Source organism: Blennius ocellaris, assembly GCF_963422515.1.
Source record: "Blennius ocellaris genome assembly, chromosome: 5".
NCBI lineage: Eukaryota > Metazoa > Chordata > Actinopteri > Blenniiformes > Blenniidae > Blennius > Blennius ocellaris.
The window spans coordinates 22,607,074-22,725,851 of NC_137654.1; the positions used below are offsets into that span (position 1 = coordinate 22,607,074).

At 43.1% G+C, this 118,778-nt stretch overlaps 2 protein-coding genes across 4 annotated transcripts; both read left to right on the plus strand.

Moving 5' to 3' along the window:
• Positions 1–2,358: 2,358 nt before the first annotated feature.
• tmcc1a (transmembrane and coiled-coil domain family 1a) lies at positions 2,359–30,931 on the plus strand (the record flags this gene model as incomplete). 2 transcript variants are annotated; one of them, XM_080495981.1, is made up of 5 exons in its annotated part: positions 2,359–3,036; positions 24,428–24,685; positions 24,859–25,550; positions 26,913–27,048; positions 28,637–30,931. In XM_080495981.1, 5 exons carry the CDS (start codon positions 2,359–2,361, stop codon positions 28,949–28,951), a joined length of 2,079 nt encoding a protein of 692 aa, XP_080352107.1. In that variant the 3' UTR covers positions 28,952–30,931. The 2 variants fall into 2 exon arrangements, with proteins under 2 accessions (XP_080352107.1, XP_080352108.1); XM_080495982.1 differs by lacking the exon at positions 2,359–3,036 and adding an exon at positions 23,330–23,390.
• Positions 30,932–33,333: 2,402 nt separating this feature from the next.
• plxnd1 (plexin D1) lies at positions 33,334–118,130 on the plus strand. Of its 2 annotated transcripts, none has more exons than XM_080497441.1 (36): positions 33,334–34,658; positions 36,476–36,652; positions 42,642–42,773; positions 44,150–44,250; positions 49,101–49,230; positions 54,661–54,838; positions 55,054–55,162; positions 66,017–66,116; positions 68,553–68,651; positions 72,043–72,132; positions 72,399–72,507; positions 73,899–74,056; positions 77,699–77,844; positions 85,586–85,691; positions 87,026–87,165; positions 88,173–88,352; positions 88,875–88,959; positions 89,178–89,447; positions 93,767–93,916; positions 97,622–97,736; positions 98,344–98,451; positions 100,068–100,180; positions 101,213–101,317; positions 102,408–102,538; positions 105,381–105,579; positions 105,686–105,832; positions 106,004–106,160; positions 106,518–106,621; positions 109,575–109,638; positions 110,942–110,976; positions 111,607–111,711; positions 111,820–111,983; positions 112,089–112,236; positions 115,725–115,865; positions 115,963–116,037; positions 117,095–118,130. In XM_080497441.1, exons 1-36 carry the CDS (start codon positions 33,447–33,449, stop codon positions 117,209–117,211), a joined length of 5,700 nt encoding a protein of 1,899 aa, XP_080353567.1. In that variant the 5' UTR covers positions 33,334–33,446; the 3' UTR covers positions 117,212–118,130. The 2 variants fall into 2 exon arrangements, with proteins under 2 accessions (XP_080353567.1, XP_080353568.1); XM_080497442.1 differs by having other exon boundaries at positions 88,884–88,959.
• Positions 118,131–118,778: the final 648 nt, after the last annotated feature.

Below are 118,778 nucleotides of genomic sequence, written 5' to 3' on the forward strand. Positions count from 1 at the left end.
CACACACACACACACACACACACACACACACACGCACACCGTGTATGCATTTGACTTGCATCAATTTCTTGGCACCGCAAAATGACATTGTTTTACTTATGAGGACTTGTTTTTGGTTTGTCCCTACAAGTCTACAAACCCTCATGATCTTACACATTTAAGCCCACAGTCACAAATAGATTACAATAAGAACAAACGCTAAAATCTGTTTCGCGACACTATAAAAAAATATCTTTCATTATGTTCATCATGTTCATGCATCTGGTAAAAAATTGTGGGGGGGGGGAAGGCCCTCTTTACTAAATTCTGAGTCACTGAGATGTTAGATATGAAAAATAACTTCTTTTTTTTATTGTTTGTCTCCCTTCCAACTACCCCCTTCCCCTCTCTCAGGTAATGCAGAGGAGTGTTTCACACTAGGATGACAGCTGGGCTGATGGTAGGTGGGTTTTTCTTATTCTGATGTGAGACATCAACTTTTTTACCCCCCCTTTTCCCTTCTGTCTCTCTATTCTTTGTTCTGTGTGTTCTTCCTTTGCTACTTGTTTCTTTCGAACTCCATTCCTCTCTCAGCTATGTGTAGTCATGGATTCTTTATGTGTTTTCTATTTTCCACTACCATTTAGCTATCACGACTCACAGACAATCTTGAATTTGTTTACGATTTTATGCTTAAGAAGTCATTATAGCCAACGGGTTGTGCACAAATATTTCAGCTGGTATCGTCTTTAGTTTTTTTGAGATATAGAGACTTTAATAAGGCGTCATGATTTGCCCAGAATGATCTAAAACATGTCTGGAATAAACCTCTGCAGGAATGACACCCAGTGGCGGCTCTCTGCTATACAGGCTGGACCTAAGAGAATGAGAGAGAGAAAAAACTAGAATAATGTTCAACAAATATGTGGACATTGAATGACAAGCTTGTCAACATGCTGCAGAGTAGAAAGGAGCAGGAGACACAGATGACTAACTTCCCAGATCCACATTATGTAGATCGTGCAAGAAAGTACAACAAGAGGACGGAAGGCACAGACTATAGGAGGGAAAGTTAGTCACAAGCAGTGATGATGCATGAATGTATGGAGAGTGACAAAAGGTGCTATTTGCATTAGGAATGGTCCCCCAGCACCCCAACTGTATTGTAGCTCAATCATAAAATGATCTAGAGTGACCTGAGCCAGCCCAAACTATAAGCTTTATTAATATAACGATTTTATAGTATAAAGTCTTTTATTCTTACATTTGTTGGGAACAGCTTGTGGCATATTTACAAACTACATATTTACAAATGTAAGTCAACATATAGTCTATTTTTTAGATCTAATCTGAGACTCTGAGTGTATTTAACACTGGTATACAGATTATACCCAAGTGCAATTACTGGATTGGAGTGGTGCAATTGTGGAAGTGTAAACACTGCTGCCTAAGCCCCATTGTGCATCAGACCTCCTCTAAACTGGTCTTGTGCCGTTCAATTAAACATCCATTGAGGTCTGAATGTTTCTACCACACAGACATATGAATGAGTGGATGGGCTTCAGAAAGTCTGTATCCTGGATGCCCATTATAGTCGGTGTGTGCACAGAAATATTTTCTGCTGCTGGTTTAATTTATTTCTAATGTTATAGTGTTATAATGTTAATGTAGTGTTATATTGTCAAAATAGGAGCTCATCACAAGGTGTCATTTAATTCCTCGCTGGTAAAAATACCGACATAATATTTGACTGTGCATTGCATTACCTTTTTGCAGACATTATTATAAACATGTCATTAGAATTTTTTTTTACTTTTGTTTTGTTTGAATTATTTCCATCAGATTTCAACCATGTCTGTAAGAGTGCAGAGAAGAATCTGGATAGAGTTCATGCTATCAAAGATTTTGTTTTAAACTTTGCTCATACGCTGAAAACTGCACCATCGGAGTGAACCTAATGTGTTCTTTAACATGCCGATTTGATACGGATGACCCTCTTCATCTGAGAACGAAACATTGGCTGTTGAAGCTGAATGACTGAAGTTGTTTAAAATGCTCAGTTGATGTGGTAGGCGTTGCCATTTCAGTCTCTCCTAATCTCTGTCCTCTCTTTCTGTCAGAGCAGCATGGCTACTTGTTCCTGAGTCAAAGCTGCATGCTCGCTCTCTGGATCCATCCCTCTGACTGCCCATGAGCTGATCCAACCCTCCATCAGACAGTCCCATCTCCACTGTATCCCATCCCCATCCCTGCTCTCGTCTGCCGCTTACTAGTCCTCTCTTCCTCAGTCCCTGACCTAGTGTGGCCCTCTGCATGCCTGGTAAATAGAGAGTGAAGCGTTAGCAGACTGTTTAATTGGACATTTCTTCCCTGCTATTCATGAAGTGTCAGCTGGACCAAATGCAGCAGGGAGTCGACAGTCAAAGCGAGCCAGAGGGGGTGGGCCCCTGTTCAGATTCTGGAGCTAGAGGAGTGGCAGCGGGGTCACATGGCCCAGGCTTGAAGAGGGCCTCATCCCAGTTAGAGCACCCTTCCTTCAGTAAGATGAGCCAAAACGCTAGGGAGAGCATGGGGCTTCTTGGCCAGGGCCTGAAGCAGCTGTTCCAGCAGCAGCGTAAACGCCTCTCCCTCTCTCGCTCCACCATCACCTCTTCATCTTCCTCCTCATCTTCCTCCGTGCTGTCCGCAAGCGGCGCCTCCCCCTCCGCCCCCGGGGACGCCCCGTCCTGTTGTCCTGACCCTGACCGCCTCTCTGCTCCTGTGGTTCCCTCTGCAGCTGGCCAGGGCTCAGCCGCTGGGGGCACGATGAGGCGTGGGACCAGCCTGCAGAGTCGGCGCATTAAGGGGTCCGGCTCTGTGAGCGGGGACCGAGATCCTCTCCTGAGAGGCAGTCCCCAGGCCCCGCATCGCCGTAACACTCACGACCCACAGCAACACATCAGTCGCCCACGCTCCTCTTCGACCACCGACACCACGCCCAGCAGTCCTGCCCCTGGATGCACCGCTGGCGATGTGGTGCTGTCGTCGGGGTACCAGTCCACCGAGGAGACTGACAGGGTAAGAGACGGCAGCCATTAATCATTCTCGCTGCACACGCTGATTGATTGCGTGTCTTTTCCCCTTTTTGCTGGTGCCGGGGCCTTGCTTGTCAGTGAACTGTCAATCACACACTGAGGTTCTCTTTTCTGCTGACGGTACCGCTCCGGCTGTTTCAGCCGTGAATTCAAAGTGAGCCCTGCTACCTGTTACCACTGTGTTCTGACTTCTCCCGAGTTGTGGTATGTATTCTGACATGGAAATATTTTTGTCATAAATCGCGGTGGCAATATGGAGAGCAATGAAGCCCAGACGTCTCTGGATTTCTCATGGTTGTTAACAGACAGAAAGACTGAATCATTATATGTGTGAGCAACTCATGTTTTAGGACAGAATTGAAATAATGTGATCACATCTTTTGCAAACTCTTTGTTGGTGATTTTACTGTCAGTCTTTTCAGTAGATGGAAATTTGTCAAACGTTTGTACAGTACAGAATACGCAAAAGAACAAAATATGGGAAACGGACTAAATCCCATGTTTATCAGTTGAGTTCAAATAAAAAAACATGTAATACTACTGAGATTTAGGTGGAGAATAAGATGATTTGATTGTGTATAGATATTTTTTTATTTATATATTATAAGATATTTCTAAACGATGTCTTTTTTTTTTTTTTTTTACATTTTCACAGTATACATCTGTTATTCTTGAACGCTTATCTATGCTTTTACCTCTGTCTGCCACCAGAGGTCGCTGTGAGACCAGCAAATCTGGACTGGGCTTGGCTCATTTGGAGGTGGTGATTGTATGCTGACCTCATGGTTGTTGTAGACTTGACTGATCCAAGGAGTGATGAAATAAGCTGTGCCAAGGACCAAGTGTGTCACAGACAGAAGGATGTCTGCCTTTATTACACTGCCCCAGTGGACGTTGATATCTATATTACCAGACAGATATAATCTTCAAGCTGGCTTTAATAAGGCCTTACCTTCATTCCTGGTCTGTAAAATCTAGTGTTTGTCAGTCATGTTTGAATGAACTTACCTGTGATGACAGAACAGGGCTCGCAGCCAGACGTCTGCGGAGATATCGGTGTCGCTTTATAGACAACGATCGACCTCTGAAATCTGCTGATTTTTTTTTAACCTGCTTCTTCTGAAGCCAACATCACAGCAACCTCTCCACACAGCAACCCAGCAATGTCACTAGGGTTACCCCATTGGTCGCTGTGGTTACCGTGACACTTGCCGCACGCTGCCTAGAACTACGCCCTGCTTAGGTTGCCATAGTAACAGCGTGATCGACCTTGGAGGTGGTTGACATCCTGCCGTTTGTGGAGGGCGAGGGTTGAATGACTGTTTGAACCCGTCTACCAGGAGTCATCAATGTTCAGTGATTTATCAGTTTTGGATTTTCTTTCTTTCTTGCTTTCTTTCTTTCTTTCTTTCTGTCTTTCTTTCTTGCTTTCTTGCTTTCTTGCTTTCTTTCTTTCTTTCTTTGTTTCTTTCTTGCTCTCTTGCTTTCTTGCTTTCTTTCTTTCTTTGTTTCTTTCTTTCTCTCTCTCCCTTTTTTTTTTCTTTCTTTCTTTCTTTCTTTCTCCATGTGCACTTCCTTTTCCCTCTCCTGTTCCCCTCCCTGTCCCCCTCCCACGGTCCCCGGAGAGAGTTAATACAGGCTGTCAGCTTGTCCCTCCTCTCGTCCCATCTCCTCCTCCCTCTCGGTCTCTATCACCACCACCTCATTCTTTCCCGACCCTCCGACTCACTGACAGGAAGCGGGAGGCGACCTTGCCCCGTTGTAGATGAGTGAGAGCAAAGCACGGGGCTGTGTGTGAATGTGGAGGGGTGTGTACTTGCGTGAATGTAAGACCTCTTTTTTTCTTATCTCTATTCCAGATTGTGTGTTGACAGCCATGTGGTCTGAACATCTTCCACGAGTGACTGTATCTGCAGAGGCAGAAACAGCTCATGAGATCACTGTGAATATAAGTGGAGGGCAACACAGCTGAGCTGTCTTTATCTCTTCTTACTCTGCCTCCCTCTCTCTCTCTCTCTCTCTCTCTCTCTCTCTCTCTCTCTCTCTCTCTCTCACTTGTGTTTGCATTGTGAACGAAAGCAGTGTGGACTAGAAATGTGTGTGCACATGGGTGTTTGGAGAGGAGGCTAGCATGTGTGTTTTCAGGATGTGTGTGAGGCTGTGTGTACTTTGGATGGATCTCAGCAGAGGGGAGTAGAACAGGGGATCCAGCTGCAGGTCCATCAGTCAGTCAGTAAGGATGGTGCAGCGCTTCAGTCTTCGTAGGCAGTACTCTAAGGTAAGCTTTAAACACACACAACCTGATCTTTGTCTTCCCGTCACACTGCTGCAGATTCATTCATGGCCAACGGCGGAGTCTTTGCTGCCAGGAAAGCCTTTCATTATTGTTTGTAATGGCTGTGCGTTGCTCTTGCATATCTTCTCCCCCTCATCTTTTATCTGGCTTTGTTTCTTTCTGCCTTAAAGGCATTTTGGTGTTGTCCCAGAAAAGAAAAAAAAAAAAGGTCTTTAACAACTACTTTATCATACCATTGAGAAGTCTTCTCAAGTGCAATCGATACTGTAAAAAAAAAATGACCCTGCTGCTTAGTGCAAAACAAACACACCTATCAAAAGTCCTTTGGTTAGAGGATGTATCGTATCTTTCTTGAATTTGTAATCCATAAAAGTTTAATCCATACTGTGACATACAGAGTTGTCTATCTTTGCACTTTATCTTAAATCTTGTTAAAAAGTAACTTCTGCTGCATTTCGCAGTCTATAAGGTCGATTTGAGCCGTCCCAGAGGAATGTAATAATTGACAAACTTGATCTTTGATTATTGCTGCTGCTGACTGCATTTATGAGTTACTTACCACAATATTAAGATGCTGACTAAGTATTGCAACCACCCATGGGTTTAATATATCTTCCTGCTTCTACTCTTAAATGGTGCTGTGATAAAACTCAGCATGAGGTCTATAAGAGCATTTGCTCTGCGGCTCGTGCTGCGCCCAGTGGATTTATTTACAATTAGCTGCTGATTAATTGTTTGACCGACCAAACCCTCCCTGTTTGTTTTCAAGTCCATGTGACTGTGCTGGTGCACGTTTTCAGTGCTTGAAAGCATCAACACGTATAAATATAGTTGCAGAGTGTACAGAACTCGTCTGCACCAGAAGGCCAGTATCCAGTGTGCCTGAAGTCTGATCTTGTCTCCTCACATCTCCGCTCTCAGATTGATTGAGAGACAAAGCAGAAGTATAAACTGAGGAGGATATAAATGACTCTAAGGTGCAAAATGACTATAGTCAGGGTAGACAACTTGTTTTGGAAGGAAGAACTATAGGAGTTTAAAGTTACAAAGAAAAAGCAAGGCTTGAGGCTTCTCCCCGAACCAAATCTCTTGTGTCTGAGAGATTGATAAGAAGTTATTGTATCTGAAGATCACAGCCTCCTCCAGGGCCTCGCCGCAAATGCTCACTCATCTTGTCCCCCGCTAATATATGATACTTGGAATTATTGTATTGATTATGTATTTGACCCATTTTCTTTCCCTTTAACCACATTTCCACATACCAACAGTATATGTGTTCCTGCATCTTGCTTGTTTTTCACTTTATTGTGATTATCGCCTCAGAGATATCCTGTTCTTCAGAATCACCACCAATGAAATGCCTCAGATTGATAGTTTATGATAGGAACAAATAAAAACTGGACACGGTATAGTAATCGGTCATAGTAATTGTATGAATTTGGTATGGAGTATAATTTTGCCTTAGTTTGCCATATAGTTTTAAAGGTTTTCGAAACTCAAGAGTTGTAAAACACACTCAGGCTTGAAAATGTATATGTTTATGTTGTTATAGGAACTTTGAGACTCTGCAGTGTTATTCTCTCTTTTGTATGTGTGTACATGAGTGCATCCATCCATCCATCCATCCATCCATCCACCCACCCATCTGTATTTGTCCACTATATGGCAAGTGGGTGATGAAACGACTCCGTGCATTTTAGTGTTTTATAAATAATTTGGCTGTAGTTTTCTTTTGTGCATGTGAAAAGGGCTTATACAAGATTGTACTTTTTTTAAGGCTTAAATAATTCTTTTATAACTTTTTTTTGTCATTTATTCAATCACTTTGACTCCTACAAATCATCTCCCTTTTTGCTTTTTACACTTTTCAATTCCATGTTCAGATTGCCATATTGGTATTGGATTATTGTGACATTCCAGCGGCTGCCACCAATAAGATTGATTGGAAACTACAGCTTGGATTGTAGCACAATTGGTGTTTTGTGTGTCGACTCCACTGCTGTTGTCCTTTATGTGAGAGGGAGCATCGGTCGGAGGATCTGAACGTCACCTGGTTGCCTGAGGCTTGTCCTGTGCCTGCTAATTTAACATCCTTATAACTGCGTTTTAATGGTCTCCCGTCTCCTCAGGCTGTGCGTTGATGGAAGTGATTGCGGCCTCTGTAAAATCCGTAAACGATTAACAAAAAAAAACACGACTCTGCCATCTCCTCTTCCGTGTAACTCGGACTGCACATGTGCATTTCATAAGAAGCCACTCTTGGCAAACCACCGTCTCAATGGCTTGCATTGCAGTCGCAGACACTGAAACAGACGCGCACAGTCAAACCAGTGTCTGATCAAACAAGTCAGTTTCGATTGACTTTGAGCAGAGTGAGAGCGCCATGGGGCTGATGAAGCATGTGCTCCTCGTCCATACTGGCGGTGATGTCATCCCAGTGTGTTTGCTCGCGACCAGCCCAGAGCAAATTGTTTTTCAGACACCGTTGCGTGCTGCTGTCAATGTATCAGCCTGTTTGTGTTTCACGGTTGCAGACATCGACGATGAGACAGTTTCACACCCGCCTAGCCCAATGGTGAAAGTTGCATGCAGTCAGACTTGGGTTTTTCAGATCTTGTGATTCGTGTGGGCTTTCTGTGGAGAATTCACAAAAATGAAATTTTGCACATTATTTTCATGACTATCTCCTTCCTTGCTTTGGTCCAAAGTGATGGAAGTCCTCAACAAGCTATGAGGCTTTTTTTGATGCTAAAATGTGGATGCATGTGCGGTGACTGCTCCTCAGATGAAACACCAGTATCACTTGTTAATTGATTTAATCAAACAGCCTGTTCTGGTCATTTATCCACTCTTGCAGCTTGTCAGTTGTTTGTGTCTGTATATATTTATTAGATGAATGTCAAATTAGTGTAAGTGTTTAATCACCGTGAGGCTGTCCACTGTGTCGCCACTGTTGAAGAGATAGTGGTGCAAAAAAAAACAAAAAAAAAACCTCTTTGCACTGCTGTCAAAGTCTGAGCTTCTGATATCATATCAGCCAGTGAGTTCTCTGTCAAGTTTGTGCCATACTCCAGTGGGATGGTTTACAACGGAGGGGTCAAAACAGCGATCATCTTGTGAGGATTCGTGCCAGCTTCTGAACGGGGTAGCCAACAAAGCACATAATTAATCCAACAATGAGCATGTCTGTCATGGGCAAAATCATTTCGCTCACCATCTGATGTCTTTAAAGACTTGAAGCTACGATGAATGAAAGATGAGTATCCTCACCAGAGGATTCGCCAGCTCAACAACATGTTGTCACAACAGTGTATTTGCTCTATATTTTCAACTGCTTTTGTAGTTTTAAGATTTTTACACATTTGTGGTTTATTAAAAAGAAGATGCTTACCCTTGTCGCATAAACCTGTAGATCTGCACAGCTGAGTGTTATTTGTGTGTTTTACCTCTTCAACAGTTTCACTATTTCAGGCTCCACGCTCCTCTAACTCCTCACTGTTGGTCTCACTTTACCTTCTTCTCTTACTCTCTCTTCATTGCTCTTTCTCTCATCTGTGTCCAGTGCTCAGACGTAGAGCCAGTTGCCCGTCGCCATGGTAACAGGGTGATGTTCAAAGACGGCCGAAGCGGCTTTACCCGGCTGAATGCTCGCAGGTCCCCCGTCTGATCTCAGAGCCACCTCATCAGTCTGTCTGGTGAAATAGCAACCCCTTCGAAAGGCAGGGAAAAGGTGTCTTTTAGAATTAGACTCTCCTGTAGTTTGACCAATGCAACAACTTTGGGTTCAATTACTGCTTCTTCTGAGCCTTGTGGTTAAGCTTTTGTGCTTTGTCTTTGTTTCGAGAGGCGTGTAGTACTGGCACCATGTCGCTTAAATGTAGGTGATGGAGACATGTTTCCTGTTCTGACACATATTGTAATGAAGTCGTCTGACTGGCTCACAGAGAATGCTAAAAAAAACAGACTGTGAGAAAGCGTTTGTGTTAATAGACCTCTACGGAACTTCTGTCTCCCACTTCAAAGAAAACAAGCAAACAAAAGTAAACAGATTTACTTGTAAATGTTTTATCATTATGTGTAAAAATCCAGAAAGTAGACTTTAATCATATTTTGTGTGTGCGTGTGAGTGCATGTGCGCTTGAACTCGCCACCCAACTGTTTGTTTTCCCTTTGAAGCGTATCCCCAGCCTGTTTAATTAGGCTGTTGAATATTCATGTCATTATACATAAAGGCCAACGCCCTTATCCGTTACCGGCTGCAATTAGCATTCACAACCCGAAACCCACATTCATAGCAGCACCAACAACATTGCAGTTAGTGCTTAAATTTGTGCTTTGAAATTCTTGTGAAATTAGGATGAACAACATGTTGTTACAGTGCATGTGTGTGTGTGTGTTGTTCTTTATTAGCAGGAGAAGCAGATTTATAGAAGTAGATGATGGAGGTAATTTTTCCATCTCAGTCAGTTTGATAGGTTTTCTAATCTCGGTCTGAATGAGGAAGGAGTCTGCAGCGGCTCTCTGCTGGTTTCTCTGCTGCTATTAATAGACAGATGTCTGAAGCCGTGCTGATCAAGTTCACCGTTCAAGGGCGTTTAAAATGTCCTACATGAATATCTACAGGAAAAATCTCATAAGTTTGCGTTTCTTTAGATTTTTATTGTACTCTTTGAGAGGTAAATTGTCTACGTCTTCTCTCAAGCCGATACATAGCTTTTATGTGTTGGTCAAAGGAAAATACCAGCGATGGGATTTTTCAGGAAATAACCTTAGTCATGACAGATTTTCTTTTTCATCCGTGCATGTGGTCATGTGCATATATATATGTCCATGTCAGCAGTGAGTCTCCATGGGTCATCCTTTGTGTATTTATTTTTGGCCTGCAGCTGGTCCTTCCTCTTCTGGTTTGTGGGGTATGTGTGACATTCGTGTGGGTATGCTCGAGCGTCTTTGTTGTTTTCTCAGCCGTTCCAAAAACACAACATACTTGGTCAGTAAGTCACCAAGGACGTCCTTGTCAGCCTTTTAACCTACATATCTGATCCTCAAATATGTGGGGTGTTTTTTTCTAAAAACAATATTTTTTGCCTTTTTTAGACAAAAGTTGAAGTCTCAACAAAAGAGTGTGAATGCTATTAATATTTTAGGTGTATTCTCTGTATATCCTCTTCGGTGTTTCCTGGTTTTTGGCCAACATTTGTCTGTTGCTGTTCCTCAGACCGGTGTCTGGCACAATGATTCTTCAGTGTAAACACTGCTTGCCCTCATAAAGCCAGCTGTCCGGATTAGCTCTGAAAATGACTTCCCCGACTTGGTGTGTTTGGTTTTCCTCTCCTTACTCAGCCCCATCAGTCGATTGTTTCTCAACGGAAATTGCTCTTCTGAGAAACAAAGATTGGAGAGAAAACAAACAGAAGATGCATCCCTGCCACTCCCTGCTCCATCCAATATCATTTGTGTGACTCCGATGAATTATGGATGAGGCTATAGATCGCTGAGCTCAGCTCTGCTCCACTGACCCACTTAGAAACACACGTGCACAGACAATTCAAATCTGATCACAACCTCCAGGGAAATATCATATTTTCTCTCCACTAATAACCAAAAACCATCCCTCCCATTCACATGTATGTCAAGTCTTAGGAATCCCGGGAATGTTTTACTTTTCTCACAGTCCACTTAGGTCCTGTTCCACAAATAGTACCCCCAAAATTAACTCACGAGTATCATTTTGAGTTATTCAATTTATGATGTACTTAATACAATATATCTTAAATCCCACATTTGATAATGTGTTTATTTACACTCTGCAATACACACATCTTCATCCTATTCCTCTGTTTCCCAAGCTCGCCTCCTCATTTTTTCATACTCTTACTGTCTTACTCTGCTTTCTATCTCTCTGACACATCATTCCTCCCTCGCTTTTCACTTTAGCCGGCAAATTGCTTGGATGTCTTGCTGAAAATGCCTCTTCAGATACGATACGTGATGCTCGTATTGGAAGAATGCAATAAAAAATATGAGGGTTTTATTGACAGGAAACCTGTAAGGAAATGAGAGACAAGACAGGGCAGCCAGAGTCAACTGTGCAGCCCTCATCATGGAGCACGTGCTGGCTCCCCCTGGTGGATTAATTGTGTAATTGTCTGGCATAGTCCAGAAGTGCCCATCCAGCTGACTGTCATGTGTTCAGCTTTTTTTAAATTCTTATCTTACAATCTGTATGTTTTATTGGTTAAGTTTCTGTTCACTCCCATAACCTGAGGCTGTCCGCTGTACATGTAAAGGGGCATGCAGTGAGGCAGTTGAGGTTAAGCCTTCATTAACTTTGTTAATTTGCTTGATTTTTCTTTCCCTGTTATGATACGTCTGCTCTCAATAGACTTTGAGTAACTGAGTCATTATGGGTCAAACTAAATCACATTGTCCCTCCATACATAGCTCCGGAAGTTCGCCTCACTTTATGAATTTATGAGTTCTCACCATTTTGTTTGATTGTCCTATATCAGCAATGAAACAGTACTTTGTTAAAATATTTTTAGATAATAGCTCTCTGACACTGATTACAAATGCCCTATTAGCCAAATCTCTCTTCCCGTTATCCGTTTGTCTGTTTCAAAATCTTCCGCTCTCGAGGGTCCAGAGTCGCAAGTTCTGCAAAAGCATCTTAGACTTTACTCAGGATCCCAGACGTCGAGTGGGTCTGTTTTAAAAAAGGGCAGTGAGAGTCCAGACAAAATAATCCTCTGGGGCCAAAAAGCTGGGACTGTTTGTTCTACATTCTTCATCTTCCTGCTTCTGAATAGGCTGGCACTGTGTTTGGGTTTACATGCTGGCCCCTGGTACTCCGAGTATTGTGCAGCATCCAGCCAGACCGGCCCTGCATTTTGGGCCAGTGCCCTTTCCGTTATGTTGCATAACCAGGATGGATTGAGTATAAACAGAAACTGCCCCGACAAAATACCACCACCAGGAGACAAACACTTTGCCCCTCCACGTCCTCACTCTGTTTACCTCCAGCACCGTCAACACATTGTGTTTCTACGCGTACACGCGCTGCTTCGTCTCACACACACCTATGTGTATTTTTAAGGTACGCAGAATAGCTGCAAGTATGAGAATGCATTGTGGACTTTGTGGGAAATAAATGACCTCTAAAATGTTCTCACTGGCATTTTTTTTATTTTTTTTTGCTGAGCTTTCTTATTGCTTATTAGCCAACATTCAGATAGCCATGAATATGTCTTGCTAATATCTATTTTAACTATATGTAGTATGTACCTTTCCATTATTTTTTTCTACATATTCTCAGAATGCACAAGCAATTTTCTGGCAGTTTTATTATACTCTCTGGCAGGATTAAGAATGAGTTCATTATAAGAAATGGTTGTGTTGAAGATATTGGTCGGAAGGTGAGAGAGATGCGGTTGGTCCTGTATGCAGGAGAAATAATGGCCATGTGGGGAGACGGATGCTGAGGACGAAGGTCAGTGAGGAGTTGAGTTGATGCGGTGAGGGACGAGGCAGGTGGTCGGTGTGAGGAAGGAGGACACCGGAGACGGAGGGTATAGGAAGATGTTAAAGGATCACTTTAAAAATAGACAATATGAAGCTTTGATCAAGGTATCTTTTAAAAAAAAAATTTAAACACTGATCGTGACACTCATCATCTGGCAAACGTTTATCCCGACGATATCTTTATCAAGAATTAAATCTGATTGAAACAGTTCACACAAAAAGATTTTGCCAGAATGTGTCTTCTATGCCAGCTTTATGCAGGTTATGGTCACTGAAACTGCGAAATTGGGTATTGTACTCATTTGACCTAAAAAAAAAGCCATCGTAAAAAAGCACGTTGTCAATACAGCTCAGATCCTGGGAAAATTTCTTCATGATTATGTACAAATGCAGTTACCACAGTAAGCAAGAGTAATTCTGAAGGTTTATGTGAACCAATATTTTAATTACAATTTATAAACAATGGCACAGGCATGGTTATCTCTCTGACGCAGGACTGATGCTGTTCACAATTATGTTTCCAAACAAGCCACGGGAAGACGTAGTCATTTGGGTTGTTGTTATTGTCATTTGTTTGTCTTCCTTCCTGAAAATGCCCGTGTTGTAGTTGGCTACTGAGATGTTTCACGCTCTCTGACCTCGCCAGTCATAATAGCCCCTGTGTATAAAGTGCCCAGGGGTTTATGTAACTGCTAATAGGGCCATTGATTATACTGAAACACAGACTTGGGACGGAAGAGACAGCCAGTTTTGGGAAGGGGGCTTCTTTTAATGGAAAAAAAAAAAGAATTGTTTAAAAGGGGGTAGGACCCCCCGAGTCATGGTTGTCTCCTCTTTTAGGCTTGAGTTACCATCAGTCCATGCAGACAAAGCTCTGGCTCTTCTACCTTTACGTAACCTCTCACGCTACGAAAGCATGCTACAGCAGAACTAATCCAAAGTTGATGTCACATGGAGGGGACTGTGGTGTTGGCACGGGAAAGCCATATTTTGTGTGACTGCATAATTTTTAGGGAATCAAAAGAACTATTGAATGATGTCCCAAATCTAAGAAAAAAGCGTAACTCCTTAGTATAATTTATGTGTTGCTCTCTCTCTCTCTTGTTGGATTTTACATGTACTCCATTCTTTCTCCTCTTTCTAACCCCGGTCCACATATATTCAAACCAGCCTCATCTATGTCCCCTCTGAATTCTTGCAAAACTTTCTGGCTGAGTACCATCACTCCGGCTTGAGCTCGGCACTCGGCTCTGTCCTCTGCATGACAATTAGTTTTATGTATTATTAGGTCTCTGTAAACTCACTCAGGAAAGATTCACAAGCTGTCTGCTTTGCCTTTGTGCTTGAGGTCGCCAGGGTCTTCACGATGTACCGTATGTCTCTTCAAGTGGTGTAAGACATTGTTTTAAGACATTGTTTTAAAGTGTTAATAGAGATAACAACAGTAACAAGAGTTTCTTTTACTACGGCAGTTTTCCCCAGTATGAGTGCTGATCAGCTGTCTGCCAACTATGTCATATATCCAGGTATATATCTAGCCTGCTTTGGATTGAACTAATGTATCACCAGTTCAGCATTTCCTGTTCCCCTTAAGACATATGTGAAATGCAATTTGAGTAAGAAAGAAATGTATTGTGGCACATTCATCATACTGGGTCAACGCATTGGATGGGAGGCACATGTTTCTCAAACCAATTAAATGGGAATCCACAGAGGCATCTCAACAGGTTGTTATCGACTTTGCGGGAACAAGTGGAGTTTGTGTTCCCTCAGACACACGCATACAGTTTAATTGTTGTACATGTGTCACATTAACGTAGCACTCTCGCCTCAGAGTCCGGAAACGTGCTTGACGGTTCCTCCAAATTGCCCCGAGGCGTGACGGTGTGGCTGAACGTCTGCCTCGTGTTTGCTCTGGTGTTCTCTGCCTTTGCTGATGGCGTGATCCAGCGCCACCTGAGTGGATGAAGCCAAATAGAAGATAGAGGAATGGACACAACTTCATACAGTTTTTCTGCTCCGAGAAAATGATGTCCGAACTGTAGAGCGACCTCAAAACAGTTTTGAAGCGGTAATAAATGAAAAGAGAGTTATAGCAGGTAACACAGTACAACCCGAGCAAGAGATAACTTTTCAACACAATTAGACAGGAAACAAGATACTGGTCACAATGAAGGAATACAATTTGTTCAAATACAGTTACATTATTTGATTTGCCATTTTGGATCCTGTGAAACTGGTCCCCAGTTGACCTTTCACTCTTGAGTCAACTGGTTTCTATTATCGTTGTGTTGTGAGGTTTCCTCCATGTTTTAACAGCGAGGCTTTCAGTTCAAGCGTGGGATCATTGAGAGGTTTTTCTTTCCTCTCAGGAGGAATCTGGTTGCTGCCTGTAAGATTTAAGTGTCAAACACTGGGGATTCATGCCTCAGTTCTGTCGGAGATAAATTGTTCTTTCAGCATTTGGCTGGTTTATGAGAAGGCTGGATGGTCTAATTTTGTCGTTCAATTATTATGGCTAATTTTGGCTTTAACTTCTGCACAAGACATAGTGGAATTATTATTGAGAACAGCTTCAAATATTTCACAATTTAAGAAAAAAATTGTAAGTTCAAGTCACTATTAAGAAATTAGGTCAGCTTGACCATTTTTCTCCTCTTGTTGGCTTAAGATGGCACATTTTAAAAAGTTTTTATTGCTTCTTTTTTTTCTCTAATTTAATCCTTTTTTTTATTATTCCACTTTATGAATGTTTCCACTGTATCACTCATATACAGACTTGATCCCCTTTCTAATGGTCTGCAAAATGAGTCGTGTCTGTTGATTCATGTTGATCCCAATTCTCACTGCTGCCATAATTTATCTCACTGTTATTCAGTCCAAGCTGCTGGTGGTCTTTATGGATTCGCCTGCATTTTCCTATGTCTTCAGTCACAAGTCTTCTATTTTTGAGCCGTTTTACAACACACTCGACTGTGGAGGACGGAGTGTGGCAGATTTGAGTTTCTTGGTGGTCTGAGGAAGAGAGTAGTCTTCTTTGTTCATACAAACTGTGTTTGACCTTTTCTCTGAGCTCAGTTCTCCTGTGTTTGCCATTTTTCTGAAATTGTTTTTAACCAACTTGCTGGAGAATCACTTGTAGAGGATGGCTAAGGTCAATCACCCGTCAGTTTGTACAAGTGCCCCTGCAAAGATAGCGAGGGGTATAATTTATCACGTAAGTGATATGAACACCTACATTTCATAATTAGAACTTGCACCATTTTATACAATTTCCATTTAGAGAGGTTGTCTTGGTAATATTCCTTTTCATTCTTGTAAACATTTTTAATAAATGAGATGTAAGCCCTTTTTACTATGCAGTGAGTGTGCAGACTTCCTAAACTCTAAAATAGATCGCTCATGTCTTACTTAACATTTGACGAGCATTAATTTCTCTGTGAGTAAGCGGCACCTGAGGCAAGCCACAGCTGTTCTCTCTGTCCCTTAATTTTGAGTAGCTAATGTAGCCCTAATGAGGTACATCTTCCCCTGAGGCCAGCATTCTCATCTTCTGTCCTTTTCACAGTATCTGTAACTTGTCCGGACGTGAATACCGCCAACCCCTCCCTCCCCTCCCTCCCCTCCCAGCCCCCAGGATTCTGTCATTGCAGAGTCACTCTGCCATTTGCAGTATGCCATTAATCCTCGCCGAGAATGTGAAAAGAAGTTGAGTCACCCTGAAAGAGTGAGTATTCCTGGACAGACCGGAGTGGCTGGGATCCATATGACCTCCGGGGATGGGGGGGGTACTTTAGGCTGAAATGACACTGACATTCATGCTGAGCGGAACCTGATCGTCTGGCTGTTCAGTGTTGGATTCCCCTCAATGACTCCAGATCAACAGTTAAGTCAGCTGTAAGAAAAATTGAGCATGATGATTTCACTTCCAGTCAGTGCAGTCCAGATACAGTTGTCTTGATTTCAGAATAAATGAAAGAGTGGCAAAATATAATTACATACTTATTGATTTATTCACATTTAAAGTACCAGATTTTTTTTTTTTTTTTTTTTACCATGAGCACTAACCACAGCCTTTTATAACCTTTTCCTTTGTACCATGGTCAAACCAACACCTCGCACTTCTATCTGAGCAAGTTTAGTTCGTTCTTATGTAAGAAGCCTTTGCCCCCCAATCCCCCCCCCCTCTCTCTCTCTCTCTCTCTCAGGGCCCCCAAACTCCTCCCGTTCTCTCATTAAAGCCTATTCATGGCCTGTTCTCCCTCCTCCCTCCTGTCGGCTTCTGCTCAGAAGTCTTTAGTAGCCTGAGTCCTGCCTCACCCCTCACACCCCCTACCTGCTTTGCTTCTTTCTCGCTAATTGCTTTGGAGCATTTAAAAGTGACGGCTTGGAAGTCCAGAGAGTTTTTATTTTTGTTTAATAATTATGCTCAGCAAACACTACGTGGGAGTGTTTTAAGGTTGATTGAGATTCTAGTTTTAAAGTAGATACTTTGTGATTCAGCCATATAAATGAAAAATATTTTTACTAAGATACTTTTGTCACCAAGCAATGCTGTATATTCATGTGTACGTAACATAGTAACAACATTGGTCATGTGTGTGTGCATGTATGCACACCTTTGAAAAGCAGCTTTGTAATCATCATATGACTGCGTAATCTGTGGTAATCCAGGTCTTTTCTCTTGTTTTTTCTATCTTAAATGAAAACATTTCTTTCATTCACCCGTGTTCTTTAGTTATACAATCTGATTTAAAGTTATGCACTACTTTGAGCACAGGTCAGGTTGTTCAGTGTTTACTGTTTGTCAAAATTGTGTTTCCCCGTCTGCTCGTACACACAGACAGTGGAAAGTAACTCATTGCGGCATGATCAATCGGGAAATCAATTGATCAAGACAATCAAACTGTGTAATAAGGGAGAAGCCTCTTCTTCTTTATTCTTTCTGCCTGAGCTACCCAAAGTTTTGGAGCTGAAATGGCCTAGAAACTCAAGCTCAAGTCCCCCCCCCCCCCCCCCCCTCCCATCATGAAGCCTTCCCACAACCCCGCTCTCCTTTGCTCCCTCTCTCTCTCTCACTCCGTCTCCCTCTCAGTGACAGCTCCTGGTGGGCTCTTTTTTCCCCCTGCCTGCTCCCGTGCTCCCCTCACATCCGTCTTCTGGGTCTGCCTCTCTTTTCTCCCCCGGAGGATTTTATGCCCGATGGACTCTTTGAACACTCAACTTCACAGTCGGCTCTTTCTTCTTTCACTGCTGCCTACATCCAACCTGGCGAGCCTTCATACAGTTTACCATCTCTGCCGGCGTGCCTGCTGAAGCGCAGGCGTGCGTTCCATAGTTGCCCTGACTCTGCAGGGTGTGTGTGTGTGTGTGTGTGTGTGTGTGTGTGTGTGTGTGTGTGTGTGTGTGTGTGTGTGTGTGTGTGTGTGTGTGTGTGTGTGTGTGTGTGTGTGTGTGTGTGTGTGTGTGTGTGTGTGTTTGAGGAAAGGCTCTCTCTTGGATCTGAAGGTGTTAAATTGTTCAATACAGGAGATCTTGAGCCGTGGACTCGAGCTATTCAATCTAATCTCACATAGTCTCTGTTGTCAATTGAAGTCTTTGTCCTGTCGAGTTTAAGTTGAGTGGAATTTGATTGGATGAACTGTCCTGAGTGATGAGAGTTCTACAAGTGCAAGGGTGCACCTCTTCTCACCACCCTCACTCTACTTGTCTCCTGTGAGACACACAAATAGATAAGCAAACTAAATTCCAAGCAGCACACATGCGTCTCTCTTCCATGGAGGTCATCGTCAACCTGGTCACTCCTGACGCCTCTCCAATTCCCACCCCGACCACTGTGAGTGTCTACCTGGATGTTGATTTTGTTTGCGAATGTTTAACTTCTTTATGTTTCTGAAGTTGATTTATTCTTTATTGTTTCTGGGGGGGAAGTAGCCACCACTGCAGTAAATTAAGTTTGTACTGCATGTTCAAATTGATGTCCTGTTTAAAAGGCTGTGTTGAAAGTCAATACCGGAATTTCTGGACTATTGGGTGCACCTGAGTATAAGCAGCACCCACCAAAGTTAAAAAGAAAAAAAGAAATGTTGGAGTTACGTGACGCACCTGAGCGCATCACCCATATATTGGAGGCATGAAGCTCATTAACCCCTAAAAATCCATAAAACTCAGTTGGAATTGTTTAAGCCATAGGGTTCGGCTTATAGTCCAGAAATTACGCAACTTACATTACAAGTGTTGTTGTTCTTTTACATACGAGTAGAAAAGCCTCCTCTCACACCCTCTAACATCCTGGGGGAATGGATTGGCAGGTGTGTGCGTGCACATGCGTGTGATTATGAGTGCAACTTTCTGTTCTAAGATAATTCGTGGGTTGAGTAACGTGCCCCTTGTGCAGCTTCACATGGAGTTATGTAATTCTTCATTGCTGGTGAATGGGGTTCATTGTTGGGACACTGGATCCCCTTAAAAGAAATAAGAAAAACAAACAACAACAAAAACATATTTTCATTTGTGAAAATGTCAGCATTGTGTAATTTAGCATACGGGGACATGATATGAAACCATGAAAAAAAGGATGAGGGCAAACAGGTCTTATGTTAGACATGGCATAAATGTGTCACTTGCAAAATGATGTTAAATGGGCAAATAATCCTAAATAAATAATCGGTTCCACGCTTGGTGTATGGCATTGACGAGCATGCTTGGCTACCAGAGCTTCACAGTGTGCAGCACACACGGATACTTTTTAATACGTTTTTGTGAAACCCCTTGGATGTCTCAGTACTGTCATGCTGTTGCCATGCCGACTCTGTTTGCTTTCTGACTCCCAGATGGTGGGGTTAAAGATCAGATCAGCTAATCACAAGTGTGAAGTTCAGTCACTCAGGAACTCTTGAGTTATCAAGTCAGAGAGATACAGCTGGGGTGTAAATGGATTATTGAATGATTTGAAGATGAACTGTGCAGCTCTCGTCATCCTCCCAAACACCTGAATTGTATATCCAAATGTCCATTCCTCATGGATATTGAACTCTTCAGATAAGATGAACCAGAGCCCAGGAACCCAGCCCTCTACTGCTAAAACTCCCTGATATCTTGTTCTATATCAGTTCAGCACATTTGCAACACCTCAGTAGGTTATAATTGGTGAGGTGTGGAGCAGACCAGCCTTCTCAGAGAGACACCTGAAGTTACAGTATCGGCGCGGTATCGCTATTTCATCTCGGCATGTGAAGCGGCCACTTGACGAGAAACACAAGAGCTGACATCAGATGGAGTTCACAGCCTTCCAGCAGAAATGCTTGGTCCAACCACCAACAAGGTACTGTGAGTCTGCACTCAGGTGTACAAATTGCAGAAACTTGACCTTGACAGCAGAGAACACATACACACACACACACAAAAAAAGAGTAAGACAGCTCAGTGTTGCAGACCGAAGTGTTTATATCCAAAACAATCACGGCACGTTGCAGTGGTATGGATTTTATCTGACATGTTTTATGCTAAATAAGTCCATTATATAAGCATTAAGTGTGACACATAACAAAGGTTTTCTGATCATTTTGCCTGGTTCTCAAACATGTGTGAAATTCATACATCTTTAAACAAGCTACAGTCGGGGTTGGCGGTGGGGTTCAAATTCCACCCGCACTGACCTGGTTACAGTGTAGATAACACGAGTCTGACGAGATCCTACGACTGTGTCTTTTTCTGCGATTTGACCATCAGGGCATCGTCACATTATCTGTGTTCTAAATCAAGGAAGTGACCTCACAGAATCTGGACAGAAATTCAAGGACTTTAAGGAAAAAGAAAGCTAGGCAAGTTTCATAGTAGAGGGAAATGAGAAGTGGTAACATTCAATCCTAAAAAGGAAAAAAAAGATCGGATGACAGCATGAGGGCATTTTTTTTTTTTTTTTTTTTGCTCTGCGACCTACATCGAACAGACAGGAATTTGGGGCATTTCTGGGTCCTCTGTGGTTGAGAGAGATTCAGATGGGCCAGCACAAGATGTTCCTGCTGCATGTATTTAATTATGCGTGATGCATATCTAACAATGTTAGCTCTGTAATGCTCTCTAAATACCTTTTGGTGTGAAATGCATTTTGTAGGTTTGAGTGTTTAGGTTTAGCCGGGCTTTTCCCAGGCCTTTGGCCAATCCAAGGTAAGTCAGAGTTGCCCTGTCATGGCTCTAACCAGCTTTGCGAGGATCAGAAGCTCTTATACAAACCAGCCGGTGGTTCCAAGTCTGAGACATGCAGCAGTGAGTGAAGTTTTTCCCATTAGTGTGGGTGTATGAAAGTAGCTGTAGGGCAGGAGACAGGTCCACACATACCTTTTGTTTTTCTGTCATGCTGATGAGGTCGAATCAAGAGTGGGATCAAGTGACACCCCCAATTACAAACAAACTCACAGTTACCCCCATAAGCTACACAGACTCCAGTAACACAGTTGCCTGTAAGTTTTCTCGCTTCAGTGGCTCAGCACATCATCGTATTTGGCGACGTTAACCCTGGGAAATTAGCCTAATCTTTCAGCTCACAATCTTTAATTACATGCATGATTAGTCACAGACAAACTCAACCATTTGGAGATGACACTGATCGTACAGACGACCGCGGTTTGTCCCGTAACTGCCGCGCTTCATGTGCCTCAAAAAGCTCGGACTGCAGCAGCGCTTTGCTATGAGGGGCAGCATGACGGTATCGTGAGCCTGTAAAAAATAGATCAGAATAAAAAGTGACAGGGTTTCGGAGAATGTATGAGCTGTAAGAGTCACGACAGGTGAATGTGGTTCCTTCGCTTATGTCATTTGAAAAACTCGGCTGACGTGAATACTATCGCTCACCAAGAAGGTGTTCGTTTGATGTCAATGTGTACAGGTTACTAGGCCTTCTTATCTGTTTAAAACCTCTATCTCTGCTACATGCTGGGATAGCCCTGCTCAGCAGAGTTGTCCTTTGCCCTTTTTTATCTTTACTAAGAAGGCATGAATTTGATTATACAGATAATTGAGTGATCTGTGAAATTGGAGAAATTGCAGCATGCCCCTAAAGTTGAAGTGTGGGACATAAGTTTGTACTGACGAAGCTATTGATAGCGTTTTGTTTATATAGCTGCGAACTGACCAGGTGCTGCTCTAAACACCTCTCTGGGCTTGCCACGCTCGCTCAGCAGGCTATTCTGGATGTCTGATTCATTTGCCCGTCAAGAAGCTTTAATAATAATTAGCCTTACTGTAACACAAATGTGCCGAGTACAACCGGGGCATCTCTCGTCAACGTTACTGCACAAGACTCAAAGTGTCAAACCTTTTGACTTCAAGCCAATTTAGCCGAAACGTCAGGATGAATCACGGTTCCTGGCAGTTTTGGAAAGTACCAAGAGGAATGTATTGTGCGTGTGTGGCGTTAAGTGGTGTCTGACTGGTTTTTCTGGGCCTCTATTATTTGTCTGCTGGCTGGCAGGAAGGGCGGACAGGCAGATTGGGATACATTCTCACATTGTGATTCTCAGTCTGCCCTGTGGTCGTTTGGTCAACTTGACTACTGGAATTCACTTAACACATTAACTTTCTGATCCCAAAAAGGTTTTACCTATCTGTGGGGTTACGTACAGTAGCATACATACAACATGATTTGTAAAGTAGAAATAATGTAGGGTTTCGTGTGTTTTTCTTGCTTTTTCAGTTAAATGCTTGCTTGCGTGCTCATTTGTGTTTGATAATTAAATGTTAACATGGGAGTACAAATTAAAAACCAGTCGTAGATTAGCTTTTCAGATCCTTCACTAAACCCATTATACACTGAGGCAGTCGCTATGTTTATCCTCTTGTGTCAATTTATACTGCTTTCATGCTTTTACTCACCTGCTTTCACGTTTGGGAACAAACAATATTGCAGTTTATTTGTCACAATAGCACCATGTGAAACGTGTGAGGTGATGAGGAAGGAGTCTGTTTATGTTGCTAGAAATCTTTCTGGGTAGAATACAAAGTGGAAATATTGCATTGTGGAAAAAAGGAACATTATTTCTTTGATAATGACCTCCAGAATTCTTGAAATCACTTTACTGTCGGTGGGTCTTATGGTTACAATCTCGTAATATCTATAATTAGCTGTCATAGGGTGTTTTGGTTTTTTTTTAAACTGGTTTCATTGAATGAAATCAAAGAGTCTCTGTAAGAGGATCTGTTTATGCTCTGCGGATGATTGACGTGCGCGTGCGTCTGACGGGATGATGTCATCTCACCCGACAGTCCCGGGGACTGAATGGGGGGGGGGGCGGGGCTTCGCGCGCCGGCCAACCTCGCGCTCTCAGGTGCGCTTCAACTTTCACAACAAGCGGAGCGACTCCGAGCGCCGGCGGAGTCTCGCAAGAAACTTTTGGAGCGCAGCAGAACCGAGCTGTTTAAACGCGAGCGGCAGCTTCAGTACAGATGAAAACACGCAGCTCGGCGTCTCTGCGGGGACTAAAATGCACTGGGAACAGTTTCTCCGTTTGACCAATGGAAAGGTGAGCTCCGCTTTTCTGCGCTCAAGTCTGATCGCTTAAGTAGACAAAAAATTAAGTTCGTCTTTTCTGTGCTTAACAGAAGACATAAAAAGTTGTCAGAAGTTTTAGTTTATTCCGGATGTTGTCGCGGTTTGTGGAGATGACTGTAAGCGTTTGTCATCAATTAGTCATCCCGCTCGGATTGCAGGTGAGACTCGTTGCTGCAGTTTTTGTTTGCCTATTATGGTGTGTAAGTAATGATGATCTGACTGGAGAATAACTTTATAGAGTCATTTTCCCTCAACTCTCGCCCTGGATATCCACTTTGTCGTTTCCTTTGGCTTGGATCCTGAACTCTTGCGGTTCAGCTGCTGAGTTTTTACAACATTTGAATCTATCTTTCCTTAAAACATGTCGGTGTGTAGTGAGCTCATACCCTATTTTCTTAGGTGAAATGTATCACATCCTCTGGCTGTGATTGAAGGTCTTCTAGGTTATTCCTTTTTATATGCAGGGAAAATTAGATGGTGTGTCAGATTTTGCAGACTTGATTTGTGACCTATACATTCAGTATCTCATATACAAAGTTGTTATAAACCAAAATCTGATATCCTCTGATTCAAGTTTCTATGCTGTCACTGCTCAAACAACAAAAAGAAGAAAAAAAAGACAGCTCAATCTGATAGTGTTGCCTGACTATGTTTAATCACAGAAAAGAGATCAAATTGATTCATAACTTCAGTTTTACGTGGATGTGGTGACCATCATAAGTTTTTTTTTCCCCCTCGACTTTTCTCTAGAAAAGCTTGAATCTACTTCCTCTTCTGAAAAAGTGACCGCGAGTTGCTTTCTCAAGTGACTTAATTTGCCCCTTTCCAGGCTACGGGATGCAGAAATGCAGAAGCCTCCTTTATTTTGCTTTTTAACATGTCAGCACAATGAGCAAACAATAAGCGGCCCACACTTCCTCTCTTTTTTTCATTTTGCTGTCGCATCCACCATTTCCGTCACGTTACCAACCTTCACCAACGAGACGCTTTTCCCTCTCTTTGTCTCAGATTGACCGCCTGGAGGTGAGCGGGCTCGGTCAGACGCCCCTGGCCGTTTCATGTGGGGCAGACGGCTCATTCCCAGGGGGTGAGGACAGCACGCCAGACCCCCAGCGCACCAAGCAGGCCATCGCCCAGCTGCAACAAAAGATCCTCAAGCTCACGGAACAGATAAAGATTGAACAGACGGCCAGGGATGACAATGTCGCAGAGTACCTCAAGCTGGCCAACAATGCCGACAAACAGCAAAGCACACGCATTAAACAGGTACAGTGTGTTAAACTATTAATAAGCCATGGGCACTTTGGTAAATGTTGGCTTGGCCTTGTTGGTTCCCAGAGGTTTACGGGGTTTACCTAATGAATGCTGTGTATTTATATGACTCGAATAATTGTCTCAAAGTGTTCACAGGTACTAAAACCTTGCTCTGTGAATGGCAGGTTTTTGAGAAAAAGAACCAGAAGTCGGCACAGACCATCCAGCAGTTACAAAGGAAACTGGAGCACTACCATCGGAAGCTTCGGGAGGTGGAACACAACGGCATCCCCCGCCAGCCCAAGGATGTTCTCCGGGACATGCAGCAGGGCCTGAAGGATGTCGGAGCCAAAGTCACAGGCTTCAGTGAAGGCGTGGTCGACAGTGTCAAGGGGGGACTCTCCAGCTTCTCGCAGGCGACCCACTCAGCCGCCGGCGTAGTCGTTTCCAAGCCCCGGGAGATCGCCTCACTCATTCGCAACAAATTCGGCAGCGCCGACAACATCCCCTCCCTAAAAGACTCTCTGGACGACCCGTCGGTGGAAGAAGGCGTGACGGGCGCAGGTGGACGTTCTCTGGCCAGCGCGGGACATCACCTCCAGTCCAGTCCAAAGTATGGGAGCGAGGACGACTGCTCCAGTGCCACGTCGGGTTCAGCGGGGGCCAACAGCACCACCGGGGCCCCAGGGGGTCCGCCCAGTTCTAAAGGCAACACGCTGGAGAGGAGCCAGAGCTCCAGCCTGGACATGCTGCTGCAGGAGATGCAGGAGCTGCGGGACGGCCAGGCGAGGCTCGAGGAGAGCCTGGACAGCGTGAAGACCCACTATCAGAGAGACTACACTGTCGTGATGCAAGCACTGCAGGAAGAACGGTTTAGGTAAATACAAAAAGAAGCGTTCTACGTGTATTGTACATGCTAAAACTGTTTTCAGTAATCACAAGTTGTCTCCTAAAGTCTTAAGTGTGAAGACAGGAAGACATACGCACTCGTATCGCCGCGATATACGTCTTGCATGCAATCGAGCAGCTATTTCAACATACAGAAGATAAAAGCAAAACCTGCAATTCATTTACATCAGTGTGAACATCTTGCATAAACAGCTTCTTTTATTCTCAATCTAAAATCGTCATCTTTTGCACTTGCAGATATTTATTGACAGACTTATTTTTAACCCCCCCCCCAACTGCTTTTTGTTGCTGCTGCATTCAAAACACTGAGCATGTTGTTGTTGCACGGCAGCAGTTGACATTTAAACCGTAGGCTCCAGACACACCTGTACGGTTCGCGGTTGTCCCATTAGTCCAAAGATCACCAACGTTATTTCAGCCCTTTTCCCAGCGCCGCATCCAGACTGAAAACACGGGTGGTTACTCTCAATGTTCAGACAAAAAGGGCATGAAGATTGGGCAGAAATGTAGCGAGTGAACAAGTCAAGTATGAAAAATAAAACATGAGGCTGTTTCTTCCTAAAATGACCATGTACAGAACAGTGTTTGTCCTCAAAGACCAAAATAATACCCGGCGGGCAGGAGGGAGGGGGGGGGGCACTGAAGAGCTGAACCATTCACTCATAATGTAGATGAAAAGTCGCTCAGAATAAGTTTGACTATTTTTATCTGTGAATCGCTGGAATGTTAAATATGTATCCAATTGACAGAATGCGGGTAACAATTTAACAATCTTCTGAGGCAATAATCAATTAAAACTGAAGTTTAAGTCTGAGAGAACAAACTTCTACCTTATTTCTTTATTTCCTGCACTGCCTTAAAAGAACTAAATAATGCTCTGACTACATACCTGCCATTTACAGATAAGTGCTTTATTAATTGATATACTTTTAAAGTTATGATGTGACATTTTATTTTTTTTCTGTTTTGATTTATACCCCCCAAAAAATGTATAAAGGATATTGGAGTCTATTTATATCTTGTTTAGTCCATCCACGTGAATAAGCATGCCAAAAAAAACATCAGTATAGATCCCTCTCCTCCCGCTGGGGACTTGCCATTGGCCGGTCTCACACTGCTGACGCTCTCTGATTGGCCGGTTGCATCAGCTGATGAGTAAAGTTTTCCTAATCTTGTCAGGGGGAGTCATTAGTTCAGTCGGGTGCCATGTGGTCAGATGCCTTCAGGGTCTGTTTTCACTAATTCCTCCCTGTGTTTCTTTGTCTAAGCTAATTATGCCTCAGACTCTGGCGTGTGTTTTCTTGACTTGCTCGTGTGTGTGTGTGTTCAGGTGTGAGCGTCTGGAGGAACAGCTGAACGACCTGACTGAACTGCATCAGAATGAGATCCTCAACCTGAAACAGGAGCTGGCCAGCATGGAGGAGAAGATTGCTTACCAATCCTATGAGCGAGCCAGAGACATCCAGGTTGGTCTGACGGCCCGACGTTCACATGCACGGCAACAAATATAAACAGTAACATCAGAGTCACACTTTATATGGGTACAAATGTGGATTTTGTGACTACACTAAACCAAAATAACAAAACAAACAACCATAAACAAAGAATATGAGTCCTGCAGGATGTCAAGTGTTTCAGTTGCCAACATAACTTTATTGTCCTTTTGCCACTCAATAAATAAAATGACCTCAGTGCTCTTAAATACTTCAGTTTCCTTTGAAGGTCAGTAGTATCTCGACATGGATAGTCTTATTTTGGTCGTCTGTGTTTTGTTTGTTTCCAAATCCTTGTTTTCATAATTGCTTATAGTTTATATTCTCATCAGACAATCACGCCCCACAACCTTTTTTTAATGAAAGTATAAATAAGTAAGTGCTGCCGTAGTCATAGCAGTGTGAGATGACTTCACAGAGTTTCAATCATTTTTATTTGTATATATTGTTTATCATGTCCAGTCTGTTGACATATGTCAATTTTTATGTGATGCTATTCTGTAAGTCCTCCAGCAGCCCCGTGTTCACATCCCATCAGTGCGCTGGCGAGGGCGTCCATGTCTCCTTGTCTTAAGCAGCAGTGAGATAATGCAGTTTAATCAGACTAGACGTCATGTTGTCTGAAGATAAACTAAAAGCCGGAGGTGGCCGCACACACTCTGTTGGAGGTGTTATCTCATCGTGTGTGTGTGTGTGTTGACTGTACACAGGAAGACCCAGTCGGTCCGACAGCTTTTCTTTGTTTCTCAAAAAACATTAGCGTTTCCTTGTGAATGTCTCGCATTACCTCTGTCCTGCTCTCTGTGTGTGTGTAGATGTGCAGCTTCAATTGCCCCTCACTGCTGTTCTTCTCCCTGACAGTAGGGGGTGGTAGAGGTCTATAAAATCCACATCATTGACTCCCTCTGAATGTATACATCTTGGCTTCAAATTTCAGTGTTGAAATGAGATGCTTCTTTTCAAATACCATCAACTTGTTATGAGTACAGCTGCTGTAAACCTTCGAGTCAACTGGGGCTCTTATTTTTTGGGATTTATTGGATTTATTTCACCAGAAGGAGCTTGTCTTCCACCCTTTCACACAAACCATTGCTCAGTGAAGGTGATTATTACGATCTCAATGACTCTGAAATCAGACATTGTGAGACATCAGTAACAATTATTCAGTTGATCAAGCACTGAGAGAGAAACAGTGAGACAGACATTGATTTATCAAACTACCAGCTGTTTTTTGTTTTTTTTTTCTTAATGAAAACTGTAGGGTGACGGCCTCCCAAAAAAAAACAAGCTTCCTATGAACATGGAGCCACACCCACTCATTACAAGAATATATGTTCAATTGTAACACTTTTATGTAAACGTTATTTTGTATGCTTAATTGTGTCTTAGTAGTGCATATTTAAGGAGATTTAACTGATTGTTTTCAATGACAGAGTGATTTAGTTCATTCCAATAAAGATGACAGTACATGGTGTTTTGTGGGTTGAGCGTTGATATGTACATTTCTACATTTGATCGTGATGACATCTCTGACGTGTTTGCCTCTGGGTGGGCTTCGCAGGAGGCGCTGGAGGCATGTCAGACCAGGATTTCGAAGATGGAGCTCCAGCAGCAGCAACAGCAGGTGGTCCAGTTGGAGGGGTTGGAAAATGCCACGGCCCGGACCCTCCTGGGAAAGCTTATCAATGTGCTGCTGGCCCTTATGGCTGTCCTTCTGGTCTTTGTCTCCACCGTGGCCAACTGCGTGGTCCCCCTGATGAAGACGCGCTCCCGCTCGCTCTCCACGCTGCTCCTCATCCTCCTGCTGGCCTTTTTGTGGAGGAACTGGGACGCCCTCTCGGGCTACACGCACCGCGCCCTGCAGCCCCCGGGATGACCAGCTTTGGGGCCAGCACGTGTTTGTTTCGGTGACGCCGGGTGATGATAAGACTGCGGCTGCAGTCATGCAGCAGGTTTGGGGAAAAAAACGCGACGGCCATTCGTGGCGGCCCGTGCGGTCGCACGCTGAGAATTCGGCCAAGTTCGCTCGGACACGGCCCGAAATCCACAGAACGAGGATGAAGCCGGATTAAGTTGAGAACACTCATACAGGGTGAAGGACAAGATTGTTTACATTTTCTTTCTTTTTTTTAATTGGACTCTTGTGTTGCTATCCTTCACAGAATACAGCACTGTACTGTTTTTATCTTTAGACCTTAATCAATGATGTTATTTCTAATAATATTTTATTTTCAATGTTATTTTATTCAGTGAGATGTAGCATCACGCTCCTCGACGTCTACATGAAGGGGAGTTTAGTCGGGAAACTGGACTGGCGCGTCGCCTCGAAAGGCATATGTGTGAATGTGGTTGATTACCTTTAGGAAGAGAGATTTCTCCGAGCTGTGATTGGTAGATTTGAACCATGGCTGAAAACCTTCCTGGGAGTTGTTCCTTTCCTTGCTGTGATGAAATTTGCTCAGACTGAGTATTTTGAAGGACCCGCCGTGACCTTTTGAGTGTCAGGATGAAAAGAGACTGTGCTTCCGTACCATTTAAAAAAAACAAACAAAAAAAACAAACAAAGATCACATGGTTTTAATTGATAAGTGAAAAGAAAGAAATAGTGAAGATGTTGAAAATATGAATTCAAAGGTGAAATCTAGGACGAACTCGCCATAAACACTGACACATGGACACTGAAGGCGTCTGGCTGTTGTCTCTGCCTCCGTCATGTTTGCAGCATGTGCACTGCATGAAACCACATCAGAACCGGTTTGCAATGTCCAAAGCCTGGATAGTTGTCTCCCCCACACCATATTGGATGTGATCGGGTTCGGAGCCAGAGACGACTGGTGCTCATCCGGCTCTATCAGCTGGATCAGGAATGCTGCTGCTTCATATCTACAGTTCAAGTCATCTCCACTGCCATGCCAGTCAAATGCACACTGCCTGTATGGGAAATATACATTTCTAGTATACCAGTGCCCCCCCCCCCATTTTTTTTCTCCCCATAGTCCCTCAGTGCCAAACTTCAGTTACCCCGAGTGGAGAAGACAAGGTGGATGCTCCTCAGCAGGTCTTACACTTTTTAATGAGGTCATGAATGTCTTGCCAGGATGTCAGGAATGTCTTTTTTTTTTCTTTCTTTCTTTTTTGAGTGATGTAAATCTCACCAGAAAAAAAAAAAACACTATTCACAATCTTAACTCCACATCCCCGGTTGTGTGTTTCTGCACTTTCGCTTCACTGAGTACAATTCCTCCATTCAGCATCTGGTCTCTCTTAAAAAAAAAAATCTCTCTCATCTAGTCAAGGACACTGTAAGATGACCCAGCACATTAAATCATCCATGTCATGCTGTGAGAAGCTGATTCCCTAACAGATTGCGCAAAACATTTGAACTATACAGCTGCACTTTAGTACACTGCGAGATGGCTTATGGGTCAGGCTGATTCTTAACAAACCTTTGATGGACACTTCAGCGGTTGTCACTCTTCAGACGGAGACGCTCCGTGGGTGAAGAAGAGCGGACTCAGGTCAAGATGGCTGTCATCGTTGTCAAAAGAAAAAAAAAAAACAACAAAAAAAAAACACCACACACAAAGGAGCTTCATTTCTGGTCAAAATGTGAGTAAACCGCACTCCTTTCAAGTTAAACATGCAATTAAGATGGCGCCATGTAGATTTGTTGACGTGTTGACCTTTCGCCATGGCGGTTACAGCTGACAAGTAGACAGCAAGTCTGTCCTCCGACCTGAGCTTGTCCTCGCAGTAACACTCTTGATGTTGGAGTTGTGTGCTAAACCACACCAGTGCCTTCTGATGTCCTTTTTTTTTTTTTAATGTGTGAAATAAATAAAGTGCATTCCTGACTAACCCCTGAACCACACGTTGTTCTTAAAATGATTTTTCGTCTGTGTGCTGCTGTTGGAAGAACTGGGTCACAAATTTTTCTTTTTAAAACCATTTTTTTTTTTTAATTTGTAGGATGATTGCTTGTCTCAATATGTTTGCAACAGTGAAAAAGATTTAGATTTTTTTTCTTAAGGGTTCTCAGAGTTCTTCCGAAGTGTTATTTCGGTTATGTAATTCAAAGATGGGCAAGCTTGATCATCTATACAATCTAATTTTGATCAACCTACTTGCGCTTGATGTTTTATTATCTTGAAATGAATAGCTATTTTGAGTAATTTAAGTTGATAACCTGATCCAAATGGGATTAAAATCACCGCCACAGTCCAGATACCTGTGGAACCATGTTTTATTACAATGTTAAAATTGGCTCGAGGGGCTGCAGGATGTGACCGCCAGTTGAATGACTGGCTTCAGTAAATAATTTGAATCAATGCGTGTACTGTTTGCATTTCCATGTAAGCGCGTGTACCTCTGCCGGGGAGATCCGTGTTGGTTGTTTCTGCCCATTCCCGTTGTTTGCGCATGAACTGATGCGCGTTCTAAAGGTCGCGCGTCTTCTTCTTGGACCGCTTGTAGGTCCGTTTTAAGACCACTAGATGGCAATCTTCCACCTCGTTGGCTCCTGGTGCCTTGAGAGAGTTCGTGTGCGGCGTGTGTGTGTGTGTGTTTGCATGTGTGAATGGTCCGCTCGTGAAAAGGAGGAGGTGGGGTCCAACCACACCGGGGGTGTCGCTCCTTATCAGGAAGGAAACAGGTTGGGTGGAAAGCCCCCGGACGGCCACAAGTTTGGGTGGGCTACCAGGGATAATATTTTCATTATAAACACAGGAGAGATCAAGTCTTATTTCACTTTATTCCCTTTCACACACGCGGTTCAATTCAGTCGCAAGTCGTGTTTGATGGAGCGGCTCCAAATCGCCGCTGTCACGCCTCACCGGCGACACGTGACCCTGACAGGTCTGACCGGCTTCCCAGAGAGACCTCCTGGATGGATGGATAGATGGATGGAAGGGTGGATGGATGGATAGACCTCCAAGCTACCTGCCGAGGTCGACACTGCTGGTGGCAGAGCTATTGTGCGCGGCGGCGGGTTTTAGGTCATTATGTTGCACTTTATCAGTGCGCTTTCCTCCTTTTCCACACTGGCAGATTTGATGCGCATGGCTGTGCGCCAAGGTAAACACGGGGCGCACTTTATCTGCCCTATACTGAAAGCTGCAAGTGGTGACTGGGGAGGAGAGGCTGAGTTCGTCCCCAGAGGAGTCCACAGTAAATAGGCACAAGCGATTCCACGCGATTTAGCATCAACTTTAATTATTGCATGTATTCAGAGATAACACTTCGCCTGCAAACTGATTTATGCAGTGTCTGACACATCCGTTGTCGTTTCTCTACTAGAAATCATTAACTTCTATTCGGAGATGTGAGCATATGCACACACGCCACCCAGGGACAAAAATGCTCACCATATTCGTGCATTTTTGAGTGGGGTGCGCATGTGTTGCACTTGAATATTTATGAGGGGGAAAGTGTGCAAAATAAAAGCCATGTTGGATGGATGTGGATGTCAAACACCGGAAAGGTGTGCTGATGTGCCCATCTGGTTGCACTTTCACGGTGCTTACCGTGCCGTATGTGCCCAAAACGGAACCCTCCGGATCTGCAGAACTAATCTGAGAGCCGAGGGAATCAGGAGCGCAGGAGGTAGGACTGTGACCCGCCATTAACCCCACGAGGAGCGGAACCGCTCAGTGGGTGGAGACTCATCAAGTGTCTCATCTTAAGAGAAGCTGTGAATGTTCATTAAAACTTAGTGTGGCACAAAGGGTTTACTCCACAGCCTAAATATACACATTTTATCGTTGCTGTGGTTCTACTGATATCAGGAGAGAGAAAAAATTGGAATCTGATTTATAATCAATCAGATTATTGATGGATGGCGCGTTAATGTGATGTGTCATTGGAATACAGTGCCATTTCTCAGGGTTAATGAGTTGACGCCCCCTGCGCCCATTAAGCAACAGATATTACCTACATTGCAATAATGTCTTAATGATTTGCTTATGAATCAACCTAAAACATTTTTTAAAAATAGACACAAAAACAACTTAGATCACTTTTAAGAAACGTAACGTCCAGAAATTACGCACCGACTAATCACATTATTTGTCCCCAACTGGCAATTTGTTTTTCTATTTTTCTTTTTTTTTTTTAATCACAAAAATCTCCCCCTGGTATTGTGGCAGAATGTGCCTCGGGAGAGAAGGCTGCTGAGCTGCACAGTGGGCAGAGAGGGACAGAGGAGGCAGCCTGAAAAGGAAGCACGACTCGCTTATCGCGTCATTCTGGGTTTAGGCGTTGAGCAGGAAACAGCCTTTCCTCTCGGATTGTCGCAGTAGGAACAAACACACAATTTTGTCTTTGCTCAATGCACCCCTCGGCACAGAACACGCGGAAGCCGGCCAGAAGGAAAAATGCCTCCTTCGATAGAGATTGCTGTTCTCCTTCTCGGCGTCCTGGTTTTGGAGACGCGCCGGAGCGCCAGCGCGCTGCACATCCAACAGGCTTTCGCGTCTCCAAACCAGACCAATAACTTTGTGGTGGACCCGGTCTCCAGGAAGGTCTACCTGGCTACCGTTAACTCAGTGTACCAGCTGAACGGGACCCTAACCCTGGAGGTGGAGAAGAGGACCGGGCCGGTGGAGGACAACCTGTTGTGCCACGCGCCACAGCTGCCCCAGGCTCCGTGCGAGCATCCCAAATCCCTCACCGACAACCACAACAAGCTCCTCAAGCTGGACCCGGAGCAAGGGGTCGTGGTGCTCTGTGGATCCGTGTATCAGGGCTTCTGTGAGCTCAGAAAGATGGGAAATATTTCTGAGATAGCGGTGGAGTTTCCACCCCAGGGGGAGAAGACTGTCTTCCCCAGCATGCTCAACATTGCTGCCAATCACCCGAACGCGTCCACAGTGGGGCTCGTCTTCAAGAGTCACGGGGGGAGCACCCGGCTGCTTGTCGGGGCCACGTACACCGGGGCTGGGACCCAGTTTTTCCCCAAGAACCACAGCAAGGAGGACCTGCGTTTCGAAAACACCCCGGAGATCGCCATCCGCTCCCTGAACATTAAGGATTTATCCAGACTTTTCACCTACGACATTAACCCGTCAGAGGATAATGTATTCAAGATCAAACAGGAGGTTAAAACCAAAAACAAACTGAACTTCGTCCATGCCTTCATCCAGAAGACTTATTCCTATATTGCCTTTAACAATGACGCAAAAATGGGCCACAAGGAGAGTCAGCCCAATAGCATCCTGGCCCGGATCTGTCTGGACACCGACAACCCCCGAAAATCCAGCGGGCCGGAGAGCAGGAAGCTCACGGAGTCCTACATCCAGATGCCCCTGCAGTGTGGATTTAACGGGAACATTTACAACCGGCTGCTGTCCGTTTACCCCGCGGAGATCCAGGCACGTGACGGGCGCAGCTCGGAGCCTTACCTGTTCGGTGTGTTTTCCAAAGCGGACCGAAAGTCCGCCCTGTGCGCCTTCAAGTTCGGAGACATCGAGGAGGAGATCCGCCAGGGCCGGAGGAACTGCTCCAACTCCCCCAGCAGCGACGTCCAGGTGCTGGACAGCGTCATCCAGGGCTCCGGCGCAGCCTGCATCCAGAAGGGCAACCTGGTGGTAAGAGCTCACAAACACATTAGGCAACTTTTACTTTGTTTACTTTCATGCAGAAATATGTGTTTGATCAACTCTGAAAAAAAAAAAAAAAAAAACATTATTATGGCTTGCAATAAACAAATATTAATGTGGCGGAATAAATGACAATACTGACAACAAGGAAAACAAGCTCATATTATAATCATCCTCATCAACACATTTTCTGCTTCATGATTTTATTGCTTCATTTATGTTGTGATTTCTTATCTCTGCAATTGTTTGTAAACATTGCTGCATTCAAAATGGATCTCTTCTCCATAAAGCCTGGAGATGATAAAAAAACAAAAAGTGAAGCCTTTCTCCGTGAACCAGAATGAAATTCTTTGCCAAAATAAATCAACCAATAAACATGCCTTTGATTTATGAAACCTCTGGGCCACTACTTTTTGTTCAGGCTGCAATGAGATTAACTCACTCACGCCTGCTCTTTCTCTCTGACGGTTCCCATTTATGCCTGTAAACAGTTATCTTCTTTAGCCCTGAGGCTCATGACTTGGAGAGAGAGAGAGAGGATCTCCCATGTCAGAACTGGAGGTCATGATAGCTGGAAAGACCCTCCAGAGCCACGCTAAGGGTTATGGGAAGAGCGAGGCTCTTCTCACGTCCCAGTCTTATCAAATGTGAAGATGGGAAAGGGTCAACAGTTTGCTATTTCATTTTCCTTCCACACTCCAGACCCAACTTTTCTCCTTAAGTGAAAGACTGCTGCTAACTATAACCGAACCACAAATTTAGCACAATGTTTGTGGATAAATAGTCGCTTTGTTATAAACACATGGTCAGATTGTATCTTAGTTTTTTTAACTGCATGCTTTCCAGTCACATACCAAACTAAATATTTGCCCTTAAGGAAATCTAAGTATTGCACGCTATATTTGCTCCCAGTGTTTTCTCTGGATATGAATGGTGTCAGATAATAAAGGAAAATAAGTCTTGGCACCGTTTCATAGAAACACGGCAGACTTGTGTGTTTTCCATTCAGTGGGTCTGACTGACAGAGTCGAGGTTAACAGAGGTTGTCCTGTGACCATAGTACCATCAGGTCACTGGTGTCCTCCTCGCTGCCTTGGCTCCATTGGCCGCGGCCCCCGGGGGCCACCACTTCTCTCAATACCGCCGAAAATGGCCCAAAGTCCCTCCTGAGAAAGAAAACGGCTCCGATCAAAGTGATATAATGTTGATTTTATTCTCTCTCGCGCTGCGATACAACCCAGTTACCACTCACAGTATAACTTTCTTTCGTTTCACGTTTATGTTGTTGTGGCTGTTGAAATGTGATCTTTTTTGTAGTCGACAGTTTGAAGGCCAGCACTGAGGGAAAGCCAGACACAATTTATGATAAGAGAGATGAGGCCGTGAGCGGAGGGGCCCGTGGGAAACGACTCTACAAATATCCACTGTGCTTAATTCTTCTCTCTCTCCCTCTCTTTTTGACTCCGTGTGCTCTGAAATATTCAGAGAATTCCCAATAGATTCTGGTGCTCAGCCAAGCGTGGCACTAATGTTTTATCATCGCCTACTGAGGATTTGACAAAAGCAAAGTCTTATGAGTGTTGAAGACCCTTGTAAGCCCTTTTCAAGTATTCACTGAGATGTCTAAAAAGTGATTTGGAAGAATGAGCGGCGCCAAAAGTGATAGCTGCTATCGGTGCTTATTTTCCACAAACGCTTTCATCACGCGGTCCGTGCTGGGCTCTCTTCCTCTAATCTATACCGAGCACGTCCACACGAAGGCTGACGGGGCCTGATCTCTTCCTCTTGTTTTGTCTGTGTTCCAGTTGCAGCCCGAGCAGCTGGACTGCGGCGCGGCCCACCTGCAGCACCCTCTGGCTTTGCGGAGGTCCCTGAGGGCAACCCCCCTGTTTGAATACCCAGGCCTCACTTCGGTCTCTGTCGACAACATCCACAACCACTCTGTGGTCTTTCTGGGGACCAGTAATGGACGACTTCGTAAGGTGAGACGCCGGCACGATCTGTGCTTTTACGGAATGAACTAGCACAACCTTGGGCCATAACACAGTTGCAGCACCAAAAAAACAAAAGTTCACCAATGAATGGAGTTAATCATTTTTAATGTGATTGAGCCCCGGAGCCTGGAAAAAAACTATAACAGCAACAGTTATGTCGGGCAGCTCTGATGTGGCTCCCTATAAACTGAACTTAGGTGTGTGAGGAAATGCAAAAAGCTATAACAGAGCAAGCAGGAATGTCTGCTTTCATCTCCGAGGTCCTCTCATTGTCACCACCCTAACCACCCCCCTCTTGCTTCATTCATCCATGACCCATCCTGAACCTTAAGTAGCCCTAATCATGTGCTCTAATGTTCCTCAGACCTGGCTATTGTCTGGGAGATCACCAGAAAGACGTTTAACGAGGGCGGTTGACGACATCTGACTCAGTCCTGCCGCGAGCAGGTCTGCGACCTTAACGTTAAACGTCTGCAGAAGGTCCAGCCTGTGAAAACCTTCCCCGTCTAATTAAAAGCATTCCTTAATTCTCCCTCAGCCACATTCCTAGTCACCCCTGGCTGCGCTCGCCGAGCGGGCCGCTCTGCCTGCGGGAGCAGCAAGCTGCTTCTCAGCTGTCTGTGGAAACAACACGAGCTGACTCTGAAAGCTTTGCCACCTTATTGTTTTGCATCAGCCTGGTGCCTTTATACAACATGAAGCTGTTCGGCTGCAGGGTGTTTCGTCCGGGCGCTGCAGAAAGAGCACCTTGTTTTCCTCTCGCTGGATGAAGGCGCTGCTTCTGCCCCAGCTGAGCGCACTGTAATTGCTTTTTAGATGTTTTATTCGGGATGCGCCACTTTGGTTGGGACGGTGTGTTTGTGTGTGATCTTGTTTCTGTCCGTTGGCTTTATTGCAGGTTTGACTGCGTTTTCAGGTGTTTGACGTTGCCTCTAGGCCAGTGTGAATGGTTTAGTCAATCCATGTGTTTACTCACATGAATACATACCCTGTGATTATGAGCCGTGTGTGCATATGTGTGTGTGTGTGTGTGTGTGTGTGTGTGTGTGTGTGTGTGTGTGTGTGTGTGTGTGTGTGTGTGTGTGTGTGTGTGTGTGTGTGTGTGTGTGTGTGTGTGTGTGTGTGTCCCTGTTATACGCAGACTGTAGATTTTATGTGACCTTGGGCAACAACATACTTGGTGCTTTTTAGTTTTTATGTGGCTCTCATTGTTTGCCTACGTATCTGTGTGTGTGTGTGGCAGTGTCTGCGAGTGTGTGTGCCCTGAGGATAGAGCTGTTGCAGAGGTTAATGGTGCTGTTAGTGTGTGTAATGTGATTCTGACTGTGAGTTTGGCTCCGACTAAACGCAGGGGACCAGTGGTTCAGATTAAGTTAGGCCTCTTTTACTGTCTTTGAGAGTACCCTCAGTGAAGTAATTTGTAATTACATGCATTTTTTAATGAAGTCTCTCCCTCCCCATTACAGCTGACTTCCATTTTCTGCCTCTCGCAGTGTCCGCCTTTATCTCACTCACTCTTGTCCAATTTTACTCCTCCATCACGTCCACTCCTCCACTTCTCAGTTCATCGCTTCACCGTCCCTCTCTCTGGGCTCCTCTTTTCTCTCCACCTCACATACAAAAGGTCCTTTGATTCATTTTGTAAACAAACAGACTTTATCTCTTTGTCCTTCTTGTTCCATCTCTCCTGCCCCGCCTTCATCTTTATTCTATCTGTTTTACACCCAGGTACGCCCAGGTAGACACGCACACGCACACGCACATGGACATGCACACTCGCACACACACACACACACACACACACACACACACACACACACACACACACACACACACACACACACACACACACACACACACACACACACACACACACACACACACACACACACACACACACACACACACACACACACACACAGAGTTAGTGCACAGCAGCTGAGCACTCCTTGGTTGAATAGGATCTTTCATCTGCATAAAGATGGACAGAGAATAGAGTTGGAGCGACCTGCCAGGACAGCAGGTGTTTTGTTGGCCGACCGGGTGGTGCGCAGTGCTTCTGCTCTCCTCACTGCTCCTCCTCACCGCAACGTGTCCAGGTGTGTGGGCTGCTGTTTACTCACTCCCCACTGAGACGCTCTGTGACTGTTTGCTGTCGCCGGGGTGAGGACGAAGCACAGCTGCTTACTGTCTTACTATCACTTAAGACGAAGAAGTGCCTCTGTGTGTGTGTGTGTGTGTGTGTGTGTGTGTGTGTGTGTGTGTGTGTGTGTGTGTGTGTGTGTGTGTGTGTGTGTGTGTGTGTGTGTGTGTGTGTGTGTGTGTGTGTGTGTGTGTGTGTGTGTGCGCGTGTGTGCGTGTGTGTGTGTGCATGCATGTGTGTCTGAGCAGGATAGAAATGTATTAGAAGGCTCACATTAATGCAATTCATTTGATTTTTCATTTTTAGTTGATGACTTGTTTCAGCGTCAGATGAAAGTTTAAGTAATGTTTAGCTATGCCACTAACTCCAGCCGAGTTCAATGTAAGTCTTCGGGAAATCCATGTGAGTCTTTACAATGAGTAGCATGAAAACACAATGAGCGTTGGTGTGTACGTCAACTGGATTACATTCTACCCCGAGGGAGCCCAGTGATCATGGAGACAAAACTTGAGGGTCCTTTACGGGAAATTAATACGATTTGAAACCTCTTTTAGGGTTAGATTAAAGTTGGAATTAATACAACTTTATATGAAGAATTATTGTTTGGAACTTCATGGTTATGGTAATTTCTTTGTGTAAGTTTGCAAGAAATGAATGTGAGTTAATGCATCATTCCCAAAAGTCATCAAAACTGAAAGTGTGTGTGTGTCCAGGAGTGTGGGGGGGTGTTATGACAACGACACGACTATTTGGAAACGGAGTTGATGCTTTTCATTGCAGGTTAAGTCAATGGTTTACTAAGCTTCTGTCTGCTCTGGTTGAACATTAACCAGCACATCTCAGTGGGTGGCGATGTCTTTGTCTATATATATATGTGTGTGTGTGTGTGTGTGTGTGTGTGTGTGTGTGTGTGTGTGTGTGTGTGTGTGTGTGTGTGTGTGTGTGTGTGTGTGTGTGTGTGTGTGTGTGTGTGTGTGTGTGTGTGTGTGTGTGTGTGTGAGAGTGTGTGTGTCTGTGTATATGACAGTGCGTTTGTTTGCTCAGCAGATGGAAGAGTGACACAGCCCGTGCTTGTCACCAGATGCTGGTCAGTTGGCCAGTTCCTCAGGGTGGCAGGATGTTTCTGTTTAATGGGGGAACCCGACAAATCACAGAAATAAGAGCTTTCACTGTCTGTGTGACAGGAAGTCTCACTCAGCACAGTTTGTTTTTTTCTAACACAGTGTGTGTGTGCGTGTGTGTGTGCGTGCGTGCGTGAGAACATGTCACTCGCTTTATTATCTTGAACTGGAGGAAGGCCAAGATGTGGATAAACCACGGCTCACTGGAACACGATTAGGCACTCGGCCTTAAAAAAAAATTGACTTCATAAAATGTGTTTGAGAAGGTGAAAGAGAAGAAGAAAAAAAAATCAAAGATGGAGAAACTCGTACTTGACTAAATCTGGCAGTCATTGTTATTCATGAATTTTAATTACCAATGAGAGTGTTTGGTGCTCCCTTGTGTTTCTCAGTCTGTTTTGGAGAAGCTAAAGTTTCCAGACAAAAGGATACGGCATGTTTGTCTTGCTGATACTGTCACATTGGCCTTTAAATGTGGCGGAGCGAGGAGACAAAGACACATTCACTTCTTGTTTGGAAATTTACTCCAAACACTAAAAAAAAAAGAAAAAAGAAGAGCACAATTCAAATACTGGTGACCTTGCATAGTTACACTGGTGGTTGTGAGTGCAGAGGTACATTTACACATCAAGCAAACCTGGTTGACAGGAAGGCAGATGAAGATGATCATGTAAAATAAAAAAAAATAATATATGTATGTATGTATATATATATATATATATATATATATATATATATATATATATATATATATATATATATATATATATATATATATATATATATATATATACATACACACACACAAACGCTTTGATTTGTAGGGTGATTTGTTCTAAAACACAGAATCTGTTTAAAAATATTTATGAGATGAGGTAAGGTGGAACAAAACAAAATAAAGTGAAACAGATGAAAAGATGACAAAGGATAAAGACATTAATTAGATTGTCATTTAAGTAAAATTCAATAGGAAAAGGAGAGACCTAAAAACATGTCATTTCAGAAAGGGGAAAAAAAATACATGTAAACCACCAACCAACAAAAGAACTCAAAAGAACGCGCATTACTTCACTGAGGATTAACCACAAACAAACCAGATGTGATTTTCAATGCGACACAGCACTGTGCGCACCTATAAAAATAATGTATTTCATGTAAGATCTCTAGTTTCACTGATTAAAGCAGGAGGACAGGGAGCTGGATCGTGTTTTTGCAAACATCTTCCAATCGTTGTGTGAACTGAGACCGAGTCCATGTGAACAATTGATCCTCAACTCTTCTTACTTTACTTGTTTAGTTTTGCTCAGTTTCTAAATGCCAGAGGAATTATGGCTATTTTCTTCAATTACAGAGGCATTTGAAAGCTGAACCAAGATATCGTAATATTGCAGCCTGCAGAACTTCAAACAACAAAGAGTTCATTCATAAGAAGTCGTCTTTGAGTCATTTATTGATTTATGACTCCAGGATATTGGAGGAAAAAGGAACATTCCATAAATTTGTATCTTTGAACTGGTTCTATAATAAAACTGTGTATTTAGTTGGATTTTATGTGATTTCCTTTTGAAAACTAAAGTTAGTTTCTTTTTGATTTTTCTTTTTTTTTCCACTTCCATTGATTGAACTCGCCATGAAACAGTTCGGAGTCTCCTCGGGGAGGCCTGTGATATACAGCACGAGCTGAGCACTTCACAATACCAACTTGAGGACAAGCTTTTTGCACAAACACTGATGTGATTTACATGTCGCCAGGCACACATAACGGCCTGTGTTTTAATTAAATCAGTAAACAATGCCAGCAGACATGCGAGTGGCTGCTAAGGTCATGAATTATAGTAAGTGCTCTATGCTCGGCTTCGATTTGAGTAAACATTTATTTTTCACACCTGATTCACAAACTACACAAATGAGTGCACACGTATGTAACGCACCACGTCCTGGTGCACGAGCAGAGGTGCAATTTGACACACAGTTCTGGTTCTGCTCCGTGTTTTGTTTTTTTTTATGGACCCTCCCACTGAGTAATTAGTGTGGATTTAACCATCACCAGACGGTTTCATCGGCCCCATTTACAATGCAAGCATTTTTTATGTATTTACAGTTCCTGTAATAAATCCACAGCCAGCTAAACTGCTCTCTAACTATATCCTGTAGCATTGAAATGCTCAGTCAATTGAATATTTATACACACACACACCCCATGTTTTCCAGGCATGGTACAACCTGGAAGTATAAAAAGCTTCGAGCTCCCCAAAAAAAACAACTTAATAAACCTAAAATACCATGAGATGATTGGCTCCTGGTTCAGTTTTATATGTCATGTACTCCGTGGGACTGACTGCATTCACTACAGGAACTGCAGACAATAAAACACACCATGCACCCCTACCAACATGCGATGGCGTGTATCCACAGAGCTCCCCCGGTCGCTGTCGATGGCTGTGGCGTCTGAGGAGTGATGTTGTTGAAGCTACAGGTGTGAATTCTTTGTTCGCGGCAGGTTGCTGATGCGGAAAAACAACAAAACAAAAGCTGCTTCTGTTGAGGTGTTGCTGAGAGAGAGATGTGACCCTGAACGCGCTCCGAGCTGCTCAATTAACAGGAAGCCAATGTGCTTACTTTAGGGGACTCTTTCACAACAATGTGAAGGAAACTGCAATCTATTGCCCCCCCCCCCACAAGCATTGACGAGCGATTTCTGCCTTCTCCACAGCTGACACTCCTGGCCAACATGACTGTGGCCAATCAGTGGACTCTGAAGCTGCCTTCCAGTGAGGCCGTCCACCACATCATGACCTTCGACCCCAATGACAGCAACTTCCTATATGTCATGACGTCTCACCATGTAAGAACACGTATGCAGATGTGCTTTCTGTCCGGAGATGTTTGTCGCTTGTCAGCAGTGCCGGCAGTTGAGCAACAGGATCTGATTCTGGGGTAGATTTCAAATGTACATCTTGGTTAGTTATCTGCACACAAAAATACATCACTGGACTTCCTTTTGCAGAGGCAAAGTTTGATAAGCAACAGCCATAAGCGTGAGCCTCGTTTCAGATATTTGCAAGACAAATAGTTGTGGAGCGTCTTGTATTCTGTCATCATTCCTCATGCTTTTCAGCTACAACCAACAAAATTGTACTTAAAGTAAAACAGATTGTTGATTCAGTCCATAGAAAGAAGCCTAATGCTGAGTTTTGCGATACATTTTGTATCATAGTGTGAATAGCTAGCGTTGGCATTTCCCATTCCCTCTCTGGATTCAAACTATTTTTCTTAGCATTTCAACAAATATACTTCTTCTACCTAAACAGCCGCGGGATAGAGTGCTTCCTGCCTCCAGACCTTCATATCAGGCACTGGACATTTTGTACTTGATTAATTTTGTACCTTGAGACCACAGATTAGCAATTTGGATCAATGTGAGGTCACAAGAAATTCTTCCTCTCAACCAGAGGAACACATTGTTACTGAGCATATCTACAACCGGAATTTATTGTATTTTATCGAAAAATACTTATTATACATTTCTACTTTAAAACCAATATGTATACCTGTGTTTTTCATGAAGTAGGCCCAGTAAAACAATAATTTGCTGCCATTTCAACAGATATTTGTTCCAACCAGGGGGTCATAATAAAGCAGACGTTAATGCAAAACCGTGGGTGTAACAGTTAAAGGCTACATGTAAAGGCTTGCTTGATATTACAAGTATACAATGACAAACAAGAAACATTTTATATGATAGTAAAAGAGTAATAAATATAGCATGTTAAAGCTCGGGAAGCTTTCAGTTAATGGCTGACCTGTATCTACTATATCACATTATAACTTTCAGCTCACAGTGCCGCATCAAACCATTTATTATCTGCTTAAAAATGCTTAATCAGGACGAGTTAACATGTTATATGAGTTGATAATGCACGGAAATCGTTTTCTGATTGTCCAATATCAGATAAAAATATCCATCATATTTTTCCAACAGGCCAAGTTCGTTGGCTTTAATGAAACCGATGAATTACTCAAACCTAAATGGTATAATGACATGGATAGAGAGAACAGAGGACTTATCTCCCTAAACTGCATTACTTGATTATTTTTACCATATGAACTGTTCATTGTCCTCTCTGTTAGCAGGCGGCATGCAAATTAATCTCTGTGTTTTTTTCCCTTTTTTTTTTAGCCAGTGTTGAAAATATTGTTTTTTTGTTTGTCTTTGTGCAGATGCTAAGGGTAAATGTGGCAGACTGTGACCAGTGGCAGAGCTGCAGCGACTGTCTGGGAGCAGGTGACGCCCACTGTGGTTGGTGCACTCTGGAGAATCGGTGAGAAAAACATGCACACACTTTCTGCATCTGTTTATCTGGCAGCCCTCCTCATACTTGTTCCCCGACCCATCGCAGCTCTTCTCTTCCTCTTTCACTGTCGCTGAAAACACAATTTCATCAAATTAATACACGCTTTGAAGTCTCACACACACACACATCAGAAAGCATGTGTGTATATTTGTGAATTATCTGCTGTTGATGCTGGAGTCCATCAGCAGCAGTTTGTGTCAGTGAGTGACCTTCTGCGTATTTTGAGGCAATCAAAAAATAAATGACCGGCACAATAAAATGATCCCTGCTTGTCTTTTTTGATACTGCAGATATATGAGTTTGTAAATCCACTGAGGCTTGTTTGCTGGTTTTCATCATCCCCATTCTCAATTTCAAAATGTCGCCCAGCTGAATGAGTCTCGCCACTGGCAGAGTGTGTTTTTTTTTTTGCTGGGGTTGGACGCCTGTTGTTGGATTGAGCAGAATTGATTTGCTTTTCATTAGGCCTCAGAGTCGGGCGTAACATCATTGTTTGGCGAGGGTCCCCTGGTCCTCTGGTAGTTTCAGGAGGGAGCGACAGGCTGGGAGCGCCCAGCGAGGAGTGACTTGGCTGAAGTGAAACTGTGAGCGAGCGAGAGTATACTGTGATTAATGTGGCTCAGTCAGGACCGGCTCTCAGGGAGAATATGTGTGGTGTCGAGCTGTGTTTGTTTGCGGGCTGTTTGTCTGCATGGTTGCGTGTATGCGTCTGTGTGTGTGTGTGTGAGTTGGTTGGTTGCTTGGTGATTAAAGCAGATCAGACGAGCGATAGTGAGGTTTGTGATGAGCAGCGCTGCAGCTCTGGAGGCTCTGGCATTGCCAGGGGCCATTCAGAACTGGAAGAGTGGAACTGATGAGCGTTGTGTGTTTATGTGTATGTGGTCAGACTGTCTCACTGTCATCTCCCTGTCTCCTCTCTTTATTTATCTATCTGTCGTCTCTTTATCCCAGTCCCTTTCTCGCTTCGCTGCATTTTTCTTTTTTACCCTTGTGATTCTCCATCTTCATATTCCCCCCTATTTTTTTTTTCTTTTCTTGCCCTCAAATTTTCCAGTAGCTTTGAGACTTTAGCTCCCTCTCTCATCCTCCCCCATGTCTCCCCCGGTCCTCATCCCCTCCTCCTCCCCCACTGCCCTTGTCCTCCTCTCTATCTCTCTACAAAGGAGCGTTGATTGTGATGATGGTGGTGGGAGGGAGAGTGCACACTGGCTCTTTTGACAAGGAAATGTCAAAGTGTGTGAGCCTGTGTGTAAGAGTCACTGTGAGTGTGTGCCGCCGTCTGACTCTCAGAGGCCAGGGAGCTGATGTCATGTGTGTGTGTATGTGTTTGATGCGCTGTTTGGCCAGTCACGCCAGCCGCTGGACTGGCTCTGTGGCCCTCAGAGCCCAGAGGGACCGGGGAGGTTGATGTGTGTGTGTGTGTGTGTGGGGGGGGGGCACACAACCGTGGGCTGTGGGGAAGGACCACTGGATCTCGCGGTGTGTGAGGCCACCACTGTCTCAGTGGGTGCCAGTTTGATTTCATGCATTTCTCTGACGTCTCTCAGCACGTCTGCATGTAGAGAGCGCTCAGAAACATGTCTGTTCGTTTGTTGGAGGCTGCATTGTTGTTTGGAAGAAAAAAAAAAAAAGGGGGGAGCCAGTTTCCCCGCCAGAGATAAAGCTTTAGTCCTTGATCACTCTTTTCATGCTGGAGCTGGTTTAATCTGCCACATGTCACAAGAAAGCACTTTAATATCTTTATTTGAATCAAATTATGCATCACATGAAGTCTTTGCTGCTCGCAAATTATCATGCTTATCTGCATGTGCTCATCTCACTGTTACTTTGTGTGCGTGTGTGTGGTGTGTGTGTGTGTGTGTGTGTGCGTGCGTGCGTGCGTGCGTGCGTGCGTGCGTGCGTGCGTGCGTGCGTGCGTGCGTGTGTGTGTGTTAGTTGACATGTTCTCCTGCTGTTTAACAGTCTCTCTGGCTTCTCACCTTATCTGACGTACAGACACTCAGGAGGTGATGAGTTTTCTCAGGTCATATTTTAGCTGCAATATGTTCCCTGTGTTTATTTTAAGGAGCTGTTTGAAAAGCTTTTAAACTCAGCAGGCGGCAGGAAGCAGATGCAGAGCGTGTGTGTGTGTGTGTGTGTGTGTGTGTGTGTGTGTGTGTATATATAGATATATAGATATATAGATATATGTCTCTTTCCTATGTTAATTGTTTATTATTAGATATTCCTCACTTTCAGATCAAAAGAATACATTTCTTTTCATTGTTGCACCTCACCACATTTGCATGACACAAATGTATTTTGGTACAAGATTGAAAACTATGGATAGGAGAAACTATCATGAGTGACCTGGAACACCGATGGGCCCCTTGTTTTCATCTCCCACGTTGTTTGCTGATGTTCATCAGAGACTAAATGTCTTTTTCTTTTGAGACGGCAAGATGAAGTTTCCTGGATGCCTGTTTCAGTTTATACCAACTGGCATTTATGAGATATTCGGAGCTTAAAGATCAAATCTGGAGTTTACTGGATAATCTAAATATATTCTTCCAGATGGAAAACAAGGAAGACACTTTTGATCCACGATAACCCAAAGTTGTTTTTTTTTTTTTTTCTTGGGAATAAACTGCCAGTATATCCCACTGCACGTGCACAGCTCTCAGCCTGTTTGGGCTTTATAGTAATGAATTTAAAGACAGGGCTGAAAAACCAAATCATACTTCATTACTTTAAAGTGCTAAACTATAACAATAAACTGTGTTTTCTTGTTTTTAAATTGAGCAGCAATTTGAATCTGGAGAATACATTTTTCTTTACACAACTTGTTCATTTTAGAGATTTTAACATATTTAATTTGCAGTTTTCGTCACTCAAACCTAAATTATTAAATAGCTTGATAATCTAAATCATGCCAGATATGTACAATAATGGGTTACAGTTGATTATGTCAAACTGACACACTCACAGGCTGATAAATAGCAGATAACTAGTCTTTATCATCAGAGGCCGATGGGAACTGTGGCCTTTTTTCTGTAGCAATGATAATAACATATATTTAAGATCATGATTAAGCAGCAGAAACAACAATCAGACAAGTAATAGGTTTTTGTAAAATTAAATATAATGATAGCTATAAGAACAACATGAAAAATGGGAAAAAAGAACACAAACAGTTCAGAACAACATATTAAAACAGAAAATGGATTCAAAGGAGCACAATTTATTAAAATGGTGGCAACACTCGACACTAAGTCAAGCGAATGTCACAAAGTTACTAAATCTGGAGGCTGACCCTGACCTGACCCTGAGAGAAAAAAAATTGTTAACCTTCTGTCTGACTTTTTGGAAAACCCAACAGACTTGGCAGAGGATCTGCGGCTGCGATGAGGCTCTTATGGTTCAATAGCTCTGATCACAGAGCCAAACTCTGGGAGCTTATAAAGGTGCAAAACCAGATCTCTATTAGCTTTGAAAGGAAATGTCCTAACAAAAGCGGTTGTGGTGCCGGCACCTTGAAGCTCGAAGAGATCTCGATTCTCTGAAAATGACTTTGTAAAAACAAGATTACATCAACAACTAAGCAAATGTTTCATTTTTGATGAATTAGCCTGTTTATTTCTAAATCTTCTCAATCTGTGTATTTCTTGCTGAGAGTGTGTGCGTATTTTACGAGTTTGTTTGTGTCTGTGGGTTTGTTTGTTTTTTGTTTTTTTCCATGGCTTGCCGAGCTGCTCAATTCTATTTTTAGCACAGTCGCTGACCTCACGGCCCTCCTGAGTCCCTAAGTGCGTATGGGACCAGGAATCTGGACAATCACTTTCCTCGGACACAAACACTTGCACACATCAGGGATGCGGCCTCACAGACACACTTCTTAAAATAAAATAAAAAAAACTGTGAAAGTGTGAGGGGGAAGTGAGATGTGCCAAACTCATTATGTGGCATGTTAGGACGACGCTAAATGGGGCCTCTTTGGTTTTTCTCCTCACTCTGAGGTCACTTTGTCCTTCCAGTGTGTACTGCAGATGAACTGAGCTCTGTGCCAGCGTTGAAATTCATTAGAGAAGCAAAAGTCAAAATGTGAGGCCACCTTGGTTGTTGAATGCCCTCCTAACGATTCTTCTGTTATAGACGTTTCATTATATTCACAGATTGGCATGCACACACACTGTATGCTTTGTGTGTGTCCCAGCAAATAAATACACACATTCATGTGTGCACTGTTGGGCTATGCAGATTAGAAACTCGGCCTGAACAAGACTAGTAGTTTTATTATTCTGCTATCAGTAACTGGCCCTTGATTTTGGTGCCTGCGGGATGGGTTACCATAGCAATGTGTATGACCTGAAGTCAAGTAGTCTCTTGTGTTGAGCCAAGCAAACTGACAGCCGGGGTCTGAATGTGACATTAGGAGACCAGAGCACCTCATAAATCTGTGGGAAGCCGAACGTGAAACCCAGCGGTGAGAATTCGCCAAGTCCGGGAATGAAATGGAAACACAGAAGTTCGTGCTCTCCCACAAAGGATGAAATGTTCAATTTGAAGCTCCGCGTTCACATGCCGGTGTGGCAGACCGGTGGCCTCCATTACCTGCTGCAGCGGTGACAAGCAATCAGTGTCTCTGAGGTGGTCATAATCTCATATGAGCAAGTCATGTTCTCTGTGCAGGGAAACAGTGAAAATGTGGGAATGCTGATTTGAATTTGGGTAATTCAGTAGAAAATAAAAACCCAAGCAAGAAATGTATTAAATCAAAACATGATATGATGATGTGATGAGATTGGAATGTGACATTAAATCTGTGTTTTTCCGTCCAGATGTACCATCCAGAAGGAGTGCGCTCAGGGGCAGTTGGCACGCTCTTGGATCAGCATGAGCGAAGGCCCCCAGCAGTGTCCGTCCATGACCCTGACACCCCCAGAGATCAGTATCGCTGCAGACATCAAGGTACAACTCACAGCTCTTTGTGTATTACAGCTGCCATCACATCCTTTACATAAGTCAAATAGATGTGATTGTTAATCTTTATAAAGCCGTGGCTGCAATGGGGGCAGTTTATTTAAGGCTGATGTCTCATGACTGCTTTTATAACCTGACACCTCTCACTATTATTGTCGAGCCTATTATTATGGCTCCCTGATAAAGATCACGCCTGTGCTGTTAGCTGCTGCAGCTCTCCGCACCGCTTGTCAGGGTGCAGCGACGACGGGAGCAGACGCAGACCGCGGTTCAAACAAAAAGTGATCTTTATTGAAGGTGCAGTCCAACTGAAACCACAGACCCAAAACTAATCCAAGGGGGATGACGGGGGGTTTTGAGGTGGGGTGAGAAGGAGGGACCAGGAGGGAACGGAAAGATTAAAGGCAGGTACAAACCAGGGTTTCTAGTCAGGTCAGACAACCGGAGTTAAACAGACTGACCAAAATAGACACAAGGACAAATGAAAATGTATTTACATAGATTAAAACCAGACTTGAAAACATGACCTGTAGATTAACACTCTCGACAAGTCTTGAACTGAAAACAGACATGACAAGATAGAAAAAGAAATAATAAACAACATAAAGGTTGCACAGTGAGATTGTCACCGGTTTGAATCTGGGTCAGCCTTTCAGTTTGGAGTCAGCATTGGTTTCGTCCCACTACAAAAACATGCATTTGAGGTTACTTGGTGACTCGAAGTCGCCCGAAGGTCTGAATATGTGTGCGTGTCTATGTTTGTACTGTGATGGACAGGCGACCTGTCCAACATGTTTTCAGCCTTCAACCGACAGCTGGGTCCAGCTCCACAGCCTTGAATTGGACAAAACGGTCTCGTAGATGAATAGCTGGCCTCAGAACAAAAACCAGGAAGGGCTAGAAGACAGGACAATAACATGACAAGACATGAAACACCACAACAAAAAGCACTATGAGGGAATCAAAGAGGAAAACATAAATCTCCAAAGCCACAAAACATGAGAACTGTGACGCAGCTTCAACCTGCAGCCTAACAAGATACATACGTCTCTACTTGTTTAGCTGTCTTTGTTCAGGCTCACTGCTCTAAGAGGAGCTCAGACTAAACAGTGACCCTCAACGCAAAGTCACATGGCTGAGGTCTGTTGTGCTAAACTGTGAAACACACAGCTGCCACGGAAACATTTCGCACCGAAGCATCCAACTACTTTTAACCTTTGATATTTAAGCACTATTGTGTTGAAGGTGCAGCATCGCTCAACACAGTTGTTTCCATGTTTAACCTTCTCACTGTAACTTGGCATGGCTCTGCTATTGTTATTTCAAACTGAATGTCCTGAAGCACAGAATCCCCAAGAACAAAAAAAACATGTAGCTGTCCAGATGGTTACAATCTGGACTGTAAGTTCTTTAATGTAAGAGGAAATGTCTCAGGGCTACAACACACATGAAATCATTTAATTTACTACAATGCTGAAGGTGCTGTACAATCTCTATCTCAATAAAAAAAAAAAAAATTCAACATGCAAACTGAAATAGATTTGTGCATCTATTGTTGCTGGATATTGCTGTAAACAGTTACGATGGAGGAGCTTCTCACACCTGAGACGAAAATTGCGATAAAGTCCTGATAGAGCCAAAACTGCTCCGAACCCCTCTGGAGGGAAAACAATCATATTCATGCGAAGAGAAAAGATGGTGGAACACATTTTTTTTATTTACTGTGTTTGCTTTTTCCTCTAAACAGTTCAGTTCCTTTAATGAACACAGCCCTGCACAACATTTGTAATGTGTTCGTGCAACCAAAACACTCTGAAGCTCAGCTGGAGTGAGGTTTCAGGAAGAGTGACACCATCGGCCCACACCATTACAACACACTTTGGATTCTGCTTCACTGGATCTTGTTCCTCATGAGGCTCCAGCCATTTGCAGAGGCATTGTTGTACGTGGGATCTGATGCAGCTGAATTAAATTGTAAACTTATGCACAACTTATTTTGATGGTGGGTGAGTTTGACAGAGTGTTTTCAAGGCAATAAAAAGTGGTTAAGAGACCGTCTGCCGATGTGTTGACTGCAAAAAAAAAAAGTTTTCAAAAAGGGGACATATTACAGTGCTGTTTGGGGTAACTGTCAGAAAATAAAAGGTCTTAATGTGCAGTGATGTTCTACGTTGAGGCGTGAGAGAGAGAGAGAGAGAGAGAGAGAGAGAGAGAGAGAGAGAGAGAGAGAGAGAGAGAGAAAACGTGGGTCCATATGAAAAGAAAGCAAAGCACTTCGATAAAATCAAAAACAGAAGGCTTGTTATCCACTTCAGTCCAACTTACACTTGATTCCCAGAAATTTTTGTGGCCTTTTCCCACTTGTGGAAAAGAACATGAGACTTTTCAACTAATACGAAAATCATGTTGGAAGATTTACACATGCAGACTGAAGGACGGTGATCTCCAACCTGCTTTAATGTGACGACTTTTAAAAGCGATCTAACTCCTTTAAACTGCATGTCAAGGACACCTCAAGTGTGGATTTTCTGACAGGCATCACATGTCAAAAAAAAAAATCTGTTCTTACTTATATTTTTGAAGGTGTTTTATATTGTAGTATTTCAGAAATTTGCTCTCCAGGGTGCCAGTCTGATAGTTTTAAACAGGTGAGTCACCACTGTTCCTCTTTATAGGTGTACTATCAAAACTATGTTTTAATTTATTCATATGCTCTTTCTGAAATATCTAACAAAAGGAATCAAGGTGGGCCGTATTTGGTGGTGTAGTGGTTCGCACTGTTGCCTCACAACCGTACGGTAATCCCAGTTTTAGTCTGAACTTAGGTTCCTTTCTGTATGGAGTTTCCATGTTCTCCCTGTGCTTGTGTTGGTTTTCTTCAGGTGGTCAGGTTTACTACCACGGTAAACCTTTTTCAAAAACATGGTCCGCATGATGATTGGGTGGAACAAAACCAGGCAATAACAAAAAACAGCATTTAAACTGAAGAACCCAAACGGCATGGCGAGCTGGCCAGTCAAAACAATAAAACAACAAACCATTGTGGGCCAGCGTCACCGTGACCAGTTTATGTAGTGTGCTGAATAACAATTAACTTGTTGAGACTTCTGTTGGTTCACAGTCAAGAAAGTGTATTGGGATGATGAGACATCGATTTATGCATGAAATGCAAATCACTTGCACTTAAAATATCATGATTTGCACAAACGCTGAATTTATTACAGATGTCAGGAAACAAAACTATGTTTTTGGAGCATTCAGTGGTTCTAAATGAAGGCTTTTGTGCAAATTACACTTCACATGCAAAACACTGCATTTGTACCTTCAATAGAATTCTATACTTCACCCCCAAAAAGTAATTTATTACTTTGACTTTTCAAAAGGTTTAAACATATTAGCACTCATAACTAAACTACATTTTGTTTATAATATTACTTCATTGTTACTTCAACATAATGACAGCTTACCTGCTTCGAACCATCATCGCTTTCTGAATTGCAGACCGACTTCACATCAGTTTGTTTTCTTAAATTGAATAGAAGTCTATTTATAGGTTAAAATACATACTTTTTTTGTACGTTGTTGAATCTATGTAACTACTATTCATAGTTGACTGCCCCTCTCTAACCAAGGAAGAAGATTTCCACACTTCAACTTGAGCGCTGGAACAAATTAGCATCTCCGTGACGTGCTACCTGTCATTAGAAGTGACACCTGACCCGACACCCACCGGTCAAATGCCTACGCACTCCTTCCATTAAACAGCAGCCACAGAGTTTGAAGAAGTGACCTACTTTGAGACCAATGTTCCCAACTGTCCACCCGTCACATTCCCTGCCAACACTGGAATTACCGTCATGCCATCCATCTGACTTCGATACTGCTTTGTCCAACTCAGTGCTGCGGCATCCTGAAGTCGATCTCTGCTGACTGTGGATGAAGCAGGATACAAACCGTACAGCTTACATACAATTTAGAGTCACTAATTTACCTTAAATGCATGGTTTTTTTTGTATTGTGGATGAAACCAGATGACACAGAAAACCCGCAGGTCAACTAAACTTTCTATGTCGTCGTAAAATGACATTTTCAAAAACTAAAATACACCATTTTTTGAGAGGACGATCGCTTTTTAAGGCAGACCCATTCAGCAGTCTGTACTAGACTATTATAGCTTTAGAAAAATCAGGAGAAAATGGATTTGAAAAGTGATTGTGACGTTGAAACCTGGGCAAGGGTCAACTGCATGATCAGTTCTGCATCATTAGACATAAAGACATTTATGGCGAGAAGACTCGGAGAGAAAACTCCTCTGAGGCCAAGCTTTTAACCCGGCAGCTTGTAGGGTAAGACCAACCAGCTTCCCTGAACACACCCGACCAGAGGGGCTTATATGGACCCATCATACTCCGATACCACCGCGGCATCGCTTTGAGCGGAGGAGGCAGAAACGGAAAGACAGACAGAAACCCACAAACACATTGAGGAGATTAATGATGCATGAAATCACAAGACCTAGGGTTGTAACACTGATTTTAATCAAGCTTGTCAGAATAATATATTGTGGTTAAAAGAGCACCTGCATCAGACTCGCAGGGCAGGCTGACATGCAAACTGTTGTTTTCGGTAATTTCTTCCAGTCAGTATATCAAGTAACGGGAAGATTGCAATGCGATAATTAGCTCACTGAAATCTGACACTTGGAATAGACACTATTTGACCTTTAATTACAGATCATAATTAGACGAGAGTCAGAGACGACAGGTCCTTAATTGGTTCATTAATTGTGGATATTTGCTTGTCATGAAGGTCACTGTGGTCGGGGCTGCCGCTGCCGCCTGATCTAAACACAGGAAACTCCGCTCAAGTTTGTCTCCCCACAAACAGGAAGCAGCAGTCAGGACGTCAGGACGTCAGGAGCCCCGGCCAGGAAATGATCAATTCCAATGAACAATAGAGCAGATCTGTGAGGCATGTGCAGACATGCCGCTGGCCACTTCATCTTCTACCTGCTGAGCTCGGGAAGATGTCATCTCACTCTTCCTCCCCGCCTAACAATCCTCGCCTCGCTTCCTCATCCTCCCTGATTTTTTTTTTATCACACTGAAATCATTTAGCTGAAATTCAGACATGTCTGTGAGGTGTTATGTTTCTCATTATATGTCTGTCATACTTAATCACAGACCCAGATTTAGACGTGGAGGTAGCACCGCACCATCTGTTTCTTCATTACACATTAGATTCTCCATTTCCAAAACTCCTCAACAATCTAGAAGTCAAGCCTCCACTGTCTGCCCTCCATCACTGGCTAATTGTACAGAAACCGGATTGAAATGCACGTTCACGAGCACGGGGGAATAAAATTTCTGATTCAGTTGCAAGCTGTTGTTCATATTCCAGCATCTGTTTTTATTGCAGGACGTTGGCATCCTGATAAACGGCAGCGTTCCCGACCTGATCGGCTCCAGGGTGGAGTGTGAATATGGCCCGGGTGTCTCCACCGACGCCACAGTGCACCTGGACTACGGCACCGCTCAGATCCAGACCTGCCCCCTGCTCCCTCCAGACAGCTTCCAACCAATCCCCCGCGGCACAGGTGAGACTCCAGACAAGCGCCCATGTGGCTGTTTGCCAACAGGTTCCCACGCAGCCATGGTTATTCAGCTTTTCTCCTATGAGAACAAATGTAATTTCCCTTTTCATCTTTCAAAATGCAGCCGGATGTCTTGCTGTCTAGTTTGTGTTATGACAGCGATACCATCTCCATTGCTTGACACATGCAATGTTGTCTACATTCCTTTGTTCCTCCAGATCATCTGACTGTTTCTGTGGCGATAAAAGTGAATGGCACATCTGTGGTATCAGGCAGCTTCATCATCTACGACTGCGAGAGGACTGGAGTGATACACCCCAAGACGTCGTGAGTCACATTCATTGTCACCACGGTTTATCTCAAATTCTTCATTTATTCAGATTTAATGACTCTTGGCCGACTTACAGCATCGCCACGAATTCCCTCCATCCACAGTCAGGCAATTAGATCCAGAGATGGAAAACTCTTTTACTAAAGCACCGTGCAATCCATCCATCCATCCATCCATCCATCCATCCATCCATCCATCCATCCATCCATCCACCCACAGGGTAAACATGCAAACTCCATATAGAAAACCCATCCAACCCAGATTCGGACTGCATTTTCTAACTGTGAGGCTAAACTCTTATCCGCTACAACACTACATGGTCTCTGTTGTGAAAGGACGTGAAAGGACGGTTTTCAATTAACAGCAACATCTGAAATAACTTTTTTTTTAAAAGATCACCCCTGCGAGTCGCAGACTTTCATTTTTCCGACCCCTTTACCAAAAAGCCCAGTCTGTGGTCTCTTGTCACTTTTCAGAAAGCTCACAGTCATTAGCCGCTCCACCAAAGAGTGAATCCGGCTCTGAAAAATGACATAAAAGCCTTTACATTCTCCAGCGCCGCCCCCCCCAAACTACTCCTCAACATCAATAGAAATTTATAAAGCAATTTTTTTATTCCCGCGGAAAACCAAATTAATCATGTCTTGACCCTTTGGATTGATCTTGTGACTCTGTGTGTGTGTGTGTGTGTGTGTGTGTGTGTGTGCGTGTGTGTGTGTGTGTGTGTGTGTGTGTGTGTGTGTGTGTGTGTGTGTGTGTGTGTGTGTGTGTGTGTGGGGTGGGGGGGCGTGGTAGCCACTGGACTACTGAAGACACATTAACGAGTTACAAACTGTCTCCACACAGCAGAGCTTCAGTAAAATGGGAGTGAAGCGCTGATGTATCAGTAATAATCTAATTATGAGAAATGTACTCGTATATCACTCATGTGAGGCTTCTTGTTTCCTTAATGAGCACTTCAGCTTTAATACTGTAGCTACGATCTGCTATTAATGTCCATGCATGTACTCTGACCCAAGTCAGATGCCAGTTGCAGGATTTCTACCCTGAGTAGTGAAGTATTATTTCTTTATATTTCGTCAGGAAGCAGACCTGGTTACACTGCTCGGTTCTCAATGTCATCACAGATCCTTCAAAGTAAACCTTCCGTAATTACACATAAATAATAATAAACTTGAATTATGCTGTTTCCAAAACATAGTCAAAGTCCTAGTGAGCCTCTTTTCAAATGTCCATTCAGAGCTGAAGGGTGGAAGCGGTGTCTGCCCACTTTGCTCATAACCTCTTCCTCTCATGTTCTCTCGGCTGCTTTCTATTTAGGCCTCAGCGGGTAAATACTGCCGACATGGCCTCTTGGAGGGCCTATTGTGTGTTTGGCTTGCTCAGGGTTTCTCAGTGCAGGATCAAATGTAGGATTAATATGCTGTAAATGCTAAGCCAAAGGAAATTAGACGTGTATGTCTGGCCGATCCTGTCGATGTTTGTTTTTGTGAAGGACTGTGACTTGTATGGCCCGGTCACAAAGAGGGTTTTCACATATCTGGAGGCCATCCAGCTGGCTTCCTTCTGCATGTTGGACCATGTCAGAGGATCCACTTTTATCTGATTGGCAGATCTGCAGCTCAGCGGGCCATCAACGGGTGTCTGTGTGTGTGTGTGTGTCTCTGCGTGTGTGTGTGTGTATGTGTGTGTTTGTGTTTAATTCAAAAGCGCTTGGGTTTGTCCCTTTTGTTCACTTTTTGAAAGCACTTTGGAGGTGTGAAGACAGCAGTTGCAGGTACATGTGTGCAAGACTGCACCCAATATGTGCACGTGGCCTCGGTGCTCGGCGAGGTCCATGAGTGTGAAATTAGACGGCGGTTTGTCGAAGGTGATAATGAGCAAAGTGCCATTCTCACAGGATGAGCAATGTGCTGCAAAGTGTGGAACTGCTATACTCTATCTGATTTTAATCACCGCATGCTGCTATTTTTTTTTTTTTTTTTTTGATATAATCCCTAAAGAGAGTCTTATGAGCCACTTGTTCTCCATGAAACCAAATAGCAGAGCCTCTTTGTTTGGTGCTTTAAGAAAAACCTGTCACTCAGATTTTTCACATGTTATTAGATCCTGATTCCTGAACATCTGTACAAACAGCCAATGTCATAAGAGAAGCTTTGCGAAGGCACTTTACTCCTCATTTATTTGACGGAAAATCTGTCACCACATTTCGCTTCAGTGTACGAGGACAATAAAAGTTAAAAAACTGGCAGTGGTGGAAATTTTCAATCAAGGATGTCGTTAATTACCTTATGCAAAACAAGGTTAGATGATATCATCAATGGGATTCTGGATCTCCTGCCAGAGTGATCAACAATGAGCCAAATTTGGAGCCGCAATTAAATTCATTATCTATTAATCTGCTATTTTTTCCCCCAATGAATAATTAGTTACGGGTGTGGTCAGAGTGGTGACAGTCAGACATCAAAAGATGCCGACTTTACTATCACTTCAGGCAAAGAGAAGCAGCAAATTCTCTGGAATTATTTATCAAACTAGCCACCAGTTCACTTTGTCTTCATTAACTAATTGAATACTTAACTTAAAGGCTTGATAATTTCATGTTTTTATTCCTACTTCCTTCTTCAGCTCATTGATTAATCAACTTAACACTGTGGTTTTCACATTAAGGGCCTCCTATGTGGGCGTTCAGGGAGGCACAACAGCAAGAGACAAAGCACAATATTTTATCCTTCAATTTTGCAGAACAAATGAAAAGAGATAAACAGGCTAGACATATTTTAATAAAACACATCTTTAAAACTGAATGTAGTTTAAGTGTCACTGAGATGAACGATTTAATAAACCATCATTGGGCGAGGCTTCAATCATCCCAAAAGCTTAAAGGATGTAAAACGTACTCCAAGATATTCATAATGGTCCTAAAATAATCAACTAAACATGAGGAAACAACACAATGTCAGGTGAGGCCAGCATGCTAGCACCTAATAATAATAATAATAATTAGATTAGATTAGATTAGAAGCTTTATTGTCATTGTACATAGTACAACGAAATTGCGGTGTAGCTACAAAACACACAGTAGACATACAATAGAACACAGGCAGCCATTCTCAAATTCAGCATTGCATTCATCTCAGCAGACACACCATATATACAGAATAACTTAAACATTCACACACACATCAGCTCTCACACAGACCCGCTCACACACACCCAAGGACATTGGTGCAGTAATGTAAAAAAAAGTTAAAAAGAAACAACCGGTAATAAGTTACATAATAATAATAATAATAATAATAATAATAATAATAATAATAATAATAATAATAATAATAATAATAATAATACTTGTATCCTATATGAGGATTGTGTGTTTCTGGCATCTAGTCTGCTGTTGATCCTATAAGAAGAAGATAAGTTACAGTAGTGAGCAGCAGTTTTGGGAATAATGCTCTAATGGCAAAAATAGCTGCATTACAGAAACACCGTAGTAAGTGATAACACAGTCAATATATGACTGTAATGAGGCTATTGAAACAGTGAAGAACTGTTTCTCTCTCTGTCCTCCTCAACTCTTAACATTAGCAGTAGTCAAAGCTTTTATTTTAATGATTACAAGTACCCTGAACTCCTATTTACTGGTGGAAGTGTTCTTCATTAATCCTGAATTAAGACGTCTGATTGTCTGTATTCACAACACTTGTCATAATTTACCAGCACTTTTTTCTTTCTTTTGCAAATCTTCAGTGTCGTTGCTTCTACTTTTTCTCTTTGTCTCAAGAAGTGCTCACATTCAGATTACAGATCATCATCAACTGAATCACTGATGTGACTTCAGTGAAAGTTGAAGTGGGTGAAACCTTCATTACAGTGAACCACACAGTGCTGACAGCTCAGCTGACGTGTCAGAACAACACTACAACAATGCAGCTCTGTGAAAAACATCATCAACACATCCTAATGGACAGAGACAATTAAAAGTGAAGCAAGAGCTACTTTTCCAGGTAACTAGCAACTATAGTTCTTGGGTCTTAGTGAAGTGAGTCCTCTAATTTCTACACCAATACCTAGTTGCAGTAATCAAGTTCCCTTTGACTTGCGCCACACTGCTGAGCAGTAGGAAACAGTTATTGTTTGACCTATAATAACAAAGTCTGAGAACAGACAGGATGTGAGAGTGACTCACTCAACACACGTACCGGGCCCAACATTACTCAAATCTCACACGTTAAACAGTTAACCATCCGAGTCTATCAGCATTATTAGCTGCACTTTCCTACGCTGTTATTACAAATATTTATAGCACAACATTGCTTAGCTCAGCACACACAATGAATAAAGGGAAACATCCGTCTCCTCAGGCACATCTGCTCAAAGACTTACATCATCTTGAATCAATCACCGCAAAAACACAACCACCCTCGTCGACTGGCCGCAGTGTCTCAGATACATCACTGAACTGCCAGAGCTAAAATCCAGCAACGTGTTTCGAGAAGTTTGTGCATCCCTTTAAATCTCGCAGCAAATACTATGGAGGAAAAGCACCATCATGTGTTTTTGTGTGAAATATCAAATAATTTTATATGGATTACACAGAAGGTGATATCAAGCACCAGTTGGCACGATTTTTTTTTTTTGGGGGGGGGGGGCGATATTAATGTGTGTGTTTGTGTGTGAGTGTGTTTGGATAGTTCTCCCTCGACGCATCTCGAACCGTCACTTGGCAAAGTGTTAATGACAACCAGACGAAAGCATTCCAGTCTCACCACTCAGCCCAGTCGGACAAACACCTAACCTGCCCTCTCACTCCGCTCCTCTCACCCGCTTTGTGTGTCACAGCTATGCTCACACTCCCAAACGCACACACTCCTTCTGCGTTTTATTTGCTTTTTATGTGTCTCGAGTTGTGGCACGTCTCCTTTCTCACTCTCTTCTTTTCCTCTTTCCTCGTCTGTCTCTGTACGTTTGCCCCCCCCCCCCCCCCCCCCCATCCTCTTCTATCTCTCTCCGTGAAACTGATCTTTTCGTCCGTGTGTATTTCTGGTTGACAGAGATGTGATTGAGGATGTGTGTTTAACCGCTGTGTCCACTCAGGGGCCCTGAGAGTGAGAGCCCGGCTGTGTATTTAGTGTCTGTGTGTGTGTGCCTGGTCATTATGACTCGGGGTGGGCAGTTTCACATAGTATTTACTGTCAGTGTTAAGTCAGGCGCAGAGAGGGAGTGTGTACGTGGGTGGTGATGCCGGAGAGGTGTTTTAGTGGAGCAAAAAAGGGGAGTCAGGAAAAACAGTTTAAAAAAAAAAAAAGCTGCAGTTGATAAGAGCCTTAAGGAGTCCGTCTGGTTTTAATCAGATCACACACACGGTTTCAGTTACGTCGCTGCATCTTCTTACACCCACTCCACCCCACACCATCCAGAGACCCCCTCGGAGTGCGGCTATCACTGGAGGCACTATCATTCCTGGTGTGGGACATCTGTCTCTTCCCGGAGGCGACTCAGTGACACACTCCCCTCACACACATACTGTACAGCAGAGGTGTTTCACTCCATCTGGCAGATACACGCACACTTTTTAGTTCTCCATCCACTGCAGGCATGAATACCATTTGTATCCCGGAGCGCTTACCCTGTTTTATCTTAATGACACCTCTGTGAACATTTTCCATCTCGAATATCTACTGCACCATTCGGGACCTGCAGCTGTGGTGATGGCAGGTGAACTCATCCGCCTCCTAATTGGACACCCTGACTCAGATGTTACCGACACTGTCCGATCAGATCCAGAAGCAAAAAAAAAAAGTGCTCATAGTTTGAGGTCAATGCAATTTCAGTCATAAGCATATAGCACCAGTTACAGAATGACCATTTCATAGGACTTTTACAGGGAAAATCCAACAAATCATTCGGTGATAGTGAAGAGGAAAACCTCCCTTACTTGAAACCTCTGCGGACTCAGAGGTGGCAGCTTTTCTGCTGCATCTGTTGGAGGTTAGGGGTTATTAAAAGAGACACTGATAGGATAGAGATAGAGCGCAGTGATGGGGGGCAGGTGGCACAGATCATACATTTCTAGTTCTGTCAGAAATCCTTCAGGAAGGTACAGAGAGACGAGAGCACAGACTACAGACTGAAGGAGAGAGACATGAAATGGCGACTTATGAATGTGTGGAGAAAAGGAAAAAAAAACATGGCATTAAAGGTATTTCAGCGATCGATCACCGATAGCAATGTAATCTAGAAAATGGTTCAGGGTGATGTGAGCCAGCAAAAATGTTAAGGCTTATCTAATATCCATGCTTTTCAATATTAAGTCTCCAGTTCCTAAACTCCACGGTAACAAATAGTTGCACGTTTGCAAAGTTCATGGCCATCTTCGCTCCAAGCAATCCAAACCTACAGCAGGTAAACTAAAAATGGTCCCATGAAAAGATGTAAAGCATCAAGTTTTGTGGAAACGTCTTTTAATTATGTGTTTATCATAATCAAATAGCCACAAGACACGGAGAATGTAGATTTAAAAATGATTGAATCATTGTCTTGTATAAAATACTCAAACTGCATGATATGACTTCTGTGTATCAAGAGGATGAAGTTAAATAGTGTAAAATAATTACTGATGATCAGGAGAATGTGTGGTTATTTTCGGAGATATATATTGAATATATATAAACTATAAGACATATACAGACACTCTTAATGTTTGCAAAAACATTTCTATTTCTGCGTGTCTCAGAGTCACCTCGCCCTTGTTATAATTTATTCTCAGATTTTAGACTTATAGTCACGAGTTTCTATTATGTATGCACACATTTGAATTTTTCATGCAAATTTCCTTAACAAGTTAACAAAGGGTGATTTAAACACTGCTACCTTTGTGTTGGCTCACAATATGCACTATGCTTTACATCCCCTCTTATTCATATGCAGAGTTGCTTCAGTCCATTGTAGTTATATTACGCTGCCAGTTATGGGAAGGACTCTGCAGATTGTATAGAGAGCAGAGATGATGTGATACATTATGTGATGGGTTTAGTGGTTATTACTCATTCTTAAAGGCTGATCTCTGACACCATCCAGCTGCCGGTTGTGAGCACAGCTGCAGCTGCTCCGGCTGGCCATGACGGCTGAGGGTGGATATATGGCTAACGCTCAGAATTGCTGCTGCTGCAGTTCATCCTGTGGCACGGTGGAAAAGTCCAGCTGTTATTATCTGAACCTGTGGCGCTCCTGTGACAGACGTGTTATCGACACACCTCATGAGATCAGGAGTGCAGCGGCTCCCATACAACCGGCAGACAACCAGCACTGCTCGCACACAACCTCTGCGTGTAGTCTGTGTCATACCTATTAAAAACAAACGTGTCACAGCCAGAGCAATAACAACCAAAGCACAGCAACGACTTCAGCCACACACTGACAGATATGTCATCCTGAGGCTGCAGTCCTAATCAGAGCCACAATCTGTCTCAGCAGCGGTTAGTGAGAGAGCTGCAAACCTGCAAACCTGCTCCACCTGCAAATTACAGCCCACATCGTAGTGCCTCTGTGTTTGTGTCCACACAAGTTTGCTGTTGGATTTGCACAGGTTGCTCTGATCAAAAAGTGATTAATCTAATTCAACTGGTGGAGCATGGCGGTGTGGTGTGAGCCTCTCTTTCTTCACAGCAAATATAATCCCTGGTTTGAGAGCAGAGGGGGGCTGTTTGCACATTCTCCATGTGCGTACATGTGTTTTCCCTGGGTCATGTTTAAGGTTCATTATTAATTGTTGAGTTCTGGAGCCTCAAAATGCATGTTCTCCTGGTGACTGTATGGGTTTTCTCGGGACTCTGGCTTCCTTTCACAATTCAAACACAAGGTTACTTGTTGCTCAATTGCCTGTGTGTGTGGAGATGATTGTGTCATTGTGTTAATGTTTTGTACTGGCAACCTGATCTTTGCCTAATTTTAGCTCGTATAATCTCCAGGTTAACTTACATCAAATCTTGAAATGGAAGCTGGATGGATAAAATGTATTGAATTTAAATTCATTATTTTGAAATATAAATAAATATATACATTTTTCAAACTGGTAGTTGCAAGTGGTGGTAGTACTCATGAAAAAAAACTCTCGTACTGCAGTAATCATTCTCTTGGGATCAGGGGAATGTAAACATTGTTTTATCGCTGAAGTCACCCTCAAATTGATTCCCATACAGACCATTCAGTCATTCTTTTGTTAAGAGCAGGCTGCTCTTATTCTCCTCACTTTAATCACCAGGTGGCAAGGCATGGGAACTTCAATTCGAACATTTATTCACCAACAAGGCGACAATACTGTGTTCACACAGCTGCTCTGCTAACTATGCGGTGTGCTCCAATTCAATTCAACTCAATTCTATTCTATTATATTTCTATATTGCCAAATACAACACAGTGGTCTCGAGACACTTCACTTAATAGAGTAGAAAAATCAAACGGAGCCCATATGAGCGAGCATCAGGGAGAGATGGGGGGGAGGGAAGAGAAAAATCCCCCTTTTTAACAGAAAGAAACATCGAACAGAAACATAGTCAGGCCTCTCCTGGTTGTGTTTGGGGAATTTTCAAAGTAAAAGCCAAAGGATAACAGCCAAGGAAACATATTCCCATAACCCAAAGTAACCTTGCTTTCCCCTTTCACTTTAAACAAACAGAAAAAGGCTTCAATGTGCTGTAATTCTGTCATTCTGAGTCTCAAGACTCAAATATCTCATAAAATTGCCCGGTCCTGCCTGTGTTAAGTGTTTATATCTTAACCTCCTGAGTAGAAACAGAAACACAAATTCTCTGACAAATATTTTTAACTCATTTGAATGTCTCCAAAAGGTTATATGGAAACACATTCCTCAGCTCATCAAGAGCCCGCATAAGCCCTTATTATCGTTCGAGTGGCCAATAGAAGAAAACAGCCCAGTGTGCGCGTGATTCTCCAGTGTCTAGTCATCATCTTCAGTGTCACACACCCACTCTCTCACTCACTCCTCGCTGTGCACTCACTGTGCAATATCAGCAGAGTTTTCTTTTCATTCATTTGGCCCTGTAGAAAAAAAGAGAAAAAAAAAAACCCTTGCATGCAGCCGGCGACAGATGGAAGCCAGCGAAACAGCCTCCTGTCCGCCCACAGTTTGCAGGTCAGGCGGCTCAAACTGAAGAGTTGGGGGGTGGGGGGGTAGGGGGGTAGGGAGGGTGGGGGGTTCTAAAGCAGTCACCTATATTTAACTTTACACACCACAGTGGTGCAGGAGCAACCTGAAAAATACACACAGCGCCGGCTTATATCACTATTATCATGAGTATCATAGTGGTGCTATACTTCATCAGGGTCTTTCTGTGTCTCAATGAGCTTCCTATAGGTCCTCGGGCTTTTTTCTGCAATCCAAAGAATGCTTGTTATGTTAATAGGGTTGGTCTAAAGTGCCCATAGTTGTGATTGCACAAGTGGATGGATGGATGGATGGATGGATGGATGGATGGATGGATGGATGGATGGATGGATGGGTGGATCATATCAATATCGCACCATGATAATAACCTGATAATACATTTTGTGATTAATACTGTCATGTGATGGATAGTTGCAAACAATAATGCAGGATAAACTGACTCGTTAATATCAGCTGTAGCAAAACGTGTCGAAACTCTGCATGTGTTGTTTCTTTTTCTCATGAAGTTGCATAAGGCTCCTTTAAAGGCTACTTTATACTTGTGTTATTTAAGGACCAAAGCTATCAGGGCAGCATTGCCTCCTCTAAATGCTTTCTGACTACCCTACCCTGTCTGTGGCTCTCAGCCTTAAGCCTATTTGTGACAAATCTTCAAAACCCGGTCACAAATATATAGTTTCCCCTTTAAGAAAGAAAAAAAAATTTAATCTAATTTTCTAAATCTGGCCACTGCAGTTTTAGAAAACATCTCCCAGGCTGCTTTATAGTCCAGTGGGTATACAACAGGAGGAAGCTATATATGGGCTAAATTCAAAACAGACTACAACTGTTTGCGTTAGTCATAATGAAGAAGCACATCATCTGGCGCTGCAGTATGGCTCATTAATGCCTTTTTGAAGATGCTGGTCAACAGTAAACATGAACAACACAAATAAATAAGATGTGTCAGGCTCTGGAAACACATGCTGTACTTGTTAATAGGATCAATTTTATGTAGGCTTTGTTCTTTTAACGTGGATTTGTGATCCCCTGACCTATTTAAGAATGATTCAACGTATACATGTCTCTTTAATACAAAAACAGCTATCTTCAGTTGTCAAAATAGCCACGAGTCACTCCCACCCAACAGTTCATTAAATGCATCTTTAACCTGTAACTACATATTGGTTCGTCTTGAAACAGTGAGCAGGAATAGTAGGAAGTCAACAAGCTGCTGAACGACTTACTTGCCAAAATTGCTTCACGTAGGCAGCGTAAAACTCTATCTAACAGAGATAGAAATAGGAGAGACAGCATGCGCACACACGCATCGGCAGTTCACAGTCTGAGCGTTTATGGAGAAGTGCTTTGTCTCATCTCAGCAGATTCAGCCCAGTTTGACCTCTCTGCTGTCTGTATTGTAACTGTGAAATGAATGTGTCTGCTCCTCTGACTAATCATTACTTCCTTTTATTAAAGCTAAACTTTGATGCCTGTAATCAGCTCGACCTCACAGTTTATGTTGAATCGGAGTGGGCCGCCGAGTCATCTTTTGAAAAAGAGGCTGTATTTAGTGCACGGGAACAGATCACAGGGAGATGCTGCGCTAGGGGGAGAAAAAACATGCCAGCTCTGGCAACGTTTCTTAACTACCTCCACGTTTGTGTCTTTCCATTCATGTCAGATGTGTGAGCTGCCTGAGCACCAGGTGGAAGTGTTACTGGGATCCGGAGAATCACCTCTGTGTCCCCAGTAAAGATGACTCAAAGCCCAGCCTGCTCGAGGTGAGTAATTCTCCTTTTAATCCATCAACTAAACACTGCCTTCAGGAGCGCAAAGCACTAATATACGTCTAGTTGGAACCTCAGACGTAATCCAGACTCTGCTGTCCACAAAGTGTTGTATAATGATCTGGGTGCCGACGAGTTAGGCAAGAGCAATCATGTGGTAATTCACAGTGAGGTTACGCGTCTCAACTCTAGTGTGTAGCAATGTTTGAGCCAGTTATAAAATCTCGGGAGACTCTGGTTTTATAGACTCATAACAAGATAATGTGCCATTTTAAAACCCCTGTGACCTGCTCTAAAGTTTCTCTTTTTGGCATTTTTGTGTGGCCGGGTGGACTCACAATCACAAATTGAGCCCATGTTTGTGTTATTTCTAAATGTCAGCTCTGCCTGATGGCAGCAATGAGATAAATGTACTGCTACGTTTTCAGCTATGGTTTTGTATATCCCTTCATTATAAGTAGACGACAGTACAAATGGATTATGTAGATGTATGTTTTCCAATCTATACTTTGTGACAGTGGGAAATACCCTAACAAGCAAACATACAAGAAAGTGTGCACTGCTTGGCACAAAGAGCATGAAATGCCAGCAAAAGTGGACGACGCATCCAAAAGTAGTGCAGCCTCACTGAAACCAATTAAATCTCCCCAGATACGAGCATCCTTTGGACATTTCCCTGACATCGTCAAGTCTTAGTCAGCCATTATATTATTTCTGTCGCCTCTGGAGCTTTATGGTGGAGCCAGATCTCATGGTCTGCGTGGCCCAGCAGACGCTGGCCCTCAGGGCAGGAGGCCTGACTCCACTCGCTCACAGCGCTGGTCAGACAGGAGAGACAGAGGATGTGACTCAATCTGTTTATCACGTCCGCACAAGTAAACTTCCTAATAGTTTGATAAGTGATCACGTGAAGCACACTGAGACTTTTCAAAGTGAGAAATCTAGCTACAGTATATAACTTTGGCATGTTTACCAGTTATTCTGAAATTAGTGGCGCAGACAGTTACTGTTGTGTTCAACCGCTGTTTATTTTAAAAGCTCCTCTTTAATTCTTAATCCTGTTAGAGCATGAAAGATTCCCCATTGTAAGTTCGACTAACTCTTTCTCGGGCACTCATTGAAATCCTTGCAAATTGGAAAATTCTACCATTTCTTTTTTTCATTTACTCTATTGGCTTTTTGAAAACAAGAAAAACAATCTTAATTTAAGGTCTCATCTGAATACCATATTTTTATTGGCTCTGTAAAAGTTTACGCACTGGATATATTTAACATACATATTTGGTTTCCTACAATATAGTGTGTTATTTGCAAAAAAAAAAAGTAAATATGAGGGGTTTTTTTGGCTGCATTGCATATTTGAAAATGAACATACTGTAAGTTGCAGTAGTGCAAAATGCTGATCCAAATAGGGAGCAAAACACAAAAGTGTTTTATTGTGAGTGTGAAGCAGGAATGTTTTCTACAATTCCTAAAATTAGCTCAATGTCATGCACTACTTTACTTAGTTCTGAGGTCAGAGGAAGCAAGGCAGAATTTAGTGGATATGGTCACTGGCTGATAAAGGGTTAATATTGGACCGTATCCTGAGACGTTTCCGTTCTTCTGTTGTCTGCATGTTGTCAGATTATCTCCGGTGTTTTGTTGCTGCTTCTTGTCGTTGTCAAGAGTTCATAAATTTGTTTCCTCTTCCAAATGACTGCTGCAGCTTCAGAAGAACTTAATAAATAAACAAGTCATTGAGCTAATGTGTGGCATTATTAGAACTATGGGAAACAATTAAAAGTAAAACAAAAGGTACTATCCCAAATTATTGATTACATTTAATTGCTAGTAAATAGTCAAATAACTTTGATCAAGTACAAGGTGCCAACACAACACTGTTAATAAATAACAATCGACTTGTCATTTTGTAGTGTCTTTGTGTTTGATTGGAACCGTGTTTGGTTTTTATCAGAAGAGCCGCAGAAATAACTGAAGTCAAAAAGATTTCCTAAAACAAATACAATGAATCCTCCTCAGACAGGCTGTCCCGGCTCCCACAATTCAGACAAACAAACATTTGAAAGCACAGGAGGCTTGTGCTTTTCAAGTAGCTTTCTGATTTCCAATTTTTCATGTTCTTTTCAAACATGACAAAAGCTTTTTGAGATGAAGGTTATGAGGACATGATGAGGTGGGTTGTTCCTGTTCTGCTGAGCCCATCATCGCGGTGTCCGGTGGGTCTGTTTTTCCAATCCCTCGCCGTCTCTCTATTTGAAGCTATTGTTGTTTCCCTCAGAGCGAGACATCACCCTCTCATTTCCTCCTCCTCCAGATAAACAGGACAGGTATTTTGGGTTGCGGATGTGTGAGATGGAGCTATTGTTTATACTTTAACTCCTATTTGTCTCTTCCTGCCCCCCAACACCCCGCCCCACCCCACCCCAGAGCTCAGCTTCCTGCCCCAGCCTGGTCGCCGCAGAGGTTTCTCCATCGCCGTCGGGAATGGCCCAAGACTTCACTTTAACCCTGAGCAACATCCAGGAGGTATGGCAGACTGCCTCCAGTCACGGAGCTGGACTTGGACTTTGTCCAAAATGCATGTTGTGAAAATGATTGGAATAAAACAGAAGCATATGGTGTGTTTGCTTCCAGCAGAGTTAAAAACAGATGGATATTTTGTGTGCTGTGATTTGGGTCAATGAGTGAGTAAAACCTGAGCCTGGGCGATCTCCGGGCTGTGAGACAGGGATGGAAATGAGGGATGAGCGAGGGTATCTTTATGCTTATGTTGCTCGCTGCTCAGCTGTCTGGGCCCACCACGTCTCCGGTATCTGACTGTGACGAGCTGAGTTGTGTCTTCGTCAGCACGCCGTACAATGTGCAGTCAGGTGGAGGCGGCGCGGGCGGCCGGGGCTTCATTTCCCTCACATTTTGAATTCGACTCGTCTATTCGCATCAGTGTCTCAAACTCCCATTGTCATTCTTAATCCACTCCGAGAGAGTGCAGCACCGATCCTGCATCCTTGATAAGGACGCAGCCGGGATCTGTTCAAAATTCCTGTGCTGTCGAGTTGCCAGGCGTGGTCAGTCACATGCCTAACCCCTGCCGTCCCCTCAAGCCATCTCCCGGTGTGTTGCTATGGTGACAGACATCGAGTCACATACAACATACATACACACACGCGCACGCACGCACGCACGCACGCACGCACACACACACACACACACACACACACACACACACACACACACACACACACACACACACACACACACACACACACACACACACACACACACACACACACACACACACACAGACAGACAGACAGACAGACAGACAGACAGACAGACAGACAGACAGACAGACAGACAGACAGACAGACAGACAGACAGACAGACAGACAGACAGACAGACAGACAGACAGACACACACACACACACACACTTCCTCAGGGCAGCACATGGTGTGATTGGCCATTCAGTCATACTGCTCTTAATTCTCAAAGTTTACACAAACTGACGCGTATGAATAATGTGTTCATCCTGCCGACGAGTCAGCAGAGCCAGGAAATGTGCTGTCAGTCAATATTGTTCCCATCGTCCGTGTTGCTCACATCCCTTTGGAATTACTGATCACGGCTTGTTCCCACACGTTCAGGAAACAGACTTCCCATTAATATCGCAAACGTCTTTAAAGTAAAAGCAGGTTTTAGGCTGAAATATTACAAATGAGCACACAGTCGGTGTAGTTGTTACAAGGCCTGGGGTCAAATTAAACATTTTAAAACAGATATTTAAAAAAACTGATACGGGCAGACATTTTTCTTTTACTGGACCGAGTGTTTATATGCAGTCATACTATCGATCAGCCAGAATCAAATCTAAACCATTCTCCTGCTGTGATAGACTGTCATGAGTTTGGATTCAACTTAAAGTGAGTTTTTCTTTGAGGGGGGTGGTATTTGCATATCGGCACAAACAGGTATGTGTTATGAGTCAGCTGTGAAATAAATGCTAGGTTATCATTTCAAAACTTTATTGGTTGATGTTTTTAGAGGAAATATTCATTTAAGCCGCGAAAAATAATTCATCCGATGCAAGAGAGGCTGAAAAACAATGATTGGAGAAGCACAACTATTTCCCAGCATACCTTTTTTCCTCAAAAAGGAATGGGTATGATTATTATTTTCTTTTAAATACAGTATTCTTAATAAAAAAAAATAATGTAAGAAGGACGAATCAAAAGTTAAAAGATGTGAAATAGTCTCTGACGTGTAATTGGCGAGTGAAGAATAGAAACTGTCCATCTACAATAAATTTAAAGCATCATTGCTTTTACCTCAGTCACATAATAGTACTCGTAAGTATGTATCTTGATGTGAAACACAAAGTTCAGCATTTAGCATTTAACTGCAGCTCTGTGCGAGATGAGGTAAGAGTCTCACGTTCAGTGCCCTAATCCACAGAGACACACATTGAAAGATGATTTAAGTTGAGAGCTTTAACTACAAAGGATCCGGTGCTATCACAAAAACAAGTGAAGTACAAGAGGAAATACTTTTGCACGTCAAAATGAGTTTTTTTCCTTAGGTTACTGCTTTCTGGCATGTGAATTAAGGGAGACACTGAGCATGTTCACAATGGGTCAGGTGAACTCTGATTGTACTGCAGTGTTATACCTGATCCATGCCGTCTCCACAGAAAGTCCCGTCTCCAATGGTTTGGTCTAAATTACTGACGGATAAACTTGGAATTTTTGCACACAAAAAAAGTCACACCAAGACATTTAGTACGTAAAGAAACTAACTGGCTATTACCTACTATTCGCCATGACATGGCTAAGAACTTAAGTGAACTTATCATTGTGGCACCTGTTAGTTGGTGGGGCAATTCAACTTTTTGTCTGCAAAGTTCACTTGTTGAAAGCGTTAAAAAAAAATAGAGATGTCTGGGAGAATATCTCCAAAACTCTTTGTTTGGAGTGTTTCTGGTGATTAGTATTCAGTATCTAGCAAACGTGATCAAAAGAGGGGAAAATAGCTAACCCCCACCACAGGGTCTGTGGGGAACCGTGGCTCTCACACTAATGGCTCCAGTAGAGTCCGGTGCCAGATACCGCAGCACACATCCAGAGGTCCAGTAGAGTCCATGACTCGGTGGGTCGGGGCTGTTATGGCAGCGAGAGAGTGATCTACACAATATCAGACAGGTGGTCGTAATGTTATGGCTGATCATGTATATTTGTTCAAACTGAACAAAAGTCCAGAGAACATTTCAGAGTACTTCAGTGTTTTGTTTTTTTTCCAGAAACCCCCCCCCCCCAAAAAAAAAAACAAGCCGGCAGTTGCCAAAAAGAAAAAAAGAAAATCAAGCCTCTCTAGTGTCAAAAAGCTCAGAGAAATCGCAGTCCTGGAGAGGCCGATCAAAGAAGACCAATTTAAGCTGGCTGAATTCACAGACAAATGACTTCTTCCACTTTAAGCACTTATTCTTTACTGCTCTTACCTATCTTATCGTCTTTATGGTCTAAACTCTCCCATATCTTGGCTCAGTAAAGCTCAGGGCAGTCGTTTTGTGAAGAATGAATTCATATTCATTATTCTGATTCCCAGATGACTTTCCGAGGTGTGGGAGTCCAGATGTTTATGAATATGAATTTTGAATGGATCACATCTCTTCCTGGCAGGGACAATTATTGTGCTTTTTTTTTTTTTTTTTAAGTTTCCTGGTACTCTTTCAGCAGCATCAATTGTTACCAGACATGTTTGAGAGAGTGCTTCTTTTCAGAAATTTAGCCCATATTTCAATCCTCAAGTCGTAATTATCTCATTTTGGGAACGGCGTAATATCCCAGTTGTGTTGCTGTAGATGTCAGGATGCTTCACATTTCCTTCTTTCTTTCTTTTTTTTTTAAAGTGTTTTTCTGTTACAGATGGAGAAGCTGGAGTGCGACTTTGGGACAGAGCAGCGATATGAAGCGACATGGCTGAACGACTCGACTGTCAAGTGCAGCGGAGTGACAGTAAGTATAGACAATGAGTTACCAGAAATAACAAGTGAATTTGTCAAGTCAGAGTAAAGATCAGTTGAGCTGCAGCAGTTTTGCAGTGCAGTGAGCTCATTATTGTCAAGTCTCAACCTGATTTGTACTTTCTTTTTTTTCTTCTCATGTGATTATTTAAAATCCTTGTTTATAAGCAGACTATAACTGATTATTATCTAAAGCAAAACTAACTGGAGTAGAAATTATACATGATTATATTGTGCACTACCTCTCCGTCCATGTAGCTGTTCACTAATCAGAGGAGTCAGATTTACCATCTCAGCCTGAGGAGGACGGGATTCTTTGGTGGACAGAGTGAGGATATATTTGTTGACAGCCCTCAGCCGATGACAGGTAAGAAATAAACCCCATGATTATGTAGACGGGCTAAAAACAAAACAAAACTGTGCTACAGTTCTACAGCTCTCCTGTATTTGCTTTGTAATTAGCTCACCACCAAAACAAGAAAAGAAAAAAAAAATCTGACACTGTTTCTCCCAGAATGCAGTTCACCTGTGCACAGATGTTTGCCGGCCAGATTGGTGGGTTTGATTAAACCTTTGGAAAAATAAAGACTCACTTACCGGGACAAACAATGTTAGCCCGCCTTTCACTTGTAATAATAGCATTTTTGTGTATTACAACACATAATTTGCCAACAACCGGTAATTTACCGTGATGTTATATTCAGCTAGCGTCTAATTACACATAATGATCAGTGAAACTTGCAGAACTACACTTTTAAGGTGTTAGCAATGCCTCCAAGAAGCGATGTCCATATCTATTGTTGTAAATACAGTTTGAGCTCCATGACAACAGTGAGATGATGAAAAGTGGCGTGCGTTGTTGAACTTGACATGTTGTCGACAGCGCAGCTTCAAGTCCAGCCCTGGCCTATCCCAGATGTGCTGTTCACAGTCCATGTGTATGCCATGTGAACAACAGCCCTGGACAGCTGCCAGGCACAGTTTAAAGGACAAGATGCTTTTTCTCTCTCTCTTCTTTTTTTTTTTTTAAACTCATAACATGCAGAGTCATCAAGTTGCAGAAGTGACAAGCACTTTATCACACACTGGCAGACACGAGCACACATGAGCAGAGACTCGCCCAGATTCACATGCAGTGATGCAAATGGGACTTCTCAACGGAAGGCACATTGGAGGATGAAAATAATCAACTGTTTTCTCTGGCTTTGTTCTCCTTCACTCCTCAAGCTCTTCTTTTTTTTTTTTGCCCTGGTTTATTTTTATAGTCATGAATATAGCATCTTCCAAATGCCTATATATAGATTTACAGTATTCAGTCCACATGGTTCTCATAAGCGATGAAATAAAATACCTTCAGGAGTGTACCTTGGGTCTGCTAGGCATAGCAAACACACTTTAGTAGTGTTTTCTTACTCTACAGCATTTTATTCTCAACCTGTAGCAACGTAGGCAGCGGACCTGACCTTACTGCAGTGTGACACGGAGGAAAGTCAGTTTTTCCACAAAAGTAAATCAATTTGAAATAAAAGAAAAATAGTGCATCTTTCTGGAATTCTGACTAAAAATGTTTTTCCTTATATTTAATAAAAAAAAATCATCATCATATTAGAAATAAGCTGGGTTTTTTGTTGTTTTTTAATAATATGTGTTTAGCCTGGTCACAGTGATCATACTCAACATTATCTCAGATGGCGCACACTGTTAAAACTTTGCACAGCCCATGCCTCACTGTCTCCCGCCTCCCTCGTCTCCCCCTAGTGGAGGTGTACAACTGCGGAGTGGGCAGTTCGGACTGCTCGCAGTGTTGGGGCCGGGAGGACCAGGGACACCTCTGTGGCTGGTGCGAAAACAGCTGCAGGCCCAGAGATGACTGTCAGCCGGGGAAGGATCATTGTCCTGCTCCTGACATCCACAAGGTAAGACTCAACATGCATGACTGTGGACTACAGACCCTCTCATTCATCCTCCAGCGCCCTCCATTCACTCCTTACCGCAGCCCACGGGCGTAGTGTTCCAGTGTGTTCCTCGAATGCCGAATCATGGGGTCACTCACATGGTCTGGTACCACCACGGCCGGTCTGTCCAGTGTCAGTTGCTCGGGGATTGTTTAAATAGAGTCTTATTAATGCACTTCACTCAGCAATAACACCAACACTCACTTAACCACAGCCCTCGGGGGGGGGATACAGCTCAGTTGATCTGCAATCACTCAGGAGGGCATGGGAACACCTTCTGCCCCGTGAAACTGCAGTACGTGTGTAAACTCTGCGGGCTGGGGTATGAAAGCTATACATGGACCCGCCCCTTTTTGTGGAAAAGACCACTAAAAGAAAACAAATAGGAACCATAAGGGTTTGTAGATTTGAGACCACAACAAGAGTGAAGCCACAGTGGTAAAAGGAGTTCCAGAGTGTTTATCTGACAGAGGATCTGGCTGCGGTCACGTCGTGGTGATTACCGGCGAAGCCTCGCTGTAAACGGTTTTTGAGCTCATTTGCATGATCATATTCATTTGTTTGGTCCGACCGTAATGGGAGCACTTTTAGAGTCATCCTCCGAAGCTTTTTTTTTTTTTTTTTTTGTCTTCTCCCCACCGCTACCAACCGTTATATCAGCACAGCCACGGTAGGCGGTCATGGGAAGCATGGCTCACATGAGACTCAGTCGGCCTGAACTTCCTGTAGATAAAACCTGGTCGGCCCAGGAGAATAAGCGAGCAGAACAAAGCAGGCGGACGTGCACACACTCCCTCTCACACACACACACACACACACACACACACACACATAAGCCCGCAATCTGTCACCCAAATAGGCCATATTGAAGCATTCACGATTATCCTTCATTCTTTGGAGCTGTCAGCATACTGTGACTAACAGGATGCTCTGCGAGAGTCTAACTTATGTGGACTTCTTACGTGACTGAAGTTAGCTGGGCTGAGTTGCCGTGTGCGTGGGTACACACCATTGTTGCCACACTCTTTCTCACACTTACACACACACACACACACACACACACACACACACACACACACACACACACACACACACACACACACACACACACACACACTCCTACTCGGCTCCTTGAGAAGAATGTGTTGCCGAGCGGATACTGGGGTTGTGGTTCGGTGGGGTGTGTGATGCAATGCTTTGGCAGCCGTGTTTCCCAGAGAATCCACGGGGGTTAGAGCCCGTGTACTCCAGATTACGGAAGAAAAGATCCACTCTCCCTCAACGTTCACACACATACTCGCACGGCAGCAGCTCTTTTGTTACACGGGCTCAGTAAGATAATGGAACATGCTTTTTCTGTGCCTTGCTTTGTCGCGTGCAATCTCTATTGCAAGGTCCTAGCACCAAAATATCAATAATATGGAGGAGGATTTCATTATTCCCTGAACTTTGTCACTTACCACCTAATTGTGAAAAATGCTCTCTATTCAGTGCATTGACGAAAGACAATAGAGACATTTATTATCTTCACGCTGTTTTTATTCTAATGTTATGTGTGGGCTTGTTTTTTGTTTTTTTTTTGTCTTTGTAAGCATTGATTAGAGGTGCGCTGGCATCCAAAACAGGAACTGCCATACATAGTTTACCCTCAACATGAAAGGCAGGAGAACAGAGAAATGGTTTCCGAGAGAGGATGGAGAACTAGTTGGACAGAGAAAGGGTGGAGAAAGACACTGTATGGTGAGGCGCTTTTTCCTGTTTTTGTTCTCACGTCCTCCCTGATTATTGTGATGCAGGGGAACTGGAGTGAGGGGAGGCAGATGAAAGCTCTGACTTTACAACAATCTTCAGAATAGACAAAAGAAAAGCATATGGATTTTATTGGTTTTGGTAGTTTGTCTGGTGCTGGTTAAGTGTATCTGCACGTAGGCACATTTGGAGTGTTTCTGATTTGAATACAAGAATGTGGAATAATTTAGGCCTGAAATGCGTTTAATGGCTGCGGCGTTCCTGATGGAGGTTTCTGCAGAGACACATTCACACTCTGTGATCTCCCTGGAGGCCTGGCAGAGTTTGTGCTGTAAATCAAGACTCACAGACTTGTAAGAGGTGTAAATGAACAGCCTGCAAGCTGATGTTGATGTCAATACTCAATGGCACCTCAGAGACGCACGGCATGGCATGAGATGCATAGTGATAATAAATGACTGCTTGATGCTGGAATATTTTCTGTGTTTGTGCACGGTTATGTGCTTTTATGTGCCGTTTGTGTATTACATCTGTATGCAAGAATGAGTGAGTGTATTCTTGTTTGAGGCAGTAGAGTTTACAGATGGTACATGTAGTGGACACACTTAACATCTAAAAGCTTCGCATAACCACAAAAACATGTGCATCATTTCCTGTGGCGTCGGTCTCGCAGACATACAGTGAGTAGTTGGTGAGCTTCCTATGGTTTGTTTTCACATGATATTAAAAGAAATACATTCCTTCTTTACTTAACCGCCTCCCCATTTAGCTGGGAAATATAGGGTTTATTTATCTGCGCTGTCACTCTTTTGGGCTTAGCGTTATCTAAATGCACAGCCAAACCTCCTCGTCCTCTCACCTAGACCAAACAGAAGTGCTGTTTTCATTCTTCGGCTGGGTTTCTGATAGAGACGGAGCCGGGCTAATAACACAGAGGGGTCACGGTGACCTCCGCTAAGCCGGGGGGGGGGGGTCATTGGGAAAACGCGTGCATGCAGCCATGCTAGATATGGTACAGTGGCAAGATGATGGCAGATTGCTTCTTCCTGGGCGTCGGAGATGCTATCTATAAAGTTGTATTTTCATGGTGATTGGAGAGGTGACGGTCCTCTCCTTTTCTTTTCGCCGGCTCCTGAATGGAAAGTTACGAGACCAAAGGCGCAGGCTGAAATGATGCGTGAGAGCATGCCTCTGAACAACAGCAGAAATGGGACTAAGGAATTTGACAGAGCAGACACAGGAAAACAGATGAAAGGGAGTAGCACTGTGCATTAATTCCCCTGTTGAGGCTTTGCTCTCTCTCACCACCATCAGCATTCACTTTCCTCTCGACACTCAGTTCCCTAAATTGCCTCCCCACTCATCCACCTTTCTGCGGTGCTCTCCACCTCGCCTCTCCAGCCCTCACTTTCTCACTCTGTCTGTCTCTTGTGGGATGTGAAGGGGGCTCTTAGGCTGCTCTTTATTTGCATGTGCTGTAGAGGATTAGCGGCTGAAGAGTCTCAGACTGGCACAGTTAAGAGTCTGCTTTGTGTGTGTATATACCTAAACCGCGTGTCTATTCAATTAGATCCCAGTCTTTGACAGAAGAACACTCAGACCGGCCCTTATCTCCGTGTGTGCCACACTCGGCGTCACAATCAGGGCCAGCATCTCTGCTCTCTTAAATCTTTGTCATGTTCATTACAACCCGTCATTAGTGGGATGTTTTTAGCGAGGTAATCTTCTTATGAGTTCTAATTTATTGCACATATTACATTATTTTCACAAGCTTTTCTCTCCCCCTCCCCCCCTCTCTCTCTCTCTCTGTCTCTCTCTCTCTCTCGGTTCCTTTCTTCACTCTGTCTTTGTCAGATCTCCCCCCTCAGGGGTCCGGTGGAAGGAGGCACCCTGCTGACTGTACAGGGCAGGAACCTGGGCCCGAGGGCCGATGCTGTGAAAGTCTCCATAGGAGATGTGCCATGCGCTCTTCTTCCTAAGCTCTTCACTGTTTCCACAGAGTAAGTAGTGCGGCACATAACTCAATTATGATCCACAAATTTGCAATGTCTTTCCTTGCTGTTTTCCTCGTGTTTGCTCGAGCAGAACAAAGAATGAGCGACATTTCCCTCTTTTGATTTGCAGCAGCACTTGTATAATTACGTCTTTACTTGGTCTTCATTGTCAAAAATTACAAGATGACAGGAAGAGATCCTGCTTCTATACCTCGTCTGATATGATATTTAAAAACCCGTTAAAATATGCAGTAACGGTGGAGCCGGGACGTGTGAGATGATAGCTGACAATTACCTGTTGTCATAGTAACCTGACATGCTTTCAGGCAGGTGAGTGCTCAGGTGGATGACAGGCAGAAATAGACACACGCACGCACGCACGCACGCACGCACGCACGCACGCACGCACGCACGCACGCACGCACGCACGCACGCACAAACAGAGCAAGTAATAGAAAGATTTCCTGACTTGAGCGTCTCAGACATGAACGCTGTGCGCCCTAAAATGCTCTTAAATCAGACGGTGCACCGAGAGCTGCCTGTTTTTAATGGAAGCTCGCTCTCCCACAGGGAAGACCTTATCAGGTGTGGGGGGGGGAAATCTGGGGTACCTCGGTTTAAAACTACAACATTTCAAACTGTTCTAATGTGGCTTTGATAGTGGAGTTAAAGGGAAAGTCAACTAATTTTACACTTCACGTGCTCACAGGCCTTTGGGGGAACTTGTGGATACGTGATATAAAACATAAAAGCTTTCATGACTCCGAACAGAGTTGAGGTAAACACGATAAACTGATTAAAAAAACATTGAGTTTGAAAATGGGGTAAATCTCAAGACGAGGATTTAGTAACACTGAAAACAGACCTGCAATGACGGTTCCTCAATTCTGATAAAGACAACACGACCAATCTGCAACCGAAATGTCAGGTAATTGAGAGACTTCATGCTTTTAAAATAAAGGGGGAATGCACAAGATGAAGAATACTCTGTGTGGTTCTGCTTCATCGACCGGTTTTACTTGTATTAGAGGCAATTGTGGTTAAGTGGTATTTGTGAAAGATGAGTGAAGAAAATGGGGAAAAAAATCTAATTAGATATTAACCATAAAATACAATTCAAGACCGAAAGTGTGGACTCCCTGCACATCACCAGCTGGTGAACAGGAGTTCACATGATCATCGAGCTTCATCCACACTGACACACCGATAGTCTATAAAGATTTTATTCAAGGTGCTCACTGATGGCAGAGACTCAGACTTTGAGTTTAAAGGACAATCTCTCCAGTATGAACCACAGTCCATTTTCCTCCTGCTTTCAGAACTGGACCTGTTTTTCTTGTGTTGTAGAGCGGAAGTAATAAAAGATCTGCCCTCTTCAGGTCAGGTTTCTGACGGTAAACTCAGGCCTGCTGCAAAGACCCCGAGTTTTGTTTCCAAAGCATCTGCACACTGTGTGACATGTTAACATAAACACTGTGGTTTTATGTTGTCTTTCATTCGTTTCGATGGCTTGTAGCTACAGCTTTCAAGCCTTTTGTTGTTGTCTCAGGGAGACGTTGTGGTCCTTAAACTATGCAGCTGCGCGCAGAAACAAAGACAGAAGAACTTTACTGGCCTTTGCTGTTAGATTCATTCTGAAACAGAAAAATTAAACACATATTTTTCTCTGCGGTAATAACAAAGTGTTTCTGTTAACTGACAAAACTGTACATATGACAATATCCCAGTTCAAAGTACGGCAACACATTGAGATCCCCAAAACATTGTGACATTACCCCTTTTGCTCTGTTCTGACAATAATATCAAAAATGACAGTCATTTTTACAACTCATTTACCTCAACATACATCGAATTAAGCAACATATAACAATCTCTGTGATGTTCTTCAAAATTCCTGCAATTCAACAAAAATACTTCAACTATAAGTTAAACTTGTATCTTCTTCTTTTACAAGTTCAAATGAGCTTTTACCATTGATGCATCTTCAAACCTGACAAAAATCCTCCTCTTGAAGCATTTCCACTCTTAACCAGCAGCACCACTGTATAGCTGCACTTCTCATTTTGTTTTACATAAAACTACACAAATACTAATTTCTGAGCATTACACATTATGAGCACTCTTGTGGCTTTAGCTGAGGTTTACATCAGCAGTTTAAAACATCATCAACTCATCAGTATGCAGAGTCAAAGAGGCTGAAGCTTTATGTGCGTTCAGGATTTAGTCTGCAGGCTTATAGGTTCACACTGGTTTCTGTGCCACAGAATATACAATGAAATCGCAATTTTGATCTGTGACTTTTAAAAAAAAAAGACTTTTTGTGCCTTTGCTGTAAATGCATTGCTGACCCTTTACATTTGCTGCACTGTTGCCTGTAAGTTTTAAGTTATGCTGCTCTCGTTAACAAAACACAGCATCATGTTTAAAATGTATGCATAAACTGACTCTGCACAAGCGCAACGTTCCTTGTTTTTGCGATAAACTAAACACTACAAAAGTGAGGTAGACAAATGAACTATATCACAATTAGTCAGTTGTTTGAATAAAGGAGACAGAATAGCTCATTTTAATTTACATTACATCAATGTTATGATAATATTGGAATTTAAGACGTCTAGTAACACAGATACTGAAAACTCAAACAGTGTGCAGTTGGTAAAGTTCCACTTCCACACTGGGAGTTTTCACTTGGCAATAAGAGAGTTTGACATGCAAAAAATTAATGAGTGAAAAATATAGGTACGCTACTGCATGAAATTATGACAATACGCAATGAAATATATTTTGGGGAATATTCCCGCTACCCAGATACCCAGATCATTACCTGTGAGGAAAGTCCCACTTATGATGGAGGTTTATGATGTAGCCAACAATTTCGCCCTGACATAAACACCATTGTCAATAACCTCATAAGCCACCGCATGTCGGTAATGTCGGCAAGGTTAATATTATTAATTCACGGCATTCTTTTGTTTTTAGAGACATTTTTAAACTTCTGCTTTCTACTAACCCGCCACGTCACCGTTATGCTTCCTTTCCATTTCTGTGTATCTCAAAATTCTGAGGGGGTTGTTGTTGTTTCTTTTTTTCTTTTTTTTTTTTGCTGTGTTGCAAAGAAGAAGTAATAAAAGTTCCCTTTAGGCTGAAATCCCGGAGCAGCCTCAAGGACCCCGACTTCAGTTTTCAATTTCCACGTCACACATTCACAAACACAGTTTTATTGTTGTTTCTGCAGCACGTAGCAGTTTTTGGAGCTTCCCTCGACTACAGTGTTGCCTGGGGTATGGAGTTATGCTATTCTTGCGAATAAGATCAGAATTAATGTTTTCCTTAAATTATACCCTGTGTTTATTTATAAGAGCGAATGCCAGAATAGCCTCACTCATCTGACTTACAATGTTGTAATCAACTGGAATGCTTCAACTGTTTTTCCGAGGAAGTGATATCATTTTGAGAAACTATTTTCCACCTTTAAGCCAGAACTTTCCCACTTTTAACTCACGCACTGATCTTTAAATAGAGTATAAAGTAGTATAGTTTAAAAGTTAGGTTTATTACATCTTTTGATACCAAGACAAAGATAGAAAGAAATCCTATGTGTACGTGGAGCAGCTTCATTTCTCCTAACAGGTTAAGATCTTTGTTTATAATTCATGCTTGCTGTTTTATTGGTTGTCAAATTGACTGTCTTTGTCCCACTCCCCGATGGGCTGTTTGCCTCAAAGTTTCGTCCCTGCTGTTTCAGCCATGTAAATTTGACCTTAAAATATAAATGTGGATCTCATTTCTTCCCGGTTCTTTCATTATTATTGAATATACAATTAATATAGGTTGTGTTGTTTTCAATGTGTGGTATCAAGCAAATATCAAAGTATAGATATTTTTTGACAACCTGAGCAAAGGTGAAGGAAACAGACCATTAGAGGCAGCCCCAGTCGTACTTCTCAGTTTGTAATTGACAAGTTTCTATTGAAAGAAAACCCCAGATGAGCCAATTACTAAACTTCTTCTCACAAATCACCATCACAGATGACTAATAATATCTGCCTCAAACAGGTCCGCCAGTTTTGGAATTGGAATGTCAACCATCCATGTGTGGTTTAGTTTTCATGTATTCATGAAGCTAATTTTCACAAATATTATTATGCAGCACACTTCTCATTTTAAATGGCTCCGCCACCATCCGGCTGTAGCTCAGGGACCATCAAACTGTCACCATGGAGACAGCAGGACCCCGCTTTGACACGGAGCTCAGTGGAAGTCTGGAACTCCACAATTATATCCGAACTTCCATTCAGTATCTGTAATGTTGCTTGAATGGAACTGTTTATCTGGTCTTGCTCCAGTGGAGCCAGTCACTGTATTGGGACCAGTTCTGGGGTAGACCTGAGGGTCCTACCTGTCACTTCTGCTGCTTGACACACTCCCCCCCCCCCCCCCCCCCCCAAAGAACTGTGCATGGTGAAAACAGCGAATCACATTTCACTCCTGGGGTGATCTCATTTCCAGCAGTCTCTCCGCATTGGTTCCCCGGGTTGGATGTTACAACGGCAGAGGACATCCTTACTGCTTGAAGTGGCATTGACAAATCATAACATGTCAGTGTGTTTGGCAGCGTCAGCACATTTGACTTACACATACATACGCCTACATTTTCCCATCTCCATCCCTGTAGAGACCTCTGATGATTGATACAATTCACCCTTAAATCCATCATATTCTGCATCAATGTGTGATGTAGTCCATAAATGTAAAAAACAAAATCTTATAATAACATTTTTCTTTTCTTTTTTTTTTCATTTAAACTGTATCTCACTGAAATGCCAGTCACACGCACTCATACATACATGTATGCATACACACTCCTGCTCATGCGACCTCATTTACCGGGACTGTTGAGACAGGTGTCTGCTCGTGTGCTCAGAGGTGAAAGTTCACATCTGTGTGCCAAAAGGAGAACGTGCAGCAGTGAAGAGCCTGTGTTCCTCACACTCGGTGTCAGCGTGTTAATTAATGGCACAGTCAGTCTCGGCACACCTCATTTACTGGAGTACTTCTCTGGATATTTGGCTCGGATCCTACGTGCTGCCCCCTCTATCATTTTCATGTGAGCCTGAGAGGCCTTCGCCCCCCCCCCCCCCCCCCCCCCCCCCCCCCCCCCCCCCTCCTCCATTCAGGCAGCACACAGACAACACCGACACCCAGACACATACAGACTTGATTGTTGATGGTCCTCATCATCCACTCGAGGGAAATGATCAGAAACTCCTCATTATGGAGCCCAAATATTGGCCCCTGAAACCCATAATATCTCCACAGTGGGGCGGTGCTGGAATGTGGCGCAGGGGTCAATCCCGACTCTGTCTGCTCCTCGGGAGTCTGCCCGTCTTTTGACTGGGATCACGCTGCATAAACATCACACCCGGGATGTTTCGCAAGTCTTGCAAAATCTTGCAAAATCTTGCAAAAGTCTTTTAGTGTGATCTTTTTTTATATTTGACCGTGGGCAGCTCAGAGACGTCACACACCTTCACGATAATGTAGAAGTAGAAATTATTGCAACATGAATTGTGCATGCAGGAGGTTGTGCAAGCCAGTTCTTTTTTGTGTCATTTCAACTATTTTCAATATTGATAACTGTGGTAGCTTTGTCTTATACCTGTGTTGAATGTTTCAGAAAGTTGATAATCCAGTCATATTAGTACCTGAAGCGAAGCCTGTGCACATCCTTTTCTTGTAACTTGCAATATTTAGGTGTGTTTCCCTTTTTAAAGCTGAAAATGTAATCATATCACCTTTTCATTTCACACATATTTTTGCAGATCACACTGTATTTCACAACGATTTCACACTCTTAACCAAAAATGCATTACCTAAAGCACATTTATGATTTATTCAGCTCTGAAGTGGGTAATCCCGCTCTCAATGTGTTAGTTGTTATTAATTTCGTAATACATGAGGCATTGCTATGACTTACTGATATATGCTCTTTATATTTTCATTACTGTTTAGGAAATGTCTGAAGCCAATAATGACATTCATGTATTTTTGTTTTTAAAGTCCTTAGTGTAAATATAATTTTAGGTTGCATAATGGTATAGTGGTTAGGAGTTTCAGTCCTTGGTATAGCTTTCTGTGTAAGATGGATGGATGGATGGATGGATGGATGGATGGATGGATGGATGGATGGACAGACTGAACGTATAAAGATGTCAACTTATAAACCTATAAATGTAATAATACATAAAATTATTTCTTTTTTTTGCCTTTTGTAATTGTCTGTTAATCATTGGCTGGCATATTTAAAATATTTAATGATTCTTGAATAGTCTTGATTTACCCTAAATTAACTTTGGCACAGAGTGTGTGTAAAAGCTGCGTGTCATGTCTCTGATAAGCTTTTGTCTTCAAGAGTTACTGATTTCGCGCTTGTCTTTGTTGTTCACACGATAATCCCTATATTATGGCTCAATAGAGAAGATGAGCTGTTTTGATAACAGCGTGATTCTCAACCTAAAGCGAGCCTCCTGGTCAAAGTTGATTCAGGCTGCAGATTCTCAGATTTCCCTCAGGCTTCAACCTATGAAGACTCGTGTTTCACTTTGTGCTTTTTTTTGTGTGTGTCTCTTCTAAATTAGTGCATGTGAAATGATGCGTTCTCGTCAAACAGGTGCTCGTCTGCCCTCGTGCGACATAACTGTCAGAAGTGTAATGCGAGTGTGACGACATCCTTTTACTGATGCACCTGTAATTAATGAGAAGCAATAAAGATGCAGCCAACAACAGATGGCTTTGAGTATTTTTAACACTCGTTCAAGCATGTAAGCGAAACCAATCTTTTAATTGGGCTCATTAATTGCTGTAGCAGTTCATTCTCAGGTAAAACAGAGTATATTCCAGTTTGGGTAAGATAAAGCCTGAGAGCCCTTTAAAGCCTTTAAAAAAAATAAAAAATAAAAAAATAAGCCGCAGATGTAACTTCCCTCCTGACCTCAACCCTGCAGCTTGACCTCACCCAAGACTCACACTGTCCATCCCCGCTTCAGCTTACCGTTTGTCCTGCCAGGTCCACCTTCATAAAGCTTATGTAAATTCCCCTCGACTCTCCTGTCAATCAACTGATCTCCAGCTGCGTATTTCCAACCACTGTAGCAGCAGGCACCTGACTAAATAAACTGACAGGGTGTCAAGCTGGAAAGGGGATCATGTGTAGCGATGAAGGTTGTGTTCTCCCCTTACTACAGTTATACCAGTGAGGTCCCAGAACAGTAGGGCCCCGTGTCTCGGTGCGCCACCGTGTCATTAATATGAGACGTCCCTGCAGAGCGTGCACTGATGACACAGGGTTTAATCACAGCCAGGAGGCGAGAGGAGCCTCAGCAGGTCCTTAATCTCCTCAGTGGTTAGACACATCTGGTGTGAGGAGCTTTGAACTTTACATCTCCTAATATCTGATAGCTCACGGCTTTATTGGATTCCATATGTTAATGCAATAGGGACTGATGAATTAGTTCATAACCACCATTTTCTAAGATTAATTATGTGTCTTTGTTTAGCTGTCACGGTTGGGATCTGCTTCCTCTTCGTTATATTGGTTTCCCTCATTTGTAATTTGACATGAGCATTTCTTTTTCAAATTATTTTATTATATTAGGATTATGAGATGCATTTTTTGTGTGTGTGTGTTATCTGTATTACATTTTTTTTTTATTAACTGAATGAATCTATTGTTGTGCTTTGTCCCCAGGCTGGTGTGTGTTACTGGGAGGTCCACACATGACAGGACAGATATTGTCCAAGTGGATGTGGATCAGAGTGGGATGGGCATGTCAAAGGAGAGCTTCTCATACTTAGTGAGTATTCCCCTGTTATTTACTCTCCTGCTGATTTCTCGCTCTATCTGTCCCTTCCTCCACATTCCTCTTCCATCCTCTTATTCTTTGTTCCCCACTGGGAACAGCTCCCCAAGTGTGCCAGTTGAGTGTTAACAGATGCGCTTTATGATTGAGAGGAATGCAAGTGTGTGGGAATCTTCAAACGTCCATCTGAGCTGCAGCGAAGCACCATTGTCATCCGGCACTCACTGCCAGCAAAAACAAATATGGCAATTGTTGGAATGTCCCTTTTCTCTCTGAATTCATCATTGGTTGAGGCCAAACTCGCCAGCATTGTGTTAATTGACCTCCACCCACACAGTCTCTCATTGGGATAAGAATATTCATCCAGTGGAAATACCCACGTCAGTCCTTTGTGTGTCTTTGCTGATACACAAAGAGTTTTTCATGATTCAATGCTGGAACTGTCTCGCACTGCCTGTGAGTCAGGCACCGCTGAGAAATCACCCCGACTTCAGCACCTCTCTTGATACTCGGGGATCAAGAAAATCCAGAACAACAAACATTACGCCATGCTGTTGTGGGAACTCCTCTCGGGCTTCCTTATCCATCTCTGAGCTGTTCAGAGTGAGTGACTTTTTTTCTTTTTTTTTTTTACTGCAGAAGATGGGGGAGAAAGGGAAAACTCTTTCGGAGACAGGATGTGTGTGTCTCTACCGCATCTCCTTCCTCCAACCTTTAGACGGAAACATCTGCCTCCTTCCACCCACTCTGACACACAAACACACAATAGGTCTGCTCCATCCGTGTGCACTGAGGAAGTGAATCCTGTCAGTGAGGATAAGAGGTTTCCCCGGAGGCGAGGTTCACGGCAGGGATAGAAAGTTCGGAGAGAGCAGGAATGCTGATGCTGGTAGCTGCAGAGCTGGACAAGGATATTCATCTTTGCCCAAGGAGCCGTCGTGTGTGTGTGTGTGTGTGTGTGTGTGTGTATACATGACTGTGTGTAGTTTTTATTCCTTCTTAACCACAGTATCGCTGTCCCGCTAGGTTGGGCCCAAAGGCGTGTTGGCTTCAGCAACACTTTACCATACTGCAGCGTGGGCTGCCTTCACAGTTTTCTACACTAATTTACTGTTATAGTCAGCAGCTGTCTCAGCCAATCTGTAAAGATGAGATATTTGTATCTCAAAGGATGAGGAAAGGCTTTTGTTTAGCGTCAAGAAAAAGCATAGTGGAACACAAACATGGCTTCGGTAAGCCTGTGTTTTCTGGTGACAGAAGCTGTCAGTCGCTCGGCGGTGAATCTGAAGTCTTGTTTGTCATGTCGTGTATCTCTGCGTCGCACGCAGGTCCCGAAGCTCATGTCCATGGAGCCGAGGAAAGGCTCGCGCGCAGGAGGAACCAAAGTGACCCTCAGGGGCGAACACCTGGACATCGGCTCTCGGGTCCAAGTCATGGTCAACGACACACTGGAATGCATCATCACAGAGTGAGTGCAACTCGCATGGAAACAGTTCTCAACCGCTGTTGGTCGCAGTCTTTGAAGCAAGTATACCTGCTCCGTTTAAGCAAACATCTATTCCAGCTGGTGCAGGCTGCACGGTGCACAAGCACCCTGGAGTAGCCAGAGTGAATAAACACAAGCACAAGGAGAACATGCAAACTCCACACAGACGCCACCAGTCCCCATGCCACAGACCTGCACTGCTCTGCCTTTTGAGTTGCATGCAAATCACATCCGTAGCCTCGTGTACATTCATGACTTATGTAAAGAACTCAAAAAAAGATGATATCTTCCTCAATTGTCTATCTTGGCAGGCAGAGTGGACATTTAATAAGCACACAGCTGCAACAATTTGCCAGCATTTTCAGGCCGTATGGTTTTTCCTCTGACATTTTATCATGTCAATGGTGCTCTCTAAGAGGGTTAGTTCAAAACAAATCTGGGGTTACAATATGTAATCAACGACCTTTCTGTGAGGAGCCGCAGAACTTTGCCATGCCAAGCCAATCAGAGGCAGAACAGCACCACTGTGGTATGATTCATAAAACTCACATCCAGGTCAACTCAACACGATGTTTATAACTGATACCACATGCATATTTAGGTTTGGAAACATGAAACTGCTTCACAATTTGTACGGCAATCATTTAAATACCTGGATTTAAATACCTTGGAGAGTTTTAAGATGTTTTTCAATTTGAAATCTCATCATGACTCAACATGGTTGTATGCCATTTTATATGTACTTCCTCAAAAATCCCTCGCAAAGTTAAAATGGATGCAAGTCATTCTGCCACAAAGGCGGCACGAAATGCAGAAGTTTGTCACGTTGTAATTCACCGTCTCAACGCAAAATATTTCAATGAAAGACATTCAAACTGCAATAAACTAGACAGTATTTGTGTTTGCTGTGTAGACATCACAAAGTAAGTGCATTTACAATTTCCTCCCTGGTTTGGTGTCTGCATGTTTATTATTTTTGTTTGTTGCAGGAAAACAGATGACGTGATTGAATGTACTATGCCGGCAGCCTTGCATGCAAACACTGACTCAGTGTTAGTGTGTGTGGAGTTCGAAGATTATCCCTGTCAGGATGTGGAGCTGAGCACCACGTACACCTATGAGAAGAACCCAATCATCAACTTCATCCATCCAAAAAGGAGCTTCCTCAGGTAGTTGGACACACACATAGACACCCACACACACACACACACACACACACACACACATGCATGCATCAGTTATGTTAACACCAAAATGTTTTAAGCATTTCAAGCTGTGTGACTCTGCGGTTTCCTTTCCATCCCAGCCTCAGAAAAAGTCATTACTCTAATGTTGTCCTGTGTATTTTCCCTCCATTGTGCTCTAAATAGCACAGCGTGTGTGTGACAGGGCAGCGGCAAGTCTTTGATGACATGTGCGGATTTTCACTGCAGCAGTCAAACTGTTTTGCATTATTATCTCGTCCCCAGTTTCTCTCTCATTTTGGCGCAGTGTCCCGGAGCATTTGCATACCAGTAAGAGTTTGACACATTTGAGATTTGACTCTGTGTGTGTGTGTGTGTGTGTGTGTGTGTGTGTGTGTGTGTGTGTGTGTGTGTGTGTGTGTGTGTGTGTGTGTGTGTGTGTGTGTGTGTGTGTGTGTGTGTGTGTGTGTGTGTGTGTGTGTGTGTGTGTGTGTGTGTGTGTTGCAGTGGTGGCAGGACCATCACAGTGTCAGGCCAGGGTTTTGACCTGGTGCAGAGCGTCACCATGCAGGTGCTAGGAATTGGACAAACGGTGAGTAATCAATCAAATTGTTTTTCTTTTAACTCGAAGAAACTCTTTCAGTTATGTAACAAAAGGGGGGGGTGTTATAATTGAGGTGAACAAAGTGAAAAACTTTTCTTTTTGAAAGATATCCAAAAAGCCCCCCCCAAAAAACCAAAAAAACAATTCATACTGAGGTACTGTTTGAGAAATATAAACTTTTAATGTATTCCTTGCTCCGCTCACAGCACTGCTCGGTCCTCTCCACCTCCTCAATCATCTGCCCGTCTCCATCGTCCAGCCAGTCCCAGCAGACCTCGGTGCAGTTCTACCTGAATGGCGTCCTGTACACGGGGGACAGTCCCTTGTCCTTTGACAGCGAGCCTGAGGAAGAAGAGGAGGAACCTCATAAAGGTCACTTTCTGTTGGAATATGTGGAGGACCCCCAGTTCTTCACTGCCAACAAGGAGAAGCTGATTAAACACCATTCAGGGGAGCCGCTGACGCTCATCATCAACGTGAGTGATGCTGCCGGGACGCCGCCGCCGCGTCTTCTTCACTCTGGCGTTTGTTCATAAATCAAGCAAATGTTCCCCTTCGATGATAAATGTGATCCGTGCCCCCGTGTTGGTCGTCCTTAGTTAAATGGATCTACTTCATTGATTACATGTTTATTGTCTTTTACACAACCTTGGCACCAACACAATCCTTGTAGTTTGTGTCACATAAAACAACACATGCTCACGTTGCCACTGTAGGGAACTTTACAACAATCTTTAATCAGAAAATAAACTCAGAAATCAGACTCTGAAGGTTTACACACCGTTTAACCCAATAAGTATCTTAATGAGTTAGAGATGCACGATCAGATTCAGTTCATGCTCGATGTTTTTGTTTGTAAATTTGCTCTCAGTGTCACTGCTGATAACTAAAATCTTGGCTTTGAATATCCTTTTTCAAACATTTGGTAACTACCTCTAGAAACAGAGTGTTGTGACAAGCATCAGTTTGTCTGGTAAATGGTTTACATTTATGTAGATGTTGACAACATTTTTGTCAAAGTCAAGGTAATGTAAATATCTGAACCAAATGTTATTCATGTCTTAATGTCTTCATTTGTGGATCATGAATACCTGAAATAAACCTGAACAATCAGGTGAAAATAGTCAAAAGTTTTACTTTACCAGAAAATCAAATTAAGCATTGGAAATCAAATCAGAAAACAAGTAATGCTATCATGCAACTAGGAGTTAATGCTGATGTCTGCATGCTATATCAGACATAGTATCCCAAACATTTGAACGTTTTGCTGCTGAATTGTTGAAGTTTGTGTGTCAGTTAAACAACATGTGAAAGTTATAGGCAGTAACTTTAGCAGGTCTGAGCTTTGGCCTGAAATATGGGTCACAGTTAAAATGATGGTTAAAGGATTTCCCTGAAGCTGAGCTGAATTGTTATCCAAACTTCGCTTCGGAGGAATGTGAATGTGTGAAGATCACATTTTGTGATAAACAATACAAACGTTTTGGTTAAAATCCAACAACTGCCACCGAGTGGTGAAAAGTCAGAGACGGCCAAATGAGGATTCATCCTCCACACATGATAAACTCGTGCCTCAACACCTTTTCTGTTGAGATATTTCAGTCTTCACCAGATTTGTTGACAGATCAGCTGCCATCGCTGTCTCTCCTCTTGTTTGTTTTCTTGATAAAACACACGTCAGATTGATATTACCGTCAGTAAATATTAAGGATTTGACATTCCCAGCTTCAAATATTTACCTCTCTCACTCAATCCATTAAACCCGTGATGTTATTTTCTGGTGTTTTCTTGTTTTTTTCCGGCTCCGAAGGCAGCGCCGCCATAAACCTGTCTGCCCCCACTGTGAAGAGCAGACAGAGCTGAGAGTTTCTTTATTCATATTCACATAAACCAGAGGCACATAAAACACATCAAAGGCCTTGTCCTCTGAAACGTGTTCACTTCTGTTGGCGGTCCACGGGGGGGGAAGGGCACCACGGTGGGGGGTCTCGTGTTCCTGCATTCTGGCTGATCTAAGCACCTGTCTGTAAGAATTCAACGCCGTAAAGGGCTGCTGGCTGTGACACCGTGCGACATGCACATGCTAACAGCACAGACAGGGAAGTTTGAAACATGATGCAGTTTCCTCTTTCTGTGTTTGTGTGTGCCAGGATGAGGCCCCTGCAGGAATCGCTGCCTCAGCCGGTCTGCATGGGCGACTCGGCTGTTGTTTCCTGTTTTATTTAGGAAGGTGAATTCCACTTGTGGTGGCCCTGACGGGGAGTGAGAGAGACAGAAGCTGGAGAGAAAATGTGTTTGTTTAATAGGGAGCTTGTTAGCCAGGCGGCTCCTATATGAAGGACCTGAGCTGGAATGTGGGCGGGTTTTGTTTGCATTCATCATGTTTAGTCTAATAGAAGGTTTTCTTTTTTTAATTATTTTGGTCGGATTAGCTTACGTGTGAAAATGTGACGCACGTTAGTGTTAAATAATATATTTTCCCAATATGCTTCAACATATTTGTGATAGTTACATTTTTGGGAGTGCCGGTATGATGTGCGTGCGTACGTATGTGTGTGTGTGTGTGTGTGTCTCTTGTCTGTGCAAGGAAATATTTGTTGACAAAAACCCAGGGGCCTGCATCCTGCTGCAGGGACAGGACACTGCCCGGAGGGTGTAATCAAAGCAAGGAAACACACACAGGGGATAAACACACACACATGCAGACACAGACACATACTTCCTCGTTTGTCATTCTCATATTGAAGGGAAATTGCATTTTTATACAAATGGGTTTGTGTTTTTGTAGGTCAAGCCATCATTCTGATTAGAAGGAATAACATTGTGCATACCAAGTTAATTGCAGAGATCTGAAGTAAAGAAAGCATGCAGGGGGGAAAAGGTGAGAGTTTAAAGCTTAAAAGCTCTGATATTGTTATATTACATTCACTGCAGTTCACAATGTTGCAGTTCGGTTGGGGTTTTAACTTCCAATGTAAAGTTTTAAATAATGTAGCCATACATTGGACCTGCCGCTTAATTGACAGACTTAATGCTTCCCAGACCTCATCCAGCAGGCGTTCTATGACACAGAGCAGTTAGACTGGCACTAATACGGATATCTCAAAGTTTTTGGAAAGGTTTCATAATGAAAATCCCACATGAGCAAAGCAATGGCAGTGGAAATCAGGAAGAAATGCCTGCAGAACCAGACTCACAGGTGGCAGCTTTCTGCAACTCTCGCTGAAGTTAAAGGAAAATAAGAGAGAACATGATGAGCCAGAGAAAAAGAGCAACAAACAATCAACAAGCTGCAGACTTGATGGAGGTGTGAAGCACGGATCACAAATTTCCTCTTTTACTGTCAGAGATCCTGCAGGAAGGTACAGAGAGAGAGAGAAAAAATGTAATGTTCGTGGGATGTTATGGTAAACAAAGACCATAGAAACTGAGAAACGCTAAGAAGCTCAATGCAATGATGAAAGTCTCCCAACAGTGTAAACGTACAGCGGCTTACTTTAGCCTGATTTTAGAAATAGTTCAGGGGACCTGAGCCAGCCTGCACAATAAACTTCAGCAAATAAGAAACTTTTAAGCCTGATCTGAAAAGTAGGGGCTGTGTGGAGAGTCGTCTGTTGCCTGGAAGCTCGGCCTCAGATTCTACTTTTTGAAATTCTAGGAATCTCCAATAAACCCCCACTCTGAGACTAAAGTGTTGGGATTATGTGGGACTACCAGTGTTTTAGGAAACAATGGAGCATGGCTGTTAAGTTTTTGTATAAGTTTGTTGAGTGTTTGTCTCGACAATTTAAAGTCTATAAAAACATTTGACTTTTTTCATTATACATTTCGACAATGAGCATGCAACGAGCCTACAAATGTAGTGTTCTCACAGCAGTTGCAACAAAAGACACAAGAAAAAGTTCTTTTTGTTGCAGTCAATAGATTTTAATGGGTATAACTGCTCCTCCAAAGAAATATCTAAATGTAGACTTGCTTAATAAAGATCCATAAAGACTAGAAGCTGTTGAGTTAAAGAGGTATTATTGCTATTAAACCTCACACTTTCAAATAGTTTGAACATTTGAGAAACACACATAAAAATAATCATTACATTTAAGTTAAATTAGGCGTTTAGTCCCAGGATGTTTCAAACCATCCAAACCACACATTTCTTAGACACATTTTGAAAACCTTCACCACCTGATAGTCATTTGTCAAACTCCATGTTCAAGGTTTCCAAGGGAGGGTGAATAGCTCAGATATCTGGGTGAGAGTTGAATAAAGACGCCACTATCATCCAGGTTATTTGTTCAGACTGTAGAAACCCCCCTCCCTGTGTCCTTAGAAGACACTTATGTTGTAACAAGCTGAGCGTTATATGTAGTGACTAAGCAAAGTCACTCGTGTGAAAGATCGGAGGAGTGTCCTTCTAATTAATGGCACATCGTTGGAAAAGGCTCCTGGAAAGGCCCTGAGAATGTTATTCTGGGCGCAGGCAGGGAGGATCATCAGTGGCTTTGTTTGTAGAGACTTCCCAGACCACGTGAGAGAGGCAGCGGGGATGTTTGCTGCTTTAAAGTTGAACTCTAGCCCAAGCTGGATGAGTTTTCTGCTGCCTTTCCGCTGTGTGACAGCTGCATGACGGACCCGCCACAACTCGCTTTCTTTGTATGAGTCGGCGGCTGGCTGTGCGTCGGCACGTACGTGTGGGTTCAAGCTCCTCGTGAATGTTATCTGCGCCTGTTCAAAGCGGGCCCCGCTGGTCGGTTACCGCTGACCATCTGACGGCTGTCTTTGTTCGTTCCTGGCGCAGAAAGTGCCAAGCGAGCTGGAGCTGGTGCCGGAGGAGTACTTGGTGATGATTGGCTCCTATCCCTGTAACATCAGCTTCCATAACGACCAGCTGTTCCACTGCACCATCAACGGGATGCTGAGCTCCAGCGAAAGGGAGCTGCCTGTCACTGTAAGTATGTAAAACACCAGAATAAAATACACATACACATCCCGCCTCGTGTTGAGAGGTCCCCGATAATTTAAGGATATCACCCATCTGTCACGCAGCGTTCAATCCAGGCGTTTAGTCCGACCATCTGCGATGTTCATTGAAACAGATTTGATCTGCGCTGTAAGTGATATGTGCGTGCCACTCTCCATGCATTATGAATGGTTTGTAGTTTCTGAGCGTGCCACCGTGAGTCAGTAGTTAATGGGGGTGGTGAGCTGTCAACTGTGTCACGACGCCACAACCCCCCCCAAAAAAAAAAAAAAAATTGTGACATGCTTTGGAATCACTCTTCATGTCTGAAATCATTTCACAGTGTATTTATTAACACCGACACTATCGCCTCTGTTCATCGGGTCATCCGAGTCGCGCCGGTCTCTCCCTCCGCACTCGTGTTTTGGTTTTGCTTCGACGCATTCTCCATCACAATTAAAGGTCTTAATCAAGACATGGTCAAGCCTTCTGCGGTCCTGATAAAAAAACAAACACCCTCATTCCTCCACCCATCTCCCTTCCCCATCTGTTGTTGTCCATCCTGCTCTGTGTTGATAGAGCTTTATTAAAGGAGAGCACATTCATCTATATTTAAATATGAGCCAAACTGTGAGTGGTTTGCTGAAATAGCTCAGAAACATATGTTAGTCTCAGCTGAGTTGAACTGTAAGAAGCGTTTCCCCACTTTGACACAGAAATAGAATGAAACCTTTTTTCTTTTTTTTCCCTGCCCCTTTCACTCACCCTTTGCCTCCATGGCTTGTGTGCTTGTAGCTCCTTCGGGTTCCGTCCCAACCCTGTCCGTCTCCCAGGATGTCTCCCAATAAACACAAGCAATTAGCAAAGACATAAAGCCAGGGCAAGGGTCAGACGGGATGTCATAACATAAATGGGTGGGCTGCCCGTACACAAGCAGGGAGGGTGATTTGTGTGCACGTTTGACAGGGGCATAAATACAGAGCGCACGTATATCTTCCTTTGTGTCGGCACATTTGAATATATGCATACATGTTGGAGCTGACGCGTAGCTTATGGCCATTTGTGTTTCTTCACTTACTTTTGGTGGCAGCTCTATTTTTATGTGCGCGTTGTGTTGTGTTTGGCTCTGAAGTGAAGCTGAGCTCCAGTAGTGGATGGGGGGGAAAGCAGTTCTTTTGTACCCTCAGCGAAACAGGAACATGGAACAATGGTATTTTCCCCTTCATTACACCAAGTCTGGCTGTTGCAGCCTCTGGAAAAGGGCCTTCTCTTGCTGGTCTGAGTAAATATATGCCTGGACCAGAAAGAGAAGGAGAGAACGAGGAAAAGAGGGAGCCCAGTGAGCCAGTTTCTCCCCCTCAGAGTAAAAACCAGTGTAAGAGGGATTTGGTCTGAGGATTGGGGGCTTTTTTATCTGAGTCTCTTTTTATGAAGTATGTTGGGATTGTGGAAGGAGAGGGAACGATGTGAGCAGAGACCCTGCTGACTAATCAGAAGGCAGAAGTGAAAGTTCTTTTCTTGTCACATCTGGGTTAGTCTGAACTGTGTGACTCCTCCAGCTCATTGCAGCGCGAGACCATTTTTCAAAATCTACCCGGTGTAATTTTTTTTTTTTTTTCTATGTGTCTGCACCTGTGTCCATGAAAGAATTTATGTTCCTGTGCATGCGTGCAGATATTTCAGTTCCCATTAGGAAGTGCCTGTGCTGTATACTGCATCGTTTTTTTTTACCGTGCTACAAAGGAAATATATAATGTGTGTATTGTTTCTGCTCATTACTGCTCCTTCTTCATGGCCTTTCCGTCTCATTTCTTTCACCAACAGTAAAGTGTAATGCAGAATTTCTTAGCAGGATGGACATCAGAAGGTTTTATTTGACTCCCATTTGATCATTTCGAAACTTAGTATCCAGGGACGGGAGCTAAAATTAAATCACTTTGACTGTTGCAGATCTGGAGAATGACATGCCCTTAAATCTTCTTATATGTGCTGCTGCAGTTTGTATTGCTCTTTTACAGAGTCGTCAAAGTGCTGCCACAACGCTTTTAACACGTTTGCTCAGCTTTAGAGTTAGCTCGTGTCGTTATTTAAACAGCAGCTCCAGAGATCTTTTAACTGGGGTATTTTTGTGATCGCTCTTCACTAGAAAGACAGTGATAGGCTTCATTGTGCTATTCAAAGTTGAATGCTAATTGTGTAATGATTCAAGGGTTATACTAAGATGTATTTATCTTTAATGACACCTTATTGGAGAATGACTCCAATTTTGTTGTCTTTGATCCATGTGCCTTTTGTATTATGATTTACTTGTATCAGTAATGAAAGGTTAGACTGTTTTTAGTTTTCTTCTCCCAGAAATGTGAGTATACTGCTGCAACATGAGAAAATAAATTGTGTTTTGAAATCCTGAAGATACATTTACTGAAAAAACTCTTTCGAGTTATATTTTTCTAAATCCTTAAAGGCACAAAACAATATACACATATTTACCTCATGGTCAAAATCAAGAAGCAGTGTTTCATAACCTTGAGTTCATGACTCATCTGAAGGACAGTCTGGGATCACATGGGTGAAGATTTCAAAACTGTCCACGATGTGCAAATTAGATTAAGACATGTAAAAAAAAAAATATTTTTAAGTCAAGATTGGATACAATGGGGATTGTAATTTCTTTTTTGTATACATGAAGATTTGGGAAGTCGACCGCCTGTTCATTTCTCATGTGACAGAAGTAACAAATGTCATCAAGTGCAACATTCTTCTACTTCTTCTTCATCCACGTGTTTGCTCAGTTTAATTCAAGAATAATGATAGTGATGCTCTTGTAATGTGGAAAATACGTTGTCATCTGGTTGTATTTCAAGGTGTTTTGGCTCCACAACAGCAGTAGGTCTCCTCTTTTTTTCTGATGTGTAGCCAAGATGGCAACTGTTGAGATCAGGACGAGTGCAGTGCTGACTCTGTGTTCTGAGAAAAATCTCACACTGACAGCGAACCGCATGACAGCTTACTTACAACTCAGAATAGAAACTCTTGAGTGGAGAAATGCATGATTTGAGATGCAGAATACATTTGGGGCTATTTCAGTTTGTTTAAAACATTATATTTTATATGCCACATTTTATTATGAGGATGTCTCTCTCCAAAAACATAGGCACAGATCGGTTCGTTAGAACTGGTGTTTCTTGCTTAACTGTCGCTGTCTTTCATCCATACAGCTGGAACTTTGCTTCTCATGTTATAAACACAGAAATATATCAACAACATTCAAAGCCCATGAAGACAGAAAAATACAAAGGCTGTTCTTTCTAGTCGCATCAAACAGGCACATTTGTTGTTGTTTGTCACATTTGGCCCCTTGTTGTTGATAAAAGCATTGGAGTCGAATTAGACTCTCACTAATATCCATATGATCATCTGCTTTGGTTTCTTGAGGCAACACTATTAACAACAATTAACTGCTTTCCCAAATAGATCATCTAACTTTGAAGTGTGTTTCCTACAAAGTGAAAAAAAAAAGAAAAAATACTCATATTGAAATCTCTCACATTGGGTCGTTAATGATTCGATGATTGAACTCATGGAGACACTGTCAGTAGAAAGAGAAGACAAGATGAGTGATATGAGATTAAGCAGATATTTAATAGAACTCAGCTCAGTTTCATTCGCTGTTTTCTCTTTTGCTCTCTTTAGGTGCAAGTTGGGAACTTTCATCACACCATCGCCAAAGTGCAGCTCGGCGGCAGCGAGCTGGCCATCGTGGTATCCATTGTGGTGTGTTGTGTGTTGCTGCTGCTGTGCACTGTGGGTACGTTGTGTACACATGCTCACCAGCAGATGATTGATGTGCGCCTGCTATAGCAATGGACGCTCCAGATGTGGAGCAGATAAAAGGAATTCTGGGGTCATAGTTTCCTGCACTTGCTTCATCCCTCTTCAGTAGCCGGTGCACAAAGAGCCCAGTGTTCCTCCCAGCGTCTGCTCTGTCTGTGTGTGTGTGTGCTTTTGTGCGTCTGTCTCTGTGAGTGTGTCTGCAGGGCAGGTGTATAGGTGAAAATTGGTGCTCGTGTGGATTTTCACACCATTTCTTGTTTTAATTCGGATCTCAGATGTCCCCTATTTCCTCTCTCCAGCTTTCGTGCACATGGCATGAAATAACTTGTGCACAGATTTTCGATACGCGTTGAAAAACGTGGATGAATTAAATGTTCTCACTTCTAGAAACACTCATGCAAATGGTTTTTTTTTTTCACAGGCTTGAAAACATTTCAGGAAATCCTTTTACAAATTCTGAATCTTTAAAATCCATGTTCACCCCATGTTATCCTGTGGAGGTGGTGAGAGTATTATAATAAATGTTTTGAAAATAAATATAAACGGTTTTTTTCCCTCTTGTACTCTTCTGTTTCTCTCAGCTCTTGTAGTGTATTGCACAAAGAGCCGAAGGGCAGAACGCTACTGGCAAAAAACTCTACTACAAATGGAGGAGATGGAGTCTCAGATCAGAGAGGAGATACGTAAAGGTGAGTACGAGGAATGCACGCACGTGCACACACGCACACACACACACATGCGCACGTGCACACACACACTGTTCTTCAACAGGCTTTGTTATCAAACATTTCGACCATAAACACTGTTTTGCGTTGATTGACATGAAATACAGAGCTTCTGGGGAGACAGGAATATTGACCACACATATATGTCTGTTTGCGTAAGAATCTGTGTTTCTGTGTGAGTGAGACTTTTGTTTATTTTAAAAGTTTTTCTAGTCTGAAGTGGGAGGGAGATACAACAGATGACAGATTTGTGCCTAGTAAGCGTGAGTCATAAAACACAGTGCCTGACAAATGATCAGTCACACACAGGCACACTGAGTGGTCACATCGCCTCCACTGCATTTAGCCTATAGGAGCCAGGCCTCTGTGTGTGTGTGAGTGAGTGTGTGTTTTACTTCTGTGTCTGTCTGTGAGTGCCTGTGTGTTTCTAGGGCATTAGAGTAAAGCCGCGTGAAGGCCATTCCACGTCTCAGCACCCAGATTTATGGTTTGGAGATGGAGGGGACGGATAGAGGAAGAGGAATGGAGGGAGGAAGCGATAGGAGCCGGAGTGAGGGCTGCGAGCCTGAGGAGAAGCAGGAGCGTGGGAGGGAGAGGAGGAGCGGAGAGGTTATTTAGTCAAAGGACACAGATAGATCTGTGGCCGAGTTCAGGGTGAATATGCACAAAAGAAACGAGGATAAAGAAACTGAAAGAAGAATAAAAGATGGCAAATTGACATCTTCCAGTGTAAACAAAAGGAGAAGTTGGGATTTATTTATTTTTTCTTCTATGAGGAGTGAGGAGAAGGGGAGGTCTGCAATTCGGGCCTGCTGCCTCCAATCTGGGTTTGATGATGTGAACTGGCTGGTTTCGGGGCCGCTTTAGTGAGCAGGAGAATAAATAACCTGGTGAGGTGATGAAAAATGTTTGAAATCCCTGAGGTCTAGTGTTTTCTTCTTTCTGCATAAACACAGTACGTAGAAACTGTCATTGTAACCCAAATACGTCTCTCAGCCCAACACAGGAAGCACTTTTCCATAAAGAGATCTCTGGCGTCTCATTAGCGGAGAACATTATCCTCTGCTGGTACATGCTATCCCATAAAGTGGCTACAATATTAGCATGCAGATTTGAGTCCGTGTCTGGACATGGTGATACTGTTTCTGCATGGACTAACCTCAGCCTGCACACATGTTTTGGATAAGAGCCTCAGACTGGATTTGGCTGCAGTGATTGTCGTTTGGTAAATATTTGCCTGCATGCCATAATGGGCTGCACAATCTGGCAGTGAGAGGAGGAAAAGATGAGAGGATTAGCGTCTGTTATATTTAGTATTCAACCAGAACGTGAAGCTCGATCGTGGAAGTAAAATGATAAATTTCTCTCTCTAATTTGAAATAATTTACCCCGAAATCTGCCACACTCTTTCAGCAGCCTGAGTGAAATTTATGATCATTGTATTATTTCGTAAACACATTTCTCACTCACTCCACTTAGCGACCAAGTTTGGGGAGCCAGAAGAAGAAGTAACTGTGCTTCAATAAAACATTCTCATGACTCAACCCTCTTTTTGTGTCTTTCTGGTTTTGTCCTTTCAGGTTTTGCAGAGCTGCAAACAGACATGACGGACCTGACCAAGGAGCTGAATCGGAGCCAGGGCATCCCCTTTTTGGAGTACAAACAGTTTGTCACTCGTACGTTCTTCCCCAAGGTGAGAAACCCCATTTTTCCCTGTTATCTGATTTCAACTGCCACACTGACACCACCATTTTTCTCACTGTGGTTTCAATAACCCCTCCCCAACATTTACCGTTGCACGTTTCCCACTGTTTATAATATATGGGATAAAAATTCACCTTGGAACTTTTAAACATACAGCAGACATCTCATGAAGTGTAGTTCAGTCCGGCACCCTGCGGGAGAGTTAATGCGTTCTCTATAGGTAAGCATTTTTCTGATGTGCGATCCAACCCGAAGGTAGACTGTGGGTCTGTCTGTGGGTGGGTGTTTTTTCCACCAGTACAGACAGACACAACTCAGCAGGCTTTGTCTTCCAACCACAGGCATGGACTCTCAAGGAGACAGAACAATGGCGGGCACAGAGACAAGGAAACTTTCTCCCTGATCTCTCACAACGCACTCTTAACTCGACTCACACACCCACGCTGTTTTTGCAACTATAAACAATGTTTCACAATGACAGCCATGCTGGTGAGAAGTGGACAGAGAATGCTGAAGGAGAGTGTTGAAAGGCTGCGAGGAGGAAAGCATATATTCAAGTGTTTTGGTGCTGCTGTATCGTTTATCTGCAGTTTCCCTCTAAAACAGCCAACACTTTATGCATGACCCTTCACGCTCTTGCTTTTTACAAGCGCGTCTGCTTGTCTGAGATTACACACTCACAAAACAATGTTAGACACACACTAAGACACAGTTACAATAAAAGCCGGACGTATCTGTCCTGCAGTGACAGACTACGTTGAAAAGCTGCCTCTTTGCTGTGGGTCACTTTGACGTCAAAGCCATTAAGGATCATGACGTTTCGTGTCACGGTGTCATATTTCCTTTTCATGCTTACTCAGAACTTATTCAGGGTCTGTTAAAGAAATCCAGTGTTTTGGGTTGAGACTCCAAACTTACAGCCAACAGCTCTTTTTGTTCTCCCTGACTCTCAGTTTTGTGTTTATGGCTGCAGCTGACTTTTGTATCACAGTTTTCCCTGTGTGTTTATTTGTGCTTTCAGATGTGCTCGGATTACGAGAAGAGTCTGGTCCAGCCTGCCTACGAGAATGACGGCTTCGGCCCTCGAGCGCTGCCAGAAACCCACCCACTGCTGCAGGACTGGCAGGTGAGGGGTTAAGCCATTAGGTTGTTAGGTTAGGTTTCCTTCTGCCAGCGTGCCTTGATTTGGGTCCTTTTTTTTTTTTTTTTTAAACTCCTGGGTGCCTGAAGTGGGTCACACTGAAGCATATTAAGGTTTCATGGGGAGGTAGATGAGTAGTAAAGAAAAGCATGTCGTGCAGTTTTTCTCATTTGTGCAAGTGTGCATGTGTGTGTGTGCGTGTGTTTGTGTCTGTGTGTATAGAGTATGTCACTATATTATCTGGAAGGGCTTGCGTGTGGGAATGCTAATGTATGTCATTCAGCGGTTTCCAGTGAGTAAGACAAAAAACATTCAGCTTCACAAAAGATACGCTGCCCACCGAGTTGATGGCAGGTTGTTGACACACTTCCCACTGGCTCTCAGGCAACCAAATAGTGTGCTACTCGCTGAAGTCCAGCTCCGGTCAGTGTGTGCATGTTTACGTGTGTGTGTGTGAGTAGGAACAGGCAAGAATGAGAGTGAATGTGTTCGTGCTCCCCAACACATTCGTGCGTGAACGCACGCGCACGTGTACGTGAAACATTACAACGAGAGAAAGTAAAGATTGCAGCACCAGTTTTAGGTCGGCAGCCGGGGGAGCCTGTCTAACGGTGATGAAGTGCTTTGGATCCACATCGTCTTCCCAGGAAGTGTTTTCCAGGTCACAGCAAATAAATCTCGCAGGCGGGCATTTATCTTAATGGACACCCCTGTTCTCCTTCTGTCAGGCTGCAAACTACACCATATGGCTGCAGTCCAGAGGGAAGACTTCATCACACTGCTGCTTAGTCGCACCCATAGATAGGCCACACTCATTAAGTCGACTCTGCACATTTGGAGACAATCACGCACAGTAAGGGACTCGGGCGGGATGTACAGATGCTGTGGAGAAACACCAGAGAGGGAAGGGCCCGAGGAGGCGGTGTGGAGAGATGTGATGGAAAGATGAAGTGTTCACTCAATGGGTCACTTGAGATCAGAGGGTGAAATAGATTAGGGAGGGCGCAGCGGGTGTGTAATCCAGTTAGGACGAATTCACTGAGAAATAACTGTTCAATCCCCCCTCTGTCATCAGGCCACCAACACAACAACGCCAAACGTAGAGGAGGGCATCACTCTCTTCTCCACTCTCCTCAGTAACAAGCACTTCCTGATCACCTTCGTCCACGCGCTGGAGCAGCAGAAGGACTTTGCAGTACGAGACAGGTAACTGCTTCATATGACACATCCTTCAGACCTTAAACCATGGTAAGAAATAGAATATTCCATCATGATTTTGAACTATAAATAGGGTTTCTGGGGATTTTCCAGTCCCCGGGATCTCGTAGAGTGTTTTAAAGCCACTTTTTGAAATTCCACTTCAGGGAAAAATAAATAAATAATGGCCACATTTTAAGGTTACGAGCACACAGATAATTATCTACCAACCCTGCAGGTCCCCTCATTTCTGCAGAGCATTTTGCCATCCTTGATTTTGTGTTATGACCCAGAGCATTTACTGGTTTGTTCCTCTCCTTTCTCTCTCATCATCGCAGCAGGATCAGAAAAAGCAGCAAAAGGACAATGTTAGCAACTAATTGGTGATAAACACAGTGGAGCATTTATCAGTTAATAACACAAGCGTGTGTCCCCCAGTATGGTGATGCAATCATATTCGTGAAGTACCTATTGGACTTATTTAAGCTAAATAAATGTTACATGTTTATTATATCAGTTTAAAAAGGGATCCCATGCTAACTTGCTATCAAAATGTTCACGTCAACAGAAGTAATGATTAACAGGAAACATATACATGGCGTTTCCAATAAGGATTAATTCTCCCCTATAGAAGATTTAGTGTTGCTGTGGTTAGTACTCTTGCCTCAGATTGATAATGTCCCTGGGTGGGCTTGAGAGGCCTTTCTGTGTAGTTTGTACTTCCTGTGCACAAACGGCTTTTCTGTGGGTCACAGTCCAAAAACAAGCATTTTCAAAGACTCTAAAATTGCACGTTGGTGTGAATTTGAGCGTGTGTGACGGCCTCTGTTTGTCTTGTGATGGTTAATTGGACTGACCACTTGTCCAAGGTGTAAACTGCCTTCACCCACAGTCAGATCACCTCTTCTCCCCCCCATGACCCCCGAGGCAGTATGGAAGATGGATGAGTAAAGAAAATGAAGAGGAAAAAAAACATAACAGCCACTGAAGTCTTTTTAAAATTTATAAAATAGTTAATTCTACAAGCAGAGACAATAAGTGAAGAGGAGTGTGTTTGCTGCTTTAAAACTCCTTTGCATTACTGTGTTTTTCCATTTACTTCTCACTTAGTCACTACTAGTTATTGTTTAGATTTACTGTTACTTGAGTCATTACTTGTTTATTTTTGTTCTGGTTTACTTTCAGCTGAGTCACTACTTCTCAATAGGCGGCTTTTCTCTAGTTCTTCCTATTTTTTACGCATTAGTGGATGCACACAGAGATCCTCTTGTCAGTCTTTTTAAGACTTAATCCATCTGTTAGTTTTTGTTGGAATAAGTCTTGATCGTAGGAGGGTCTGCAGCAACCCTGATGTCTCTTCTCAAACGTAAATCTTGATAGTACTTAAACTAAGTCTCTTTTTCTGGAAAAACCTGTACTTACATTTGTGATAAATTCTAGAGGAACAAAACTTGAACAGAAAACTTTAAGTAAAGTAACAATATTCCTGCTTCTACACAGCAGCCATTCATTCCTTGAAAGTAGCCACTTTATATCCATGTCAGGACTGCGGTGGCTGCAGGCGAACTGAGCTGACATTGGGTAAAAGGTCAAGTACACCCTGAACAAGATGTCAGTCTGTCACAGTGCTCACACACAGAGAAAGACAATAACCCCCCCCCACACACACACACACACACACACACACATACACTACAGCTTAAATGTCTGCGTGTGCATCTTGTTGGTTTGTGGGAAGAAGTGAGAATACCAGGATAAATTGCACTTATATTCAAGTTTATTTTAACCTCACATTGTAATTGACTTTTTTGGTATTTTTGGTATACATGATTCTGCTTCTTGAAGGACTTGTTTTCCTAAATGTATGTTATCACAATACCACCTTTTATTAGCTCATTTTGTCTAACTTTCATATCCCTGTTAAGGCTTAATTATTGCTATGACATGATGTTATCATGTGTGTATGTGTGTGTTCCGTATGAGCTCTCAGTAACTTTTGCAGGCGTCTGTTCGCGAATAATCTCTCTTTTAAATGTTTTGTCAAAGAATGAATTGAAGCACTGCACGTTGCATTATAATGTCTGAAAAGTGCTTTATAGATAAACATTGATCGCTTTACGCAGTCACACTGAAAACAAGTAAACCTGAGGTTGATTCCTTTTAAAAGTTTCAATCACTCTGTAAATAATTACAAAACATTTAAAACACCTCCCAGTATCACATCAGTACACACCACAGCCTCAACACTTAAAACCACAAAATTATTGGGCTGGACAGAAAAAGAAACCTGAACATTCCTGAGTACAGTGGACTATTGTCATGTATATTTTCCCAGACATCACTATGACAGCTTGTTTACTTCTGATTTGAGGTTGTATGTAATTGTTACTGACAGCAAAAAAAAAGACGAGAGGAATGTTTACTTCAGAAAGTGGTTGCTCAAGTTTTACTCTGTCATATATCACCAGAGCTGTTTTGGTCTTGGATGTCCCAAAACTCAGTAGTCATTGTGAATCGGAGAAAAATTCCGGGGCCAAGACGACCACAGACCTGTCCCAGCACAGCGTCAGCACTTACTGACTGATGTAGCCCTCTTTCGGGTGGATTAAAGGGGCTTTGTTAGGGAAATCCCCTGCACCTCTGGACTTACTGACTCAGACACTCCCTGCATTAGATCAGGCTTTTATTTGGCTCTGCAGTCGCAGGTGCGGTGGGGAGGGCTAAACCTCATTGTCGCTTCAGTAATGTAGTTATTTTTTAAATCTCCACTGACCACACACTGACAGGGCATGTTTGCAAAAGCATTTTTCCTCATCCTTCCCCTCTGCTAATCTGTTTTCCGACTCCTCAGATGCAGTCTCGCGTCTCTGCTCACCATCGCCCTCCACGGTAAACTTGAGTACTACACCAGCATCATGAAAGACCTGCTGGTGGACCTGATTGACGCCTCCGCTTCCAAAAACCCCAAACTGATGCTGCGTCGCACCGAGTCCGTGGTGGAGAAAATGCTGACAAACTGGATGTCCATCTGCATGTACAGCTACCTCAAGGTGAGGACGGAAAACGTGGAGTCTCATCAGAAATAATGACACTGGACTGATTAGACAGAGCTTCTCCAGCTCCGATTTGACCCCACCTCTGTGTCACATTCCTCAGGAAACAGTGGGCGAGCCCTTTTTCCTGCTGCTGTGTGCAATCAAGCAGCAAATCAACAAGGGCTCCATAGACGCCATCACGGGCAAGGCTCGCTACACCCTCAATGAGGAGTGGCTGCTTCGTGAGAACATCGAGGCCAAGCCACAGGTCCAATGTCTTTTTAACGCTCTGGGTTTATCTTTCACATCCTTTGAGAGCTCGGAGTTTAACGTTGAACTCACCGATTCAACGAAGTGGAATGCCAGAAAGTTTGTGAAACTCAAAACTGCACAATCCTTCCACAAGTATTTCTCACTTTTGCTGTGTTTGTTTTCGCAGAACATCAACGTGTCCTTCCAGGGCTGTGGCATGGACTCCTTGTCTGTCAAGGTCATGAATACTGACACAATCTGCCAAGTTAAGGAAAAAATCATTGAAGGCTTTTATAAAAACCTGCCATTCTCCCAATGGCCCCGGGCAGAGGACGTAGACCTGGGTAAGAGCACATTTTCTCTGATTATTTTCATCCCCTGCCCTCCCCAACCCTCCAAGATATAGTAATCTCCTTTGCAAAAGGTCAATTCCCCTCATGAAGCTCAACTAACCTGAGGCTGCAATATAATAAATGACAGAATGCATTGAGGAGAGTGTACAGTCATAATCACAAAGAGTTATTGCTTTCAAAAGCTGTGGAGCCTGCAGAGCAGATTTGATTAATGGCCCCGGAATATTTCCACAGGTCGTGACACAGAGAGTTAGAGCACGGCTGCCGCCTGTCTCGCATATTCCTCTCCAAATTTAGGATGAAATTGTCTAACAACACAATGTTCTTTCTCCTTTTTCCTGCTTTCAGAGTGGTTTGACTCCGGCAGCAACAGTAAGCTTCTGCAGGACCTGGACAACTCCTCGGTGATGGAGGACGGTCGAAAGAAGCTGAACACAGTCTTCCATTACCTGGTATGTGTGTGTGTGTGTGTGTGTGTGTGTGTGTGTGTGTGTGTGTGTGTGTGTGTGTGTGTGTGTGTGTGTGTGTGTGTGTGTGTGTGTGTGTGTGTGTGTGTGTGTGTGTGTGTGTGTGTGTGTGTGTGTGCGTGTGTGTTTGTAGCAGACCTCTGCGGTAGCTGTGATCACTGTGAATGCCTGATGGTGTAACACCAGCAGGAGGTTTGCTGAACCTGAGAACTCCATGTTAATGATGTGGATGGATGGATGCAGCCGGATGCATTAACACGCTTCTGTTTGTGTCGCTGTTTGCGGCCTCGCCATGTTTCATTTTTATGATTGCGTCACACGGGTCATTTACTGCGGCAGAGCAGGAGCAGATTGTTGATACTTCATGTCGGTGTATTTCTAGAAAAAACAAAAACAAACTGAACATGTAATAATGTTATTCTTGACTCAGGTACATTTTAAATTTTGTAGCATGCGAAGAGTCTCCAGAGTTTAAATTATTTTATACGTACCTCATCGTATACGGCCATGATTTGATTTGGTCTTTTGACTTCTGGACACAGTACAGTTGCTCTTATGAGCAACCCGTCCTTCTCTATTCAGGTGCCCCGAAGGTTTCAGCTCTCTAACTATCACACTGTTGTTGTGTTTCTTACTTAACCATGACCGGCCTCCGAAGAGTTGCTCATGCTCACATTTAAAGTGTCCTCAGAGGAACTTTCTCCTTCAGCAGATAAGAGTGAAAAACGCACTCAGAACATAATGGGAATCATTGTTTCACTAAAGTTCTAAAGAGCGGATGCATTTTAGTGCGGAGGTGAGACTTCACGAAATGATGTTGTTTTAACCGTAAAAGTAAGTAAGTTGTGAAATGAGTGGAAATGTTGTCAATAGGTTATGGTGATGTCTCGTGATGTTGATGAGTGTATATTATGTAAAACATATACATATATAAATATATATGATAAACAAATAGAACTAATGCTGTTTTGTGCATGTAATTACAAAAAATTATAGACATTTGTAACAATTTCATATTTGAGCATCGCTTTAACTCTGTTTCCCATCAATTCCATGATTTAATACAGCAAACAAAAACTTTTATTCATCATGCACACTTGTGACTTAAAATTTGAATTTCCTCTCATCATTGGTTTTTATGTTGTTTTTATTTTTTGTGAGGTGATCTTGAGTGTTCCGAAAGGTGCCCATAAATAGAATGTTTTTATTATTGTTGTTTATTATGATCAAGTTATACAGCAGCACACTTCTCGATAGCTTGAGTCAATCATTATTATGTGCTTACTGCAAAAACTACCTTAAACATTCCATTTCTAACTTTATTAATATTCCTAGTTATTTCTAGGTGGTTTTAAAATATGACTTATTAAACATATACTGTACAGGCATATATTTAAATAATATATGAGCAAATGATCAACTTTATGTTGAAGATTTTGTACAACAAAAACACAGCAGTGTTACTGTGACACAAAAATATATTTTCCTTTTTTTTTTCTGTTGCAAAATTTCCAGAAATCCTTCACAAGTGGAACTTATGTTAATGTTTAAAAATGAGTATTTATCTGCACCGTGTGTGACTTTCATCAATTTTTCATCATTAGTTTGTCAGAAACTGGAGGAAATGTGGTAGTTATCAAATAGGGACACTTGGCCGATAAAGGGTTAAATATTAAATCAGTAATACCGGTAATAAGCCCCAGGACTTGCTCACTGAGACCGTCCAATTACGGCAGTGTGTCACACATGAGCCTGTCAGAAACACACAGTGTTATTGTGTGAGTATCACATTGCTCTTTTTTTTTTTTTTTTTTTTTACAATTCTACACACATAAAATCTGAATACATCCATTTTTATTCATAAGAGGGTTCAACTGAGAATGACTTTTATTTATTGTATTTTAAAAAAGTACTGAAAGTGTGATTGGGATTTAATTTTCCAGAGTGGCAAGCAGTTAAAGACGCATATAGACTTTATATGCAATCGTCATGAAAACATCTGGATTAGGACAAAGTAAAAAATAGGAGTTTGGAAAAGTCTTTATAACTGTCTGCATGTTGTGCATTATTAATGTCCCTGTTAAATAAACCAGTAATGACTTTGTATGAGCCTTTACAATGCTGTAATTGACTTTTAGAATACTTGTCTAATTATTAATAAATGTAGTGTATCATTTAGTTCACTGCAACATGGGGAGGGGAAGAAAACTTTGATGTAATTACTTCATTACATTTCATTTACTTCATTTAAATGACTGCCGATAGCTGTAACTGGACAATCAAATTAACACAAACATGTAAACTAAAGTAAATAAGGGACATTTATTCAAACCTTTTAGATGTAGTTTGGATTCAGTTTTCTCTTTAGTAAAGTTAACTTGTCCTATGAAGTAAAATAAATAAAAAACAAGTTTAAAAAAAACAAACAAAAAAACAGCCCGGTCTTCCATTATGTCTTTTTGTATGTGTATGTTTGCTTATGTCTGCGTTCATTTGTGCGTAAGTAAACAGACGTCCAGTGACTGTGGACCTTTGACCCGTTACCTGTACTTGTTAAGTGCTCTGTTTAGTTTTTGCTGAGCCACGGGGACGGAGCTGTGAAGGCAGTGAGCTGCAGCGTGTACCAACGGTCTGGGTTCACCAGCAAGGCTGTTCAATCCATTTCACCACGGGTTGACTTTAATGAGCACAGCCAGTCTTGCACAAACTCGCCACCTTTCTGGATACACACATGACCAACACACATACACACACACACACACACACACACACATGCACCTCTCAGCACCTCGCTCCCCTCGAGGGCATGCTTAATGATGCTGTTCTAGTGCACCCAGGCTCACCCCTGACCCCGTGACCTCTGTGCTCTCTCTCTCCTCTTCCCCTTTTCCCTCGCTCCCTCTTTACTTCTCCTCACCCCCCCTCCCTCCCATCACAGGTCCCAGAGGGGGCATCGCTGGCCATGAGCATGAAAGACAAGAAAGACAACACCCTGGGGAGAGGTACGTCACCTTCACACACACCCATTGCCTGTCGCTTTGTCATACACACTCACTCACACTTGGATAAGTACACTCACCCCCTCGATCACAGAGAACGGCACATGCTTAGCTGGCCACGAGAACATGATACGTTCATGTAAACACACATGCAACCACACACCTTCCTGTCCTCAAATGACACAGCGGGCATCCGAACGCACTAATAAATCACAACACATACTCTTATGCTGCCGCCTAATTTAAGGGCTTTTTTTGTCCATGTTGTAGATGTATTCCATTAGCAAGTGTCAGCCTTTAGGGGGGGAAAAATGAGAACACGTCGGCCCATTGTCCGTCGTCAAAGCGGAATAAAATTACTGCTTTGCCTGTTGACAGATGAGTTTACATGCAGCCTTTAATGGGCCTGTCCTTTCACTGTCTAGGGTCTACCTTACATAATCAGTACCGGACCAGAGCACCGTTGTGTTCAGGCTCTGTCCATCAAAGCCTTTCTTCTCATTCATACTGGGCCAAAAATAGGCTTATGTGGACCAAACCTGGCTGCTGCTTCAAAGCACCAGGAGGGTGTTATGAGCCTGTAGTGCTCCCTGGCTAATATAAAACACTGTCCTGCCTGCCTGTGATCAGTGCTGAGGGTCTGGACTGAGGCCCGCTGGGCAGGAGCATCGCTGGCAGAGCTGCCTGTAATGAGAAGGCACTCACATCTGTGTGTGTGTGTGTGTGTGTGTGTGTGTTTGTGTGTGTGGCCACACAATGCTTGATTTGAGTTTATTTGCCATTGTGTGCACAAAAATTTACTTTATTTGTCTGTTGAGTCTGCGATCGTGCCTGTGTTTGAACCTGTATCTGCATGTATCCTTGTACTCATAACTGTTGATGCATAATCATGAGCGTGTTTGTGTTTAGATCTATATATAAACCATCAAGGTTTAATGCTTTTTCCCAGCGTTGGCCAAGTATTACCATCTCATTACACCGGCTCCAGAACCAATCACAGTCTCCGTGTGTCTGTCTCCCCTAATCTCTTTTTTTTTGTTCCTCTCTCCTTTCGCTCGTAATCTTTCTCTTTCATTCTCGCAGACAGCTCCCCTCCCCTACCGGCCCACAGTCCACCTTAATCACTTTCTCCTCTTGCATGCACTCTGTCTCCCCTGCACTCCTGTCAATCTCCCCCCTGTTTTTTTTTTATCTTCTTCCGATCTGTCACACTGTGTGCTCCATCCTCCCATCTCCTCTCATTGTCTCAGGTCTCCACCTTGCTGATTGCACATTGTTTTACACTCGTGTTTTTTTTCCTCTTTAGTGAAAGATCTGGATACTGAGAAATATGTACACTTGGTGAGTATCCCCTCGTCGGCAATCAGAATGTTCCTATATGTGACGTCTGCGTTCATTACCGGAGCTTTTCTTGTGGTGTGCCGGTGTTAGTCAGCCCCAAGCAGGCCCGATGACAGAGAGAATGGGGGTGAATGGAGGTGAAAAGGAAAGCTGCTGAGAGGACATGACAGCACTAATGCTGCTTAAGCTCTTTTATAAACGTCAGCCAAGATATGGGCCCTTTGACTTTAGAATAATGACTTCCTCCGAACACAATTTGCCGGGTGAATAGTTAGTTTTACAGGATGGTTCTGTAGGCCTTTTTGACTTAAGAAGGTGGAATTTTTTTTTTTCTTCCCCCTACCCCTATTTAGACTTGTATGAGCAAGTCAAAGACATGATCTTGTATACAGTGAGCAGAGGAAAGCATAAAAAATTCCCAACTCGCATCACTTCCTCAATTCTGTGTATTATTCAGGGCTTCACACTACGCTGATGCACTTTCTGGATCATGTATCTAATACAAAAAACAGAAGAATTCCCATCTGACAACTCATCCAGCAGAGACAGTCGTGCATTCATTTAGTTGCTCACAGTACAGGTCATCGCTTCAACCTTTTTCTGAAGTAATGTTGACCTTTGACCTTGCAGGTCCTACCTCATGATGAGCTAATGGAGACCAGGAGGTCGCACAGGCAGAGCCATCGCAAGAAAGTGCTGCCTGAAATCTACCTGACGCGTCTGCTCTCTACGAAGGTAAACAACCCTTTTCATATTCATGTGGCCGTTATTATTCTCAGGAGACACATATAGGCTCTTACATTACACGAAAACATGTTGATACATATTTCTTCTCCTCCACAGGGAACTCTTCAGAAGTTCTTGGACGACCTCTTTCAGGCTATCCTCAGCATCCCTCCGGACCGCCCTCCGCTGGCCGTCAAGTACTTTTTTGACTTCCTGGAGGAGCAGGCTGACAAACGGGGCATCACAGACCCAGACACGCTGCACATCTGGAAAACCAACAGGTGGTCAAACAAAGTGCAGTGATTGAAAATCCCTTCGGTCAGACTCACTGTGAAAGTCTTTAAAAACTTCTCTGTCTCTCTCTCTCTTTGTGTCTTTCTGTATAGTTTACCTCTGCGTTTCTGGGTGAACATCCTGAAGAATCCCCAGTTTGTGTTTGACATCGATAAGACGGATCACATGGACGCATGTCTGTCTGTAATCGCCCAGGCCTTCATCGACGCCTGCTCCATTTCTGATCTGCAACTTGGCAAGGTGAGTCTCCCACTGTCTCTGTCTTTTGTTTTTTGTTTTTTTTCCCCTTCTTCCAAATGTCTTTCTCTTGGGCCTTTTTAGTAATCTCAACCACATGATCTTAAGCACATGACACAAGTGCATTTGGGCACAGCAAAGTCCTCTCTTGCTATTTTAATGGTGAATAATCTGACTACAAAGTTAGAAGGCATTGTAATAAGCCTCTTTTCTGATGATTGATGTTTTTTGGATGTAACATCTGAGAGACCGTTCAGTGACCGATCATTCAATCCCCTTAACCCCATGAGATCTGAAGCAGCATTTATCTCCGTATCCATTTAACCATGTGTGACGTTTCCGATCTTCTGACAGCCAGATGTGAATGGGTTTGTCATAGGATTTGACAACAGAAGCATCATGTGAAATGTACTCGCATCCAGCTCTATACTGACCCCAGTTTAAAGGTTGAAGGGAAGGGGGCCCGAGTTCTGTTCGAAGACTGTCCAAATTTATTTTGCACATGTTAAAGAAAAACAGAATAATAAGCTTTCTAGTATATCGAGCACGTTGGTGAACTGCACTGAATGTTGGTAAGCACGGGATTAAACAAAATGTAGATTTGCACATTAGCCCATTGATTAAGTAAACAACATATGAGTATGACAAAGAACGATCTGAAATATGTAGTCTGTGAAGTGTTGCAATCAAAAAAGTGGCTTCTTTTATTTGATTTTCATTTTTGTCATCTTAGACTTCAAGATACAAGTTCCTTTTAACGTTTGTTTGTTTGTTTGTCCGTTTGTGCGATAGGATTCAAATAGAAGCTGAAAAATAACTTTTTTTTTTACAAAACTCACACACGCACGCATGCACGCACACACATACACACACACACACACACACACACACACACACACACACACACACACACACACACACACACACACACACACACACACACACACCTCCTGAGTCCCCTAGTGAACCCTCATTCCTAAGCCTTCAGACTGTCAGCTCCATCTACCTCTCCTCATGTTATTTCAGCCCAGTCGGCTGATCCAAGGTCATGAGCACCGGGGAGATCTCTTTTTGTGCCGTGCACAAGTGTGTCTGTCCATCTCTGTGTGTGTGTGTGTGTGTGTGTGTGTGTGTGTGTGTGTGTGTGTGTGTGTGTGTGTGTGTGTGTGTGTGTGTGTGTGTGTGTGTGTGTGTGTGTGTGTGTGTGTGTGTGTGTGTGTGTGTGTCTGTACTTGCATGTCAATGTCCTCACTGCTCACAAATCCGTCTCATCCTTCAGACACCGTGACCCTGAGCACGCTCTGCTTCCTGTCTCCCTCTGACTGGCTTCCTCCCCGGAGGGAGCCGAGGACTCATCAAATAATGCTCTTCTTTCACCGAGAAACAGTCTGATTTATATACTTTACTTCAGTGCCAGAGAACCAGCGTACTCACAGCAGCAATATTCATAGTTACCTGCAGGCCGATGCGTACCTACAAGATGCAAAGAAAAACCTGAAAACCGTTTCTGCAGCGGGTGTGTCAGCAGCTTCCTCATTAACGTGTCACATCTGGTTGTGCAACTTCTGTGGAGTCACCAGGTCCAAGGATATGGTCACGTTATCTCCTTGGGTTCAAGGAGAGTGGCACAACGCTCCCCCACATTTTGAATATTTACTGTTGCCTGCTTCTACATGGAGAGTATGGGGTCTGGATTAGCGATAGCCCAGCAGGAGTGAGCGAGGGGTGGCAAAACCAAGAATTTGCCCGCCGTTTCCACAGAAACCCTCTTATCTGGCGAGGTGCAGGACATGAAGGGCCACAGGGTCACAGGGGGGTTACGAGGCAGATGGGCGAGCAGCAGGAAGTGACCTTGTGGACAGGAAGAGAGCAGGTTCCCGCGCAGACAGAGCGTCTGTGGCTGCAGCATTTCGGTCCCTCAGCAAATTTTAATGTGCACACATACAAGCAAACAATAGGCGACACAAATAAGCCGTGACACATAGAAATATTAAGGTGCGTTGTAAGCACCTACACCTTTGCTGAAAGCTGCAACCGGGCCTCTCTTTCAGCCCTTGTTTTCCCCTGTCCTACTTTCTTGCTTTCTTTCTCCCCCCCCAACACACACAAACAAGCCACACAAAGTCCTACACACCCTTGCTCTCAACCGAAGTCACCGCTATAACCCGAATATGCCCACAACCTTTTAGCCCCGCTACTTTTCCTCTTGCTTGAATAAGCAGCAGCGCGAGAGCCCGAGGTGACTGTGGGGAGAGCGGTTCAGACCGGAGCGCTCACTCTCCGGCTCTCACCGCTTGAGTCTCCCGTCTTGCGGAGAGGAAACTGTTCCCTCCCTCCATTGTCTCGCTGTTGGTTGGCTTAGATAGGGTCATCAACAAATTACAGCCAATTTAACTTAACAGCTACTTAGTGGGACATTAACGCCACGGGTGGAAGAGGGCCTCGTTTCTCTCTGGCGTGATGAAGGGGCGCCGTTTGTGAAAAATGAAAGGAGACAGATCGTGGCATGACGTGCCAAAGAAGGTTGCCTTGAGAGTGTGATATGTGCTAAAAGAGGTGGAAACTCGCAAAATACAAATATTCTATCAGTGTGTTCACATAACTGTGCTAGATTTAAATTGTTTTCTTCTTAAGATCATTGTTTTCAGATTTTTTTACTTGTTTTAATTTGAATAGAAAAAAAAGTGACCTTTTTTTTTGCATCATTACACGGTTTTCCAACATCAAGATTATTTAAACTTCCAGAGATTAAACAAGAACAAAGGAACTGTGTCTGAGGAATATATGAGCAATAAACAACACAGCAAAAAGTGACCCAGCCAGCAAACATTTGCACATCCATAAACCTATTTATTGAGACATCCTCCAGGGGGCCTTTTAAAAAGAATCAGAGGAGGATTTTTCTGGACTAATACTTAAGTAAAGAATATGGCCATTTCCTCCTCCTTTGTGTAACACTGTGTTTTGTGAAGAACCCACTGGGCAGCATGACACCATTACGAAGGCTGTGAAAGACACAATGACCAAATTGCTGTGATATTTAAGGGCCCAGCGACCTGAAAATAGTGCTCCTGAGTCCCATGGGCAGAGAATTCATTGTTCTAGTGTGTGACTTTACAACTGCACAGTAAAGATTTAGCAGAAGGAAGGAAACTTGTATCAATTACAAGGGACAGGATATAGCAGATAAGAGGGAAGACAAATACTGAGCTTTTGCCTTTGCTTTATATTTGATGTATTAATATGTGAGCATCACTATACTGTTGGAGATAATGCTGCGCAGTTTAATTAATGAGACCTGAATGTCATGGAATAAAGAGACTGTACACGTTATATAAAAACACACCTGAAGTAACCCAAATGTCTGAACTTATTCTATCACAATGTGATCTAAAGGATATATCAAATGTATGTTGCTAAAGTGAAAGAGGCCTTGATAAAAACGTTGATGTGAATGTTTTAATTTATATGTATGGTTGGTTTTTTTTTAGGACTCCCCCACCAACAAGCTGCTGTATGCCAAGGAGATCCCCGAGTACAAGAAGAGAGTGCAGTGCTACTATCAGCAGATACAGGATATGCCTCCGCTCAGCGAGCAGGAGATGAATGCTCACTTAGCTGAGGAATCAAGAGTAAGTACAGTTATTGCAAAATGTCCCTTAGATAGTCATCTGGCTGTGAATAGACATACAGTTTATCTAATCCATTGTTTTGATGTCTGCCCTACAGAAATACAGAAATGAGTTCAACACCAACCTGGCCTTGACAGAAATCTACAAATACGCCAAGAGATATAGGAGCCAGGTGAGAGAGCCTCATTGATTCTGTGTCTTTGTGAAGTCAGACAAGGGATGGCTATATCTGAGTGATCACACTCACACTTTTTGGCAGCCACAGCACCTCCGTGAAACCCAGTTTGCTGTATCAAGTTCCAGCAGATTGAAATCTGAGCGCTGCGTATCAATGTGGAAGATCAGCTGTATTGTTGAGAGACGTAACGCATTGTGGACGAGTTTGCAATCTGTCACTGTATGGTCTGGTTAAATGTGTGCAACAAATAGCTGATTTCAATTTCGCTGGATGTTGTCAGCAGCGGAAAAACAATCTGATGTGAACTATGTTCAAAGCAGCAGCTGCAATCCAGCATGCAAAATCCTCTCTCTCCAGCCCACAGATACCTTTCACTTTAAGCAAACAGCGTGCTGTTTACCTTCTCTTTATTCACCACCCGTATCTGCTTAATGACACTGTTAAGTTGCTGCTTCGTATCTCCTTGCATTGCTTTGAACTGGCCCCCTTCAAACCCTCTCCTGTCCTCCCCCATGTTTCTCTACCGCTGTGACTATTCTCCCGAGAGGCTTAGTCAGTGGTGACTGTGCCTTAATGGAGCACCCTCATGATAATACCGTTTAGCTGCTTTCCTCTGTCATACTACTGTGCTGACGTGGGCCAGAAGCTTAGACTCTGATTCACAGAGCTCTATGAATGGCCCCTGATTGCCTATTCTCTCGCCCCAGCTCAGTTCGCTGTGCCTGGTAGCACACTGCCGCTAAGAGCCCATAAATCCCACTGACACACTGACAACTATTGGGCATGAAAAAACACAGCAGATGTGGGTTTTGTAAATAAGTGAAGAGCAAAAAAAGCTTTTGTGGTGTGGAGGCATGCATGAAGGCAGAAGAAGAGGCTGAAGCACTTCTCACTCGATCCTCTGCTGCTCCCCTTTTCTCTCGTGCAACTTTCTATGTCCAAGCAGGTGGCTGATTTTCTCTCTCTCGCTCTGTGTAAGATGGATGCATGAATGCTCAGGAGCCGCTCAAAGTCATCTTTGTTGTTTTTCCTTTCTATCTGCCTCGGTCAGGTGGTGAACGCTCTGGAGTCAAACCCCACTGCACGTCGCACTCAGCTGCACCACAAGTTCGAGCAGGTCATTGCCCTGGTGGAGGACAACATCTATGAGTGCTGCAGTGAAGCCTGACGGGGCCGCTCTCCTCTGTTTGCCACATCTTGTTCTCCTGCTGCCAGCTGCCTTTCTCCCACTTACATGGTTACTTGGGAATGTCAGTCGCTGAAGAGCCGTCCCTCTTAAGTGTCATTATTATTCCCACGGGTTGCAACAGGGGTGGAAAAACGGCAGAGCGAAGGACTAAAACCTGCCTTTCAAGCGTCGTACATTTGCAAAGTGTTCCCCGTTTCATCTGGGGATGCGGTGCAGTTTTCCCCAAATCTTTTCCAGTGACGCAGACAGAATTCCAGTCTCGTCGACTATACAATAGAGGGAATGTGTAGGAGCTCAGATTAGGCTTCTTGTGGATGTCTTTGAAGATGCTGGGGCCGACAGTAAGCCCTGGTGGCAATCTTAACGCACTGAACCCTTTTCTTAAGGGAACGAGCCAATGATGCACTGTACTGTAATATATGTCCATAGCAATATTTATAGATGTGTTATAATGCTTTCAAGTGACCTGCTTATCAAGATTAGTCGGACCGTCATAAAATCCTCCCACCTCCTAAAACCTGCAACGTTCTCAGGTGTGACCGGCGAAGACGAGCAACCGACTCTCATTTGGTGCTTTGAACTTAATGCCCCAATGTGCTTTGCAGGTTTATGATGGATTGAGGAGGAGCGGAGAGAAGAATATAAATGACTGAATTTTATGAAAACAAGTGTAATGTAGCTCACTGGGAAGAGCTGCACCAGTGTAAAAGTGTTGATCGGTGTGTATGTGTAAAACGAATGAGTAACATGTTGGATTTTGATCAATTCAAAAGAGGCAAATTTACATTTAAGAAAAAAAAATGAGCTCACTATAATCGGAAGAGAGACTGTATTTGTGATGCCAAATTACTTGTCAGAGTTTGTGAAATAAATTACCGTATTTAGGATTTTAAAGTGTCTAATGATGACAACTTTGTTGTAGTCAGTCTCGGAGTACTTCATTTCTGAATGCATTACAGCAGAGTGAAATTTAAAGCAATGTTTGAAAACTATTAAAATCTGGCCTTCCACCCAAAAGAAATCCTCAAAGCAGCATCTGGAACGTCTCAAGAAAGCTTTGTAAATGTTCCCGAGAAAAGGCGAGTAAGGGAAAAGTCATGCAGACATTTAGCTTTGTTTTTATTGCAGCGCACAAAACAACTTCCACAAGCCGTGGCCTTTACACGACCAACAAAATAATACTCTCATATCTTGATACACACACTGACACTCTGACTGTACAGGCACAGAAACATGCGACACATATTCAGTTGCTTGCAGGAAGATCCTTCTTCCTTCAGAGGCTCTGTTCAGTTCCATGTGTTTAAAGTTAAATCGCAGTCATAATTAGGAGGAAGCTCGTCTATCTGAGCCTCATCACCACACAGACAAAAGAAATGACACAGAAAACAAACAGAGGAAAACATTGTGTTGCACTGAAAGCTCGTCTAAGACATCTGAACAAAATATGCCCTAATTTTCTCTACAAATGATCATTTCATAGTACATTTTGGGGATATATAGGTGAGATATTTCTTTATTTAAAAAATGATGAGGTTGAAATCAT

Excerpts from the sequence above, each read along its gene's own strand:
- plxnd1 (XM_080497441.1), top strand. The coding sequence starts at position 33,447 with ATGCCTCCTTCGATAGAGATTGCTGTTCTCCTTCTCGGCGTCCTGGTT. Across the intron at positions 36,653-42,641 it reads GTAATGGACGACTTCGTAAG|CTGACACTCCTGGCCAACAT; the intron begins GTGAGACGCCGG and ends CCTTCTCCACAG. Across the intron at positions 115,866-115,962 it reads ACTTAGCTGAGGAATCAAGA|AAATACAGAAATGAGTTCAA; the intron begins GTAAGTACAGTT and ends TCTGCCCTACAG.